The following is a 143,174-nucleotide window of genomic DNA, read 5'->3' as shown; positions in this document are numbered from 1 at the left end:
TTTTAAATTTTTGGGGTCATTTTGGCCCTTTATGGACCAAATTAAATTCTAGATTATCAAAAAATTAACAGAAATACCCTGTTATGAATATGAATAAGTTATGATCGATTACGAGAAGAAAGAATAATGAAGTTTAATTTGATTAGATTTAAGTGAAATTATGGCTCAATTTAAACCAGGCCAAGCGGGTGCAATGCGAGATCCAAATAATTTTACCCTTTGGCCATATTTTCATATCCATTTTATGTCAAATTGAAGACTATATTAAGAAATGTGACAATATCTTCTTATTTAATGACATTGGCTTAAAAACCTCATGTCCTCTTATCATGCCATGCTTTGAATTTTCATGCATTGATTATATAAATTATGTGGTAATATTTTCGGAATGTTTGTATATTATGTTACAATGTGAAGCTGTATAACTATTATTTCTCAGCGATAGTAACGATACAACTATTGTAAAAGGAATCAACCACCCTATTATAAGTCCACAATTGCTAAATTAAAGTATTCATTCATTATTGATTATTTTTAAGAGATTTAAAAATGGATTAAAAGAATATTATTGATTATTGATCTCACAATAATGTAATCATAATGTAATCTTAGGCTTGACGTGATTTGTGCACGCCAACCTAACCCAATATAGCTTTACCTCCCTATTAATTACATGATTTCATCTAGTTTAATTTAGTAATTAGTGATCATATAAATTTGATAATGCATTGCATAATTCCATATTTTTAATTAAATTTACAAATTAAGTAGATTTTCTCATTCACCAAATCACACACATATATATATATAATGGGTTCTTATAATGACCAAAACTCCATGATATTAACACTAGTAATTTCTCTCCTTTGCCTAATCGCGTTCACGCAAGCCTTCGACGACAATGGTGTACTAGTCAACCAAATGTGCGGTGCAACATACGCACCAAGTGTATGCTATAGCTGCTTAAGGAGCGATACCAGACTCGCTAAAATCGACGTAGATGTCATCCAACAAATGCTCGGATGCTTGGTTAACGATGCTAAAAAGCTCAATGAAGATGTGAACAAAATACTAAAATACGGAAAAGTCGATTCCAATACGAGGGATGCTGTACTAACAGTTAGCTCTAATATGAGGGCTATTATAATTGCAGGTGTCCAGGCAAATGACAGAGTTGGGAAGAGGAAGTTTAATGATGCTAGGAGTTTAATTAGGAACGTAATTGTTCAGAATCTAAGAACTATTAATTTTGCAATTAGTAAGGCGGTTAGTAAGTATGGAATAAGTATACCTCCTCCTATCTTTTCTGGGATTTTTAATATTGAAGCTGATCATAAGACCGCTGATCAGTTGATTGCTTCTGTCAAGGCTTAATTATTAGATAATTAGTTTATCAAGGCTGAATTATTAGCTAGATAATAAGTTTATCAAGTTATGCGACGGAAAGTTTTTCTGAAAATGTAGTTCCGACACGGAATATCCCGTCGGAAACTACATTTTCCGACAGAAATGTATTTAGTCGGAAATTCTGCGAGAAAATTTCCGTCGCAAATTAATATTTCCGACCGATTTTTACAAACTTAATTCCGTCGTTGAATTTAAATTTTGCGGCGGAAAATGAGGTCCGTCGAAATAATTCTGCGAGAAAATTTCCGTCGCAAATTAATATTTCCGACCGATTTTTACGACAAACTTAATTCCGTCGTTGAATTTAAATTTTCCGACGGAAAATGAGGTCCGTCGGAAACATGCCTTTTTCTAGTGTCACTCTCAGCTTTGATTATTAAGTGTATTATATTTTACATGTATTTTTTTTCTTCTAAATACGAAAATTATACAAATAAAGAAATTTAAGTAATTATTGTTAAAAAAATTTAAGCCACAACGCCTATACACTCACATTATATCATTGATTTGGTATAGTTGGATATCATAACATAAATAATCACTTGTCACGTAGTATCCTTACTATCCATTAACTCGAAAATTTGGTACTTTGATATTTATGGATGCAATTAGAGAAAGAATGAATTGAGGTAATTAATTAAAGACAAATAGTTGGGTTCTTGTAGAGATATGGAGTTTGAACAAAAAGAAAAAAAAATAAAAAAAAATTAATGGAGTTGAATAAAACGTAGTATACAAGAAAAGAAAGAGAGGTAATAAGGACTTGAACATAAATTTTGATTGCTATTAAAAATTAAATCAAGAAAGAAATAGTTAAAATGATGTGAACTAATAATGTTGAATTGTTGAGTGGTACATGAGATGAGACACATTGCCATCTCTATCCCCAACTAGAATACTCCAGCTCCTTAATCTGTGTATTTGGGAGGAAAAGCTTATAACATGCCTGGCTTCGTACGTAACTTAAAAAAGCTTGAAACAGATTAATAAAATGAAAGATCGATTTTTTCAAACTTTTAACTGTTGAATATTTAAACACTATTAGTATCATTACCGTTAGACTTTTAAAAAGCAATAGCTGGTTCCTACAGGCGCCTGTACGGTACAACGTACAATCGTTTTGTAGGAAAGAACATGATATATAAAAGTAATGAACATATAGTTATAAAGAAAAGAACATACTATTAAAATGTAATGAACATATACCTAAAGTAAAAATAACATACTATTAAAATGTAATGAACATATGCCTAGAGTGAAAAGAACATACTTGCACCAAAAAAATAAATAAAAAGAACATATGTTTATGTTCATTGATCAGTCAGTGTAATGTACTTTATTTGCAACGTAATGATCATTGCTTAATGTGAAATGTTTATTAAATTTTGTCTTCAAATTAGGGTGGTTATATATAGATAAAGTTTATTACATAATATTATTATGTTCTTTATTAATACTGCAGATGTTCTTTAGATATGAAAAAAATATATAAAATTGGATGTTCGTTACAAAATAACTATATGTTCTTTACAAAATAATGTTCTTTACAAAACAGTTACATGTTCTTTTTGCATTTTTTGGCTGTACCAAGTAAGGTATAGCCGCCTGCACCTTAAAATTTTCATTAAAAAGTAATTGTACGTAATTTAAATACTACGTTAAAAAAGGTAATAATCGTATTAAAATTCGATTGCATTGAAATTATTTAAAACCACATTAATATTATTGGTCAAAATATATATATGTCCAACAATTATCTTCGGCCTGACGTGATTTGTGCACGCCCATCCTTTTTCTTGCCACTTATGGTTAATAATTTAAACTAATTGTACATTTGTACCTAAATCTACAAATTTTAATTTTAATTAGAAAGTTCGTAAATCTATGTCATAAATGTTAACATTAGTTACCATATAAGTTTTATCTAATACTAGTAGTATAAAATAAATTGTTAGGCAAAATGCAACAAAATTTTCAAACCAAAACATACATTTCAGAAGGCACACCATATCATCTATCATAGGCAGCCTTCCAAAAACATAATACAATGCCTTCTTACAACCAAAACTTGCTGAATTTGACACTTCTAATTTCTCTCATTTTCTTAATCGCTTTCACACATGGTGCTGACAACGATACACTAGTCAAGAAAATGTGCGGCGCAACATATGTTCCAAATGTATGCATTAGTTGCATAGAGAGCGACGGCAAAGATGCAAAAACCGACGTAGATGTCATTCAACAGATGCTTGGATGCTTGGTAAACGATGCAACACAACTCGAAAAAGACGTGAACAAGATTATCAATGATGTAAAAACCGATTCCAAAACGAAAGAAACCCTGCAAAAGTGTAGCCCTTTTATTCTGGCTATTATAGATGCAACTAGGAAATTGAATGACGTAGTTGCTAAGAGGAAATTTAGTGATGCTAGGACTATAATTAAAAACATAATTTTTGGGAATTTAAGTACGGTTAATTTTATAATTAGTACGGCGGTTAGTACATATGGAATTAGTATACCTCCGCCTGTATTTTCTGGGATTTTTAATGTTGAAGCTGATTATAAGATCTCCGATCAGTTGATTGCTTCTGTAAAGGCTTAATTACATAACTTTATCAAGTACTGTAATAATAATCAAGATTAAATGTGAGTTCTTGATCAATGAACACTAATATCAATAACGGTTTGTAGGGTTCCTTTAAATAATTTTAGAATAGGTCTCGTTTACACCACCTTATTTTTGCATAACTGAAATTTACTGAAACAAAATTATATTTGTTGAACTTAAATTATTTTTACTGAACTTAAATTTTACTAAACTGAACTTATTTTTACTTAATTGAAATTATTTTTAGTGAACTGAAATTAATTTTATTTAACTGAACTTATTTTTATTAAACTGAAATTATTTTTACTTAATATTTTTTTTAAAAAAGTGAAGTGAATAGGACATAACTTTGGTTTGTTAAGCATTTTTCTTTTTTCAGTTTTCTAATTTTGTGAAAACAAAAACTAAAAATAAGAAACAAGAAAATGATGATTCCACTTTTTTTTATTGCTAGTTTTAATAAGTTTGACCAAATTTTGATTCATTAAATTAAAAAATCATATTATTTTAACAAAAAAAACAACATTAATACCAAACGAGTATATTACAAAAAGTTAATGAAAATCCGTCTTATTATTTAGTAATTTGTGATATGATATTAAAGATATGATCAATAGGTATGATATATCTCTTGGTATATATAAATGTTATTATAACAACTTTTGTGTGTGACTGGTAATTAACACACGAGTGATCCATGACCAAGTAACCTCTAATAGAGTAACCCTTAACAACTCAATAACCCTGATTGACCGGGTAACCTCTGGTTGAGTGAGTATCCTTTGACTGACGGATTAACCCCTAACCATGTAACCCCGACGACCATTATTTCAAAATAAAAATGCGGTTAGCCACATGACTAGCCACATATGAAAGATTGTGATGTTATTATTGTATCCAATCATCTTTGGTATATTAGGATATCATATTTTATATATATTAATATATGATATCATCTCTAATTTTGTTAATTTTAAGAGATTATCCTATCCTATTATATTTGGTATAATAATATCATATTATGTAAATATCTTTGATAGCATCTTTTGTAGGTATCAAGAGATAGGGAATTCTTTTGTCTTTTGAGATCAAAGTTATTATCTTATATTATTATCTTTGGTATTTTAGGATATATATCATATTATGTCTTTGATATTATCTTGATTTTATAATTAATAATTGATTATTACATTAGATAATATCAATGATATTTACCATTTATGATGATAATAAACCAAAGATAGCATTCTGTTTATATTAAGATATCATATTACGTAAATATATTTGATATACAATTAATTCTAGAGGATATAACGAATTTGTTTGCTTAGGCCTGTTTCCCCAAAGTCTATTAACTTTGGCGGAAATTTATCTCTATTAAAACTTGAAAAAAAAAAAAAAAAAGCTAGCATGATATGATAATAACATTGATACCAAAAGATATCGCATATCTCTAATATATATTGTCATGCATAATTAATATTGCTTTTGTAATTTTGTTATATATTGTCCTAATATTAATTACTAAATTATCTGTCATTAGACTGTGTTTTTCCAGTTCAACAAAGATAATAAAGTTCAGTAAAAAAAAAATTAATTAATTATAGAAAAATTACAACTTTACAGAAATTAATTTTTAATATCAGTGAACCCAATTTTAGTTTTGTAAAAATAATTAGGTTTGAAGAGAATATAGCCTTAGAGCAAGTCCAATGGTAAGTAGATTTAATAAGTAGATAAATTAGTTTGCTATACCAAATAAGATTTTAAGTTAATCTCTTTTGTAGCTAGTTTGTGCCCCAATAATTAACTACTAGCGTGTGATTTAAATGAGTCTAACTTTCTTAATTATCTTTTTAAATTTAATTTTATAAATATATCAACCCTTCTTAGCTTTTTGGCAAATTTTTAAGCTAATTTTAAGCAAGCTAATTTTTTTTAAAGTTTTTTTGCTAATTTCATTTTAAGCTCCAATAATCAACCTATAAGCTACTGCTAGGGAATTTTTAAAATTGTAAACAAGTCCCTAGTTATAATAATTGGAGAATTTCTTCGTTTCATGCATGCATGAGTTGTGGCTAAGCTAATTTGACAAAGGAGATAGTATTTAATCAGATTGAACATACAAGCTAACCTAGCTAGTATTAAAATGTCAATTTATTTATTTTGACGAGAATTAAAATGTCAAATAAAGACTGAAAATGTCAACCCTATAATTATTATTATTTTTTTTGACGAGCATTGAAAATGTCAAAGAATGATATTCGAATGTCTAGATTTGAAATAAAAATGTTATGTTATAATATGATGGTGTAAACAATAATGGATTTACCGTGAACCTGGTTTCACATAATAGATTTTGGTGAAAAAAAAAAAATAGAATGACACTTAGCTAATTAACTGTTGTTGGAGCTAAAAATAGCTAGAAAATTATAGCTAGAGAAGACAAGACCACACATGTGAATATATGATTAATTGATTATACATAGTTACATCATAATATGTGTTCTTTTCCAAGTTATAGTGTCACTTCACACCACTATTATAAGATTTTAAGTTAATCTCTTTTGTAGCTAGTTTGTGCCCCAATAATTAACTACTAGCGTGTGATTTAAATGAGTCTAACTTTCTTAATTATCTTTTTAAATTTAATTTTATAAATATATCAACCCTTCTTAGCTTTTTGGCAAATTTTTAAGCTAATTTTAAGCAAGCTAATTTTTTTTAAAGTTTTTTTGCTAATTTCATTTTAAGCTCCAATAATCAACCTATAAGCTACTGCTAGGGAATTTTTAAAATTGTAAACAAGTCCCTAGTTATAATAATTGGAGAATTTCTTCGTTTCATGCATGCATGAGTTGTGGCTAAGCTAATTTGACAAAGGAGATAGTATTTAATCAGATTGAACATACAAGCTAACCTAGCTAGTATTAAAATGTCAATTTATTTATTTTGACGAGAATTAAAATGTCAAATAAAGACTGAAAATGTCAACCCTATAATTATTATTATTTTTTTTGACGAGCATTGAAAATGTCAAAGAATGATATTCGAATGTCTAGATTTGAAATAAAAATGTTATGTTATAATATGATGGTGTAAACAATAATGGATTTACCGTGAACCTGGTTTCACATAATAGATTTTGGTGAAAAAAAAAAAATAGAATGACACTTAGCTAATTAACTGTTGTTGGAGCTAAAAATAGCTAGAAAATTATAGCTAGAGAAGACAAGACCACACATGTGAATATATGATTAATTGATTATACATAGTTACATCATAATATGTGTTCTTTTCCAAGTTATAGTGTCACTTCACACCACTATTATAGTTGTATGATACTTCCTCCGTTTCTATTTAGTTGACGCGTTTGATTTAGGCCCATATATTAAAGAGAAGAGAGAGAGAGTGAAAGAGAAGAAAAAAGCAAGTGGGGTACCTTGTAAATGTAAGGTAAAAAAGTTACCCCAAAAGAAAACGTGTCAACTGAAAAAAAACTTTCTAAAAAGGAATACGTGTCAACTAAAAAGAAACGGAGGTAGTATCATTTTACTCATACGACATCTCTTATATGAGATTAATAATACTTTAATAATACCCTATTGTCAAGTCACATCATATTATGACATCACATTATTATAAATATAATTATAAATATGACTTTATTATACTTTTATAACATCATTAAATTCATAAGACATCATTATAGTCATGTCACATCACTTCATTATACATACTTTCATGACATCATTACAATCAAGCCACATCACATATTATACTTATATGACATCATTACATTTTAAAATTTCATGAATTTTAAAATAGAAACAAAACTCATTCATGGTACTTTATAGACATTTTTATAGGTGTATTATGGTTTCAAGCCACCTTATAGGACCCCATGAGTCACCCCACACATTCAATTCATTTATAAAAAAAATGTCAAAAATTGATTCGAAATCATGCATTATGACCTTCAATTGGACAATTTTTCACTTTTTAGGAGCCAAAAACAAAAAAAAATGGAGATGCTTTCCCATGGACCCTAAATACACCTCGGGAGTCCAATTGGTGGGTAAAACCAAACTATTAATTTATTCGTTTACTACTTTGACCAATTTCATAAACTCAAGGCTACCACGGATATTTATGACAACATATAATGATCATATATGGTTCTAAACGACATTATATGACCTCGGAATGTATCCCCTATTATCTCGAGACTTTTCAACACCGAATCCCGAAACCTCCGAAATTGGCCAAATAACGTGTATTATAGCCTTCAATTTTGTCAATTTTCGACTTTTTTTTACCCGGAAACAAAAAGTACCGAGAAGCTACCCATAGACCCTAATACCCTCTAGAAGTCCAATTGAGTGGGTGAAACCATCCAATTTGCCTTTATGCATCCAATTTATCCGTTTTTGTACACTCCTCTTGTATTGGCTATAACCTTGCACAGGGCCTTTATGTACCCGACTTATGGTCGTATATGAGTCTAAACAACATTATATGACCCCGGGTTGCATCTCGTGGAGTTTCGTGAATTTCTGACACCGAGTCCTGAAACCTCCTAAATTGCTCCGATTTCGTGTATTATAAGCCTTCAAATTTAGCTTCCGTACATCATTTTTTAACCCGAAAAGATTATGCATCTAGGTACTTCCATGGGTTCTCAAAGGGTCTTAGGAGTCATAATTAGTGCCTGGAACCATCTCATTCATCCTTAATCAAGACATATCACATCATTATATTTTTAAATTTCATGAATTTTAAAAAAGAAAAAAAACTCATTCTTGGTAATTTATAGACATATTTATAGGTGTGTTATGGTTTCAAACTACCTTATAGGACCTCAAGATTCACCTCATGCATTAAGTTCATTTTATAAAAAAAAATTGCCAAAAATTGTCCCGAAATCGTGTATTATAGCCTTCAATATTGGATAATATTTCACTTATTTGGATCCATAAAAAAATTGTCGAGATGCATCCTATCGACCCTAATACGCCCTGAGAGTCCATCCTACTGAGTAAAACTATCCAATATGCCTTTAAAATGTTAATTTACCCGTTTACAACTTGCACCAATTTCCAAAAATCAAGGCTACAACGGACATTTATGACAACATATAATGATCAAATATGGTTCCAAACACATTATATGACCTCAAGATGTACCCCCTAAAATATCGAGACTTTTCGACACCGAGTCCTGAAACTTTCGAAATTGGCAAAAAAAACGCGTATTATAGCCTTCAATTTTGTCAATTTTGACTTTTTTTTATACCCAAAAACAAAACTTCCGAGAAGCTACCCATAGACCCTAATACCCTCCAAGAGTCTAATTGGGTGGGTGAAACCATCCAATTTACCTTTAAGCATCCAACTTATTCGTTTTAATACACGTCTCTTATATTGGCTATAACCTTTCACGGGGTCTTTATGTAGCCGACTTATGGTCGTATATGGTCCAAACAACATTATGTGACCCTAGGATGCGTCCCGTGGAGTTCCGTGAGTTTCTAACACGCCCCGAGCCTCGACACTTCCTAAATTGCTCCGATTTCGTGTATTATAGCCTTCAAATTTAGCTTCCGCACATCATTTTTTCACCCAGCAATCAAGATTATGTGTTTAAGTACTTCTATAGGTTCCGTAAGGGTCTTTGGAGTCATGGTAAGTGCCTGGAACCATCTCATTTATCCTTAATCATCATGTCTTAAAGCAAAGACGACATACCCTCAAACGACAAAACTAACAGTTTGTATGCCTTGTACTTGGGTGCACATGTTTTGCGCACATGCCACACGGCCCCTTGCACCATCCAACACCCTAACACTTAGCTTTAATTTGTGACTTGTCTCAATCCAATATTTAACATTTTTATCATATAACAAGCACCACTAACCTCATTTTTCAAAATATAAGTTTTTTTTTATTTACGAAATAGAGGGGAGTGACGAATCGAAGCGACATAGACTCTTATTATACTTTTAAGACATCAATATTGACAGGTCACATCATATTATGACACCATATCATTATAAATATAATTACATAATATGACATTATTAAACTTTTATAACATCATTATAGTCGTCAAGTCACATCACTTCATTATAATTTTATTTATGACGTCATTATAATCAAGCCACATCGTATCATTATACTTATACGACATCATTATATAGTAAAATTTCATGAATTTTAAAATAGAAACAAAACTCATTCTTGGTAATTTATAGACATCTTTATAGGTGTGTTATGGTTTCAAACCACCTTATAGGACCACGGGATTCACCTCATGCATTCAGTTTACTTTATAAAAAAATGCCAAAGTGGACTCGAAATTGTGTATTATATCCTTCAATTTTGGATAATATTTCACTTATTTGGATTCAGAAAAAATAATTGCCGATATGTTTCCCATCGACCCTAATACCCATTCTGCTGAGTAAAACTATCCAATATGCCTTTAAAATGTTAATTTACCCGTTTACAACTTGCACCGATTTCCAAAACTCAAGGCTACAACGAACATTTATGACAACATATAATGATCAAATATGGTTCCAAACGACATTATATGACCTCGGGATGTATCCCCTAAAATATCGAGACTTTTCGACCGAGTCCCGAAACGTCCAAATTTGGCAAAAAAACATGTATTATATAGCCTTCAATTGTGTCAATTTTCGACTTTTTTTAACCCGGAAAGAAAAACTTCCGAGAAGCTACCCATAGACCCTAATACCCTCCGGGAGTCTAATTGGGTGGGTGAAACCATCCAATTTACCTTTAAGCATCCAATTTATCCGTTTTCGTACACGTCTCTTGTATTGGCTATAACCTTTCACGAGGCCTTTATATTGCCAACTTATGGTCATATATGGGTCCAAACAACATTATATGACCCTGGGATGCATCCCATAGAGTTCCGTGAATTTCTGACAAATATATTAATACAGCGCCGAAACAAATAAATGAATGTAGCCGACTTAAAAATGGAGTAAAAGAAGATTGATTTATGATCTCACAATGTAACAATCACAAATTTATCTTAGGCTTTACGTCATTTGTGCACGCCCATCCCTTTTCTCGCCTTATTTGGTTTTTTAATTTACTAGAAAACTAAATTACCAAGGAGGTTTCTAATTCCTATTTTTGTCTTATAATAATTGTATAAATAAATTCATAGCAGCTTAATTTGCAAAACAAAACATAAATTTCAGAAGCCACACCGGATCTATCATAGCTTAGCTTAATTTGCTAGCTAGATAGCCTCCCAAAATCGAACATATGCATAAGAATATATACTTACAATAATGGCTTCTTACAACAAAAACTCAAAAAAATTGACATTAGTGTTTTCTTTCCTTTGCCTAATTGCTTTCACACATGCCGCGGACAATGATAGATTAATCAAGTCAATGTGTGGTGCAACATACGCTCCAAATGTATGCATTAGCTGCGTAAAGAGCAATAGCAAAGATGCTAGATTCGCCAAAGATGTCATCCAACAAATGCTCGAATGCTTGATAAGTGATGCTACAAGGCTCAAGAAAGACGTGGATAGGATTATCAATACCTCACAACTTAGCAGCTCCAATACTACAATAGCTGCCCTAGTAAATAGTCAACCTTATATTGAAGGTCTTATAACTGCAGCTCAAAAAGGGCAAAACCTTGTTGGTTTGAGGAAATATGATGATGCTAGGTCTACAATTAAAGACAATATTTTTAACAATATTCATCGTATTAATTCTGAGTTTCGTTCATCTACAAATACTACACCTCCTCCTGTCGTATTTTCTGGGATGTTTAAAGTTGAAGCTGATTATAAGATCTCTGGTCAGTTGATTAATTCTTCAAGGCTTAAGTAGATAAGTTTATCGAGTAGTTAACAATATAGGTACCATTGTCAATATACGCTAATTACGGAGTATATGTAACTGAATAGTTGGATTGTTATATATATATATGGAAGTACAAAGTATATTGTAACTAATCTTAGGCATTGTTTACTTCATCGGCTTTACCTGGATTTATTTTATTTGAACTTATTATATTTTATATGCAATATAAAGTTAACCTAATCAAAACATTTAAATGTTAACCACGCACCAAAGTCAAAATGTAACCGCAGAAGGAAGAAAGATCAGGGGTATACTAATTCCAATTGAACTGTATAGCTTTAGTTGGTGATAGAGTGCAACAGCTAGTGTAAACGGTAAACCTAATTAAGAGTCCAAATATAAACTTAACGCGTGACAAAGATCAAACTAGAAACATTATTATTGCAAGATAGAGAAAAGAAGGTGCTACAAACTTGGATCAAATAAGCGCAGCAAGCACACTGCAGTAGTACAGCTACCTATAAACATTATATTGACTCTGAACTACGGATTACTCAACGAGTGTTATCTTGGTTAGCTAGCTGACTACACTACTAGTCGACTACTACGACAAACTGAACACTAAAGATTATTACCTTTAAGTGGAAAATTTTCTTCTACTAAATCTAATAAAGGGATGAAATGTATTCTCCATAAAGTTCCTCGTGTGGATCCTGGTCATATCGAGATGGTAACCCGTGGTTCTTCCTGTACATTTCTACTGCTTGGATATCTAATAAAGCCTCCCTGTAATACCAGTTTTACAAGAAAATAAGTTCACGAAGGTAATTATAGTTGATCGGTGACAAAAAAGCATAATCATCAATGAATGCATGATATCTCATAAAACTAGTATTCATATTAACTGCAACTTTGTATGTGTTACTTGTATAGATTTGTAAATTTTGGCTCTCCTTTGTTTAGCTATTAAAATCAAGACATACTTTTTCTGTGTAACAATTGTATTTTCTAGAAATATATGGAACCGAGGCATGGCCTAGGAGCATCCCTCGGTCTCCTATATTGTGGGATCGAATCCTTGGTAAACCCCAATAATTTTATGAAAGTCATGATCCTATTCTAATGCCTCAAAAACTTAAAATTTTTGGTAAATTGCTTACCTATATGCATCTTGGAGCTCCTTGTTTTCGGGATCCAGTTGGAGAGCAATCTTATATTCCTCTTTTGCACTTTCATAATCCTGAGCAAGCACAATATTATCATCCATCAATTAGATTCGAACCCAACCATACCTTTTGAGCCATTTACATTCACCCAAAACAGAAAAAGTTATAATTGAACGAATCAAAGTATCATACTATGAGACTTAGAATTAACAAAGATTATTATAAATCAAGGTGTTTCAGATACTAGTAATGGTCAACATTTGACAGGAAAAACAAAGATAGTACTCTGTAGTCAGTAACAGCCTAACAGGGCTAAGGAATCGTGCTGCATAGTACATACAACGTTTTACCCTTACCCGTAAAAGACCGAAGGCCACCCCAGCTCGGTAATGTGCCTTTGGCCAATCATTCCTCAGCTCGATGCAGGCCAAGGCATCACGGAGTGCATGATTACCTTCCTCCAATTTAGCCCAGCAAAGACTTCTGTTTGGATAACATTGCTGCATTTGTTGGCCTCAAAATTATTGCCTATATTTTATCACATCAATTTTCAGTATTTGACATATTTCATACCCAAACAACTGCAGAAGCTACAGGATTACATTGCTCCAGTAGGCTGAAGACTAATACATGTATGCAAGTTAACGCTCACCTCGCTATACCAGCCTGCTGCTTCCAGATACTGTCCCCTTTTGACAGATTCCGCTCCCTTCGCTTTGGCTTCATAAAACTTCTTTTCATTTATGAGTGCTTGCTACCAGTTATGCAAATTCCATTAGCCAAAACCAATGAAGGTAAATCAATCCAGATCAAATGATTTTTTAATAATTCAAGAGATTTATTTCTTGTGTCTACCTTTTTGTGTGCTTCATCAGAATTGATGTACTCCATAATTCCACGCACACTCCAATCAGGGATAGTTGGTATTGGTGTAGTTTTCAGTAAGAGAGCTATTACATCAGCATGATTGCCGAGTTTTGCAGCAATTAGTATTGGAGTACTATCATACTGAAAGAGCAAATAAAGCATGTCAGAACTTGAATAAAAAACAAGTTTGTGGAAGCAGCCAAAGAGGCATCTAAGTAGTTGCAGATTAAGTTAGCACTCACAAAGTTGGGAAGATCAGGGTTAGCCCCAAGACGAAGCAAGCATTTGATTATTTCAGTTTGTCCTTCAGAGGCAGCCAAAATTAAAGGAGTCATACCTTGTGAAACGACATTCGGATCAGCTCCCCACTACACAAAGTTTGAGGATTAATCAACTAAGGAAGAAGATGAAGAAATGACAATAGAGAAACGAATAGCAGCATTAAAAGGAAACAAATCAAGCTATATCCTTCTTGGAATGATATCATCGTCATCCACCAAAAAGTTCATATGCTAGACAAGGAATAAGATGACAGTGGAGCATAATACCTCAATCAATAACCTTGCACAAAGTTTGGACTTTGCATAAATGGCAGACATTAGTGAGGGTAATACATTAAGACAAGCTAAATTAGGCTGCATTAAACGGGAGAAACAATGAGATGATATGACAGAATATCAATACATTAAGAACCAAAAAAATATATGAGAAAATGGGGCTAATTGGATATAAAGCCTCTAATTAAGTTGAGGAAGAGGACAAATGTACATTAGCCTTATTTTCAAGCAAAAACTCAACAGCGTCACTCATGCCATGAGCTGCAGCAGCATGCAGTGGTGTTCCTACACGAGACTGTACATCCACTTGTGCACCTTTTGAGATCAGCAAACACAACAGATTTGTTCGTCCTGCAAACACATCACACAAAATTTGTGCATCAAATCTAACCAGGAAAAGAGGCCAAAAATACAAGATGGGATTATTTACTCCAACAAACTAACAGCAAGCAAACTAAGAATTGCACCATGTCACTTAAAATACCACACATATGCACTAAATCTTTCGAAGAGCATGCTGTGATAGTTTATTAGTGTAGTACCTCTTTTTGCAGCATAATGTAATGGGGTAAATCCTTTGTCCATGGTGATATTACAGTTTGCTCCATGATCAAGGAGATAGGCAGATGTGGCATAATCCTCCTCCAAAGTAGAAATATGTAATGGGGTATCTCCTGTAATATAGACCATGTAACTAATCGCAAATCAATATATAAATGAATACTCCCTACTATAAATTGTGTGAACCATTAAACAAGAAGCATTGATTATCTCAGTTTGTCCTTACAGATTGTTTTACACAATTCTTAAACCTTATAAAATATTACATGACATGATCTGAAACCCACAAACTTAACCATAACAGTATTTCATCCAGAAATCGAAAGTAAGCAAATTGATTCATAAACCGACTTCATTACACGAGGCATTACATATAATTGAGTCCTAATAGGGAAACACACAAGATAGAGACAGAAAAGAGATCTCAGAATGAATTGTATACGACTCACAACAATTTATAATCTGATTGATTGATACCCCTTTTACATACATCATCTTAAAGAACTAATCACCCACAAATAGAAATCTCCCAAATGAGCTACTACCATACAAATCACGAAAAATGCCAATTATCCATTAGATAAGTACCCAACTTATGCTCTCCCGTCCTTTAATTAATGCAACAATTGAAGTATCACGTAGCTCAACGCACAATTTTAACCATTACTATCTACAAACTCAAATTAAAATCAAAATCAAAATCCCACATCGATCCGAAAGAATTACAACAGATTGTCAACATCAAATCATAAAACGTAACAATAAAAAACAAAAATTAAAGTAACAAAGAAAATGTTGTTATTATTATCCAAACAACATTAAATAGAAAGTACCATTAACATCTTGTTCATTAACATTGAAGTTAAGTTGTTCAACAAGAAACTTGCACACATCAAGATTGCTCCTTGCCGCAGCAGTAAGAAGGGCATTCCTACCAAAAGTATTATCCCTAACATTCTCCAAAGCTTTTCCAATTCCACCGCCATTATCAAATTCATTTACAACCTCTGTTTCTCCCAAAAAAAAAATACAAAAAAAGGGGTTAAAATAAGGGTTTTATTAATTTCGGAAATTAACGATGATTTAAAGAAGAAAACATAAAAATAGAATGAACCCAGTAAAGATGAGATTAAAAAACATAAACCCTTTTGGTAATTTAAGAAAAGATAGAAGAATTAATTACTCATGAGATATTGAAGGTCCCCTGCAAAAGCAGCAGATATAATACGCTGCTTGGTTTTATGATCAACTGCATTTACATAATATAAAAATTCAGTGACAATTTAGACACAAATCGAAAAAAATAAGAGAAATGAAAAAGAGTAAAAGATGAATAAGTTACAAGGAGAAAATGAAGAAGCCATTGTTGAGTTTGTGCAGTTGATGAGACTTGAAAGCGACTGACTGAGAGAGTTCAACGACTTAGGGAGGAAAACCCGTTAATGTTGTAGACCAATTTATGGTTTTTATTCGGAAAATCCAAGAGATATAAACCCTTTTTTTTTTTTTAATTATTTAGTACTTCCTCTATCCCTAAATTACATTCCTCTATATCTATTATGTGAGGAATAAATGCTATAAAAAGGAATGTAATTTAGGGACGGAAGGAGTATTATTTTAACGATCTTGCTAACAAGCGCCCCGGGGCGTTAGATAAGGATAAATTATATTGGTTGAAATGGTATTAAGTTAGGAATTCATGACAAAATCACGCGTCGGTCAGGGTAATTAATGTTAATTTTACTCTAATATTTGCACTTTAATTCTCTTATCTAACGCCCCGGGCACTCATTAGATTTTGCCTTATTTTAATGACACGAGAATAAAAGCTTTAGGCTCTAAATGAGATAGACGTCAACGTTTTTGGAGTAAAAAGAGAGGAATTTTTTTTACACCCTCCGTTATTTTATTAGAGTCTTATTTTTCGATGTCATGGAAATTAAGCTTTTTGTACATTTCTTAAACCATGTGATTGGAAGTATCAAATTATATAAAGTGCAATTGTGGGTAACAATTCGACCATGTGTGTTCATGCAACTGATCAATTGGGTTGCGAACAAAATTGCATTTACTTTACCGATAATTTTAGAAGAGGTTATTTTGACACCAAATATACAATGTGTGGTTCCTACAGGTGTGGGTACCTTGCAACGTACCACCGTTTCGCAAAAAGAACATATTATACAAATGTAAAGAACATAAAACTGTAGGGAAAAAAAACATACTATTATAATATAAAGAACATATACCTAAAGTAAAAGGAACATATTTGCACCAAAAAAGAGTGAAAAAAACATATGTCGGTGTAAAGAACATATACTATTATTTGTTCATTGCTTATTGTGTGGTTCATTAAATTTTGTCATAAAATTATGGTAGATATATATAAATAATGTTTATTACATAATATCTTCATGTTCTTTATTAATATTACATATGTTCTTTACGTATATAAAAAAACATAAAATTGGATGTTCTTTACAAAAGTGTTATATGTTCTTTAAAAAGCAACAGTATGTTCTTTATAAAACAGCGCAGCTTCTTGTTCTTTCCGCGCTTTTTGTCTGTAGCAAGCAAGGTACAGGCTGATGTACCTTAAAATAGACTCGGAGGACATGATATGGGTGTCTTTCATATGAATAATAAGATAATTCGTCTGCTAGATTTGTGAAACAACCGTATAAGATCTTTCTATTGTTGTCCATTATGGTTTATTCCTACTCTTTAACCTTTTTTTTTTAAAAAAAATGCATCGAGCAAACTATTTAAATTTATTTGGTTGTAATTGTATGTTGTCTCATTATAATTCTACATGATGGAGTATTCTCTCTATAATATGTAGTACTTTTGGGGGGTTTTATTCTTTTGAAATTGCTTAATCAATTCAAGTTCTTACTATGTGCTTGTCAAAAAAAAAAAAAGTTCTTACTATGTGTGTTAAAATTACCTAGCTCGAATTTGCACATCAGACCCCAAACACTACTACAAAAATTGGAAAAAAGACCCCTAATTACAGACCAGTTATCTTAACTAACGGGTATGTTTGATGTAAGAGATCCTTTAATAGAGACAACGGGTCTCTTATAAGCCCTTGGGCCCACAACTTTATTCAGAGGAGTGAGATAAGAAACCTGTTGTAGACTTGTAGGAGCAACGGGTCTCTTACATTATTTTTACTTCTCATTATTTACGGGTGTAGTGCCATCCTTTTGGCCGCTCAATCTCTCTCGTCTACATCTCTTTCTATCTCACCGACATTCCTTTGCTAATTTTTTTCCTTAAAAACTCATTCCTCATTTACCTCTAATTGTGCCATAATTTTGCCCTATCACTCTGATCTGCATCTTTTATCACCGAATCCCTTTGTTATTTTTTGTCCTCAAAAACTCATTCTCTTTCACCTCCAATTTACTCCCTCTCATCAATGGCTTCTTCTATTTTTTTTTTTTCCCACCTTCATCAACGACTTCTTCGAGCATATGCATGCTCCTTGTATTTTGAGAAGTCTCCACCTTCAAGATCCCTCTTTGCTTAGCCTCCGACGACAGGTCTGTTTGATACCACCAAACAGACCCCTTATCTCAATCAACGGGTCTTTTTTCCTTCTAAATTATCAATTTTGAAACTTATGTAACATACCCGTTATCATTAACGATAGGTCTCTTTGTCCTCACAAACAAACCCCTTCTAAGGAACGGGTCTTTTTATCAAACAGACCTCTGAGATAGAGACCCGTTGTAAGGCGGTCTCTCAAGCATATTTTAACGGGTCTCTTTGCCATTTTTTGTAGTAGTGAAAGGCCCAAATCACTTATAACTTGCATCACAAAATATCAACTAATTATACTACCTCTGTTAATTGTTATCTGCAACTTTGGAATATTTTATATCTTACAAATAATACCTCAAACTTGCAGATAACAATTAACAGAAGTAGTATATAATATCGCTTATAACTTGCATCACAGACTATTAACCAATTTTATGTAATATCACTGATAACTTGCATCACAAAATATCAACCAATTTATGTAAGTAAAATTGTAAAATCCTATACCAACCGTAATGTATACAAGACATGATATGTGGAACATACAACAACGTTAGAAGCATGTACAAATGGCTTAAAATGTATAAACCTAAATCTAAAGAAAATATAAATTTAAGCCTTTTCAGCTAGTTTATTTGCTGCAATTAACTCCTCATCATTACTCATAAGCTTCCTCTGAAAGCCTACCAACATAACTAGACCGAACACGGGCAAAGACTTGCTATAGAATGTAATTTTATCCCCTTATTTAAGTCTTGACTTTCAATAAAGTCAAACCAATCCCCTCCTTCAATTATGAATTTTGGTTTTTTTTTATCCCTTCTTTCCTCGAAACCTCAATACTCCAAATACCCTTCAAATCGAATTGATATATCAACAAACTAGCATCATCTTCATATCTTGCATCGATTTCAGCATAATATTGAATATTGGTATATAACCTTATTCAATTTTCGTTTGGTATATGAAGAATGAATTAATGGGCTGACAACCTCTATGCATATCAAAGTCTTGCTAAATAAGATAATCTTATCTCCAATATTATCCATCATGCCCACTATGGTTCTTTTGGTTTGATTTTCAACGATGTTAAACCAAACGAACTTCGTCATCTACCTGCAATAATGGAATATATATTATATTTCCTCCGTTTTTATTTTATTGCACCATTAAGACTTTTACACTATTCACTTAATCTTCTTTGAACATCATTTGGGATTTATCCATTAGGAAAAATATAGTCACGTGGGATTTAGTTAGATTCGTTTCGAAATTTTCTTTTCAAATATCAAATTTTTATAATTTTTACAAAAGTATAATTAAACATATTAATAGCTAAAGTAATACATTGTTAAACGTGAAATCTCTCATGGTGCAATAAAAAAAAGAACGGAGGAAGTACAAGCTAAATTAGAGGTATATTGTCTTGATTAATTTGTTCTCTAATTTGTTTGAAAAACTATGTTTTATGTTATTTGTTTCATGTTAGTTGTTTTATTTAATTGGTTTTACGATTTCAATGCACGTATATATTAGGTTTTGTATTAATAATGGTGATGGAATTGGAATGTATTAAGGAATTGTGGCTATATGATAATATTTAGAAATTATGGAAATATATTAATTTGATGATATAATGTTGGTGTATCTAAGAATATTATTGCTCAATCCCATGTTTTGGTGAGAGTTTTCTTTAATTGATATATTTAATACTTTATCCAGATTAATCAAATCCTTTTATATGATTGTCTCAAAAGTCAAGATTTAGTTTTTTATCAAACATTTTTAAAGTTCTTGGAAAATATTACATCCTTTATTCTCGTCAATAAACACAATCATTGAATCACCATTGTCATGACCTTGGTCGATATTCTAGTTTCAAATGTATAGTAAAAAAACCAAAACATATAACCATTATGATGTTTGGAACTCATTATTCTTGGAATTATACAATTTATCATCACTTAAGATTTATATGGGGAGCCGAACTTGAATCTCTCTCACCATGCAAATCTCAAATTGAATTTGTTGCAACTAATCTGATCGATTTCAATCGTAATCCATTATGATCGATTAATTGATATTTTTTTATTGTTGTCATTAATTTGATCGATTAATTTAGTAAAAAAACTTGGACATTGCAAATTTTGAATATTTAGTAAAAAAAATCCGAACTGCACATCGAAAATTTTGAACATTTATTAAAAATATCTGAACAATCACAAGATACCACGTCTATACTTTAGAACATTTAGTAAAAATAAAAAAAAATAAAAAAAAAAAAAAAACTGGACTGAAAATCGAAAATTTTGAACATTTGGTAAAATTATCTGAACAATCGCAATGTACTACGCCTATACTTTTAAATATTCAGTAAAAAAATCTGAAAGATTGCAAATTTTGAATATTTAGTAAAAAAAAATCCGAACTGAACATTAAAAAATTTTGAGCATTTAGTGAAAGCATCTGAACAATCACAATGTATCACGCCTATACTTTTGAATATTTAGTTTTAAAAAATCTTGAATGATTGTAAATTTTGAACATTTAGTTAAAAGAATTTGAATTGAACATCAAATTTTTTGAACATTTAGTAAAAGTATTTAACAATCGCATTGTACCACACCTATACTTTTGAACATTTAGTAAAAAAAAGAATGATTGCAAATTTTGAACATTTGGTTAAAAAAAATTGAACATTTACTAAAAATATCTAAAAAAATTATAACACCTATACTTTTGTACATTTGGTAAAAACATCTGAACGATTGCAAATTTTGAACATTTAGTAAAAAAATATCTGAACTGAACATCGAAAATTTTGAGCATTTATTAAAAATATATAAACAATCGCAATATATCACGCCTTTACTTTTGCACATTTAGTAAATAAATCTGAACAATTTCAATTTTTAATTTGAAATTTTAGTAAAAAAATCTGAACATCGCAAATTTTGAACATTTAGTAAAAATATTCGAACAATCGCAATGTACCAATGCACGCCTTGAAATCGATCGGATTAGCTTTAACCATTCATCTTCATCACTACTTGTAGAATAATTTGTCAAAAAAATGTGAAAAATATTTAGAAATTATACACAAATTACCAAAATTTAAATAATTTTAACAAATTACAACAAGTTCGAAGGAAATCAATTAACGAATTTAAAGAAATCTAAAGAAAATTTAAGTTGTTCAAATATTCAATTACCTTTATGGACCTTTTTCTTGTTTTCTTCCATGGCGATTCGTCAATTGCAGAGGAGAGAGATAAGTATTGAGCAATTGAAAAATGAAATGAAAGTAATGAATGAAAGTAATTGCAGAGGAGAGAGATATGTTTGTTGGAGCAAAATAACAAAAAGAAATAAACTGAAGAAATTTTGAGAGTGATTGGGCCGCAAGATTTGAGGTTTGTAGTACATATGGGCTAGTGGTCCATCTATAGATGGACCAGGGTCTACAATAGAGTTATTGTCAAACTACAAAATAAACATGTTGTTGGGCCACGGGGGGCCGGGCCTCCACCAACCCCCCCGCTCCGCCCATGATTACGAGGGTTAACACTTGCTCTAGACAAAATTCACATAATATCATGTAAAACCTCAAAACATTATCAATGTCACAATGTCATAAATATTAAGTTCAACTTCACCAGCACAAAAAAATGTGCCACTGCTCTTTTCTAATCCGATTAGAAAAGAAAAAAAACTGAAAACAACCAGCAGTTTAAAGACCCTGCTAAATTTTCCTCATCCGAGGCTTTTGCAAGTACACAAATCAACACGAAAGTATGTGCTACATTATTCAATATTTCTATTTCGGTCACCACAACTAGAACAATCTAAGATCATAATCATCAACGGGCTGGCCACGGTCATGAATCGGCATTGCTTCTTCCAATATAACCTCCCTGCCAAACATTACAATGGAGGACAAGTATCAATATAGTGCTTGCGGAATAAATCAAGATTAATCAAAAAATAAAAAAAACTCGCGTATTTTTCATTATTGTTTGAAATTACCTGTAAGTATCCTCAAGCTTCTTATTCTCAGGGCAAAACTTCATAGCAGTCTTAAAAGCTTCCTTTGCCTTATCATAGTCCTGCACCAATACAAATATAACACAATTGAATTATACTAGTTTAGATACTAGTCTGAAAAATTATCCAAAAAATGAGGGTGCCCCAGTTTCTCGTTTCTCACATGGTATTTTTGTAAATAAATCAACAACTTTATTCAACTGTGGAGCCCACAATAATGAAAAAGTTGTTGATTTATTTACGAAAATACCCCCATGAGAAACAAATTTCGTTTCTCACCATGAGAAACAGGGATTTTCCCCCAAAGAATTCAGATATTATAACATCAATCATATATATACAGACCTGCAGCATTCTGTGAGCTTCTCCACTCCGGTAATGTCCCATCCAAAATTCTGGTTCCAGCTTAATACACTCCTCTGCATCTTTGAGTGCACGCTTTCCATCGTTGATGCACATCCAACACAGGCTCCTCTCGACATACACGCTTGGTTCCAATGGAAACGTCGTGATAGCCTGTACTCGTAAACAATTAGTCAATTGGTGCTAAGAATGAAAAACAAGCAAATTTACTAATGACTGCAGTTTTTTTTTTTTTTTTTTTGTTTGTTAATTTATTTTACCTCTGTGAACCAGTAAATTGCAGACAGATAATCACTTGCTTTGAAGGCTTGTGTTCCTTTATCTCTAGCTCCAACAAACTTGGATTCAACTTTGGATAAACGCTGCAAGGCATGTAATTAAGCATTAAATTGAATCGCAAGAGCTACAAGTAATATACTCCCTCCGGTTTCAATTATCTGCAACAAAAACAACTTTTACGGACTCCTAGGCAAAACTTTTAGGGAAGTTTAATGACAAGTTTGGGTGTTTAATTAAGTTGGAAAAAAAGGAGGGAAATAGAAGAGAGAAAGTGGTGCATGTGACTTAATTTTACATGTGGGTACATTTGAGTGGGAAAAAGGAGAGAAAAGGTGGTCCCCTTTGAGTATAATTTGAAGGATTAAACAAGAGGGACTGTATATTTTTTCTATGCATGTGACTTAATGTCACTTTCCTAATAGTTTATTAAATTAGTGCCCCTTTACAAAACAACTAAAATATATAACACGATATAACTATTGAGATACTAAGAAATAACGTAGTCAAATAACGTGTACGTGTCCCTCTAAGAGGCATATCTTTTCACTCAAAAGACATCAACGTAACTTAATTAGAAAGTGGCACGATATAAATTGCATATATAATGAACTTAAAATCAGTCATTAGCCTAAAACATTACCTTCTCTATAGCTTCCTTAGAGTTGGTATACTCGAGTATTCCTTGACAGCTCCAGTTCGGAATATGAGGAATTCGAGCAGTAGCCTTGAAGAGGATGTTTATAAGCGCAACTTTACCTGCCTTAGCCGCGAGTTCTATTGGTGTGAAATCATACTAAGGAAATCACAGGAAAATGTCATTATACATATACAAATGTATCCCAATCATATAAAATCAAGACATAAAAAACATAAAAAGATAACCGCAATCAGGAGTACAAGTTTAATTAAGACTAAAACTCTAACAAAAACATGTGAATGTAATGTTATCATCTTCCACTTACGAAATCGATAGCATTAGCATTAGCTCCAGCCTTGAGCAAGCATTTGATAATCTCAGCATCATCTACTAGAACAGCCATAGTCAAAGGGCTTTCTCCTTGCAAACTTAGATTCGGGTCAGCTCCACCCTGCACCAAGCATACCAAGAGTACCACCAATCAATAAATAAATGACATAGCTTAAATTAAAGATATGACATGATTAAAGAAGAATCCTTCATCTTCCAATCCATCAGGAATTAATTGTCATGTACAATCTCGACTAGTTTAAATTAAAGATATGACATGATTTAATACATATATAGGCGGTATATTCCTATGCATGATAGGTGCATTCCTAAATTCTAATTATATTCCTTCATCATTATCACATAATTGAAGTGAGGTGGGTCGAAAATTCAATCAGATACCATTAACGCTTGTTTATTAAACAAAATTAAATAGTTATTAAGACATCCTAAATTAGTAGACGTGACTATTCAATCCAAGTAAATGAAGTACGTGCATGCAAAATGATAATATAATTATACTACGTATAAATATAGTTACCAAACACAAATGATTCACAAACAATTAAAAAAATGAATTGAAGAAAAATAAGTCACAACTAGCCTTAAAGAAGACAAAGTGGTTTATTAGTATCATAGTTTTCTCACAATATATAGCATGATATCTTCTCTACAAAAATAAGAATACACAACCACCAAACATAACAACAAAAACTATGTATACAATAAGAATCTTCATAATAAGGCAAATAATTATACCTTGAGGAGTAGCCTTACGCAATCAACAGATTTTCTTGCGATGGCCATTACCAATGGAGGGTGTACCGGATGAATAGTCGAATTTGGCTGCATCAAAGAAGAAGATGATTAACTTCATTATTGCAAAGAGAGAAGGTGCCATCATATAAATGTGCATAATTTACAAGATATTTTCATATCATCTAACAAACATACATGTATATTAACTAAGGGTCATAAAGCCAAGCTTCATAACTTAAGATGATCATCAGAAGATAAAACATTTGTAATAAGGCCAAAATGAAGCCATTTAATTATTGAATTTCAATAGAATAAACAAAAATATAGTGTTTCATATATAAGATAATAATAAGACTTTAAAAGTGCAGAAATCAACATATAGTCAACCTTGAATAAGCTCTAATGTTATGACATGGGTAAGGACACTTGATTCATTATTTCGCCCAAAACACATGGAATTTGTCATCAATTAGCCGAGTTTGGCACTTGGACACATATCAGTATACCACTGTCACAATAGTACTATATATATATATATATATATTGCAAATTGACTATATATAAATACACCGAAACATCTCAATCAGATACAAAAATTAAAGTGTTAGGGTTGTCACATACATTAGCCTTATTGTCAAGCAAAAACTTAACACCCTCTTTCACACCATATTCCGCAGCAAATCGCAATGGTGTGCCTTTTATAAGCGATGGTGCATCAACTTTAGCACCTTTTGATACCAACAATTTCATCTGGTCTTTTTGTCCTGCCACATTGAAGCCAAGAGTAAAGTATAAGAAATGAATATTACATCTATAGCTTGACAATGCAAAAAATCCGTAAGTCTTGTTCACACAAGACCAACTACGGACTGAAATTTGAACTAGTAATGTGACAATCAAATGTAAAAGAACGAATATAATGTAGAGAATTTAAGACTATATAGCTCGACAAGTTTTAGAAACCTTTTACGGCAGCAAAGTACAATGGAGTCATTCCAGCATCGCTTGCCAAATTAGGATTTGCTCCTTGATTGAGCAGAAAAGAAGAAGCCATAAAATTTTGACCTTCTGCAATTGCATAATGCAAAGGAGTGTGACCTGTAAAATAGCCAAAAATCAACAATTAATCAATCTAATATGATATAGTATAGTAGTTTATTCTAATAGTTCATACATATCATATTATGCTACTAAAAAATTGTAGAATCTCCAAGTTTATTGCTTGAAATAATGACTTCTTGATGAATCAAGTGTAGCAACTTAGATAGGCAATATTGTACACACAATTTTATAATTTGCGTCATATTAAAGAGATCAAATATACTCTTATACACACAATTTAAGAGATCGAATATTAATATTGGTTGTTAAAGAAGTCGAGAGATCAAAGATACTCTTATACATATACAATTTCATAATTTGCGTAATATGTTTTGTAAATTAATTACTACTTACGCATACCACCTCCTAAATAATTCGTTATTGTTAATTTTACTTTAATTATTTATTCGTTTTGTCTAGTAAACTCTTTAAATATTATCCTCATTTTAAACGTGCAAGGAATGCATGAAGCCCTTAATACAACAACAACAATGTCTTAGTCCTAAAATAATTTGGTATAAAAAGCCGTACGAAAGAGACATAACAAGATTACATTTGAAAGAGTAATAGCAAAAATAAAATGGTAATCGGTTCAAGGACATAATGTAAGGTGACTATTGAAATATAAACATCACTATATAAATAAGGTTATTTAGGTTTTTTCTAATTAATCTGGATTATTTTAGACACGGCATAATTTTATTAAGGTCTGATCTAATCTAATCTAGTCTAAAAATGTTTACGGTCCGATCTAATTAAATTATTATATTTATATTTATATTTATAATTACGTTCGATCAAATGAGGTACGATCTGGAATCTTTCTCGTCTGATCTGATCAGATCTAATCAAAACAAGTGATACTCAAGGACCATTACCAGGCCCGGCTTTAAGGAGGTTTTTCCTCACACACGTAACAGGGCCCCAAAAAATCAGGGGGCCACAATTTAAAAAAAAATCATTGACTTAAAAAAAAAATCTACTTTACCTATTCATCTTCTTCCTTGTAAAAACCTCCATTTTGAAACCAAAACCCAAAAATCTTCCTATCCAAAATTCAATCTCTTTTGTCTTTTGATTTCCAAAACAAAATTAAATTCACTCAATAATTATCACTCATAAACGCCTATTTTGCCTAATTATCTCCAATTCACTTAATTTTTTCTCTTTTTTTTGGCAAAATTGAAGAACAATTTATACTCTTATCAAAATCAATGACGATTCAATAGATATTAACGGTCAAAATTTTATTAATTTATACTAATTTCTAGATCAAGCAATACACACAAAATATACTAATTTCTAGATCAAGCAATACACACAATTCAGTTTTCTTTCAATTTTAACTCAATTCAAAAGGTGGAAAAAACGTTAATGGAAGCACTCAATATTCTGGCGAACTGTTCTTGTTCGGTGGATCTGGAGTGGGCAGAGGTTGATTACTTGATTAAAGAGCATGTTGTATCTATCTATACATATTTGTTATCTTAATTTATGCATAATTTTTTTATTTCTGGAATATAAATTGTTGTTTTTTTTAATTATGGCTCCTAAAATTAGGAAATATGATTTTGGTTGTGAAAAACGTCAAAAAAAAATGAAGAATTGACTCAATCTAGAAATATGATTCTTGTTGTGAAAAACCAAAAAACAAAAAAATCATTTTACAATAATAATATTTTAAACCTTTTATAAATAGTCCTATAAAAATTTAAGGGCCCAATTTTTATAATTAGAACAGGGCCACCAAATTACCGGAGACGGCCCTGACCATTACTAACATCCAATTGATCATATATAAATCACAACTCATCACAAGCCCTAAAAATGATTTAATAAATATAATTAATGAGAAATATCATATATACCCTTAATATCTGTGACATTAACATCAAATTTGACCGTCTTGAGGAAAAACCTGCAGAGAGTGGTATCACCCCCGGCAGCAGCAATGTGTAGGACGCTACGCCCTTTCTCATCTTTTGCTCGCAACATTTCGTTTGCCCGCATCAATTGTTTTGCCTCCTGTTTTCCATACCGATCCATTAATATTTTCCCCTCTTCTGCAATTAATAAAATCATAATTAATTAATTAATTTAATATAATTAAATTAATGAAAATCAACCCAATCAAATTTATGTGAAAAATAATTAACAATTGAAAAAATAAAAATAAAAAAAGGTTATTCATTTGCAAGTTAAACCATTAGTAAAGTGCAAAGACATGATTTTTGGTATACAACAAATATAAATGACAAAAAAAACAAATAAATTATTATACAAATCAAAATTATGGTAAAGAAATACATTTACAAAAAAAAAAAAAAAAAAAAATTACCTTTGAGAAGTCGACGATCTTTACGCGAAGCTGACAAAAAAATACCATTACTCATGATGACAAAGTTTTGCGGTAGAAAAAAGTGATAAAAATCACAAATTTATGCCAACAAATTAATTAATTAATCAATCAGAACATAAAATGACTAATGTATGATTTTTGAGTGATTATTTGATTATCAGAAAATTAAGAAGAAGACAAGGTTTGTAAGAGAATTTGATGAGTTTTGTCAGGTTTTTTTTTTATCAAATGAGTCAACGGCGGTGTGAGTGGATGGTACCAGTATTTATACTCCCACTCTCGTTGGAGTGAGTGTATGAAATTGATCTTGTTTACTAATTGTGGAAGTTTTTTACCCTACTATAGTCAAATTTCTTCAAAGGGTAAGTCAATTATTCAAAGTGTAATGTATAATGACCATTTTGCCCCTTTTTTCTTCGTAATTCTCTTATTGATGTCATGTGTAACCGTTGTATATCATGGGTACTACGTCCAGTACAACCGTTATTATCGTTGTAAATTATGGTTACTAGTTTAATTAACCGTTATAAATGACAATTGTTGTTATTTCAAGTGATATAATCGTTGTAAATGATTAGTTATTAATTTATGTGATATAGTCGTTATAAATAACCGTTGTAAATCCAAGTGGTACAACCGTCTTTCTTTTTTTATATGTTAACTAATTACCACCACGTGATCTTATTTATATCCTTATATACTTCGATACATAAACTCGATCTTAATAACATTTACTTGGATTTCATGTGTAAAATAAATATACGTATTTAATTATATGCGGCGTTATTTTTTCTTTTTTTTTTTTTTTTTGGTACTAAACATTGACGACATAAGTTTAGATTTCTTGATCACGACTCAACCTCTCTTTTGGATTTAGTCTTAGCTTACCATCAAAGCTTTATTTTGCTAATGCTTTTTTTATTATTGAATTTTTATTTCTTTCGGAAAAATTCCATTATCGCCCATGTACTTTTTTTTTTTTTTTTGGAAAATTCGCCCCTATACTTCATAGAAAAAGCAATCGCGTGTGTCCGATCGAGTTGCTAGGTGATATTCTTATTATATATCAATAAATCATCAATAATACTCGTATTGATAGGACTTTCCTAGAATAAAATTAACGCAATTGTTATAAAATTCCATTATCGCCCGTGAACTATTTTTTTTTTTTTTTTTTGAAAATTTGCCCCTATACTTCATAGAAAAGCAATGGCGCGTGTCCAATCGAGTTTCCAGGTGATATTCTTATTATATATCAATAAATCAACAATAATACTCGTATTGATAGGACTTTCCTAGAATAAAATTAATGCAATTGTTATAAAATTTCGAAAGAGAAAATTGTTAATTAAAGAACTAAGAAATGATCTCGTACTAGAGTCAATTAGTTAAGTACAATTTACAACCATGTATTCCTCAAGTAGTCAAGTACATATGATTGATGATGTATACTCCCTCTATTTCTAATTGTTTACAAAATTATTATTGTTGTGTCGTCTCTAATAGTTTACGGTATTCCTCATGATGAAGTATTCAACAACGAGCATTGTTATATATGTAGACCAGTAGACCACCCATGAGTACCAACAATCCAACATACCCACAAGTAATTCATTTCAGTCGGGATTTTCTCATGGTTGTAAGGGTTTGTTCACATTTACTTAATTTCAGTTCAGTTCAGTTCAGTTCAGCTCTTAATTTTCCTCTCTCATAAAATATTCATTTCATCTCAATTCAGTTCAGCTCTAATCAGTTCAGTTCAGTTCAGCTTCAATCAGTTTAGTTCAGCTCAGTTCAATAAATGGGAACATGCCCTAAGTCTGGAAAAGAATAAATATGGCATCAAAATAGAGGGTGATTTGATTATGATATTGATGGCTAATTGATTGATATGGTTGTAAATTAGATATCATATTATGTAATGAAAAAAAAAATGAAAAATTATGTAATGTAATAATAATTAATTGGTGACTACAAAAGAGGATGTGAATGATATTTACCATCCTAATAGGATACAATAATAACTATGAGATATCATATTATGTAATGTAATAATTAAATGGTGATTACAAAAGATAATATGAAATATGAATGATATTTACCATCCTAATAGGATACAATAATAACTATTCGATATCATATTATGTAATGTACTAATTAATTGGTGATTACAAAAGATAATATCAATTATAATTACCATTGATACCAAGAGATACTCTATCTCTAATACAGAGTATTTGAATAAGAGGTAGTAATAAATATTTTGCTCTCAAATTTATCAATGGTACGGTTATGATATACTCACCACCAAACAATCCAATCTCCTTCACCCGAGAAAGCTTCAAACCGGTTTCAAGATGACAAATTGGTTTGTGATTTGTATACCCACTATTATTATTTCATCGGAGATTAAAGAATGAAAGGGTGTTTCGTCAGCTAGTGGTCCGATGGTTATTTTCTCCCCATTTATGAGTTTCTATTTAAATCACCAAGTAGAAATTGTTTTATACACACAGGTTCACGGTGCCCTTAAGAGTAATTTTTTGTTCATTTAGATGATTATTGCTCATTTTATTATCAAATGAATAAACAAATGTTCTTGAGTGTTTTATCAAATTATCTACTTGTATAATTTTATGGGCCGCTTATATTGCTTCATTTGCTATCAATGTTTTATCATATCTCATCTAAAAGGAAAAGTATTGTGTAGAACGGACTCACGTGAGTCCGATCATACAATAAAAAAAAAATCAATTTATAAGCTTGGGGATGGGGATGGGGATGGTGGTTGCTGGTTGCCGACAAGTGGCTAAGAAGTGTTAGTGGGGTGGGGATGAGTGTGTGCATTATAAACCGGACTCACGTGAAACGGTCTCACGCAAAACCTTCTCTATTTAAAATTGGTTGAAGTTTCCCATTTGACAACACATTTGTAAAGAGTGTTTGCATTGCTTTCACTTATGAGTAATATTGTGCATGTCGTGTGTATTTCCCTCAATGGCTATCATACGAAAGATTTCGATCAAATACCACTCAATGAAGTTTTCTAGAATGATTACTCAAAAAGGCAAATTCGTGATATTGAGACATTGGAAACGGATTAAAGAAATTAAATTGTTGTCTAAAATAACAAAATTAAGTGTTAAAAAACAAGTGAATGCTAAACACCTCTACATTATTAACTAATTATATCTTTGGAAAATTTGCAAATTGCAGCCATTAAAAGTTAATATTTTGCAAATTACAGCCATTTAAAAAAAATTTGCAAATTGCAGTTCAAAAGTTGTTATAACTTGTAAATTGCAACTTAATTCAATTTTTTCATCAATTTGCATGTCAAAAAATGTACATTTAAGGTTTTAAGGGCCTTTATAGCCCTTGAGAGTCCGAATTGAGCTCGGAATTGGCAAAAAAAAAAACGTAAGTACTTTGTTTTGCATAACAAAAATGTATTGATTTATGGACAACTATTTTTATTTGTAAAAACGAGGCACTTATGTTAATTTTTGGCCAATTCTGAGGTTAATTTGGACCCTTAAAGTCTAAAATGGCCACTTCGACACGCAAATCGATGAAAAAATTAAATTTGGTTGCAATTTACAATTTATACCAATTTTTGGGCTGGAATTTGCAATTTTTTTAATAATGACTACAATTTACAAAATACAAGTTATAAATGGCTATAATTTGCAATTTTTTCTAAATCTTTCCTTCAAAGAAAAAAAATTTTACTTAGTTTTTTTTAAAAAAAAAAAAATTAATAATAATAATAATAATAAGAGTTATATCTTACAATGTATGTAGAAATAAAATAAGGATAATGATATATATAATCATGTATATAAGCATCAAATATATTTCCTGAAAGGTAAGGATAGATTATGGCATGTACGAGTATATATATATATACCTCACAAGCGTCCCAAGTCACTCTCACAAACATTACAAAACAAACTCATACATTATTTAAAGTACGATATACAATGGCTTCTTACAACCAAAACACCATAATTTTCACACTAATAGTAATTTCGCTCCTTAGCATAATATCTCTCGCACATGCTGGTGACAACGATCCACTAGTGATCAGAATGTGTGGTGCAACATTCGCTCCAAACGTATGCATTAGCTGCATAAAGAGCGATGGAAGAGATGCTCAAACCGAAGGAGATGTCATCCAAGAGATGCTTGGATGCGGGGATAGTGATGCTTTGAGGCTCGAGCAAGACGTGAACAAGATTCTCAACGATGTTCAAACAGACCCGAAAACAAGAACCACCCTTTTTTCAATTAACCCTTTGATTCAGGCTATTATATCTGCAGGTGGTACAGTGCAAGTACAAGCTGCTCAAAGGAGATTTAATGATGCTAGGTCTACAATTAGTAATGTCATTTTTCCCAAGCTTGGTGCCTGTAACTCTGCGTTTGGTGCCGCCGGAGTTAGTATACCTCCTCCTGTCTTTTCGGGGCTTTTTAGTGTTGAAGCTGATTATAAGCTCTCGGATCAGTTAATTGCTTCAGTCAGGGCTTAATCACTTAAGTTTATATATATAGATTATTACTTGTACAAGAATATGAACAATAACTTAAGGGTTGTATTGTTATGTTGTAACTAAGGATATTCTCTGTTGGACTCATCACTAATGTATGAGATTATTATTAAGGTAATTTGTATACAACCCATAAGATAATATATGCAAAGTCTAATGTATCTTTTAAATTATTAAGGTAATTTGATAGCATGCTGCAAGCTATCTCTGCAGACTACCATGGTTTTTCCAAACAAGATAGCAGCACATACATTAAACCATATACATAGAACACATACGAAGTATAGATATATTCCCTGTGTCATATTACAGGTTGTGATCAAGTCCAATTGAATTTTATTGCTTTCGTTGGTGCTACAAGTGTTTACAGCAAGGAAGACGATGCATAGCAACAGACGGCTACATGATACTTCAACATCAAGCCACAAGCTCAGAGCATGAACAACAAAAATTACTTGTATTAAATGTTCACTGACTGAAGCTTATAGTAGACCAACAAAAACAAGTATAACACTTAAAAAGTTATAAATTGACTGATGTTTAAAACCATGAAATACAGATCATGCACCTTCCCACTTAATCATCTAAGGATTACGTAGAGCTTCACATATGTCAGCCGTCACATCTTCAGCCACTTTGGCTTAATAGCTTTTTTGTCGGTTTGTTTGCGCTCAGGAACAGCAAGTGGATCATTTACAGTTGCATTCTCAGAAGTTGATTCGGTGGGTTCTTTCTTTGGTTCTGGTACACGCTCCAAGCCCTTCAGAGACATCACATCTTCTTGAAGAAATGGACCTGAATTAGCTACATCATCCTTTGGCAAGTCGTATGAAAAATGCACAATTGCACCAGGAATGAAACCAGCAGTAAAGAAGTCTTGACTGGTATCCTTTATTTGCTTCTTTGGTGGGGTGGTATACAAATAATGGGGAAGTTCAGGTCTTGCAAGTACTTTCTTCAAAAGATCAAAGATGCTCTGTAATGGCTCTGATGGATGAAATGTAGCCTCTAAAGTATGACCATCTGGAAAGCGTATCCGAATTACAGCTTTGGTCATCTTTGACCTGCGGGCTGCTGTCTCTGCTTCTCGAATTTTTCTGGTCTTCAAGTATTTGTCTTCCTTCTTGGTTGCCAAGAGGAGATGGTAATCTGCAGCGGTAAACTCGTAAAAATCATCTGTTTCCTCAGTATTAGCTGCCTCAGGTGGTGATTGAGACGCTGTTGATTGTGTTGAAGTTTCGAAGACATGAATTTCCCTGCCATATTTTTCTTTTGCAGCTTCTAGCTTAGCTCTAGCTGCCTCTGCGTCCATTGGGTCAATGTTGGTCAGTCTTCTGCGTTTCCAAGCTAGGGGTGAATCAAAGTTCATTTAGCGTATGAGCAAAACCTAGAATTGCAAAATTCGAGAACTTAGCTATACATAATCATGAAACTAAAGATGCCTAGATCTCAAAATTCAAAATAGGAAAACCATATACTACTCCAGTACTTATACAGTTATGTTTTCATTGTGAAAGCGTCTAAACAGAAATCTAAAAATACAACAACAAAAACACCATTACAAACTAAAATAGAACTTCTCCGAGTTCTCTCCACATAAGAATGACTACAATCACCTATCTTTAACCTTCAATTCTCAAATCATGTTATCAACTAATCTCAAGCAACTCGAGTCTAGAAAAATCCATAAGACAGTAACTACGGTTCCGGTGAGGAGCAGTTGTTCTACCTATTGTGTTTTCATTGTTTCTATGAAAATTTTGATCACAATTCAAATTGATTTGTATCAAATTATCACATTTTAGATTAAGTGCAGGAATGTCAATCAAGCAAGATACATTTTGCACACATGTCAGAACTTCCGAACACATGCAACCACAGGGGATTAAGGAGCCTAAATGAACCAACTCATCCCTCGGCTAAGTCAAAGCTCAGTCTCAAAGTAATGAGTTAAAGTCAACACTCAGCAGGGTTGAAATCAAGAAGTGTGAGAAAAATGTTCCATACTAATAGATTCGGGTCCCTAATCATGGGTTCCAATGTACGAGATCTTGTAGCACTTATCAACAAGGCCCTATCGATTAGTATTACACAGAAGAAATCCATGATAGACACTAATGCAATTCGATGTGCTCTTCATAGACAAACTTGGAATTTGCAATCCCAGGTAAGATCGATTCAGGATCATGGGATCCTTCTCTATCAGATAGGTTAGGGCTGTTGCACAAAATGTACTTCTAAGTAATTGCCCTAAAGATCCTATACCTACCTATATGAAGAAGAAATCATGTAACGAATTCTGAACACATGCAGCCACAGGGGATTAAGGAGCCTAAATGAACCAACTCATCCCTCGGCTAAGTCAAGGCTCAGTCTCAAAGTACTTGATGAGTTAAAGTCAACACTCAGCAGGGTTGAAATCAAGAAGTGTGAAAAAAAAACAATATTTGAACTACTACAACAACGAAAAAAACTCAAGCACAACATATACGCAAAAAACAAGATTTAATGTTATTCGAAATCATTACTTCAACTCAAGTTACTCAAACTTGAGCCAAGCCTGTGTTTAACATCTTCAATGTCTAGCAGCTAAATTACATGAATATTTTTACCCTTCCTACTCAATCCAACAACATAAACATACATAATGGTAGGAATTGATTATCGGTAGCTTTAAACCTGCCTTTTTACCTTATTAATAACCAATTATATATAAATTTAAATATTAGAATAGAATTTTAAAAGAAAATCCCAATTCTAGTTCAAAAATAAGAGAAAAACCAAATTCAAATTACACAAAGCCGTACATTTTGAAAGCAGCAAGCAATTCTGTTTTAAAGGGGGGCGATGCATTCAATTACAAAATTAAACCACAAATTCACTAATTCAGCAATAATATGGGGGATTCTTTAACATAGAAACCCTAAAATTTCCAATTACGCAATCAAGTTAAAACCCTGGTTACAGCAAGGAATCAAATTAAAAATTAACGCTAAATTCATCCAGAAAAATCAAACTTAAGCAATTAATAACAGTAAGTATAGAAATATCAATGCTTCACCAAGATCATAATATTCGGGAATCAAGTAAAAAAAAAAAACCCAGATCAATAACTCCATAAATAATTAAAATTGCAATTCTAAATCAAAATGAAATTAAAGAACAAACCTTTCGTTTGAAGAAAGATCTGAAATGAACTCGAATTCGGCAATTGGGGAGATAAATAGCTCAATCGAAGAATAATCAAAGAATCATAGGTTGAAGAAAGTAGAAAGAATTGTTAAAGAATTGTTAAAGAATTGATGAACTTTACTTTCCTAATTCTCTCTTTCTCTCTCCTCTGTTTACTTGTAGGTTTAGATAACTCGGAAGAATTTCCTAAGAAAGCTTCATCAAGTTTCCTTTTTTAATTTATTCTCTAGAACCCTAAATATACGAGAGATAAATGTTGGATTTTTTATTTTTTTTTTTATGTTGGAAATTGAATGAACTGCTGGGCTGATATGTCAGGCTAGAGGATATTTTTGGGCCATTGTGGTGATCTAAGAAAAAGTTTTGATTAAGGTTGTCAAATACCGATTATAAATTACAACTAAAATAAGTTTAATGACATCTTATAAGTTTAGGTAATTTTAGATAAGATAAGTTTATGTTTCAAAAAAAAATAAAAAAAATAAGATAAGTTTAGATTAGTCAAGATCAAGTAAATGAAACCACCCTTGGTTATAGCCTTATAGGGAATACGGTGTTTAGTATGACACTGTTTTATAATAATCTATTAACTATTACTAAAACAAAAGTTGTTGACATCACCATTGCCCACGTATCGCTTTCTCAATATAAAAAAATCCCGCCTAAATGCAATGGTGATTTTTTTTATTTTATTTTTTTTGAAAAGCTATCATATTCAACATTTTGAAATTTAATATTGAAAGCTTCTATATTACAACTAAAATCTATCAATTTATTGTGGAAAATTGAAACAATTTTAAATAGCATATTAATAAATGACCTCCTATATTGAACTATGAATTAGACAACGTTGAACAGATACTATATCATAATTTTGATTAAAATAAAAAAAAATTAAATTACAAAATATACGTAATTCTTATTTATATTCATGTATAATAGTGATTTATAAACCGTGCATCGCACGGGCTCTAACCTAATTTATTAACAAACAAAAAAAATTAATGATTTTGGAATTTTAGTATTTCCAATTGATTTTTGTGAGATGATTTTCATCTGAAAATAAAACAAATCGCTCAACTCCATAAATTTATAGAGAAACGGAAGTTTTCTTTTGTAAGATTATACATATATAAGAGCTTAGTTAAATAGTTTATAAAAAAGGTTAAACATTAGCATGTTAGGAGTACAATACTTCCTCCGTTTCTTTTTGTTTGACACGTGTTTTAGTCATGTTTGTCAATGCTCAAATTCAACCATTAATATCTTTAATATTTTGAATGATTGATTCTACACACTAGGTATTGTAGTGTTGTAGTTAAATCTTTCATCTAATGGGAAAGATTACACATTCCAACCTTGAGGTTGCGGTTCGATCCCCATTAGAGACACTTGGAGGGTGGGGGATCCCTTATCTCCCCCCCACCCCCCCCCCCCCCCCCACACACACTTTCACAGTGTCTGATCCGTAAATGTTGGACCAAAAAATTGTAAGAGTGAGATGCTACCAGGGTCCTTCTCCTTAACATTAAAAAATGGAAACATTTGTAGCTTTTGATGTCTTGTAAAATGAAATCAACAAATGGCTGTAGCATGAGATCTTTGGACGTGCCCCAAATTTTTAAAAAATGCAACAAGAAGAAAGACAAAGTTCTGGATGCAAATCGTGTTGACAAGACCATATATAGCATGAGCTCATTGTGAGACTGAAAATTGGACTTTGTGGCCCACTGGCCCATAGTCTCTTCTCAAAGCAAGAAAATGTGGGCCTGCGATATGTCTGCAACCTAAAATAGTTATATGTTTCATTAAAAATTCAAGATTATTGGTTAATAATCCAAATTTCTATAGAATCTTACTGTAATATAAAAACATTGGTTAAAAAAGGTGGTGAATCCATCTATTTTTATTATGATTTTAAGTATATTTGATCAAATTACTACCGGAGTAATTTTAATAATTATCGAAACACACCTGTTATCAGGACCACAACAAAATGTTAACCATAATAATTGGCCATTGGATGTGGTAGGAGAATAAAGTGTAAGGTTACATATTGGACCCAAAAGATTAGAAAGAGGAGCATATATAAGCAGAAGATTATTGTTGGTGCATTATTATGCGTAAATTATTTTATTTTGGTGAAGAAAAACCCCCTAAAATTAAAATTTAAAATAATAATGCCAAAATTTATGATCTTACAAGAGGCCAAACAAGAGAGTCAAGAGCAAAGGAAAGAGGAACATATATAAGCAGCAAGATTAGCAATATTCCATGTCCCTAATTTGTCTTTTCTATTACAATTACTCTAAAAAACTTTGCTGCTCTTTCTTGGTATTTCTGACAATTCAAACCGATGTCCTTGTTATATTTAACCCGTATACCAAGTACTCCATTTATGCCTCTGTGGAATTAAAAGGAGTCAATATGTGCGTAGATGACTAGGCCCCGGCCTGGTGGTCCATTTTTATATTGATTGTTTGACGGTTTGAGTAGATCTACGGTTTTACATAACACAAAAAACGACATTGGTTGGTTTGTTTATTCTATTATAAAACATACATAACATCATCATATATAAGAGTAATAATGTAAACAGAATTTGATATCCATCCCTGAGTGCATGTAATGATATTATGAGTTTACATTCGGACATCACTAATCACTAATAATGATAAGCACACAAAAAAATGAAATAAAGAAAAGATTAGATTAAGACATATTTGTTTACCAACAAAAAGACAATAATAGTTGAAAAGAAGGGATCTCTATATCATTCAAAGGACCAAACAGATTCATGCAATGAAAGCATATTATTATAATTTTTAAGTCCATTTTCAATCTTTGTTAATGGGAATTATTTTGATCGTCCTAGCTGTTTTCATGCGGATGACTATGAATTATACAAGTAGTTTATTGCATCCAAATTTCAATGATTGGTTGTTTAGACGAATATGAAATGGACTTCATGTGGACATTGACCAAATGAGTAGGGGTAGTCCGGTAGGGAAGATTGGGCTTAGGGGGACATTATCCGGTTCTCCCACACACTCATTTTTTTTTAATTAGGGTTTGTATTGATAAAATGACCATCATCGAGCGTCTTTTTAATTTTTTCAGTTCAGTTTCTAATTTTCTTCTTTCATAAATAATTTATTTTAGTTCTAGCTATTCAGTGTAGTCCCAATCAGTTCAATTCAATTGTTATCAGTGAATCGGACAGGCCCTAAGGGTCTATTCACATTTACTGAACTGAGCTGAACTGAACTGAACTGATTGGAGCTGAACTGAACTGAACTGAACTGAACTGATTGGAGCTAAACTAAACTTAACTGAATTGAGCTGAAATGAATATTTTATGAGAGGGGAAAATTAAGAGCTGAATTGAACTGAACTGAACTGATTGGAGCTGAACTGAACTGATTAGAGCTGAACTGAACTGAACTGAACTGAAAATAAGTAAAATGTGAACATGCCCTAAGTACTCAATAATTCATGTAGCAATTGGCAAGATGATTTACCAAAAAAAGGAAAAACATTAACCGATCAAAGAATCGAAGTATATTTTTAAAGCCGATGTACACTAATAAGGATGGAAATACGTATTAATATTGGATTTTAATTCTCAGCTCAGTATAACACTCAACATTTATGTGTCCCTGTTTTACTAAACAACCCATAAAATCAATTTAAAATAACATAGTACTTCGTACATCTCAAACTTACATCTGATATACATCTATCACTTATTAGAACGACTTTGGCCCTTGGAACCTATCCGAAACCAACTTCAAATGACATATCATCAAATTGCAATACTTTGCTATTGTGATTAGTACTAGAAATTGAAAATTGGAGCTAAATATTCTACAAAAATGGGTCCAAGATTAGGGCTCATTTTTCTCATGGTGTTGGCAATTCATAGAAAGACAAGAACTCCACTAGCTATAAAAATTGTTGGTGTATTTTCTTCCTTTTCTGTCTCCCCGGATCCCTAGGCACCAGGCACATCCTCTTTTCTTTTTGCTTTTAATTTTTTTTTTTTTTTTCATAGCCCCATGAAATAAAGCTAAAGTTGCTATTGTTATCATTTGCATGTGCCTCAAAAGCATGCAAAAATTCCTCACTTTCCCTATTTTCAAAAAGTTTAATACTGAAGTATAAACTTAAAGAATGAACCATTAAAACAAATTAAAGAAAAAGAAAATAAAAGAAACGCTTTGATCGAGCATATAAAAAACCAGTAAAATCAGCAAGAAAACAAGTGTTTAGAGCATTGCAAATGTGTTTATATTGATGCTTTAGGAAAAATGTTTGCGTATTTTTAGTTTTTATTTAACTTCTCCAAGTATTTGGGATCTAAGTATTATACTTTGAAGGTTGTTTTTGCTGTAAACTTGTAATTATTTAGTTTTGAGTTTTCGAAAATATAGCTTTTATGTATATGTTGTTTTAAGTTAAATTTCAAGATGATATTGATTAAAGTGTAAAACATAAGTTCTACCCGCTAACAAACTTCAAACAAAAAAGGCTCTACTTTTCGATTAGAATTTGGTATTGCTTTTAATTAATTTTTTTTTTATGTAAAATACGGAGTATTAACTAAGCCACTAAGCTTAAGTTATTTGCCCGTTGTAAAAAAACGTTGGGGGAGTATTAAAAGTAAAGGGAGTTAAGGTTAAGTGATCTAGTTTCTAGTGTAAAAGTAAAAGAAGCATTGTCTTGTGTTGTTGATTAGAAGGTTTGATGTATAGAATACATTTTGTAATGTTTATGGGATAAATAATTATTGTTTTGGATTAGTATATTTGCAGCGATTCCGAGGTACATCATCTATATAGTTAGTCACAATAAAAATAACTCATTTATTCGTGTATATTAATCAATTATATATGTACATTATTTTCTAATAAGAAGCAAAACTCTTACAAGTTAAAGGAAAATCCCATCCTAAGAGGTGAGATTTAGGAAAATTCTTTTTTATAAAAATTCCTTTTATAATGAGCTTAGAGAAAATTGATCTCTTACATCATAGTGAAAGTCGGAGAACTAGCTAGTCAATAATCTAACTCCTAATTAATCTCCTATCGCTTTAAACAAAGTAAATGATATGTATATAGTGAAATAGTAATATTACTAATATAAAGTAAGGTGTATATATATTTAGGGCATATCAATTTTAGTAATACACTAATACTCCATAGTATCAATGGATCATCATGGTGGTAAAGTGAATGCCATAATTACAACACCACAAATTCAAAAGGTGATGAGATCTAGTTTCTTGAGCAATAATAGCTTAATCTTATGTCACATCTCAATCCCAAACCTTTTATTATAATATGATTAAAATCCCATCATTATCATTATTTAATTAACTCCTAATTTTACATAAATTTTTTTATTTTATTAATTTAAAAATCAAATGCTAATATCAATATAGGCTTGTGACCTGCGACACTTGAGAATACCGCACGTATGTGACACACTAATTAAACAATACTCCACTCCACTCCACTCCACTCCACTCCACTTAACACTTAAGTAGCTGATTTATTACGCCCAAAAAAGTCAACGGATTTCTTGACATTGGGGCCCACGTGTGCAGTCACCGACTTCAAAAGTGTCACCGCTGCGTACGTTAGCAACTTGTACCACAAATACAAAAGAGTGTATTAAAACCAGTCAACAAACATAGGGTTACGTGTCATGTTTTTACTCCAGTTAGTTTTTCCAACCTGGCACTGTCTTATTGGTTGCTTTACCTCCACAAGACCACAACGGCTCCTGTGGTGGGGCCCATGTATACCGGTTATATTTCATTTTTTTGAAGAAAATTGGGAGTGAAAATAGGGAGAGGTGAGAAAATTGTGTGAACTATTCTTGGATGGAAAAACAAAAGAAAATTCACAAGGTTTTTAAGGACATGAATACATGATTTGCATTGTACTAAAAACTTCTACAAGTTTAATTGATGACTTTGATAATATCAATTTCTCAATCATCATGAGGCATCCTGTATAAACAATATCATTAAAAACGCCTATTTCCTCTATCTTTTTTTTAAAAGCACTAGTTTGATCGAGAGTTAACTTTGACCGTTAATACCTTATTGAATAATAGGTTTCTATTAGGCTATATTAGAGCAACTTCAATGGTTGTAGCTAGAGATTTGCTTGCAATATTAAATAATCCTTAGCTACCAGATTACCATTAGAGCTAGAAAATGCAATTTGTTTGAAAAAAAACTTGCTAAAATAAAACAAATTAGAATATTAAAATGGAATTTATCAACGTAAATTAAGGAAGTGTGGTCCATTTAAACAATAAGCTATTAGCTAGCCATTGGAGCTAAAATGATAATTAGCTTAAAAGCTTATGTGGCATGCCAAGGAAATTAGCTTGCCATTGGATTTGTTCTTACTGTTTTATGCCCAATCAAAATATTTATTAGGATGTAACTTTAATTATTCGTTCAATAAGTATTGATAATAATGTGTCCATGTATTTTTTATAAGTAGATAGTGCTATAGTAGATCATATGATAGTTATTAAGAGCCTTGTCAAATTGATCTCCTAATCTAATGAACGTATACATGCTTATTATTATAGACAAACTAAGTTAAAGTTGTTCACAACTCTACATAACCTTAGTTGGTTGAGGAAGGCTAATTTTCAAAACTTCTATCTTTGGAAAAGTTACAAATTACAATGAAATAATTCATAAAATGGTAATGCTGATAAATTTTAAATCAACTTCGAAATAAAGTTTAAAGATATGGACCACTAAACCAACCAAGTTCTATAATTGGAACTTAAGTAAATGAAGTCATTAGAAATTAATCTCTAAAATGTTCAACTATTTCATTTGCATTGCTTTCAAAATTAAACTAGAGGAAATTGAAGAAATAGAGCTTAAATTAATTATACCTAGTAACATTTATTACAATTTCTTAATTCCGGTATTGTAAATGCAAATTGCTTTAAATTGAAAATTTTCAACATCAGGGAATAACATTTTCAACATTATTAGCCCTCCTCTTTGTTGAGAAAATTGTTGAGCTAGATAATAAGAACTTTTCCCTCATGCAATTGAAGTCCCAATAGTTATGCCTATAAATCTTTTGAGATAATTTGATGTTTTCATGTGTGGCTATGGACAGGCCTTAGAAAGACCAAATACATATAGTAACAAATTATAAGCACAATAACTAATCAATTTGGTATCCATATTTGACATGAACTGTTAAAACATTTTGGGAATATCAAGGCTACAAAGATAAAGCAAATGCCACTACAAAACTAAGAGTGATTTCATATAAATTGCTCAAAGATAATTAAATTATTTAACATTTAATTAATATTTTGTACATATCGTCCACATCAACACAACTTATTTTCTTATCTGTTCACAGTATAGCCACTAGTAATAAAATTAGCACATTTGCTATTGCGAAATCAATGTTCAATAGCGGTTATTTAAAAGTAAAATTTGCAAAACTGGATTTATTTTTTTTATTTTTTATTTTTATTTTGAGAAAAAAAAAACAGAATTTTGTTATATGTGTGTTTATTAAACCGCTAATTCAATAATTAGAGGTTTACACACTTGTTAAAAAATATATATATTTTTTCTTGTTAACATGGACGATATACAAGGAAGTTTGTTATTTTTTGACATACAAAATAGGGAATAGCTTCCAAATAACTGTTTCAAATTTTTTCCTTTCAAAAAAAAAAAAAAAACTGTTTCGATTTGTTTTGAAACAAAATAATTGTCCCAATACTAATTCTGTATAATTGTCTGATTGCAAAAAAAAAAAAAAAAAAAAAATTCTGTATAATTGTCTTAAATAAAATAAGTACTGTCTTTATAAAATTATTGCCCTAATTAAATTGCAGATAGCTGTCTTTATTAAGGTCACGCTTCCCATTCATAAAAACGGTTCAAGCCTTCATTACAGTCCACCTACAAAGCAACTGATTTCATGAAAAATAAAATAAAATAAAATAAAATAATTTGTGCCTAATAATTCCAAGTGATAAGTCAATCAATTTTTAGCCGTTTTGTTTCAACTATACTAGGGAAACTTAATCATTACACCTAGTAATGAGTTTATACTATTTTTTACAATTTTTAATTTTTTTTTAATTAAAAAAAAAAAAAAAAAGTGGAAAACAAAGGTCTTCACTTGGGACCCACCTGAAAATCTGCAACCAGACTCTGCAGTTTCATTGCCCTTTTTCTACAACAGCTTCAAAGCTTATTTAAATCACACCCCTTGCTTCTTTCTCTCTCTTCTTTCCCTTATTTCTCTCTCTACTCTGTTTTTATTTTTTGCCCATTTCCAATTATTTTGTTTATTTTTTTATTTTGGGGTCAAATTAACTCAAAATGAGTGATTAAAAAAATTGGGAAATTTTGTGTTTTAATTTTAGGCAGTGTGAACTTCTTGTTGTTAAGGAAAGTTGAAGTCTTTCCATTCACACCTTCTACAAATCTTGAAGAATTCCATGGATTGACAAATCTAGGGTTTGAATTTTCACCAAAGGTGTGTCCTTTTTTTTCTTGACTAGTGAATTTTTTTGTTTGATCTTTGATTTTTACCTTTGTCAACCGAATCAAAGTTTTCTGGGTCTTAATTTATTTGAAGAATTAGTCATTTTCCAAGTCTATGCTCTTAAATTCCTTTAAAAAGATCGAAATTTGTTCTTAAAGTTTGAATCTTTACCTTAAATTCTCAAAATGGATGCTTAGAAGTTCTGTTCTTTTGCTGATTTTGTTGTGATTTGAGTAATAATTTGTGGAAATTATGGTTGATTTTTTTCTGGGTTTCTGGGGTTGGGAGTTTAGGGTTTAGAAATTTCAATTTATTTTTGGGTATAAATTCTGCCTTTCCTATAAAAATGGAAGGGGTAGAAGAAGCTAACAAAGCAGCAATTGAAAGTTGTCATAGAGTACTAAATATATTATCTCAATCCCAAGATCAATCCCAGTTTTGGAATTTAGGTTCTGAAACTCAGCAAGCTGTAACTAAGTTTAAGAGAGTTGTATCTCTTCTTAGCAATGGTTTAGGTCATGGAAGAGCTAGAATAGTCAAGCATAATAGGAGTACTACAACCCCTTTTACTCAAACCCTTTTTCAAGAAAGTTCTAATGTTCCTAAGATTGAACCTAGTTCTAGTAATCAGCAGCCAGTTAAGACTACTTTCCAACTGCTGAAATCCAATTTGAATGAGAGCTCAATTCAAGAGAATGGATCCACTACTGGGAAGAGTTGTCTGTCATTGGGTGGAAATTTGTCATTGGAATTGAACTCGGGTGCGAAAACAACCCCGATTCAGGTTGTTCACCCGAGTTCGTCGACACATTTTCAGTTGTTTCAGCAGCATCAGCAGAAGCTTCACCAGCAGCAGCAGATGAAACATCAGGCTGAGATGTTGTATCGAAGGAGTAATAGTGGGATCAATCTGAATTTCGATAACTCTAGTTGTACCCCGACAATGTCATCGACTAGGTCGTTTATTTCTTCGTTGAGTGTCGATGGAAGTGTGGCTAATTTGGATGGCAGTGCATTTAATTTGATCGGTGTGAGTCAATCGTCGGACCAGCTGTTAAGCCAGCATAGGAAGAGGTGCTCTGGCAAGGGGGAAGATGGGAGTGTGAAGTGTGGGAGTAGTGGAAGATGCCATTGTTCCAAAAAGAGGTTAGACCTCACTAATATTTTTTGCTTGCTTTTGAATTATTAGCAGTTGTTACATCATTGAATTGTGCTGATGATATTTCATTTTTGTGATGAATGTAGGAAGCATAGGGTGAAGAGATCAATCAAGGTTCCTGCTATCAGTAACAAGTTAGCTGATATCCCTCCGGACGAGTACTCTTGGAGAAAATACGGGCAGAAGCCGATCAAGGGCTCACCTCATCCTAGGTATATTCATGTTTCTTGTTCTGTTTTATGCTCTGCTTTATGATGTTCATGAACTAACTTTAGCTTTCCATTCCCTTAAAGTTGATTGATTAATGTGAATTGTCGACTGTCAATAAGTAAATTAAGCATCTTTGATGAATTTCACTTGTCAAATTCCTTTTACAGCTAATTTATTTGATTGGTCTCGCCATATTTTGATGAATTCTTTGCTGCTTAAAGTTAGAAAGCTTATTAATAGCACTTTATTCTGAAAACCTTTTGTGTTTCCTGGAGTTTAGGATCAATTTAGGCTGAATTGCTTTATTAAAGTTTAAACTTGTTCTAAATTGCACTTCTTACTATCATTAGAACAAGTAAACTCAAGCTCTTTTACTTTATCTTTAGAAAAGTGTCCTCTTAGTCTAACTTCTTTTCCTGGATGATATCAATTGAAAAAGGGAAACAAATCACGGAATCATGATTTTAAGATAATTTATACATACAGCAGATAATATCTATTGCATCTGCATGTGCATGCTTCTATGATTTAAGAAGCACTGGCGCTAAATCTATTACTAATGACTGCTGCACTCATTCTTTACAACTAAGCCAATTACTTATTGAGGAATCAGTATTGCTCGGATTATTGTCGATAGATCAGATACCAAGCAGTCAGTTAATGGTCCTTTACGCTTTTTGGTACTATGGTATCTAAAAGATCAGAAGGGTAAACAGCAAGGCATCACTTTTGCCCATTTTCTTTTGTGAAAACAAGTCAATAGCTACTAGCTTTCCTTGATTAGTAGTAGATTGGCTCATTAGGATTGAAAACTCCCTGTGATATATATCGTGAAGTTTGTTTGCATGAATATAAATGCTAAATAATGCTGCATTTCCATTTCATGTGCTGTTACATTACATGTTACTAGGATTTGTTCATGTTATCATGTGCTCAAACATTAGCTAGTTACTCCAAAGACAAGTTCCTAGGCTGATGTGATGATTTTACAGGGGTTACTACAAGTGTAGCAGCATGAGAGGCTGCCCTGCCAGGAAACATGTTGAGAGGTGCTTAGAAGAGCCGTCAATGCTTATTGTTACTTACGAAGGTGAGCACAATCACCCCCGCCTACCATCACAATCGGCAAACACATGATTCAATCAAGCAGGGTGCCAAGATGAAACCTCCTCGACTTTTGTGGAACATGATAGATTGATCTGAATTGCTCCTGTACATAGTTCCTTTGACTCAGGCAAGTGCAGAAGTTAGGAATAGCCTTTCAGTATTTTGGGAGCATTTTTTGGGGGGGTTGGTTTTAGACAAATCAATTTCAGGCTTTGTATTTCAGTCTTTACAACGAAGGGGGGGTCCAAGGCTCAAGGGTTTAAAGTGTAAAAATCGCTTCCACCTTTGACATTCTGTGTTTATTACAGTTGGGGAAGGTGTTCATATGGTTCAGAACTTTGGCATGTCAAACATTTCGAGTTTTAGTCTTGTAGTGTTCGTAGCTCTTATCATGCTTAGTTTCTCATCTTATGGTTTGAAAGAAGAGTTAAAGTACTAACCTAGTTTTATATTTCTGTCTACAAATATAACACTCCCATCCCCTCGCATTTAAGGATTTGCCATGAGTTTTAGAAATACCCTTAGTACATCTTACCATGTACCGTTATCATCATTAAAATACGTTAAATTTTCTAAGCGTCTTGAAAATAGTATACGTGACTGTATGGAGGTACATAGTTGTTTATATCCAAATACCAAAATCTCCGGGAAATTTCTTGGTTTTCTTTGGTGTGACATCCCAAATTTGGCATTACTTTTGGATTTATATGAAGACTTGGAAGATTGAGGCATGATTTAACAAGTATGGAGGCTGATATTGTTCGGATTTGCAATAAGGGAAGAGAGGGGTTGGACTTTTAGTGTTGATTATTGATGGGTGATGTTTAACTATTCTGGTATCTTATCTGTTTTTTTGACTTTTTTTGTGAATGAGCTGTCTGTCTTTTTATCAATTCTTTGAACTTTGCTTGCAAGCTTTAGAGATGGGCCATCTTTGAAGCAATCATATTCCATCTTAAGGCCTCTTCTCGTTGACTGAGCTGAACTGAACTTAATATTTTATAAGAGAAAGATATTAGGAGTTGAACTGAACTGAATTTCAACGTATGAGACAGACCCTTAGTCTTTACTTAGGGCCTGTTCTCTTCCGTTGAAATTCAGTTCAGTTCAGTGCAGCTCTTAATTTACGTCTAATGATATTGCTAATGATATAAAGCCAAATTTCATTCTTTTAAGCTCTTATTACAACAACAACAACAAAAATCTTATGATTATATTCTAAGTATAAATCAACAAAAGTAGTCACATTATGTAAGATCTTTTTAACCTTGCCTTATAAAAATAATATTCAGTAAAAATTAATTTAAGTTCATTAAAAATAAGTTCAGTTTAGTAAAATTATTTTTAATTTAGAAAAATAATTTCAATTTAGTGAAAATCAGTAACTTTATGTAATATAATAGGGAATCCGTAAAAATAGTTTCAATTTAAAATGAATAAGACTTGGTTCATTTTTCATTATTTTTGCTAAACTGAAATTAATATTACTCCGTATTGAACCGGGAAAGCAATTATGTAGCGCATCACTTAGCTCGTTTTATTCTATAAATGTAAACATGTATGGTTTAACCATGTCCCTAGTGACTTATTTTCATATGTACCTGTGTATCATTCATCCTCTAATTAATGAAGCTTTTGATTGCCCTCAAAAAAGAAAAATGATGGATTTAAATTTATGGTAAAATGACATTTTTCTTTTCTTTTTTACTTGTAGTTTAGAAGAAATACTTGGCTTTTTCGAGTTTGACACAGTGTTTAACTGCTGTTGGGGACATTGGTATTGGACTTGGACACCACACAGTAAAAACGATAGTGGGAATAATGACATGGGCCTTTTCTAGCTTGGCCCAGAATATATTGACTTCTAAGACTTGAAGACTAAGTCATGTGAAGTTGTGAACAAAGAATTTTTTGATCGAGGTACTTGAAAATGCAATGACCATACCATTTAACAGCATTTTTGTTTCCAGGGCAGAGTTTTCTGGCCTCAATGAAATGCAGCTTAAACAGAAAGGAAGATACATCCCCTGGACAAAGACCTATCCCGTATCCCGTATGCCTAGAATACAGAAGCCTGGGCTATAAACATCAATTTTCTCTTGAAAAGATTGGTTACAGTTTGATGTATATGTACCAAAGAAGCAGAGATGTTTGGTCAAATAATATTTCATGTAACAAGTAAAATTAGTCTGAGAGATACAAATGATACTACCGCAAATACTCATAGATAATTTTTACTAGGCAACTAGCCAAACTAGAAAACCAGGCATGCTTCAAAGTTGAAACATAACTTGAATTACATGATAGATACCCACAAGTATTATGGTGATTAAAAGTACGAGTATTGCGCAACCTTACAATGGATCAATGCACAATATTTACTGTGTACGGGAGTATATGATATAAGTTGAGATTATTCATGTCATAGTTTCCCTTTTGTAACTTTTCTTCATCTGTGACACGTAGTATAAGATAAGATCATACGAAATTACAAAAACTTTTATATACATCCGGTTAACACTAATAATAGAAACATAGTAGTTCCTGGACAACATAACCAAGAAATCCTTAGAAATAGCCTCCATTATTCTCCAGGTCCACATCTAGGATGATACATTATGGTATCCATACAAAAAGAGCAGCAGCCATAGATATCGGTTTTAGCCTCTGCATTAACAAACATCAGATGTTTGAAAGTCCATGAGAAAACATAAACATATATGGCAGTGGTGGTACAAGACATTAAACAAGGTACAGACCTAAGATATCCTTTTCTGGACCCAAGCATTGGCAAGTGGTAACACGGCGAATCCCAATGCCAGTTAAGGTGAGTTCAGCAAAAAACAGCTCAACTGGAGCAGTACTACGTATATATATATGTCAAAAAATATTTTTTGTTAACAAAGTATGCCGAAGAATTTCTTATCAAAGTATTTTTTGTTTTTATCAAGGTATTTATTTGTTCTTATCAAATTATTTTGTTTTTATCAAGATATTTATTTATTTATCAAAATATTTTTCTGTCTTTCTGGCACTTGGAATTGGAGAAACTTATTAACCCGAATAATAAAAAAAAAAAAAAAACCAAAATAAGTTCTGGTTAAATCAAACAAATCCCTTAAATTGATTAATGATCAACCATTGAAGTTCAACAAAAGTTAATTCATAATAGTATAAATATAAGAACAAATTAAAAAGCTCACAAAATTCACAGTACTCAGTGAGTCATGACAGAAGAAATGTCAAACAAAGAACCTAGCGATTTAGTTCTATAATTGAGAGGAATAAGCCTTAAAGAGTGAGTAGCACCAATATGAGATTAAGAACTCTACCAAGTAGTGGCTTGATTTCAACCTGGTTGAAGGTCTTTCCGTTGTACACACCATTGACGCTGCATATCATCTCAGGAACGATGATCATGTTGCAGAGGTGAGTCCTCACTGGCCCAGGCATGCCTCAATTAGTAGAACTTCAGTTACACAATAGATGAACACACTATTATGGTCAGTAAAAGTTCCTAGATAACATAGCCAAGAAATTAAATCATTGAGTCAGTCTTTCATGCTCCTTAGAAATGTATACACTACACCATGCGTTTTTCTCCTGCCCTGCTGTTTCAGATTTGTGAAAGGAATGTGACTGCACCTCCCTTCTTCCCTTAGACCCGCATGAAGATTCCAAAGAGATGTTGGTCAGGTGGATAAATCTGAATGCAAAGAAGAACTCAGTAGAGGTTGCGCTTTTATGGTTCATCTGGAATCGCAGGATTCTCAAGGTCTTTTAACAGCAAGGAAATCCTGCATCCAATAATTTGTGAGACTACAGTGAGAGTTCATAGACTTGTTGAGGACTGTGGTAAGTATTGCTCCATGGTGTATGGCTCGGGTGTTAAAAAAAAGACAGAAGAAGAGTGCCAAAACATAGCTGCCTCCACCCTCAGACTTCATTAAAATTAACTGTGATGGGACGAAGGTTGGATGGGGCAGGGAGCTGTGGCCATGATGCTGAAGGTGAAGTGCTGTTTGCTGGCACTCGAAGCACCAGAGGGTACTGGTCTCCTGAGATTGCAGAGTGTAAGGCCATACTCTTTGATATTAGTGCCTGCACGTTGTTTCATCTTATGTACTCATTGTTAAAAATTGAAAGTAGCCAAAACCCTTACTATATCATTATACGTTTATAACCAAAATAAGTTGTCTGGTTAAATCAAACAAATCCCTTAAATTGATCGATTACTGCCTTTGAAATAATAGAATATCCTTCCTACAAGTTTAAATAACACTAAACCCGAAGCAAAAGCATTCAGTGTTGAATTAATCATTCATTGGTACATGAATTAGGCAACAAATCCTTCTTGCTTAATGACTACTAATTTCCAGAGTACGGAGTAACCCAAAACCATGGAGAATAACTGCAGCATACTAACTCAGCTTTAATTCCATAATGTGCACAACCAGAAGAAATGACAAACCATTGAAGTTCAACAAAACTTAATTCATTGGCATAATAATAGTATGATAAAAACACATTAAAAATCTCACAAAATTCATAGTACTCAGTAGTGAGTCATGACAGATGAAATGTCGAACAAAAAACCTAGCGAGATTTAACTCTAAATACTGCAAAGATGTAACAGAATGATGTCTTCACTTGAGGGGAATAAACCTTGAAGAGTGGGTAGCACCAATACCGGGTCTACCGTGCTTCACGGGCTTGTATGAGATTGAGAACTCAGCCAAGTAGTGGGCAATCATTTCAGGCTTGATTTCAACCTGGTTGAAGGTCTTTCCGTTGTAAACACCAATGATGCTGCCTATCATCTCAGGAACAATGATCATGTTACGGAGGTGAGTCCTCACAGGCTCGGGCTTCTCGCCAGGTGGTGCCTCACGTTTCTGTTACAAAAATCATGATTTTTAATTTCCTTGCATTAAATAAAATACAGACTGAAAGAGATACAAATTACGCTACTGGAAATGAGGCAGCAATGAAAGCAAGAGATCCCATCAAAACAGAGGATTGTACTAAACCACAATTAACAGCAAGATTTAAGAAGAGCTTCAAAATGCACTCAGTGGTTCAAACACGCATGACTCAATACGCTTGGCGGTTCAAACAAGACTGATAACTTATCATGACACCATGATATGAGTGTTCAATCCTATGACATGGCACCATGCTACTCAATACATTTGGTGCCAGCAAATATTTATCCCTAATTTCATTTTGAAAAAATCATATCTTTTCAATTAGTGACAGCAACAATAAAAGAGTGTTCAATCCAATAACAATAGCAAATTAAGAAACTAAAAACCATTAACAATTGCATTCACTAATAAAGCAATATAGATGAAAAAGTGAAGCCACATTTCATCGAAAAAACTCTTCTCAGTTACATCACACTGGCACTGCTTGTTAAGAAGTCGATTTCTCAGTACATCAGGTATGAACAAACTAAAACATCGAACAAACACATTCCAAAAACTATTCATCCTTCATTATGATAAACCTATATCATATAGGCTCAAAATTGAGTAAAAATGACTGCTTTACATTATCAATCAGCAATTCCTTACAATTCCTCAAAGTCGGATTTCCAACTCTATTTAAATCTAAGCAATACAAATGTATAGCATTCATATCAAAAATCAATACAATACAATTTCCGCAAAACCACAGTTGGCAACAACATCAATGAACTAGAGATCCGATATAGCAGGTGTGTGATGTGTCAATCAATCTAATCACCATATATACTCATAAGATTGGAAGAATTGTACAAAAAAATCGAACAAAATCAAAATTACAACAGCCTAATTGAAAAAATACAAAATCAATCAGACACAATCCAATCGCACATGAATCACAATTTGTAGCTACCAATTTTCTACATAAATAAAAACATAATTCTAATAATTATCAAAAAAAATGCAAATCATAACATATATAGAGAAGAGAAGGTATACCGCTTTTCGGAGCTTCTTGATGAGAGCCATAGGCTTGCGCTTCAAACCTCTTCCAAGCCTGAAAATCAATTCTTTCATCACAATCAAAACCTAATTTCATTTCCAAAATCTCCTAAAAAAAACTGATTAAATTATTAAAAAAATGAAAAATAAAAATCAGAAAAACCTTCTGCGAATACGAGCAGGGAAATGCTTGACGAGTTCATCAGTAGAGAGGTCAAGCAAAGCATCAAGGTCAATTCCACGGTAACTGAACTTCCTGAATGTTCTCTTCTTTGGTGCGGCTGCTGCTGCTCCTGCTGCTGCGACATCTTCAACATCCGCCTGTAATCAATCAATCAATGGAAAACGGAGTTACAGAAAATGATTTGCAGAAGATTGAATTCGAGAAAGAGGAGAGAGGAAGAAGATGAAGATTGTACCATGGTTGCTGAGGTTCGGCGAGGAGAGAGAGAGTGCGGCAGAAGATGTGAGGAGAGAGAGTGAGAGGAAGTAAGAGGAATTTCTAGGGTTTGGAATGGAGGTAGGGTTTAAATGAGGGGTAGTAATAGTAGGGTTCAGATTGAATGGGCTGCTGGGCTCAAATTGTGTTGTTTTGTTGGCCCATTTAAGTTGGTGGGTTCGAACTAATAGTTTTAGTTATAGGTTTATGGCTTTGTGGTGTCATTTGTGGCTTTGTGACCATGGTTATGCGGAAATTCATGGGATAGTCCAAAACGGGTTGGTCATAGTGATACTTGGCCCAACGGTTTATTTGTGATTTCTATTTTTCTATTTTTGGTCTTTTCCTTTTTTTTTTAAAAAAAAAAAAAATGAAAACTAAAAAACAAAAACAGAAAACAAGTAAAAGGTGTTTCCACTTTTTTGTTGTCAGTTTTCAAAATTATCATGATTTTAATAAGTCTAAATAATTGTTGATTTATTATGTGACATATATAATATACTTTTTAAAAACAAAAAACCAAAAAACAGAAAACCACAACGATGTCAAACGAACCCTAATGATTCAAGGTTTTTTTTTAGGTAAGGATATTAATGCAAAACAATAATACTTATTTGTATAACTTTTCAATTCAAGTTATTATAATTCAATTTAGTTTGATAAATTTTTATACAAAAGAACGCAGCCTAAGCTTGATCAAATCTAATCATCATATAGTTTGACTGAACTTCAAAACAAACGAATAGACAAGTCAAATAAGAATTACACGTAATGATTGAAGTGTGTAACTTACAAGATCAAAGGTTCTCATAAGTGATACTCAAAGGGTGTTTGCTTGTGTAATTCCATGTATTTTTATATGGTATTCGCTTGTGTAATTCCCTGTATTTTTATACGGTGTATGCTTATGTAACTCATTGTATTTTTACATAAATGAAATTTATTTTATTTCTTTCTCCATTCTTTTTTTATTGCACCATGAGAGATTTCACGCTTGTCAATACATTACTTTAAATACTAATATTTTCAATTATATTTTTGTAAAAAAAAAATTTTAAAAAAATTGATGTTTGAAAAGTAGATTTTGAGACAAATCTAATTAGATCCCACATAACTATGTTTTTCCTAATGAATAAATCACAAATGATGGTCAAAGAAGATTAAGCGAATAGTATACAAGTCCTTAAAGTACAATAAAAGTAAAACGGAGGAAGTATAATATTTTTTAGTATTTATATTGTCGAAAATTAGTTTGGATATTGATTAGGGGATTTTGCTCCCACCAATCGGAATGCGCCAAGTGGACCAATCAGGTCCTGCCAAGTGTCTCCTAGTTGGAACTGTCAGGACTTGCCACGTGGCACGCGCTTATTCGTCCACCTTGGACCTGTTATGTCACGACATGTGGCATACTCCATGCCTAATGGAGAACCCGGCCACCCAGGCCCAACTTCCGAGGGAAGCCCAATCAGCCCTAGGTTTACCTAAACCTAGGATGGACACGTTTCCCAAGGTTATAAATACCTCCCTTAATCCTCATTAAGGGGACACGCGAAAAACATTACGGAACACACTAATAACCGGCTGATCTCGCTAACAAAGCAGATTACCTACATTAAACACTCTCACCTAGAGAGACCTTATTACTTTAATTTCCGCATTAATTACTCCTTAATCAGGTACTAACTTGACCGTTGGAGGCGGAGCTCACAGGAGTCTCCGTTATTTTGCAGGTACAGGCGTCCGGTTCCAGTCTCGGAATTGTAACTCTCCCGCAGGACATCAGAAAACCCCGAAACATTTGGCGCCGTCTGTGGGGAGAGTACTTCAGAGATGGCATCCAAGTCTGTACCGACTCCTGAAGAGAGGCGTCCCCTAGACGACCCTCAAGTTCAGTCGGACCATGACACCGAAAGTGAATTTGAAGTTGAAACTCATACAGCTTCAGACGGGACCCTAAGGGCCCGACGTACCCGTCATACCGAAAGGAGGGAACGGGAGCATCTTCAAACAGGAAGCGAGCCAGCAGGCGCACCGCCTGTTCGACAACAACCGACTGATGGGTCTGCTCCCATCACAAGGAACGAACTCATGATCTTCATGAGGGACTTCAAGGGAGAGATTCAAGAGTTGATCAACAAGAAGTCGACTGCTCCAGTCAAGGAGTAGTCGGCCAAGAAACCCTCCACTTCACTGAAGAGGAAACCAGTTCAAGGGCGAGAGGCGACTCCTCATCCTAAATCTAGGAAGCGGGAGCCACCTGCCCTTGATTTCACAAAATTCCGTTATCCTATAGGAAATAGGAAACCGGTTCGTCATATTCAGGCGGACGGGTCGAAGCAAACATTCACAGATGCTCGGCTACTGCTAGAGCAGAAGAAGAGTGATCGATTGTCAGAGTCGGCTTCTACTTCAAACTTTCAAGACAGTTTGCGAAATGCCTCGATGAGGCATACTCAGTCGTACCATGAGAGTCAGTCAGGCGGCACCTCCCGTGAGTCCGGCTTTCATAGTGCCCAGGCGGTACCAAACTTACCATTTGTGCCGCAACAACAGTATTTTATGCAGCCACCTCCATTTGGTGGACCTACAGCAAAAAACGTCCAACCTATGGACTGGCAGCAACGGTTGCTTAGACTTGGTGAACAGCCGTCGGCCTTCTCCAAGGAAATTACTGAAGCCGCTCAGCCGGCCAAAGTGAAAAATGTACTAGTAGGCGCCTATGACGGCACTACTAACCCAGAAGACCATCTGATGGCATTCACCAACCTGATGTACCTTCAAGGGTTGGATGATCCCACCTGGTGCAAGTGTTTCCCAGCGACTCTCAAAGGAATCGCACAGCGATGGTTCGGCAACCTGCCGACTGGTTGTGTTAATAGCTTCAGGACGCTTGCTTACTTATTTGCCTCCAACTTCGCCATGAACATCCCTGCGAAGAAAACGACCCTTGATTTGGGAACAATTCAGCAGGGCGAGAAGGAGGGGCTTCGTTCTTACATCAGGCGGTTTAACCTGATGAGAATACAGATTCAAGGGTTACCGGATGAGGTAGCTTATACCGACTTTTTTAGAGGTCTCAAAGACGGGTCTACCTTGAAATTTGATTTGGTTCGAAAAAGGGTGGCGACTCTTCAAGAGGCCTTGATTGAAGCAGAAGCCTATATACAGGCGACTGATCTTTGTACGATAAAACAGTCGGACGGGAAAAGGTTCGACAAAAGAGAAGGACGACAGAAACAGTCGTCAAACAAAGATGAGAAAAGAAAAGAGGTCTGGGCGGCTGATTCCTCTAAACAGCCGGCCTAGAAAAAGAAAAAAGAATTCAAACTATACTCCCCAAAGTATGCGTTTAACAAGGATAACCAGTTTATCCTAAAAGAAATCAAGGGACGGATCTCAATTGAGAAGCCGGTCCCCATGAAGGGTTCTGCAAACAACCGGAACCAAGATAAAATCTGTGCTTATCATGATGACGTTGGTCATCACACCAATGACTGCATCAGTCTTATGCGGTACCTAGACCGCCTGGCTGAGCAAGGTGATCTTGACACTTGTGTCAAGAAATCTACGGGGAACACTTCCTCAAAAAAGCTGTCGGCCAAAAAGAATCAACAGGCCGACAACTCTGATACAGATGATGCAGTCGTCTACACCATTGCAGGCGGCTTCTCCGGAGGCGGCCCCACTATTAGGGGCAACAAAGATAATATAAGGCGGTTAGATGTAAATTCCGTTCACCAAGAACGGCCGTCCAAATATACATTTCCCGAGATTGTCATCACTAAAGAGGATCTAGGAGGGGTAAGGGGGCCGCATGACGACCCTCTCGTTATTGAATGTAAAGTGGCCAACCAGAGAGTTGGCCGAATCCTCATAGATACCGGGAGCTCCTCAGATCTCATCAGCAGCAAATGTCTGTCGAAACTAAAATATCAGACTGACTGCATACATTCGGCCTCCCACCCTTTAGTAGGGTTTGGAGGAGGAGTCGTCCACCCACTGGGACGAGTAGATTTACCCATTCGCCTGGGCGAAAAAGGGGAAGGACGACACATGGTAGTCCGGTTCCTAGTAGTAGAGGAACTCTCGGCCTACAACATGATTCTGGGTCGACCAACCCTGAATAATTCCAAGGCTGTTATAATCCCGTCTCTTATGTTGCTCAAGTTTGAGAGGGATAATGGAACAGTCGGCTCCCTAAGGGGAGATCAGAGGATGGCCCGAGAGTGCTATCTCTCGGATGTCAAGCCCACTGTTATGGCCACTGGGTCAAGTGGTGAAAAAACAGACCTTGACAATGTCAAGGAGAGTGCGCCTGTTCAAGAAGCAGGCGGCAAAAAGAGAAAGGCGTCCCAGACAGAGTCCGCAAGAAAAGCAAGAAAATAGCAATCATTGGCAGAGGAGCGGCCGGATGAGTTCCGCCCTCAGCCGGCTGGTGAGCATGCGGACCTGATCTTAGACGACTCACGTCCTGACCGAACAGTCAAAGTTGGGACGACTGCTCTGAGAAACCTTGGTGACGACTTTCACAACCTATTGAAATAATACAAGGACATCTTTGCATTTGAAGTCCATGAAATGCCAGGCATTAGTCCTGATCTGGCGGTACATAAACTCGCCGTGGATCCGAAAAAGAAGCCGGTACGGCAAAAGAAGCGGAACCATGGCGAAGAAAGAAGTCAGGCGGCAGCCGCCGAAGTTAAAAAATTACTTGATGCAGGGTTCATTCGGCAATGTTACTTCCCAGACTGGGTTGCAAATGTGGTGCTTGTTAAAAAGCCGAATGGCACCTGGCGAATGTGTGTAGACTACACAGACTTAAACAAGGTGTGCCCCAAAGACAGTTACCCTCTGCCTAAAATTGATAACCTGGTCGACTCAACAGCCGGCCATGCCTTGATGAGTTTCATGGACGCCTATTCTGGTTTCCATCAAATTCCCTTATGGAAGAAAGATCAGGAGAAGACGGCCTTCGTCACTGATCAGGGGTTATACTGTTACACGGTCATGCCGTTTGGTCTTAAGAATGCCCCGGCTACCTTCCAACGAATGATAAACACTGTGTTCTTTGATCAGATTGGGAGAAACGTCGAGGCATATATTGATGATATGATTGTCAAGACTAAACTTCAGAAAGATCATCTGTCGGACCTCCGAGAAACTTTCGCCACACTCAGGCGGCACCATGTCATGCTCAATCCCAAGAAATGTGTATTTGGAGTTGAGTCTGGGAAATTTCTCGGATTCCTTATCAATCAGAGAGGAATAGAAGCGAACCCTGAGAAGGTGCAGGCGGTCATTGACATGCAGTCGCCTCGTACCATCCGAGAGGTTCAGAAGTTAACAGGTTGTCTGGCGGCCTTGGGAAGATTTCTAAGCCGATCAGGCGACAAATGCCTATACTTTTTCCAGGCAATTAAGAAAAAGGCAAGGTTTGAATGGGGGCCGGATGCTGAGGCCGCCTTCCAGAAATTAAAAGTTCACTTGCATTCCTTGCCGAGGCTGGTCAGCCCTTTGCCCAAAGAGGTTCTCTACATGTACCTGGCCGTCTCTGATCATGCGTTAAGCGCTGTTCTCCTTGCTGAAAGGGACGGCTGTCAGCTCCCGGTCTACTTTGTCAGTCACGTACTGAAAAATGCCGAGTTGAGGTATCCCCTAGTGGAGAAATTTGGTCTTGCACTCTTCATGGCTGTTAAAAAATTGAAGCCCTACTTTTTGGCACATACAGTCGTCGTGTATACAGACCAACCTATCAAGCGGCCGCTGACCATCATGGAGTCGTCAGGCCGAATGATCAAATGGGCCATAGAAATACAGAGCCTCGAAGTTACTTTCGAGCCTAGAAAAGCAGTGAAGGGGCAAGCCTTTGCTGACTTTATTGTAGAGATGACTCGTCCTCCTGACTCTCAAGTTCCAGACCAAGTATGGAAGGTATATGTGGACGGAAGCTCTACTTCAAATGGTTGTGGAGCAGGCGTCATATGTCAGTCGCCAGAGGGCGACAGGTTCGAGTATGCTCTACGCTTCAGTTTTCAGGCTTCAAACAATGAGGCAGAATATGAAGCTTTACTAGCCGGGATCCGCATGTGCAAGGCGGCAGGGGCAAGAAAAATAGACGCCTGTTCCGATTCACAATTGATAGTGAGTCAGTACAATGGCGAATACGAAGCAACCCATCCGGCCATGATCAAGTATTTACAGGCGGTCCGACAAGCAGTCGGCTCCCTTGAGGATTTCCATCTGATCCAAGTGCCGAGATCAGAAAACAACCAGGCGGATGCACTGTCAAAATTAGCATCATCCGCCTCCTCTGATACTCCTCGAACTGTTTTTTGGGAAGTAATGGAGAAGAGAAACATCGAGGAAAACCCTATTGGAATCCTAGACAGAAGCTCAACCTGGATGGATTCAATCAGGGCATATCTGACAAACGGTACACTGCCGGATGATCCTCAACAGGCGGCAGCACTGAAAAAACGAGCCACCAGTTTTGAAATGATAAAGGGAGAACTTCACAAGAGGGGGTACCTTCAACCCTTCTTAAAGTGTGTTACTCCAGAAAAGGGACGAGAGATACTAGATGATCTTCACTCTGGTTACTGTGCTTCTCATATAGGTGGTAGGATGCTTGCTCAAAGGGCAAGGCGGCAGGGCTACTTTTGGCCTACTTTGGAAGCAGATGCAATGGAGATGGTTAAAAAATGTGACAAGTGCCAAAGGTTTGGCAAACTAATTCACCGTCCGGCTACTGACCTCACTACCATTCACAGCCCACTACTGTTTGCTAAGTGGGGCATGGACATTCTGGGTCCATATACGCCTGCTACAGGCGGAAGGAGGTACATACTTGTTGCCGTCGACTGCTTCACTAAATGGGTAGAGGCGGAGGCTGTAAAGGGAATCAAGACGAAAGATGTAATTTCATTCATTTGGAAAAACGTCATCACTCGGTTCGGGGTTCCCATGTCTATGGTTTTTGATAATGGTCCCCAATTTGAGACGCCTGTTCTCAAAAGCTGGTTGGGTGATCAAGGAATTGCAAACTACTTTGCATCTGTCGGCCGTCCACAAGCAAACGGCTAGGTAGAAGCCTTTAATAAAATCATCTCAGACGGTCTCAAGAAAAAGATTGAACGAGCAGGCGGCCTATGGGCGGATGAACTACCACATGTTCTCTGGGCCATTAGGACGACTGAAAAAGGGGCGACTGGAGAAACTCCATTCCTCCTAACTTACGGTGCGGAAGATGTTCTTCCAATAGAACACTACGAGCCGACTCTTCGAGTGATGCTATATGACGAAGAGGCAAACTGGGAAGCCATGCGCCTGGCATTAGACTCACTTCCTGAAAAGAGGGGCAATGCTGTCTTGCGCCATGAGATCTATCGCCTGAGAATGACTAGATCATACAACAAAAAAGTACACAGGCGTCACTCAAAGTAGGGGACTTTGTACTTAGAAAAATGGAAGCAGTTGGTAGGGATAATGAGTCTGGCAAACTAACTCCCAACTGGGAAGGACCCTACCGAATCTATGAGGAAGTCAGGAACGGTACCTACCGTCTGGAGACACCAGACGGACAACCGTTGCCTCGAACTTGGAATATAGATAATCTTAAGAAATATTTGTTTTGAATGATGTAAATAGTCAAGAGCTACTTAATAAAAGTGCACTTGCTATTCAATTTGTACTAAGAGGGGCACGCTTACTAACAAACAGTCGGCTACTCTCCATTGAGTTTTTCACTCTATCTTCAGAGGGGCATGTCGTCTGTACCTTTACAGTCGGCTACTCTCCATTGAGTATTTTACTCACAATACTTGGCTAAAAAGATTAGGGCCTGGCCGACCCTGCGCCTAACAGGCGGCTACCCTCCTTTTACTTAGCACCTACGTTCACCAAGAACTTACCAAGGCCACAGGCCGAATGATCAGACCAGGCGCCAAGCCAACTGATCAAATCTACAAAACTAATACAACCTGTCCCAACATCATAGCAGGCGTCCGACGGCATCCATTCGGATGAAATTCGTCGCAGAGAGCAGCTCCCTTTTGGGTGGAACATTGTTCTATAAACTAATTACACGGCACCTATACGACTGTCCCCAAGGGCAACCACGTAGCCGTTTTGAGACAAGGATAACTCTATCACTAACCAAACCAGTGGTAGCAGTTGACATCTGAGTCAGATGACCGCCTGTATTACTTGGGATAAATACAGGGGGTACCTATTGAGTTAATAGCCAACAAACATTGGCGAATCAAGGGGTCTAGCCGTCCTTCGCCGCCTGGTACCTCTACTTCTCAAACAAAAGTGACGGCGACTGAGTAACTCCAACGTTATCTCATAAGTCACTCCCTCAAATTTGGTATGGAACCTGAAAGGTTTGAGTCGTCCGCCTGTTTTTAACAAACAGGGGCACTCAAACCCTATTCCTACTAGGTAACCTATTGAGTTAATAGCCAACAAACATTGGCAAATCAAGGGGATCAGCCATCCTCCGCCGCCTGGTACCTCTACTACTCAATCTAGATTGTGACGAAGACTAAGTAACTCCTATGTTAACTTAATAGTCACTCAAACTTAGTATGGAGCCTAAAAGGTATGAGTCGTCCGCCTGTTTTAACAAGCAGAGGCCCTCAATCACTACTCTTGCTAGGTTAAAAAATTATGAGTTAAAAGCCAACAACATTGGCAATAAAGGGAAACAACCGGTGCCCGCCGCTTGTTTTCTCTACTACTCAATTCCTTGACGACTAGGTAATACTTTATTTACTTGGTCAGACCACTTTCCTACTTGGTTAAAATTACAAAAAGACAGGCCCGCCTGCCTAAAAAGGATCCAGACAAAATAGTTCGAATACCGATTGGATAAATGGCCGACTGATCGTCTATCCTGGAAACAGACAACCAGTCGTCCAGGGGCATAGGCGGCGTACTAACTATCTGTACCTGTCTGCAACGTTCGGCCATGTAAAACAGTCGGTCTAGTAAACAATTGGATATTAGATATGGTATACTTAGACAAATTTGAAGCAAAACAAAAATTCATTAAAAATAAGTCGGTCATTGAAGACCAGCAAAATATTCAAAGCCCCGGCCCCCTGTCCGGGTAAATACAAAGCAAACGGCACGCAGGCCGTGGAAAGAATACATAAAGCTTAAGAAGGGGCAGTTCAGTATTAGCAGCTGCCGCCTGGTCAGCACTCTTCTTCAAGCGGCACAAGCGCCACTACCGGCTCCTCCTCCTCCGACTCCTCCCCCAACGCCTCTTCTTCAGCAGCCGCCAGGATCTGTTGATTATATGCATCCGAGCACTGGCGGTACGTTCTTTCCCAAGAGGCAAAGTCGGCACTGGGGAAGAGGCGGCCCCAGGTCATGCGCTGGATTTGAGCGGAGTCTTCCATCATCTCCCAGACCAACTCTTTCTTCTCTTGCTCGGCCTTTACCGAGAGCTCTTGGGTAAGACTCTTCTCCTGGGTCACCAGGCGTTCCTTTACGCTCGCCAAGGATTTCTCCATGGCTTCGTAAGAGTACATTTTCAGGCGAAGAGGTTTCAGCTCGGCCTGGAGATTTGTGATGGTCGCCTCCAGCTCGTCATTCTTCTTCTGGGCCGCCTCTAACTGAGCCCGAACAGCGGCGGTAGCCTGCGCCTGATAATAAAGAATATCAATGGTCAGTACTTCATTTTGGGCAATTTGAAACATTGCCTTATCACAGTCAGAGGCGGCCATAGCTTTTGCAGCCTTTACCTCTTTGTTTTTCCGATCAAGCGGCTTGCGAAGGCCGTTAACTCGGAGCAGGGCCTAAGTAAAAAACAAAAAAAAAACAGGCGTCAGTTTCCAAACAAAAAAGAAAACAGGCGTCCAGAAAATTCAAATACTCAAAAATATGCTAAGTATACCTCAGCAAGGACCCCTGCAATCCCGTCAAGGTCAAGGGTGCCGACACCCCTGACCGCCTCCCTTTCAGCCGAAGGAACTGCCCTGATCATAGACTTGGCCATCTCTACCAAGTCAGGCCCCTGGGGGCCGGCTGCATCAAGCATAAACAAACGGATTAGACTTAGTAAAAAAGGAGCAAGTCTAAAATTTACAAGGACAACTTCATACCTCTAGGCGGCCCAGTTGGAGCTTTAGAAGAAGTGGCCGGCTGTTTCTCAGCCACCACCTGTTTCCTGGCAGAACCAGGAGAGCTCCCAACAGTCGTCTTCCGGGCCTTGGGGTCCGGCTTTTGGGAAGATGAAGCTCTTGGAGCACCCGTCTAAAAAAGAAAAAAAAAAAAGAAGTCAGTATATGTATAAACACTCCAAAAAGAGGGTGAAAGGTTCGGAGCTCACCAAGGGTGCCCCCTTCTTGGGGAGTCGGTTGAAGCTTGTTGCATAATAGAGGCCCGCAACATGGCCGCCGCAGTCTTGGAGGCGGTGATTTTGCTCATGGCGTCAGCTGCAAAAACAAACGGCAAAGTTAATAAAAGATAAACAACAAATGTATGAAACAACAGAGTATTCGACAGGCCGACTACCTCTTGAGCACCGACTGCTGAGGCCACAGGCGGCCAAAAAGTACTCGTCATAGAGCCACTTGAAACTCGGGACGCAGTGCAGGGGTACTTGCTCTCGTACCCCTGAAGTAGAGTCGACCCTCGACTCTACTTTAAAGAGTCCTTTGTCAAGGATCTCTTTCTTAGCCTTGGGGGAACAGGCGGCATGCTACGGCCGCCTACAAGAAGGGGCGGATTCCTGTTCCACCTATTGAAGCGCTTGTTCTGCTCAATGTTAGAACTCTCAATGATGAGGAAGGTGCTCCGCCTGTCCTTCCACTTGTTTGCTTTACCTCTCGTCATGAGGTAGCCCCTGTGGCTTGTCAATTGATACCAGCCGATACCGCCTGACTTAGGGGTCCGGCTGAGATAGTTCATGTGGGCGAAAGCCTCGAAGCTCGGCTCCACCCCGTGCAGTTCGCACCCGGCCACATAGCCGAGTACGTTGACCCAGGAGTTTGGGGCTAACTGCCATAACCCCAATTCATACCCATCCAAAATCCGCTGAACAGCCGGATGTAATGGGAAGCGAAGCCCTGCCTTGATGGCCGCCTCGTAGCAGCCAAAGCAGGAGCTTTCGTAACTAGAACCAGCCGGCCAGACGACTGTGTCTTCTGGATCCGGCACAAACACTAGAAAATCGGGGCCCATGGTGTGGTTGGCAATAAAGCTCTCCACTTTCTCTTGCATCGCTGTGATTCAGCCCCGAGGTACCGTGCAGTAGTAGGGGGTATTTAGCTCTCGGTAAGAGGCGGATGGTTCCGCCCAATTGTCCCCCTTCTCAACTGTGTGAGAAAGTCTCGCCTCTTGCAGGCGGCTGTTTTTCTCTTCTGTACCCAAAGAAGCATGGCCAGAAGAGCTTGACGAGGAATCGTCCTCGGACGAGTCTGAAGAGGACGACTCCTCCCCTCTCCCAGAGGGGCCCGCCTCCTCTCTTTGAAAAGGAGCAGATTTGTTAACTGTTAAATTGGAAGGGGTCACTATGACTCCCCCCACAGAATTGCCGGCATCCAGGCCGCCTTGTCTCACTTCAACATCTGGCGCCTGGTCAGATGTTTCACTAATCGGCACCCTGTGGGAGGAGCCGTCTGAATTTGAGATCCTAGTTGTCTTTTTCGTTCTGGCCATCCTGCTCTGCATAGACACAGATACAGTCGGACTTTGTATAAAGGGCAAAGATGGGTCCGGAAAAGGGCAGGCGGCACTCCTAGTCCTAGATTCAGCCGTCCCCGGTGACCGGCTGATCACTAACCTAGGTCGTGTCGTGTGCTTCCGTGGTGCCATTTCAGAAAATAACAAGAAAATTAAGAGTAAGAGAACTGAGTTACCTGAACGAGTGACGGTTGATGAAGTTCTGAAAATCCTGTGTAGTCGGCTTGTCAGAACAGGCGGTAGGCAGAAAAAGTCCAAAATGTCAGAGCAAGTTCAGGGGTCCGAATGTTCTCAAATAGTTCTCAAAGTGTGAAAATGACTCAAGGCAACTCTCCCTTATATAGGCGAAGTGAGAAGGTGAAGGGTCACTTCCAGAATTCAAAATTTGGGCGGGAAAATCTCTCGTCCTTTCGCCGACTAACACCTGTAGCAGGTCGTCGCCCGTTACTGTGCGACACCTGTCACAGGTAACACGTGACCAGTCACGTGCCACCTGTGAGGGGTAAATGATTAGGGGATTTTTCTCCCACCAATCGGAATGCGCCAAGTGGACCAATCAGGTCCTGCCAAGTGTCTCCTAGTTGGAACTGTCAGGACTTGCCACGTGGCACGCGCTTATTCGTCCACCTTGGACCTGTTATGTCACGACATGTGGCATATAGGGGTGAGCAAAGACCCAGGGTACCCGGTACCGGACCCGGAACCGGTTAGGATCCGCCGGGTCCGGACCCGGAACTGGTCCCACCGGTTCCGGGACCGGGTCCAAAATGTCGGACCCGGTTGTAACCGGTTCCGGGACCGGGTCCTAAAATTTCGGACCCGGTACCCACTGGGTACCCGGTTTAAACCAATTCCAGTTCCGGGTACCCGGTCCCGGATCCAGACAATCCGGGTACCCGGAACCGGTACTGATTTAGTTATAAAAATTTTTTTTTGTTTTTTTAAAAAACCCAACAATTATGGCCCAACCTAGCCCAATATTCCAGATTTTACCCTAAGTATATAAAGCAAAAAAAAAAAAAAACCCTATTCTATCCTCTTGACTTCAGACACTCACTTCTCAGTTCTCACTTTCTCACCCTACTCTGCTTCTCTGCTACAGTGGTACTCACCACTCTCACACTCTCGCTCTCCTCTTGACTGTCGACCACCGTTCACCGTCGAGCGTTCACTTCTTAATTCCTCCAAAGGTAATTTTTAAACTTTGCATATCAAATTATCAATTGCGAATTTGCGATTATGTATTTATTCGGTTTAGATCTGAAAAACGAAAGCTAATTTTTAGGGTTTTAATCATGAATAGTGTTAATTATGAAAATTACTATTAAAGATGAGTTTGAATCATGATAAAATTACAAATTACAAGTACAAATTAGTTAAACATTCAGATTTGTTCCTTCCCTTGAATTCTCTAGTATTTTGGGTGAATATAAACTCGATTGTGTTGATTGTGCTTCTTCCCTTTCGTTTTAACTTATGTTTTTTTTTTATAAAAATCATATTATCGAAGAAGAATCGTGGGGTTTAATACTTTAATGGGTTTAATCGTTTATTCTCAGATTTCGCAAGTTTAATGGTTTTTATTCTGTTTATTTTGCTATTTTTTAGGCATTTTTATTGCGTAATCTATTGAATTACTGATCTTTCAGTTTCTAGGTTTTACTTTGATATGTTGTGATGTTGTCATTGTGTCAAGTGTCTTGATCTGTTTAGTCTCAAGGTTTAATGTATTGATGTTGTTCTGCTTCTTTGCATTGCTGTTGTGTTGGTGTCAAGTTTCATGAATTGATTTAGTTTATGGGTTTAAGCTATTTCTTGTTTTATTGAGCTGGTCTTTTCTGAAATTTGTAGTTGTGGAGAAAGATGTAGATGGTGATGCATGTGCAGGAACTACAGTTGGATTTCTATGTAGAATTCTGCTTGTTTAAAAGGTTTTTATAGAGGAGAAAGTGTTTCAACAACTAAAGGAACCTTCTTTTCATAAGATTAATTACCATTTTTTCTTTATTAAGTTCCAATTCCTTTTTGTATTCTTCATGAAGATGATGTACTAGGATCTGTGCATATTGTCTCTCCTTTCTTTCTTTGTGTTTATGTGAGTGAGACAATATCAGTTCTGACTGTTGTATGTATTTGTGTAATGCATATAATCACTCTCACTTTGTGTAATGTTTATGTCTTATTAAAGTTTAATTTGTTCCTATTTCAGAACTATGAGCAATACCGACAATTCGTCAGTCCCTATGGATGATGAAAGTGAGGTTGGAAACGAGAATGCAACAACCAAATCAACCAAGGTTGGTGACAAGAGGAAGTCTGAATACTGGAACCATTTTTGGGATTTTAGAGATCCAGTAACCAAAAAAATTGTTCAAGTCAAATGCAAATATTGTGAGAAAATGCTAACAGGTAATACTAATAATGGAACTTCTTCATTAAAGAAACACCTTGGTGCATGTTCAAAATACCCTCCAAATGTAGACAAAAAGCAAAAACTCATTTCTGTTTACAAGTCTCCTGAATCTGATGCTACTATAGTCTCTAATTGGAAATTTGATGAAACTGCTTGTAGACTTGGTTTGGCAAGAATGGTTATTGTTGATGAACAACCATTTTCTATTGTTGAGCGTGAAGGTTTTAGGTATTTTTGTAGTGTTGTTGTACCTCAATTTCATATACCTTCACGTTTTACAGTTGCAAGAGATGTGAAGAATATATTTGTTTGTGAAAGTGGAAAATTAAAGAAATTAATTGGGTGTTTGAAATCGAGAGTGTCACTAACAACTGATTGTTGGACCTCCATTCAAAATTTTAATTATCTTTGTTTGACTGCTCATTTTATTGATGATGATTGGAAGTTGCATAAAAGAATTTTAAATTTTCAATTAATGGATAGTCATAAAGGTAAGGAAATTGGAAAAGTTGTGGAGGCATGTATTCTTAAATGGGAGATTGAGGATCGATTGTTTTCTTTAACTGTTGATAATGCTAGTTCAAATGATGTGGCGGTTGGATATTTGAAAACACATTTTCATGATAAACTTGTTTTGGAGGGTTCATTTTTTCATATGAGATGTGCTTGTCATGTTCTAAATTTGATTGTGAAAGATGGTTTATCTAGTGTGAAGTCTTCGATTGCTCGAATTCGTGCTGCTGTTAGATATGTGAGGAGTTCACCTTCTAGAGCTAAATTGTTTGCACACTCTTCTATGTTGGTTAAAGTTTCTTGTAAAGGTTCAGTTTGTCTTGATGTGGCAACTAGATGGAATTCTACCTTTCTCATGCTTGAAACCGCATTGAAATTTGAAAAAGCTTTTAATAGGTTTGCGGAAGATGATCCTGATTTTAGTAGGGAACTCAAGGATGGAGTACCTACACAAGAAGATTGGGTAAATGCTAAAGTGTTGTCTTTGTGTTTGAAATTATTTTATGAGTCTACAAAGAAAATGTCGGGTAGTTTATATGTTACTACAAACTTGTATTTTCACGAGGTTTTGGAGGTGTTAAGTTGTTTGATAGAATGGGAAAACTCTACAAATATGGATATTCGTATTATGGGTAGACAAATGAGGGAAAAGTTTGATAAGTATTATGGGGATCTCGGTAAAACTAATATCATGATGTTAGTTGCGGTTGTTTTAGATCCTCGATATAAGCTTAGGTTTTTGAAGTATTCTTTTAAAAAACTTTATCCTAACGACTTTGCCAAAGTCGATGTTATTTGTGACAATTTGTATGACAATGTTCAGAAGTTATTTAACCATTATGATGCTATTATTGCTTCTTCCTCTTCCAAGAATAATCGTAATATTAATGTTGCCAATGTGGATAATGGTTCTGAAAACTTGAGCTCTTCAAATAGTGAGCAAATGAAAAAGTTTTATGATGATTTTGATGAGGAAGAAAGTGATTTTATTGTTGAAAAAAGTGAATTGGATTATTATCTTGAAGAAGCTCGGGAGAGAAGGGTTGAAGGGGAAATGTTTGATATTTTGGGTTGGTGGAAAGAAAAAAGTGACAAATACAAAGTATTGTCAACATTGGCTAAGGACATTTTGGCTATACCAATTTCTACGGTTTCTAGTGAATCCGCATTTAGTACATCGGGTCGCATACTTGATCAATTTCGTAGTAGTTTGGGGCCAAATATGGTGGAAGTTTTAGTTTGTACTCAAGATTGGTTAAGGGCGTCAAATGTATGCATTGATATTGAGCGCTTCCTTGAGGATGTTCAAAAATATGAAGAAGGTAATACACTAATACTTCTATTATTTTGTATATTTATCTATTTTATTTCTCTAAGTTTATTACTTATATTGTTTACTGTTTTTTTTAGAATTGGATGGTAGTGACACTGGCATCACACAAGTTAATGAATTTGTTGGAAATAATTGATGTGACAAAGGTTTGTATAATTGTATTCTTAATTATATTGTATGAAAAGATATCAAATGACAAATATTCTAAGGACATTTTGGCTTTTGTTTATAGGGAATTTGTGCTTCCTTGTTGGCTGCTGCCTCTTTGCTTTGTTGTCTGCTGTATGCTGTCTTTCTCCGTTGCTTAGATGGTTGCTGACTTGCTGCTGGTCTTGTTGCTGGCTGATGGTGTGCTCAGCTGCTGCCTGCTGATGGTGTGCTCAGCTGCTGCCTGTTGCTGCCCTTCCTTTTCTTCCCTTTTTTTTTCTGAACTTTTATTTAAGTAGTTGTTTTGGTTATGTTTGGATGTTTGGACTTTGCAGCATTGTTGAAGTTTGTTGTACTGATATTTTAGGTTGTTGAATTGGTACTTTTTGGCTTATTAGTTTGTAATATTTGTATTTTGAAATATTTGTATTTTGCTAGCCTCCAAAACTAATTTAGGGATATTATTATGTTAATATAACTAGCCTGCAAAATTCCATTATATATAATAATATATTATATAACAATTATAAAGAAAAAAACAGTATTTTACTACGTTGAATAATACCGGGTACCCGGTTTTGGAACCGGTTCCTACCGGGTCCGGGACCAGTTCCAAAAAATTTGGATCCGGTATTAACCGGTTCCGGGACCAGTTCCAATTCTTGGGACCCGGTTATAACCGGTTCCGGATCCGGGTATTACAAATATGACCGGGTACCCGGTCTTGCTCACCCCTAGTGGCATACTCCATGCCTAATGGAGAACCCGGCCACCCAGGTCCAACTTCCGAGGGAAGCCCAATCAGCCCTAGGTTTACCTAAACCTAGGATGGACACGTTTCCCAAGGTTATAAATACCTCCCTTAATCCTCATTAAGGGGACACGCGAAAAACATTACGGAACACACTAATAACCGGCTGATCTCGCTAACAAAGCAGATTACCTACATTAAACACTCTCACCTAGAGAGACCTTATTACTTTAATTTCCGCATTAATTACTCCTTAATCAGGTACTAACTTGACCGTTGGAGGCGGAGCTCACAGGAGTCTCCGTTATTTTGCAGGTACAGGCGTCCGGTTCCAGTCTCGGAATTGTAACTCTCCCGCAGGACATCAGAAAACCCCGAAACAGATATATTGCTGGAAATAAACAAATGTAATGCAGGCGTGTCACCATGGACCAATTTGTTTTGGATGAATCAAAAGCACTTGATTGTTGCTGGAAATTGGTGGTCAGCGTCGAGTATGTTTATAATATTTATTTGTATGTATATTTTATAAATGAAATTATATTGCTGGAAATCAGTTGGATATTAATATTTTATTCTCGGTTATTTTTTCTAGGAAGTGATTGTTCCTAAAGATGATTAAAAATCGAGCAGGGCTTTAACATAATTTCTCGTGCCTAAGCCTGCAAAAAAGTAGCAGGCTTGTCAGGCCAAAGTGGGTTTTTTGGGCCGAGTTCGGGTTTTTAACTAAAATTGCGTTTTTAGGCTTGCCCAAACCCGACCTATTTTTAACTAAATGAGCGTGACTTTATTCTCACAAAGTTAGTTTAGGATCCCATCTAACTCTCATTATAGACTAAAAATGTAAATACAAAAAGAAAAGATGACATGTTGAATCAAACAAACCTCGGAAAGTCACGGGCTACCACCTTGTACCCTAGCCCATAATTGATTTTGTATATTGTACAGCCTTGTCTTCCAAATTAAATTAATTAAAATAAACGTAAAGAGTCAAGTGATTGGAATTGGTATTGAGTTCGTTGAGTTGATTGAACTATTTAAGTGTACTTGTGAAGTCTTTAATGAATTTATGTTGTGTGTTTATCTTCTTTAATTAGTTGAGCATACTAGGTTTGGTGCATTATAGCTTATATGTACTCATCTTTGGCTCTTTGCTTGTTACGTGTTTTTGTGTCTGTGTTTTTCCTGTTGGTCATGGACTTCGTCTTTCAATGACATTGTGATGATCCAATTATTACACTTATATTATTGGGAAGTAGTATTGCACTGCTTAGCTTGATTGTGTGAAATTCAGAGATTTGACAAGCGCATTGTTAAAGGGATTGATTTAATTGAGAGTACTTGTTTTTTGTGTTGAACTTATTTATGTTTTGCTACTTTGTTTATAAATTGGGCTTTGAATATTGATTTGGTTTTAAATAAGGGTCTTTTTTATGGTTCCAGCTCATATGCTTTAACTTATTGGTTTTCTTTAACATGTTATTTTAAGGTTTAAGTTTAGATTTTTCGCTGCAATGTTCTACTAAAGCCTTAATGTTTTAGCACGTGGTGGTAACATATCAATAAGGGCCTGTTTTGATTTACTGAACTGAACTTAACTTATTGGAGCTAAACTAAACTGAATTGAATATTTTGTGCGATAAGAAAATTAGGACTTGAACTGAACTGAACTGAAAATAAGCTGAAGAGAATAGTCCCTAATTATCCTTTATTTTATTTAAAATAAGTGGTTTGGAAAAGGGAGAATTATTGAGGTGTTACTACTTGTTTGTTCAAGAAAAGTATGACTAACTACTCAATTCACAACTCTAATAATGTGAATGTGTGGTTAAGAGAAAAACATTGAGTTTAAACGTTGTTTTTGAAAAAACCTAGTACTATGTTAATTTTTTTAGAGAGGTCTATTACATGTAAATTGCGGAAAAATGACTTATCTATCATATAGTTGATCAAATACACTGCCTTTTGCTAAGTTTGTAAAAGCTAATTCTAACATATGTATATTGTAGACACCTAAAATTATATCCTCATAACCAAACCCGATGATGAATAACCTTTCACCGTCATTATTGGTCGGGTTGCATATTGAATCTACTAAGTACTTAAAACCATAGACTTAGCTCAACCTCTCATTTATTTCTCCTAAACCAATCCAATTCCTAGCTCATCATTTCCCCTAAACCATAACTTATATTACTCTTTCCGTGTCCATATCACAAAGCCTAATAAAACTCATTTCGTGGCCCCAGTATTTTGGTACAAATATTATTTGGTTAGATAAGCCTTGAAATAAGCTTTCGAATGATATATCATAAGCCCAATTTCGATTTAAAAAGAAAAAGATATGAGCAAAACATAAAACTTAGCCCAAAACCGACATCCTTACACTAAATTGGTCATATCTTAAATTATACAAAATCTTCTGACCTAATTCTGATTGGGTTGGAAATAAAATCTAAAGAACTTTCCAACAATATATTATATATGTTCCTTACTTTGAGTTACAGATCAAAAGTTATGGAAGTTTTAAAAACGTGTAAAAGTACCATGCCACGACACCAAGATTTTCCCATATTCTTTTCTTAATGTGCTTTCTTTTCCATAAATGATAGAATTTTGTACGGTGACACGACTCTCAATGTTGTGACATAGTGTAACACCCCAATAATTCTCTCTTTAAACCTGTGAGGACCCTGAACAATATTCAAGAGAATTACTGGCGTGCTACCGCCACGTGTTCAAACGTTAAGGCTTTATCAGAAAATAGCAGCGGAAAAACTAAATCAGTTATAAATAAGTTTCAAAACCAACGAATGAAACCAAATTAAGTCATACAACTTAAAACCATTAAGGCCCTTATTCAAAACCCAATAAAAGTAGTAAGTGATTAAATTCAGTGTTCAAATAAATTCAAACCTAAAAGAAATAGTGTCGAATAAAATCGAATTAAAATAAATTCAAACTTGCAAAAGAAATAAAATGCAAACAACCAACTCTCTACTCAAGATCCCACAACCCTGATGAATGCTGCATGTATAAGAACCTGTGGTAATTCTGCTCCCCAATATTACAAGTGTAAAAATTGGATCGTCACAGGGTCATTGAAAGGCGAAGGCCATGACCAAAGAAAGACACACAAAGCACGCAATCAGCAAAGCTGAGTACATACAAGCTGCAAAATAAATTAAGAAATCCATAACATGCTACTAATAATCAATCATCATGCATCATTAAATTATAGACTCAACACACGACTCAACTATTTATATTACTAAGACTCCATTAATTAAAAATAGGTAAATCATTATTTTTATTCATTGGATTACGCAATAGACAAGGTTGTTCAACCCATGCTCCATTTGGAACATCAATAAAAGAAAAACCCCATGCCTCCTTTCGGAAACATCAATAAACATCCAACAACCACGGGCGCGACTCCGTGACCGTAATTAGTATGAGATCTCACCTAACTCCTTGTTTTGAAAAATATTTGAAATAAGAGACTCGTAGATCAGACAGCCTCGAGAAAAGTACACGGCTAATACCCCATGTACCCCAACCCCTGATTGTCATTACTCCAGAAGTGCACCAATCCAGAGTTTTATTGCTCATCCATCTTGCACTTTACGTGATTTACAGGTTTAGACTTGTGATGACTCATATGCATAACAATACAATCAATCCAATATCAATTCAATCAAGTAAAACAACTTTTCAATTTCAATTCTTGATTTATTAGTGGCAAGCAACATTTATTATTTATTCCTTTACTACCTCGGTGTATAAACACCTTGAGTGCATAAGGCACCCCAAAACCTTAACCTCGTCTTAGAAGACTTAAATTATTCCTTTACTCATCCTGCTTGCATAATCATGAATGAGTAATAAATTAATCATTACACCAATCATATACCTTTGCCTCTAAGCGCACCTTGCATAATTAGAGCACAAATCAATATAAAATAGTGCACGTCATACGAAATTCACAATGTATAACTAAACAATTTAACTCAGTCATCCCTATACATAATACTAAGTTCTCGATCCGTCGTCCTTAAACATGCACCTAAAAGAAAGGTTTCGTAACTTGTACGTACCTTGAGCAAACGAATTGGTATGCCACTTTACTAACTAGAAATCACCTTCAATAAACTACTCTCCTAAGCCAAATAATAACATCTCAATCAATACTCAATCAATCAAATTTACAGCAATACTAACTTACTTTAAAACCTTCAAAATCCAAATCAAACAACACTTTAAAACCTTCCCTTTAGTTAAAATTAAAGGCTTATATATAGTTCTTTAAATTTTCTTCATAAAAACCTTAAAATACACTCTTATACATGAAATTACAGCAAGTTCAAAGTCTAATAAAAATCTGAAAATCATATAAAAACCCCTAAAAATCTCCCTTTTTAATGGGTGATTAAACCCTCTTTATAAAACATCAAAAGTAGTACTTAGAACTATTTCCAACACTTAAAACTTCAATAAAAACATATATTTATGCTTAATTAACTTTAAACATAATTAATTTTATTAATCAAACTCAAGGATAATTTTTTAAGTATAAAAAAAAACTTCGTTAAAATCAAAAACTACTTTTGATTTATAAAGAGGGTGGTGCATCAAACTCAAGGACAATATTTCTTAAAACGTCGTTTCCACATGGAAAACACTACTTTTTCATCAAAATCGGATGAATTCAGAATCTGATCGGGATTAATATTAACGAACGAAAATCTAAAAATTAAAACACGAATCTATGTGTTCAAAATAATCTGGAATTAAGTTAAACTAATCAGTAGTTATAATCACCAAAATTTCAAAACATCATTACTATAAAAGCCCTAAATCAATTGTTCATAAAAACCCTAAAATTATGATTTTCAATAAATTAAAACCCTAGGTTTATAATTCATAAAATATGAAATTTATAACATAAATATAATCTGAAATTTATAATCTTTATACCATTAAAATATAATTTGATACTAAAAATATAATCTTTATACTAAAATCAAAACCCAAAACAATTAAATTAACATTAAGCAAAATAATGAAACAAAGGAGGATGAAAATAAGACTAACCTTTTTGTGTGGGAAATTTTTGGAGATTCATGGGGTATGTATAGGAGAGAATTATTGTTGGGTAAAAAGAAAGATTGGGCCTCATAAAAATAATGGGTCGATTAAGTAAACAAATGGGTTAGGCTTGTGTGATTGGACATAAATTGTAGAATAAAGGTGCATAAAATAATTTGTTCAAATAATTTTCGACCCAGATTAATAATTTGAAACTTTTGAAATTAAATTATGAAAAATAACAAATAAATATTATAAATAAAATAAATTTTCATTTATAAAATATTTAAAAATACGGGGGATTACACATAGTACCTTTTTCTTCAGCGTTTCTCATTTGCTAGGGTTCCGAACTGCACCCCTCACATTTCCTCTATAAATAAGAAGCTCCTTTACGAGTTTTTGGGCAGTTGCATCAATTCTATCTTCTCTCCCTCATATTAAACAATTATTCTACTTTTATTATTACTCTAAAGAATCCATACAATACCCAAAGTTATGTACTTAAACCAAGGCATGAAAGGTAGAATCGATTGAGGGTTTGGACCAAATCAATTCTATTTTGATTTATTTAATTTAATTCAATTTGATTTATTATTGCTTGAAGTTACTAACAATTTATTTACAAAGTTGCTATTTTATTAAAAAAAATAAATCAATTCGCTAATAAAAAGTCGTACGACAAATGCAAAAGAATCTAAATTAATAAATACATGAAATTGAATCAAATAAGGGATCATGAATCTTAGCTACGATTGTTGAATAGATCTTGCACTGTGGTACATCTCTCGACGAAGTAGCAATTTAAAGAAGCATGAAACGTGAGTGATTTATTTACTTAATTACTCTTATTCGTTTTTTATATTACTAGTATCATATTTAGGTTTATTATTGTATTTTTATGATTTGACTAACAATATTATGGTTAAATTGCTTCTAGTATAAAATATCGTTGTTCTATTGTATTTATTGATCATCATATTGCATGTTTAAAGGAAATATGTAATTGAAAATTACGACTAATAAGATAATTTGGACGACTGGTTTATCTTGTAGTTTAATCAAGTGATCCCTAATATTTTGAATTATCTGTTAATTAATATTCAATCAATTTAGTTTAATATAGTTAGGAGTAAATAGAATCTTTGTTTGTATGCCTTTGAGATTGCATGAAATACTTTTCGCTATAAGAATTGATTAGAGGCCAACACGGGCAAAATGTCTTCATGACTCACTTCGTACTATCATCCTCGTTCCTTCTTTCGTGGTCTCGGACCATATGGAGTTAGTAATCTCATGGATTATGAATTGAGTGTAATATTCACGGGTCAATCATTGTTGCCTTTTGCATTGTTGTCTCTTATTCGTACTTGCCTTAAATAATATGTGAATGGTTTACAAGTTCTTTAAAAACTTGTCGGCGGTTCCCTACTTTTATTGTCCCTTAGCTTATTGTATAATGCCAAATCCCATTTTCTATAATTGCCAAGTATATTCACATGTGCTTAAGTAGGTGAGCTTCGAATGATGCATGCACATATATCTTCTTTATTTTTAGTCATTAGACTGAATAAAGTATTTATTATCCTACATTTAATTACCAAATAATTTTACACAAATAGCTAAAAAAAAGCAGCTAGTCAAACCATCTCATACAATCAAATTGTCAAACAACTATTTGAAGACAATCAAATAGTCAATGGAGTGTATCGAAATTAAGGGATTAATATGGTTAATAACGAATTAGGGTAAATATAATATTAATTGGTACAAACCTATATTTTTAAGAAGTTGATACAAAGCATATGGTGAGAGTTTTGACATAGAATATACACATAAGTACATAACTGTAGACACCTATAAATGTAACACCCTAGAAATTCCTTTCCTTTAAATACACACTTTACTCCTTTTTAAAATACGTTTAAGAATATCTAAGACATTACCGCTACTGTGAGAACGGCTAAGGCAACTATCAAAGATACACAGCGAAAGACTTGAAAACCAAAACTATTTAAATAACACAATTTAAAAACCAAACCAACGAAAATAAAGTTGAAAATCAATCAAACCAAAGTCAAATAGAACCTACCACAACTTGGAACCATTTAAGGGCTTTATTCAAAACCGAAACAACCAAACTTTTGTGTTAGTCCATAAAGTAATATAATAAAATATTCAATGCATAAAACAAATCATATTCTAATGGAAGCTAGCATGATTCCCTCTTCACTCATTCCCCGTCATGAACATGCTTCAATACCTGAAAAGTGTAACTCTACTTGCCCCCACTACTCTCCATTAAAATGGAGCATCGTAGGGCCAAGATAAAGACATGGCCAGACACAAACAACACACACAATCACCAAAGTTGAGTACATAAGCGTAACTAAACACACTAACATGCATTCTCCTATCATCACACACACTTACCTCATTGCACCTGTTTACAAGCACACACAAAAATCAACAAGACACAATGACTAGGCACTAATTAATTCATTTTGCATTGATTACGCATCGAACGGGTTTCCACCTATTAACCTCCTCCAAATAAATTTGAGGTTAACTGGCACGGGAGCTAACCGTGCCAGCGACAAAACCACACAAAGGTGCGCATAATAAATAATAAAAAGGAATATACAGCGTCCTGTACTCCATTGGAAGTTATGGTTAAATATAAAACCCCATAACCCCCCCATTGTTCATACTCAAGGTATATACGTTCCAAGAGTTTTGGTGCGTAATCTCTTTCACTTTACGTTATTTACATATTATTAGACTTGGTGATGACTCTCAAAGCATAATAAATCAACCAACAATAATTATTCAATCAAGCAAACATACCAATTTAATTCTTGAATAATTAGTGACCACATATTATTTATTGTTGAACCCTTTTTAATTCTACCTCAGTGTCAAAAACACCTTAGATGCATAACGCGCCAAAAATCCTATCCCTCGGTGTTAAAACACCTTAAGTGCACAAGGGCACCAACATACAATTTATTCCTTGTGTACATAGACACTTATATAGCTCCTTTCTCATGCTCAAAGCATCAATAAAAATTATATGGACCATAATAAAATTTCCTTTCAATATTCCAAACATAATTAAACAATTAGTTTAATTAAACATGCTCTCTATCATGCCATAAATAAATATGTAGTCCATATAATCATGCCAAAAATATAATTTCCAATCCATAAACCATCACAAATCATTCATGCTTCACAATTCAATCACCAACATTAATAATTCACAATTCAATACATAAACCTTAGCATGACACTACTTGTAATTGATTGAAATTAAACCTAGCATGACTCTACATCATCAAAATATGCTAAGTACGCGAACGTACCTTGAATACGATCTTAAAATCGTCACGACTAGTAAAAATTGCTCACTTCGAAGTCTCCTACACATTAAAATTATAATAGAGCATTAAAACCCACTTTAAACAAATTTCCAGCAATATATACTATCCTAAAACCCCTCTTAAAATAATTAGAATAAGCTGAAATTATATTTAAAACACTCTAATTAAGTCCCACTTAATGGGTAATTTAAATTTCCTTCAAAAACATAATATTAAGTGCTCTACATAAAATCCCAGCACTTTATTTCTAATTAAAACTTGTTGTAATTTAGTCTTAAAACACTTAAATTGAAGATCTAAACATTAATACCTCATATGCTTTCATAATTTTCATAAATCAAGGACCTAGGGTTTCAAAAATTGGGGTTTTTTAATTAAAAACCAAATCTGAAAATTAATTCATACAATTACAATTATCAAACATCAAAATTAAACCCCCAAACTCATAATTTATATTTAGATCCAAGAATAGATTAAATTAAAACAAGAAAGCTTCAATTTTTTTTTTATATATGAAGTTCGAAAAAGAAAAGGGGAAGGAGGACGGCAGCCACCACCAGCTGCCGGCTGCTGGCGGCGGCGGCTGCCAGCTGCCGGCTGCTGGCGGCGGCGGCTGCTGGCTGCTGGCGGCGGCGGCTGCCTGCTGCCGGCGGCTTGCGCTGTTGGCAGCGGCGGCCACCAGCCTGCCGATGGCTGGCAGCGGTGGTGAGGGAGGGGGCAACCGAAAGATTTAAGGGGAAGGGGAAAAAGAAAAAGGGAAAAAAATAAGGAAAAGAGATAGAGAGAAGTTTACCTTGGGTTTTCTCCACTCTGGGCAAAGTTTGATTTGCCTCATAAGTGGGATATTTATACCCCTTCTCTACTAACCCTCTTCCAGGTTTTCCTAATCCCTTCCCTAATAAACTTGTTGAAAAAATCAAACTTTCCTAAAATAAAACCCCAACTTTTAAATAAAATAATTATATAAACTTTCCTTTAATAATATTATTTAAAATACTTTAATTAAAATAATTACAACTATTTAAATACTTTATAAAATACATACTTTAAATAAAATACGTATAAAAATACGGGGTATTACAATAAATGTCTTCCCAAAACCAAACTCGATGATGAACAACCTTTCACCGCCATTATTGGTCGGGTTGAGTATTTAATCTTGGAGTGCTTAAATCCCTTTCCATTTCACAAACCAACCCAATTCCTAGCCCATTTCTCAAAACCATAATTTATTTTCCTGTTTTCGTGCCTTTAAACCCTTAAAATAATTCATTACATGTCCTTTTTATTATAAAAACGTTTAGTACATTTTATTTTGGTCCATAATCTAGGTCTAATCATAGAATAGTTGGATGGGGCTTGAAAAGAGCTTTCCAACTATATATTATAATCCCAAATTCGAGTTATAACGAATAAGTTATATAATGGCCAGAATACTAAACCGAACCTAAGCCCACCTTAATTACCTACGGCCCAATGAACATGTGGAGGGCCCAAAAGCTTTAATCCCATCCCTAAACCAATTAGGATTAACTAGAAGGTTCTGTAATTTTTTAAAAGATCTTAATTATACTTTTTGAACAGATAAGATTAAAGAGTTTGAAATTGAATAAAACTCTTCTTTTTGAAATTAAAGTCCTAATTATATTCAAATAGAAAGACGTTCAAAGATAGTCAAATATTATTTTTGTGCCTCGTATTTTTTATCCAAATCTTATATGGTTGGATAGCCCTTAAAATTATCTTTCCAATGATATATTATAATATCAATTCCGAGCTATAACGAAAAAGATATGAATGAAATACCAAACTCTATTCAAAATTGACACCGTCCAACTATTTCGGCCATATCTTTTATTCTACAAAGGATTTTAATCTGATTCTAATTGGGTTATAAATTAAACTTCAACAGCTTTTCAACGACATATTATTTATCTTATTCCGATTTCTGGATCAAAAGATATGATAAAAACAAAAACTGCAAAAACTGCTGTCTATCGCAAGAGTTTTATTCCGATTCGAATTCTTATCTTTTCTTAATTCTTAGACCCTTCTTTTTTCATTATAATAGAATTCATATCACCCCTTTTTCAATCATCAACAGGCTAATCACAAAATAATTCTCTTCTCCCATTTTAGCCTAAATACTAGCCACCCTATTCTCTCAAAATATTTTCCCTAAGCACTCCAAGGAGTCCATACAATACCCGAAGTTTTATACTTAAACCAAGGCGTGAAAGGTATAATTAATTGAGGGTTTAGACCAAATCATCTCTACTTTTTATTTAATTTAATTTAATTTCAATTTGATTTATATTTTAATTAAAATTACTAATAGTTTATTCATAATGTAGCAATTCTAGGAAACGCGGAAAGTGAGTAATTAATCACTTAATTACTCTTATTTTTATTCTTGTTGCTAGTATTATGATTAAGTTAATTTATATTTGATTTGACTAATAATTTATGGTTAAATTGCTTCCAATATTAATGTTTGTTCTATTTTTTTTATCACCATATTGCATGTTTAAAGGGAACATGTAATTGAAAATCACGCCTAATAAGATAATTTGGACAATCGATTTAGGTTCATTTTTAATCTTGTTGTTTAATCAAGTGATCACGATATTTTAGAATTATATGTTGCTTTAATATTCAACCAATTAAGCATAATAATAGTTTGGGGTGAATTGAATCTTTGTTTGCATGTCTTTGAGATTGCAGAAATCACTTTTCACTATAAGAATCGAGTAGAGGCCAATACGGGCGAATGTGACTCCATGACTCACTTCGTACCATCATCCCCGATCCTCCTTTCGTGGTTCCGAACCTTATGGAGTTAGTAATCTCATGGGTTATGAATGGGGTGTAACCTTCACGGGTCAATTGTTATTGTCTTTCGTTATCCCTTTTATCGTGGTTGCTTTAAATGATCCGTGAACGGTTTACAAGTTCCTTAAAAACTTGTTGGCGGCTCCCTACTTTCCTTGTCCTTAATCGTATATGTGAATTCCCACTTCATATGAATGCCAAGCATATTCACAACATGCTAACTTAATATATTTACCATATCTTTATATATCTTTAATTTTTAAGGTATCTAATATGAGACCTGTAGATATTTATCAATGAAAATCACTCTGATTGATGATTTTGATAATATAATCTCTTGATATCTTGAATATTATGGTAAGTATAATTATTTTGTGAATACCTTTGATTTATTCTTATCCTAAAGATTTTGTGTATGTTATAGTGATTATGTTACCTTTTCAACCCTCTTTCGTATCACTGTAAACAATTATAGTACGCCATGAATTTAATCAAACTTTTTCTTACACTCCTTAAGCTTTCTTGAATTCTCTATGATATTTCCAGCATGTATACTATTACTCACTATCAATAATTGTGTTTTCGGTTTATAATTAAACTACAAATTTTTCATTATGGACGCAATGTTTATATAAAGAACAAGGACATGTAACACAATGATTTGTTTATCACATTTAATTGATATTTTTTTTGTTAAATTTGATACGACCCAACTACGTACTGGCCTTATATTGATTAAATATCGAGTGTTTGAATCTAAGATATAGTAGTCTATATTCAAGCTACTAAATTAAATAAAATAAAAAAAATGCTTAAAGACTTAGCTTTGTTAATTATAAACTTTTCCTTAATTGATCTTGTTAAGAAAATTGCTAATATTAACGCAAATATAACCAATAAAACATATACGAAGTATGTAAAAGGCACATATGTACTCTGTAATTAATTATATGTTTATTTCACGTTTAAAGGGATTAAAGTCATAGTAATAGGAAGATCGATATGAGTTCACTGCCACAGTGTATTATTTCGATATCATTAAACTTTGTTATGGTAACTTGTAGACGTTACGTGTATTATTTTGATATCATTAAACTTTGTTATGGTAACCTGTAGACGTTACGTACATCAAGTAACTATAATTTCTAACTACATTGTTGATATATTGATGTGTATAGCTGCACGCGGGTGTTGTTGTTGTTGTCTGACCATGTTTAACGATGCAAGTCTGCTTTCATTATTTTTAGTTTTCACCTATATTATAAGTATCTTTTTGTGAAATCAAAGACTTTGAAGTAGAAATAACATGAAAAAAGGAACACAAATTGTGTGTGCTATATACGAAGTACGTAAATACGTAATACATGAATAACTTTATGAGAATTGCATTAGTATACAGTGTAATTACGTGACAAACCTTGTCCTTAAAAACAATGTTAGCAAAATGTTCTCATCTTCATGTGGAATATAACGATTCTATGTACTGTTAAACTAAACAATTGTTATATTTGGTACTCATATTATAGTTTTAAGAGTCATGAAAATTTGATAATATAGTTGCTGATAATACTTTCACACACACATATATATCGGAGTATAAATATTTTAAAACATTATAGTGGAGAATAAATGCATTAATTTGATTACCATGAAATAATACCGTTTTATCCGGTTAAACAATAATCTCTTTTAAAGAGGGTTGTAAATGATTCCATAATAGTTATTAAATCGCCCACAGATTTTTTATTTTCACCGAAGTTAGCCCCATTACACAACCCCGGCTCCCAACCTAACCATGGAATAATGTCACCCTTCCTCCGTCCCCTACCATGCAATGCCACATAACCCTGACCTATTATATGCAGTGTCATCATCCAATGACAACCATCAATCATACCAAAGTCAACTCTCATGATTGGAACATCATACCATCGAAGGAGATTTATGTATATATATATTTATTTTTGCAGCGACACAAACTCGCTATGGTGCTTTTGATGACATTAATTGTTTTGGTGGTGGGGGTGGTATTTTTAGAGATCTCAAGGAATGAAAGAGGGAGAAAAGGTGAAAGGGTAATAATAAATCAATTTACTATCAAATATAGACAAAATCAAGTAATATAATTTTTTGGGTGTTGTTTAGTTTAGCGATTCATCAGTCGTAATTGAAAGGGAAATATATCCAACATTCAAACTTTTAAAAATCAAATCACATAAAAGTTGACATTTTTAAAGGGTAGACCAATTTTATTTTATTTATCTATTTATTTATTTTCATACATTACACTACCTACAAAAAAAAAAAAAAAAAAAGGATAGAGTACTTTTATTGCCTTCAAAATATAGATTATAATATTCTTTATATAAAAATCTATTAATTGTGTTTTTATTTTACGGATAAAGGTTCAAAATGTTTACACATTAATAGAAACAAAAAAAATAAATAAAAATGTAAAGTCACTTTTTTAAAGTTTGGTTAATGCGGAGAACACGATGTCTATTTGCCTTACATGTACTGCAATGGTGGAAGTTCAATCTAGGAAGCTTGTTTTCTTAATGATCTAGAGATTGTTGATGTCTCCTTAACCATCATCGTACCCTGTAGGAGAGTAACGAGATTTTATGAATCAATAAACATTGTTGTCGAATGTGTAGATAAATCGAAAGCCCGTTGTAGGGATTGCAAGCATGATAGAGCTCCAATGTGTAAGTGGACATACAATCCCGTAATCACTACCATACCAGTTTTGTCATTATCAAGACACCAACCCATCTTTGCTATATTTGAATCATGACCCATGTCTTTGCATTAAAACCAAGTTAGTCCCAGTGCAATGTTTCTGTGGTTGAGCCTTGTAAAAGCCAAGTAGGGGCAAACCATCGTCAATGCTTGAGTTCGTTTACTGGTTGACCAATTGGAGAGAGTGAACGCTCACAAGTAGTAGTATTGGAAAGTAACACTTCGTATGTTTTTTTTTTCCAAACATAAAAGATAACATTTTACATCTAAATAAATGATTCTTACGAAGATGGAAAATCAAAAAAGATAACCTTTTACATCTAAACAAATTATCTCTTACAAATGTGGAAAAAAAAAATGTTTAACACTTGTGCTAGTAGTATAATTTCAAAGTTTTGAGACTCCAATCAAAGAATACAAGTCTTATAACAAAGGTGTATAAATTTTTAGTCAAGTTTTATTTAAATTTTATCAGGAGAACAAAGTAAAAAATCTCATGTGTTATTTGGAAAAGCTATTTTGTTGTCCCTCCAAACATATCAAAGGAGGGGGAATGAGGTTGTCCCCTTCATATTCATTTTTTTGGTTGTACTCTTTGACTTATGTGTTCTTCTTTTGTTTCCAACCACAAAGCCAAGTAAGTTTGATGATAGAAAAATTTATTATATGTGGTTTACTCATGTACCATTTATTAATTGTTCTTCAAATATCACATTAAGAATACCACACATGCTAACACCCTAACATTCATGGGCTATGACTTATTAGTTTCAACACTATTTATTTTCACGATTTGTTAGGATGTCATGAGCATGCTTAAGTTATAACAAAAGGATATGCATCCATATGTTCATGATAAACTAAGTTAAATTGACACTACACTTTGAATGTGAGCAATGTTAAGGAATATTTTTACAATACCATGTCTACTTGTTTATTAATTCGAAGTTATGTTCATAATTTATTGCACTTTGCACTTGGTTCAACAACTAACATGTTTGTTCACAAAGGCTTCCTTCAATTCAAACTATTTTTGCATTACGTTAAACTTAGCAATACCATATATAACGAGATAATAATCGAAACATAGTGCACTGAGTCATAAAACAACAACACATTATACTGATATGTATGATAATATTGGTAGTCTTGTGTTGCATGAGTTGAAGTTATTAAATTAATGTGTTGCGTATAGTACAAGATTTTAGAAATAAATAGCATAAAAGCGTTAAATGTTGATAACCAAGTTTTTTATCTTATAGGATGATACAATAAGTGAAAGAAGTGCTCAGATAGCACATTCGTGTTAAACGCGTGAAGAAAGTCATCAATAGGAGAGTATACATGGAAATTTATCTATTAATCCATTATAACGCGCACTACAATAGATTTTTAAACTCGTGATATTGTTTTAAGATTAACGGGCAATGTTAAGTATAGATACATAGATTTTGAATTCACATATTCGATCATTAATAGCAATAGGATGCAAAACATACATGTTTTCTCCAACCTAACACTTCTATTACGTGTGTTCATCTTCATCGGTGTTCTCGCAAAAATTTCACCACCCAAATCAAATCCGATTTCCACGATTTTTGATTCACAACACTCCTCAATTATCCTACAACAGATCCAAGCAAAAAAAACCAAGTTCAAACCGAAACATTCTTGTAAAATCAAGCACAAGCACGACAAACTCACACAAAACCTTCATCATGACCACTGTTGACTCTAACCCAAATATCTCCCAACCTAGACCACGCCAGAACCCGAGTAACCCCTCAAATGAAAGCTCACATAATTCCCTACCCAAAAAACCAAACCTCACAAAATTCCATCAACCATAGCTCAAGATATACCCACATTAATCCGAGTAAGAAACACACCCTCCAAACCCTTATTCACTAATCCACCAATCCAAAATCCTACACCATCCTTCCTCAATCCTTCACAATACACCACTAAGAAATACCAACCGTTGATAAAATCTTATCCAACGATCTAAAATTAAAAATTCGAAAAAGGTTGGCGATCCGTGTGAAGGGCCTCTCGACGAATCAGCGTTGAGCTTTAGGATTTTCTTGACGTACATTTCTGACTATTTAAACGCCCTCAGATTAACGTTCTTCTTCGCTCATCACACAAACAGATCTTAATCGTCGGCCTTCATTTTCCGACAGTTTCTCTTTCTCTCTCTAAAATTCGAACCCTAGAAAAAAGCTTCAATTTCTGCAAAAATGGCGGCGATTGAGGAACCAATTGCTGCAACTGGAGAGCAAGAGGTTGCTTCTGCTCCGGCAGCCGAGGAGACTCCCAAGGAAGAGAACACCGCTGCTGAAGAAGTCGCCGGGAAGCCGAGGAAAGCGAAGGAAGTCAAGCCGAAGAAGGCGGTTACTGCTTCGAAGCCGAGGAAGACTCCTACTCATCCTCCTTACTTTGAGGTAATTGATTCTGGAAAAATGTTGATTGATTCATTGATTGTTGAATTGAATTTTGTAGTCGTGATTTGTAATTTGAGGTTTTCTATGTTAATTGATTCATTGATTGACTGATTTGAGTTTTTGAATTGGAATTTCAGATGATGAGTGAAGCGATTACGACTTTGAAGGAGAGGAATGGTTCGAGTCAAAAGGCGATTCAGAAATTCATTGAGGAGAAGCATAAGGATCTTCCTCCGACATTCCGGAAGCTTCTTCTTGTGAATTTGAGGAAATTCGTTGCTTCTGGTCGTCTTGTGAAGGTTAAGGGATCCTTCAAGCTTCCTTCTGGCCGTCCTGCTGCTCCAAAACCAGAGACTGCTCCTGCTAAGAAGAAGAAGGCTGTTGTGAAGGCGAAAACCGCTGCTCCGAAGGCGAAGACTGCTGCTGCTAAGCCTAAAGCAGCAGCTGCGAAGCCGAAAGCTAAGGCTAAGGCTGTTGCTGCTAAGCCTAAGGCAACGGAGGCTAAGTCCAAGACTGTTGCGAAGCCAAAGGCTAAGGCGGCGAAGGCTAAGCCTGCTGCTAAGCCTAAGGCAGTGGCGGCTGCTGCTCCGGCGAAGCCGAAAGCTGCTGGTACTAAGAGGAAGGCAGTGGCTGCTGTGAAGCCAAAGGAGAAGCCGGCTAAGGTTGCGAAAACCGCAGCAAAATCGACTCCCGCGAAGAAGGCTGCTCCTGCTGCTAAGAAGGCGGCTCCGAAGAAGGCGGCCCCTGCTGCTAAGAAGGCTGCTGCAGTGAAGAGTGTTAAGCCGAAGAGTGTGAAGTCGCCAGTGAAGCGATCAATGCCGAAGAGAGGGAAGAAATGATGAATTTTGTTGTTGGATTTAGATAGTTTCTGGGATGTGGTGGATTGTTTGTAGGATTTGATTGGGATGAATAGTTTTTCTGTAAATGTTCCGATGTTTTAGTGGGTGTAATGTTGAGAGAGTTTTAGCGCCCATAATATACATGGAAGTTGGAGTTCCTTTTTTTTTTCTTCCCCTTTTTAATTTACATTTATTTAGATGGTTTTAATCTGGGATGTTAATTAGATGTAGTTTTAATATATGAGTATTAATATAAGATAAGAATTTTAGATTCAATTGATTGTCTTTCTAATCTCTTTGTTTGTGAATTGTGCAATTGATTGAAATTATGTTGTTGAAGCTTGATGGTATGTCTCTTTTCTCTCAACATTGATTGAGTTTATATGATGAAGCAAGTGTTGAGCTTGGTATCTGAATTGTAACTGTTCTTCATGGTTTTCAGCGAAGAGCTGAGTCGAAGGGAGAGGGTTTGATGAGCTTTGAAGTAATCATAGTCAATTGAATTGTGCACTAAGGATGTAAGTGTAATAGTATTGCACTTCTGTGTTTTAATATTGTGGAAATCGTTATCAAAATCTTTATTAGTGTTCCTGTTATGATGTTGTATATTGTATTGTTTGTGTTTCTTCAATCATATTAAAGTTCGACTTGGAACAATGAGGCATTGTTTTCTGTGTGTTGTGCATTGTGTTCTCTTACTCATTTGTCAGCTTGAGAGCAGTTGTGGTATTGTGTTTGAACCTTTGAAAGAGTATGAATCTCATTGGGTGTTTTGTGGTCTGAGTTTTTGATAACTCTGTAGTTTAGTATGTTATTTACTCGAAAGTTTGCATTCTATTGTATGTTACATTGTTAATCCTGCATTCTGCTGATTGATTGAAATGAGATTGTGAGGCTTGTTATAATTTGCAATTATATTGGAAATGTTCATCCATTAGACCATTACCGATTCACTTTCCTTATTTTTTGATTCCTTCTAAGAGTCTATCTGGCTTTTCTGCTTTCCAGCCTGGGAATAGCTGTTTGTTAGAGAAAGTAATTGTCCTTAACCCCACAAGTGATGTTTATTGATCTTGACAGTGTTTCTTCAGCCAGTAACTAGGTTTTAAGAGACAGAAGGAAGATCAATGTATTGATTCTGTGTTGAAGTTAGTGGATAGAAAAGAAGTCATTGAGTTATCACGATGAGGCTTTTATAGGGCACTGGATAGTTTGAGGAGAGTTATGGGGAGACTCTACTAATGAAGAATACATGCTCGTGGCAAGATGATATATGTTAGCTGACCCCAAATGGTTCATGTTATGGGGATCAATGTATGGATTCTGTGTTTAAGTTAATGGATAGAATTGAAGCCATTGAGTTATCACGATGAGGTTTTTATAGGGCACTGGATAGTTTGAGGAGAGTTATGTGGAGACTGTACTAGTGAAGGATACATGCTCGTGGCAAGATGATTTATGTTAGCTGACCCTAAATGATTCATGTTATGGGGATCAATCTATGGATTCTGTGTTGAAGTTAGTGGATAGAATTGAAGCCATTGAGTTATCACGATGAGGTTTTTATAGGGCACTGGATAGTTTGAGGAGGGTTATGGGGAGACTGTACTACTGAAGGACACATGCTCGTGGCAAGATGATTTATGTTAGTTGACCCCAAATCATTTTAGGAGTAAGGCTTTGTTGTTGTTGTATTGCAAGATGATTTATCTAGCATGTTGTCCTTCTGAAATACGGTATATGAAGTTAGCAAGTTGGTAACTTGGTATTGGTGTATCAGGTCACAGGGGGCTCTAATTTATTAGGGTTTGTCTTGTATTGAAAAATTAACTTAATTGGGGAAATGGATGTTAAACAACTTTTAAGCATGTAAAATGAATAATATCAAGTGACTGGTACATTGTGTTATGGTTTTACTCATCTAAATTATTCAAGGTATTGGAGAAATTTATGTCTCAGGATCTACTGGTATTGGTGATCTATGTATATAGATGTGTGAATTGGGTCTCCTTGAGTAAATATTTTTTTTTTGCTTCTGGACCCAAATCTTTACAACTATAGCTTGCAAAGAAGCGTAATGGAAAATGGAATAGATTGTGCTTTTAATGAAGATTCGAGAGGGCTCATGATGTTCTTTTAGTTTCATTCCATTTCATTATCTTAAATCAACTGCTGCATCTATATATATATATATATATATATATATATTTTAGAATAAATGCGCGTAACATGAAGTTTCCATGTTTACTCTCTATGGTTGAACTTTCTATACATAATCCCCTGTTCTTTAACTAATTTATAATCTTTTAGAAATTGTATTGTAATCAAAATCAAAATATCTTAACCTGTTAAGATGTTAAATTGTTTGTGTTATACATTGGAAGAACTAGCTACATTGAGCAAACATTTAAATTATCTTAACAATGTGCATTTGTGTTTTTTTAATCATAGGAAAGTTAGAAAATGTGGAACAATGAGGCTTTGTTTTTGTGTGTTGTGCATTATGTTCTCTTATTCATTGTCAATGGAACAATGGCGGTATCTCATGGGGTACTTTTGTGGTCTGAGTTTTTGAGTATTATAGTATGTCATTTACCCTGAAGGTTTGCATTCTGTTGATTGATATTAGATTGAGGCTTCTTGTAATTTGCAATTATTGGAAATGTTCACCCGTCACTGATTCACTTTCCTTATTTTTTGATGCCTTCTAATAGTCTATCTAGCTTATCTACTTTCCTCCCTGGGAATTGTTATTTTTAGCGGAAGTAGTTGTCCTTAATACCACAGTGATGTTTATTGAGCTTGATTGTGGTTCTTCAGCCCTTAACTAGGTTTAAAGAGAGGAAGATCAATGGTAGGAATGGATTCCGTGTCGAAGTTATTGAATAGAGTAGAAGCCATTGAGTACACAATGAGGGTTTTTAGGGCTCTGGACAGTTTGCGGAGAGCTACGAGGAGACTTTTTTTTATGTAAAGATGATTTATCTGGCATGTTGCCTTTTTGAAAGACGGAGTATGAATTTAACAAGTTGGTATGGGTGCCTCAATATGTTTTACCATTTTTGTTGAGAGGTGCCATATCATATTATCAGTTTACCATGGGGGGCTCCAATTTATTAGGGTTTGTCTTGCATTGAGAAATTAACTTAATAGTTGGAAAATGTTTATAATTCTTGAAGCATGAAAAATAGTGATTGTGTTATGTTGTGTTATGGCTTTACTCATCTATTCTCAAGGTTTTGGAGAAATTTATATTTCAGGATGGTTTACTTGTATCGGTGATCTATGTATGTGGATGCATGAATTGCTACTCCTTGAGTTGGATTTTTTCCCTCTGGACCCAGATCTTTACAACTTGCAAAGAAGAGTAATGGGAATATAGAATAGATTGTGCTTGTAATGGAGACTGAAGAGGACTTATGATGTTCCTGTAGCTTCTTTCCATTGCATAATCTTAAATGAACTGCTGCATTAATGTTTAGATATTTTATTTTTCCATTTCTGTTTGTACTTTTAGAATAAATGAGCGTAACCTGAAGTTTCCATGTTTAATCTCGATGGTTGAACTTTCTATACATAATCCCCAGTTTTTCAACTAGTTTAAACTGTTTTTATTCTTCTCCTTTGGATCATAGTGTTATAACCAAACATTGGGCTGGCTTTAGGATGAATGGAGCAGGTAAACATAAAGATTGATAATTTGTGGAGGAAAATTATGTGAGAAAAAGGGTGACTGTCGACCTGTCCTCTGGGGGAGGGGGTATAAATATCATAGTAGAGTTAATCTGATGTGCACTTGCCTATTCTCACTTTGGATTTGTACTGGGTGGCTGAGATGTCCTAAGATAATGAGCAGAATAGGAGCTCTGGACTCTGGAATACTTGCATAGTGGCATTATGCCTTCTTGTCTTTACAACTGAAGGGAGATTGACTTTGTTATTGTTGATCTGGTTAATAAGCTTATTTTTTCTTTTTCTCAGCAGTATTTGCAACATACACTTGCCAAACTCACAGTATATTGTAGTGATGACTTGAATGCCAAAGAGAAAACTTGCATTATGACTTTGTCTTGAATGGCGTAAAACAGAGACATATGTGTAGTTACTTTCCTGTCTATTTTTTTTGTTAAGAGCATCTGCATCCTTTTGTTGAATTTCCTCGTGTCAGCTATAATAGGGTGTTGATTTGATCATTTCAAGAGCTCTTTTGGTCCTTCTTAGAGTTCAGGTTTGGTTCACTCTTGGCATCCTGTACATTGTATTCTGCCATCTTTGTAGAAGTATTGTGCTCTGTCAGTCAGCACTTGACTGTTTTGTGATTGTTACTTGTCTGATCTGCATACTTGCATAGTTGAATTATCCTCTATAATGCGTAATCTCTATCTCTTTATTGTGTAGTACCTGCTTGTTACATTTGTTGTAATGTTCTTGGCATTTTTTCACCAATGTCAGTTTTTTATGATCTTCATCTGCTGTTTTTTCTTTCATGTGTAAGATCTTAGTTTCTTCTTTCCTAATGCTCTGTATTAGGAAATTATTAAAGCAAAATTTTCGAAGGGAAGATATGTATGCTTGTCATATCCTCTAATCTTTTGAAGATTCAACGCATGAAGGGATTGATATATCTATTGATGTCAAGAATTCCCTGTGGAATCATGTCAAGTTTATAGTTACTTTTGAAAAGAAAAAGGCTGAAAAAAGAGGAAGCTCATTAAACAAAGCACCGTGTTTCAAAATTTCAATTTTTATAATACTGTCTCCTAATATTATATGTGATTCATGGTTCATGAAAAATAAAATCATGGTTTATTGTCTGTTCGCTTGAGAGCTGTAGTATGTGTGCTTTCTATCAGTTTCTGTGTGCCTGTGTGGATGATGAGTTTGAAAATTTGAAGTTTCTTAGGGTACTTTTCATAAGAAACTTGGTTCTAGCGATTATTGGATTTCATTGCAAGACTTGCAACCCTCATTCTCATTGACTCTAGTACATTTGCTTGGTGTTGGAGCTATGTAAATTGGTTTGCCATGATTGCTTATTTACCATAATTTAGGATACTTTTATACCCAGTATTAGACTACTGTTACAAATTGACTTCTCAAAAACATTCTAATTTCTGACTATATATTAAATTTAGAAGACAATTTAAGATTTTTTTGGGCATATCCTGCCTGGATTTTAGATGTAATGAAGCCGCGATGTATAACTTGAATGCATTGAAGGGCAAAGGAAAATGTTGTCTTTTGAGGTAAGCTATATGAACATTGAGTGGTATTGGTAATTGCTGAAATTCATAGAGAATTAAAGACCAAAATATGTAAGTGTTGGCACTAGGACGTGAGTGTCGTTGGTTGCTTGGTGGTCAGTGTGATGCAACGTAATTAAATTGCATTGTAAACAGCATACTGCTACTTGTGCTTTATTGATCTGTATACTTCCCCAAATGATGCTGCAGCTGTATCATCTATATTGTTGTTAGCAGGTAGATGTGCTTGGATCTACATACAGACGTTTGACTCTGTTTTTCCAGAAGAATTCAGAATTGCAGAACAAGAAGCTCGAGATGGTGGAAGACTTCAGCTTGCATCCTTTTGGAATCCAGGCATCCAGCTCTCATAAATTCCGGAAGCTGCTCCTGTTATTTTTGGTATCTATCAACCCTTCAACTCTTTGGATTGAATATTTCAGTTCCTGTTGCACATTTAACCTTGAAGGTGATGATACTATGTCTTTCCAAATAGAGCCATCTTGACATGCTGGGTTTGGGTCCTTGTAAAGCTCATAAATGTTGTCTGCTTCCTCGTTCAACTCTGAAATTATCTTTAGGCACTTGAATTCCTCTGGATCAACAAGTAGGGTTTTGTCTCTGTCCTTCCATCCTATCAACTTTATACAATAATGGTCTTTAGTACAATAGTTTTATAAAATGCCACGCAAGAAACAGTTTAATATTCTGGCTGGCTGTGTGCAAGTTGACGTGGGTGGTGTGGGTGAAATCGTTTTGAGCATGTGTGATTTTTGATTTCTGATTTTGTCCAGATCATGCACACACAATAAGATTGAATAGAAAATTGAATATTTCCTTCAGATGCGGGAATGATCTTATGCCTAATGTAACCATGACTGTTTCGCTCTATGAATGATCTTAATTTGTAATTAGTGCATGTGCAGATACAGTCAGCCAGACAATAGAAAATAACACAGATATATATTTTTGGGCTGAGCAGATATAATCCTGATCTGTGTTGTGCCTTATTTACCAATTTTGAATGGTGATCTAATTTGTTTAGATGAATTTTGTTGGGGATGCTTTTGGTTATTTGTAATAATGACAACAGTAATGTTAACTAAACCATAGAAAGAGAGTGGGAAGGTGAGAAAAAATACCTTAGGTGGACCCTCCAAAGCATTTGTGCAATATAATCTGGCCTGGTCTACTAGTTGGCAATATGCTGGAAATGCTGTTGCAAATCTTTTGTGAGACTTTAGTTGTGAACTTACCCTCACACCTCTCCCACATAAGATGGCCCTCCTGCATGTAAAATGAGAAATTAATCATTAGTTCTACATTTGAACATTTATTTTGTCAGTATCCTGCCTATAATATATTAATATGGTATGAAGATCCTAATATGTCTGTTAAGAGAAATCTTGTAGGGATGAATGTTGAACTGTAAAAGTCATTCACATGCATATTTTCAGTTTTGTAAATTTTTTCTAAAATGTAGTCTCATATTTGACTGGTTTAATGCAGGTCTTTATGAGCTGTACTCCCTTTCTCACCTTTGTTTCCAGTGGTTTGTAATGTACTTAATATGACTAGGTATCATGCCTGCCATTATGCACAGTATACAAGTACATCCTTTGCAACTCAGTTTTGTAGAAGGAATGGTGTTATATGAGTTGATGGTAGGAGTTCCATATATGAGCCTATGATTGATGGTAGCAGATTTATAGAACATTGCAGTATATGCTTACCTTATGCCTCTAATTACTGCTAAATAGGCATCACAAACAACACCAACCAACTCTATTCGGTATGGCCTTCTTTTTTTAATGGATGAGTGTTCTTCCTCTTCATCTTCTACTTGTTCCCAGTAGTTTTCTGTCACAGTTCCATCTTTAGCCACATGGTATCCAGGTCCCATACGATATCGTTTACGGTGGACATTCCTGGCCATAGTAATTGTCTGCACTACAAAGGGAAGCCAAGATAGGGTGCCATCCATGATAACATCCCGACCTTCATTCAGTGCTGTCACAAGTACTGAAGCTGCAGCGTCTGCAGATGATTGGTGAACCTGTTTGAAATAAAATCTTATGACCCAAACAATCATGATATGTCACATACTGTACACAAGAATAAGGAAATGGTGAAGATATGGTGCTGGCCTAGTAACTTAGGAAGTGCATATGCAATTTGATCTCTCTATGTTTTATCCTGCAAGATATAGACATGATACGTAAAATCTCAAGTTGTGATTCAATAGCTTCATAATATTAGATTTTTTAGGAATTATGTGTATTGTTATTTAAATCACAAGTTATTGTTATCTCTAGGCACTTCTGTTCAAATAGGTTCTGGAAGATGCACCTTACCCCTGCAAATCCTGCAATATGCACTGAGGTTTTTCTAACCGATTGTATTAGTTTTTAGAATGGTGATAGCTATTGATATTAATTGGTCTATATGCAATTGAGGCAAGATCATATGTCTGGAGAAGAGAAAACAATTACCAGCTCTGCTGTGTGGACTGCGTCGTGATGTCCCCGTGAACTAAGGGCTCTATAAAATAAGTCTGTTTCTTTGAAAGCATCTGCTTCTATGACCACTGCCTGCCCTGATGCTTCTTGCCAAAATGGCCTGCATGGATGATCGAGATCATGAGGTTAGTTTTCAGAGGTTCCAGTACTTAGTTTTGCAGCTGAACTTTTATATTTGTAGCACTCAATGTCTAAGCATGACCAAATTGCATTAAGATTCTCGTTTCAATTGAAAGATTATTGTTGATAGAGATTAAGAGTCATACAAGATCATATATATCGGTTATTATTTTAGTGAGCTGCAATAAACAGTAATTTTCCTCAACTTGACTCATTAGGCTAAGATTGTGTAGCAGCAAGCAGATTCAGGTATTGTCAACCCCTAAAATGTCAGCAGGGAACAATTTCTTTTGACCGTTAAACATATATTGGGAGTTAAGCAATGAAGTAGAGCCCTTGTGGCCCTGTCTTGTGTAAATTAGTAATTTGTATCAGGGGAGTAACCTGAAAATTTTCCTTTTGCAGAGACATCTGTTTTGATTGATTTCATCAAAGAATTATTTATTGTTATTCTATGATTCCCTTGTTGTTTAAATCATCTTTCTCAATATATTTTGCAGGTTTCATGCATAATAAAAGAGATGTATTCCTTACTCAATGAGGATGTCTTTAAGCACTGTACTTTTCCCAGCTCCCATTCCACCACCCATAAAGAGGAGAACTGGACTTCTATCTTTGAAAGCTACCGGTGCCATCACATCTGTGCATTCAGACTCATCGATCTCTGGTTTTGGCTGAGCGAGTCCAATTGCTTTCATTTCTTGTACCAATGTGGTAAATACTCTAGCTACCTTCAAGTCTTTGGTCACCTTCTCTATTATCTTCTCCCTAAACTCATCACATAGCATGAGAAAATGAATATTGGTTTCCCTTTTAGTGTCGCATTTCTCATATTGTATCATGTAAAAGTATTTAATTCATTGTAAGAAACCATATTGTTCGTTTCTCATGTTTTATACAATGCAAGAGTTTTTCTCTGACTTACCTTGAGGCAGCTAGCAAAATATTCTTGAGCTTCTTTTTCGGTTCTGGTTCTGGCCCTTGCATCACCTGAAATTTATACCAGCCTAGAATAAGATTCTGTCATGTAATATGGTACAAATACTGCTACAAACTTATGGCTTTTTTTTGCAGGGCCTTAGGCAAAAGTTTCAATTACCCATTACTTTTCAGCATGATAAATTTTTGGGGTGCTAATTAGATTGCATGCCGGGTCTTTGATGGATTACCTGTTTGAGGGAAGTTTCTGCAAAACTCCAATGAAAGGCGAAATAACTGAGAATGCATCGTTCAAATTCCTCGACTAGCTTGATAAAGAGTGAATCACAATCTGGATCACGACCGAAAAAGGAGTAGACGGTATCCTCCCAACCTTCTCTCTTTTGAATATAATCAGATGCCAATCTGTTGAGCTGTGGACAAAGCCTTCTGTCAGGGAATCCTAACTGCCTTGCTGCCCATATTGATCACAAAAGACATTCATGATTATATTATGAGTCATATTATGTAATGTCCCAAATTTTATATCAGGAGATCATAAGATGTATGTTAGCTTGTAATTGATCTATAAACATGTATCAGGTAGAATTAGATATAATTACCTACATAATGGGAAAATCGCTCGAGCTTTGCCACCCTCTTGGAGCTATCAAACTTGATCCTAGGGACAAGTTTTTGGTTTTTAAGGTTGCGTTGATGATATAATGCAGCAGCTGCAGCAATCATTAATCCAACCGTAGACGCGATAAGCATTGCATAGCCATCTGAGGATTTGTGACATTTAGAATTGTCAGAATCAGATTGAGAGGAAAGGATATCATTAAGGTAAGTAGTTATGAAGGTTGATGTTTCCATTGTAGAAAAGATGATGCATTGCCGAAATTAGTAGAAATAGGAAGCAAAACTATATTTATTGATGGATTATGTTATGGAAAAGATCTTACCTTGCTGCATTTCTCTGAATGATTGGGCTGAGGAGAGAGAAAATTCATAATCTGTGTTGAGATGGCAGATAAGGGGGGTGATTAGTGGAAGAGATCACTCTTTGCCACGCAAATCGTTGTGATTTGTTTTGGCTATGAATTTAATTCTTGTAATTTTGACAAGTGGGTTGTGTTTGTTAGGGCGAAAAATTTATTTCTTTTCTCTTCTATTATTTTTTTTCCTCTAATTAAATTTTTTCAAATTTTAACTTTTTTATTTATTTATCACGAGTAAGTTATTATTATTTCAAGATTTTACTACTTTGTTAATTTCTAATTTTAAGATGAGCATTAAATTCTTTAAAAACTAACTTGTTTATTTATTTACAGTAAATTTATGATATATTATCTCAAGATTTAACTTATCTATTAATTTCTAAATTTAAGACAAGCTTTAACTTTTTTGCGATTAATTATTTTGACAACAAAAATGAATTTATCGTAGTATTCAAAAGTCAAAACTCCCAATATTTTGTACGGTTTTGCTGTTTAATAGGAGTTAAATTATTTGAGCAAGTCATTCACATTAGATGATATGGAGTAAAAAAAAACCTTTATTTGCATAAAGTATTTTAAATTGCTCCATGTAATTGGACGCTAAGCGCCTAAGCATAAGAAAACTCACCAATAGTTACACATTAAGACATTTGATTTAAAAGGGGTGGGATGATTTTAGATAGACATTACTAACATTTAAAACAATACTAGTATATACGAAGCACCTAATAAGATCTAAGTTGCTTACATTTTTATTGATGTACATAAGGGCTAGCCCCGGAAAAAATAAAAACAATCTAAGGAGGAATAAAATGTGGCAAAACAACACTTACTGCATCATTATGCAAATACAATCTAAATTAGGGTTTTTTTTAGATACTCCTGGATTAGCAAAGCCAATTTGCAACTTTGTTTCCTTCTTTGTAAATGTGCTCACTTCTACATTTTAGATTAGCGATAACTTTGTAACAATTCGCAATGTGATATCATCTTGTGTATAAGTCAAACGGTTACCATTAATTTAAAATAGAGGAAACACCAAATCGGGGTTACATTGTTTTTTTTAGTTCAACACTTCAACTTCCCTTGGCACTATCATTTCCTCTTTCGCTCGTTTGTGGGCATTGTGGCGCTGCTAACTGCTATTCATGGCTTTCATCATTCGAAGACGTTTTTCTGATGCACCATCAATGGCAGCTTCTGCAATAACGGGTAACAAGCTTTCATCTTTATTTCATGTAGATCCTTCCGAACTTACTCCCAGAAAAACTACTCTAAATTCAATGTCTCAATCTGAAGAAGGTACCCAATTGCTTCAATGGTTAAGTACTACTTGCAAATCAGGCAATATCACTATAGAAGCAAAATCTTTATTTGATCATATGATTCATTTACACCCCACCCCACCAATTTCGTCTTTCAATTGTTTGTTGGGTGCTATGGTTAAAAGTAAGCAATTTCATCCTGTTATTTGCTATTATAAACGATTGAATTCAATTGGGTTGATTCCCAATTTTATATCCTTGAATACTGTGTTGAATTGTTATTGTAGTATGAAATGTACTAGTGCTGGGTTTTCGGTTCTAGGGTTGATTTTAAAGAAGGGTTTTAAGCCAAATGTGATGACATTAAACTTTTTGGTTAGAGGGTTGTGTTTGGAGGTCAAAATTGGTGAAGCTGCTGGTTTGTTTAGGAAGATGGTGCATTTGGGTTGTAAGCCAAATGTGGCTACTTGTGGGATTTTGATCAATGGGTTGTGTAGGACGGGGAATGCCAAAGCCGCGTTGCGGTTGCATCGAGAAATGGGGAATGGGAAACTTGGTTTTGGTTTTAAACCTAGTTTAGTGTCTTATACTGCTCTTATTGATGGTCTTTGTAAAGCAGGATTTGTCCATAAGGCGAAAACATTGTTCATGGAAATGAAATCCGAGGGTATTTCTCCCGATGTTGTGGCTTATAGTTCTTTGATTGATGGGTTTTGTCATTTTGGGACATGGAAAGAGGCAATAGGAATTTTTAACGAAATGTTGGACCAACGTATCCAGCCTAATGTGGTGACGTTCAATATGCTCATTAGTGTGCTTTGCAAAGTTGGCAAAGCAAAAGAAGCGAAAGGACTGTTGGAGAAAATGAAGGAGCTAGGTGTGCTTCCTGATGTGTTTACACATAACACACTTATAGATGGCCTCTGTTTACTTGGTAATGTTGATGGTGCAAGAGAAGTATTTGACTTATTAGCAAGTAGTAGTGATGGTTGCGATGTAATTAGCTACAATACTTTGATGAATGGATATTTTAGAAACCGGAACGCAGATGAAGCAATGAAGCTATATGAAGATATGGTTAGTAAAGGAATTAAGCCAACAATTGTAACAATGAATACCTTGCTAACTGGTCTTCTTAGAGGTGGAAGAGTTGAGGATTCTGGAAGAATATTTGGTGAGATAAGAGATCTTGGCCTCGCACCAAATTCAGTTACCTATACCATATATTTGGATGGGCTTTGCAAAAACGATTGCCTTCAAGAGGCATTGGAACTTTTTAATACTTTAGAAGCTCGTGGTTCTAAGCTGGAAGTCAAGACCTATAATTGCCTCATTGATGGGCTTTGTAAAGCGAAGAACTTTGAAGCTGCCAAAGAGCTGTTCTCTAGATTACCATCTGTCGGTTTGCAACCGACAACTGTAACCTATGGAGCCATGATCCATGGGTTATGCATGGAAAGCAAATTAGAAAAGGCTTACAGTTATTTTGGAGAAATGGAAGAGAAAGGTTGTGCCCCTAATGATTTTATATTCAATACCCTCATGCATGGATTTTGTAAGAAAAATGAGAGCAAGATGGTGGTGGAGCTTCTTCAAGAAATGAAGAAAAGAAAACTTTCACCAGATTTATTCACTGCTTCTATATTGGTAGATTTACTTTCTAAGAACGAAGATCATAAGAAGTTGCTCAATATGCTACCAACCTTTCCCATGCAAGCATCAGCAAAAAAGTCTTGATGATCTGACTAGGCTACAAAATTCTTTCTCTTCTTACTTCTTTGAAAGTGAGATTTGTCTACAGAGTAGCTGCTCTCTATGGCAGATTTGAGCTTACATTTAACAGATTGCCATGGCCCACCCACTCACATACCTAGGAAGCTGATTCTTATTTCAGTAGTCTTGGTGACTTCAATTGTAATATGTACACACAGGCAGTCATTTTCTGGGACAATTTGAGCACATCTGGTAGGGTCATAGGGTGGTACTTGGTAGCACCTGTCTCCTTCGTAGTATGCCAGTTTATTTCCTACACGCTTTCAAGTTGATACTAAGATTCCAGGACGAGCAGCACCACTAACAAGGTTGAGGATGCCCGTTGCTCTTACCTCTGTCAATTGTAGGCTAAATATAATCTCATTTGGATGCATATTAGTTCTTTGTAAAGCCATTGGTCCTATGTAGCAGTGAAAAAAAAATGGAGGCAAAGTGACCGAGAACAATTGGAGGCTGCCTATTTTCTTGCCTGAGTTGGCGTTACATGATATCAAGCTGTGATGTAGATTATCGCTTGTCATTCTGTAGGTATGAAAGTTTTTGGCTTTCCTCACATGATTATCATGATTGTAAATGGATGTGGGCTTTACACTTCTATATGTACCAGAGACTTGCAATGTGGCCCATGGAAATCATGCTATGAGAACAACTGCTTGATCAAACTTGTAAGTTTACTGGTACTTTAAGCATAAATGAATCTCATTAATATTTTCATTTATGACAGATATTTATCAATCTTAGTAGACTCTCTGCACAATCAAACTGATTCAGGCATTCCCTATGCATGTATTGCTCGGATCTTGTATGTTCATTTTAATTTTCTTTTTCTTGCAGTTATATCTTCTATATGAGTTGCATGGTCAGCCTTTTAATGCGGCTTAATTTTTTTATTTTTTTATTTTTTTTTTTTTTTGTGCTGCAGCTGTAGCAGCGAGTCTAAAGAGAGGAATGTGAGGAGTATGGTGATCAAAGTAGCATAGGTACGAACTCTAAGGTTCACAAAAAACAAGTCTTACAAATATTGTTATGCAAAAAAAAAAATCTTTAAGTTATTGCTGATAGAAATTTACAGTAGCCCAAGTGGCCTCAGTGGGAACCACAATCCAGAAAATGTTCAATAATGAATTGGTTTGCCTTTACCCTCATCCTTAGTTTACCTGGAAGAAGATGTTAGTATTAGAATGAAAAGTGTCTTTAATGGCCTCTTAAGAATTCTTTCAAACTTAATTAAAGCTTAACAATTGCTATAAGCTATACAATAGTGAATAGTGTGCATATAATGATATGAGATTGCATGTAAAGTCTAGGCTGGCCCTTTGGTAATGAGAGTAAGTAATATTGTTTGTTAGCTTAACTATTGTAAATATTTGTCATGTCACGTGTCATGTGAGGTGACAAAGTTTTGCACTGGTTGTCACTGGCCTACCGTAACTAGAGCTGTCAATAGGTCTGGTTTGGGTCGGGTAAGAGTAGGTCGGGTCAACTCGGGTTGGGTCAATTTGGATTAATTCCAAAACCTTTGGATTCGAGTCGGGTTCGGTTCAAGTCAATAATTTGCGGGTTAGAATCAGATCGGGTCATTCTCGAGTTTGAGTCGGGTTCGTTTTAAGTCAATAATTTGCGGATTATAATCGGATCATTTTCAAGTCGAGTCATTCTCGGGTTCAAGTCGGATTCGGTTCAAGTCAATAATTTGCGGGTTACAATCAGTTTGGGTCATTTCCAAGCCGGGTCATTCTCGGATTCAAGTCGGATTATGTTCAAGTCAATAATTTGCAGGTTACAATCAGGTCGGGTCATTGCTAAGTTAGGTCATATTCGGGTTCAAGTAACTATAAATAGATAATTATTATTTTTACCAAACTAATTATTTCCTTTGATTATAATATATATGACAATATACTAGGGAACTATAGTTTATAATTTAGGAAGATAATTATCTCCTTTGGCCATACAACAAATATATACTATATTTAACTCTTAAATTTGAGGATGTTGCTCTTTTCTTTTGGTGCCTGGACCGACTTGGTTTCCCTAGACAAAATGCTTTGATCAACAATAATAATGTGGTCTAAATTGCATTTAAAGTGATTTGAAATCGGGTCAGGAACAATTTGGGTTGAATTTAGGTCGGGTCAATAACAAGTCATGTTAGTATCGAGACGGGTTAGTAACAGATCGGGTTGAATTTTTGGGTCGGGTAAGTAATAGGTCTGGTAAAATTCGGGTTGGGTCAATAACAAGTCGGGTTGAATTTGGGTCTGGTCAATAACAAGTCGGGTTGATTTCGGGTCGGGTTAGGAACAAGTCGGGTTGAATTAAGATAGGGTTAGTAACAAGTTGGGTTAAATTCGGGTTTTGATGGGTTAAATTGAGTTAGGGTCAATTTCGGTTCAAGTCAGGTTCGGTGCAAGTTAATTAAATTGGCCGTTGTAAACCCGATAAATCGGTGCAAGTTTAAAACCGGTAAATTGGTTGTTTAACAACAAATTGGATGGTTCCACACAACCAATTGGACTTCCGTAGGGTATTAAGGACCATGGTTAACATTTTGGCAATTTTTATTCCGGGCAAAAAAAGTAAAAAAAGTCCAAAATTGAAGGCTAATATCCACGTTTTTTGAGGATTTTGAAAGTTTCGGGCCCGGTGTCGAAAAGCTTTGAGATTTTAGGGAATACATCTCGGGGTCATATAATGACGTTTGGAACCATATATGATCATTATATGTTGTCATAAATGTTCGTTGTAGGCTTCATTTAATGAAATCGGTGCAAATTATAAACCGGTAAATAGGCCGTTCAAATTGGATGGTTGCACCCATCTAATTGGACTCCCGGAATGTAATAGGGACCATGGTAAACATTTCAGCAATTTCTATTTTCGGACTAAAAAAGTAAAAAAAACTCCAAAATTAATGGCTAATATACACGTTATTTGAAAATTTTTGGAAGTTTTGGGGCCCGGTGTCGAAAAGTCTTGAAATTTTAGGGGACACATCCAATGTGTAAAAAAGCTCAAGGCGCGCTGAGGCGATAAGGGATATGCAGCACCTTGGTGCGCCTCATTGAAGTGAGGCGCACTATATAAACACTTGAAAAAAATTGGCAGAATTTTGCTTCAGGTGCGCCTTAAGTGCGCCTCGGGCGCCTTAGGTGCGCTTAATCAAAATCGCCTCGCCCAGGCCAAAAAAAGCGCTTACCCCCTATCGCCTTGCGCCTTTGCGCGCCTTTTCATACACTGGACACATCTTGGGGTCATATAATACCGTTTGGAACAACGTTACAAGGTTCGCGGTACGTTGCTGCGAATCGCGACCTGATTTTCTCGTACAGGAACACGATACAGGCGCGACTCAGTTCGCCGGTGGTCGCGACTCAAGTCGCCAAGAAAGTCACGTGATGATATAGGGGATTTCAATTTTCTTTATCATTTTTTAAAATTCCACTACTTTTAATTTTCCATGTAAAGTTAAATTGTTACATTATTATACTAATATAAAAAATAATTGGATAGATGACAATTAATTTAGAATTTTAACTTTTTTTTTTTTTGAAAAAGAGTAAACGTTATTTCACTTAAAAAGTACAGTATTAGATTTTTAAACACAACGTACCCATCGTACCGGATTCATACATGGTAACGTACCATGTATCCGTTTCTGTACCGCGTTTCGAATCGTACCTCTTACCTTGTAACGTTGGTTTTGAACCATATCTGATCATTATTTGTTGTCATAAATGTTCGCGGTAGGCTTTAGTTAATGAAATTGGTGCAAGTTGTAAACCGTTAAATCGGTCGTTTGAAGGAAAGTTGGATGGTTCCACCAACCCAATTGGACTCCCGGAGAATATTAAGGACCATGGTAAACATTTCGGCAATTTTTATTTCCAGGCGAAAAAAGTCTAAAATTCCAAAATTGAAGACTAATATTTATGTTTTTTTGAGAAATTTTGGAGATTTCGGGGCCCGTTGTCGAAAAGTCTTGAAATTTAAGGGGACACATATCGGGGTCATATAATGCCGTTTGGAACCATATCTGATTATTATTTAAAGTCATAAATGTTCGTGGTGGGCTTGGGTTAATGAAATCGGTGCAAGTTGTAAACCGGTAAATTGGTCATTGAAAGGCAAATTGGATGGTTCCAGCCATCCAATGGGACTCCCGGACGATATTAGGGATCATGGTAAACATTTCGGCATATTTTATTTCCGGGCGAAAAAAAGTTTAAATTACAAAATTGAAGACTAATATCCACGTTTTTTGAGAAATTTTTGACGATTCTGGGCCCAGTGTCGAATGTCTTGAAATTATAGGGATGAAATCATATAATGTCGTTTGGAGCCATTTATGATCATTATATGTTGTCATAAATGTTTGTGTTATGCTTGATTTGATGAAATTGGTGCAAGTTGTAAAACGGTAAATTGGCCGTTTAAAGGCAAATTGGGTAGTTCCACCTACCCAATTGGACTCCCGGAGGGTATAAGGGACCATGGTAAAAATTTCGGCAATATTTATTTCCGGTTGAAAAAAAATCAAAAAATTCTGAAATTGAAGGCTTATATCCATGCTTTTTGAGAAATTTTGAAGGTTTCGGGGCACGATGTCGAAAAACTCTGAGATTTTAGGGAATACATCTTGGGGTCATATAATGACGTTTGGAACCATGTATGATCATTTTATGTTGTCATAAATGTTCGCGGTAGACTTTATTTAATGAAATCGGTGTAAGTTATAAACCGGTAAATAGGTCGTTTAAAAGCGAATTGGATGGTTGCACCCACCCAATTGGACTCCCGAAGGGTATTAGGCTAGGAAGCACGGGTACGACAGTTTTAGGCCGTTTCCCGTACCGGGGACGGTTAGGGGACGGGTACGGTACGGGGACGGCAAAACTACGTCCCCAGGGCGTTTCCAAAATTTTTGGTACGACTGTAAATTTTGGGTACGACCCGTGCTAAATCTGGGGACGTTTCGGGTCCGGTTCAGCACATTTTAGACGTCCCCAAGAGCAAATTGAACATTCTGACTTTCAAAGCCCAAGCCCAGTTCAAAAAATAATAAAAAAAAAGAAGGGCCCAAATAAAAAAAAAAAAACTACTTACTCATTGAATCTAAGGGAGCAGGGCTAGGGCACTCATTAGTCATTATAGTTTCTCTTTGAAACCTTAAGACTGAAGTAGCCGACCACCCACCACTCCATCTGCTCGGCAGTGCCGCGGTGACATGTAAGTTATCTGATTTACATCCACAATAACCTTCGTCTCGCTTCAAGAAATTTCAATGAGTATGGAGATGATAACACGAAGATGTGGGATGTTGGTGGAGATGCATGTGATTCTATGGAGGATGTGGGGTTCTCACTTGATGAGCCCGAGTTGGAAAACGAGTTGATTATTGTAGAATGATCTTTGTTTATTCACATGCTTTTGTCAAAAACTTTAATCTTGAATTTGTAATAATGACTTATGTATGAATTTAATTTTCTATATTTTTAGTTTTTTTTTTACCGTACCCGTTTTTTACATTTTTAATTTTGCCGTTTTCCGTCCCCGTCCCCGTACCCGTTTTTTGTCCCCGTGCCCGTTTTAGTGCCTCTTACGTATTAGGGACCATGGTAAACATTTTGACAATTATTATTTCTGGGCGAAAAAAGTCTGAAAATTACAAAAAATAAAGGCTAATATTTATGCTTTTTGAAAAATTTTGGAGGTTTCGGAGCCCGGTATCCAAAAGCCTGGAGATTTTAGGGAATACATCTTAGGGTCATATAATGTCGTTTGGAACCATATATGATCATTATTTGTTGTCATAAATGTTCGTGGTAGACTTGAGTTAATGAAATTTGTAAAAGTTGTAACCTGGTAAATTGGTCGTTTAAAGGGAAAATTGGATGGTTCCACCAACCCAATTGGACTCCCGGATGATATTAGGGACCATGGTAAACATTTCGGCAATTTTTATTTTCGGGCGAAAAAAAGTCTAAAAATTCCAAAATTGAAGACTAATATTCACGTTTTTTGAGAAATTTTGGAGATTTCAGGGTCCGGTGTCGAATAGTCTTGAAATTTTAGGGGAGATGTCTCGGGGTCATATAATGTCTTTTGGAACTATATTTGGTAATTATTTGTTGTCATAAGTGTTCGTGGTAGGCTTGAGTTAATGAAATCGGTGCAAGTTGTAAACCGGTAAATTGGTCATTTAAAGGCAAATTGGATGGTTCCACCCACCCAATGGGAATCCCGGACGGTATTAGGAATTATGGTGAACATTTCGGCAATTTTAATTTCCGGGTGAAAAAAAGTAAAAAATTACAAAATAGAAGACTAATATCCACGTTTTTTGAGAAATTTTTGAGGATTCGGGGCCCGGTGTCGAAAGTCTTGAAATTTTAGGGGATACATCTCGAAGTCATATAATGCCGTTTGGAGCCATTTATGATCATTATATGTTGTCATAAATGTTCGTGGTAGGCTTGATTTAATGAAATCGGTGCAAGTTGTAAACCGGTAAATTGGCCGTTTAAAGGCAAATTGGGTAATTCCACCCATCCAATTGGACTCCCAGATGGTATAAGGGACCATGGAAAAATTTCGGCAATTTTTATTTCTGGGCGAAAAAAAGTCAAAAAATTTTAAAATTGAAGGCTTATATCCATGCTTTTTGAGAAATTTTGAAGGTTTCGGGGCACGGTGTCGAAAAGCCTTAGAGATTTTAGGGAATACATCTCGGGGTTATATAATGACGTTTGGAGCCATATATGATAATTTTATGTTGTCATAAATGTTCGCGGTAGGCTTTATTTAATGAAATCGGTTCAAGTTATAAACCGGTAAATAGGCCGTTTAAAAGCAAATTGGATGGTTGCACCCACCCAATTGGACTCTCGAAGGGTATTAGGGACCATGGTAAACATTTCGGCAATTATTATTTCCGGGCGAAAAAAGTCTAAAAATTTAAAAAATAAAGGCTAATATCTATGTTTTTTGAGAAATTTTGGAGGTTTCGGGGCCCGGTATCCAAAAGCCTAGAGATTTTAGGGAATACATCTTAGGGTCATATAATGTCGTTTGGAACCATATATGATCATTATTTGTTGTCATAAATGTTTGTGGTAGGCTTGAGTTAATGAAATCTGTGCAAGTTGTAAATTGGTTGTTTAAAGGGAAATTGGATGGTTCCACCAACCCAATTGGAATCCCGGATGATATTAGGGACCATGGTAAACATTTCGGCAATTTTTATTTTCGGGCGAAAAATAGTCTAAAAATTCCAAAATTGAAGACTAATATGAGTAATATCCATGTTTTTTTTGAGAAATTTTGGAGATTTCGGGGCCCGGTGTCGAATAGTCTTGAAATTTTAGGGGAGATATCTCGGGGTCATATAATGCTGTTTGGAACCATATTTGGTCATTATATGTTCTCATAAGTGTTCGTGGTAGGCTTGAGTTAATTAAATCAGTGCAAGTTGTAAACTGGTAAATTGATCATTTAAAGGTAAATGGGATGATTCCACCCACCCAATGGGACTCCCGGATGGTATTAGGGATCATGGTATACATTTCGGCAATTTTTATTTCCGGGCGAATAAAAGTCAAAAATTACAAAATAGAAGACTAATATCCATGCTTTTTGAGAAATTTTTGACGATTCGGGGCCTGGTGTCGAAAGTCTTGAAATTATAGGGGATACATCTCGAAGTCATATATTGCCGTTTGGAGCCATTTATGATCATTATATGTTGTCATAAATGTTCGTGGTAGGCTTGATTTAATGAAATCGGTGCAAGTTGTAAATCTGTAAATTGGTCGTTTAAAGGCAAATTTAATAGTTCAACCTTCCCAATTGACTACCGGAGGGTATTGGGGATCATGGTTAAAATTTAGGCAATTTTTTATTTCCGGGCAAAAAAAAGTCAAAAAATTCCAAAATTAAAGGCTTATATCCACGCTTTTTAAAATTTTTTGGACGTTTCGAGGCACGGTGTCGAAAAGCGATGATATTTTAGGGAATACATCTCGGCATCATATAATGACGTTTGGTACCATATATGATAATTTTATGTTGTCATAAATGTTCGTGGTAGGCTTTATTTAATGAAATCGTGGCAAGTTATAAACCGGTAAACAGGCCGTTTAAAGGCAAACTGGATGGTTGCACCCATTCAATTGGATTCCCGAAGGGTATTAGGGATCATGGTAAACATTTCGACAATTATTATTTCCGGGCGAAAAAAGTCCAAAAATTCCAAAAATAAAGGCTAATATCTATGTTTTTTGAGAAATTTTGGAGGTTTCGGGGCCCGGTATCCAAAAGCTTAGAGATTGTAGGGAATACATCTTAGGGTCATATAATGTCATTTGAAACCATATATGATCATTATTTGTTGTCATAAATGTTCGTGGTATGCTTAAGTTAATGAAATCTGTGGAAGTTGTAAACCGGTAAATTGGTCGTTTAAAGGGAAATTGGATGGTTCCACCAACTCAATTGGACTCCCGGAGAATATTAGGGACCATGGCAAACATTTCGACAATGTTTATTTTCGGACGAAAAAAGTCTAAAAATTCCAAAATTGAAGGTTAATGTCCACGCTTTTTGAGAAATTTTGGAGGTTTCGGAGTCTGGTGTCGAAAAGTCTTGAGATTTTGGGGAATACATATGGGGTCATATAATGTCGTTTGGAACCATATATGATCATTATATGTTGTCATAGATCTTCATGGTAAGCTTGAGTTAATGAAATCGGTGCAAGTTGTAAACCGGTAAATTGGTCGTTTAAAGGTAAATTGGATGGTTCCACCGACCCAATTGGACTCCCGGACGGTATTAGGGATCATGGTAAACATTTCGGCAGTTTTTATTTGCGGGTGAAAAAAAGTCAAAAAATTCCAAAATTGAAGAATAATATCCATGCTTTTTGAGAAATTTTGGAGGTTTCAAGTAAAGCTGTCAATTCGGTTAAACGGGCCGGGTTTGGGTCGGTAAGAGTGGGTCTGGTCAATTTGGATTAATACCATAACCTATGCGGGTCAGATTTGGGTTGGGTCATGCTTTAGTCGGGTCACGTCAGGTTATACTTCTTATCGGGTTTGGGTCGGGTTAATAACAGGTCGGGTTACATTCGAGTAGGGTGAACAATAAGTCGGGTTTAATTCGGGTTTTCACAGGTTAAAACGGGTTAGGTTAATTCTCGGGTTCGAGTCGGGTTTGGTTCAAGTCAATAATATGCGGGTTATAAATCAGGTTGGGTCATTCTCGGATTTGAGTCGGGTTCGGTTCAAGTCAATAATTTGAGGGTTATAATTAGGTCGGGTCATTTCAAGACGGGTCATTCTCGGGTTCAAGTTGGGTTCGCTTCAAGTCAATAATTTGCGGGTTATAATCAGGTTGAGTTATTTTTATAAGTCGGGTTATTCTCAAATTCAAGTCGGGTTATGTTCAAGTCAATAATTTGCAGGTTACAATCAGGTCGGGTTATTTCCAAAGTGAGGTCATGTTTGGGTTCAACTAACTATAAATAGATAATTATTATTTTTATCAAGTTAATTATTTCCTTTGACTATAATATATATGGCAATATACTAGGGAATTATAGTCTATAATTTAGAAAGATAATTATCTTCTTTGACCATACAACAAATGTATACTATATTTAACTCTTAAATTTGAGGATGATTCTCCTTTCTTTTGCCTTGGTCTCCTTGGAAAAAATGCTTTGATCAATAATAATAAGGTGGTCTAAATTGCATATAAGGTGATTTGAAATCGGGTCAGGAACAATTTGGGTTTATTTTAGGTCGGGTCAATAACAAGTCGTGTTGATTTCGAGTCGAGTTAGTAATAGATGGGGTTGAATTTTTGGGTCTGGTTAGTAACAGGGTCTGGTAAAATTCGGGTCGGGTCAATAACAAGTCGGGTTGAATTTGGGTTAGGTCAATAACAAGTCGGGTTGATTTCAGGTCGGTTTTGTAACAGGTTGGGTTAAATTCGGGTCGGGTTAGGAACGGGTCGGGTTAAATTCAAGTCAGGCTAGTAACAAGTCGGTTTAAATTCGGGTTTTGACGGGTTAAAACGGGTTTGGGTCAATTTCAGTTCAAGTCGGGTTAGGTTTAGGTCAATAATTTATGGGTTACATTCGGTTCGTGTCATCTCCAGGTGAGTTCATATTCGGGTCTCACATACTCGGGTCAACTCGGGTCTAGGGTTGGTTTCCGGTCAGGTCAGATCAGGTTTGGGTCACCATTTTTTCGGGTTCAGATGGATCGGTTAATAATCGGGTTTGAGTTGATATTTCGGGTCGGGTCAACTTTTGACGGCTCTAACCATAACCCTCCTTTATCTAGGCTTGGGACTGGCAGCGGGAAACCCACTGGCTGTCACTGTAAATAATACAGATTTAAAAGTCTGATTGATTGTAAGAACACTGAGATAGTATTCCTCATTTCTGTTGATTGATGTAATATAATGTTCTCTCTTGGAGCTTCTATTTAGCTGCAGTTCTCCAAAATTCAAAGTTTCTCAGGTGGCAATATGTTAACCTGGCTTTTTTTTTTTTTTTTTTTTTTTTTTTTTTTTTTTTTTTTTTTTCTTGCAAGACCTTGTTTTACCAACTTAGAAAATCAGAATTTGCCTGCACAATGAATTGCTTCTGGACTGTCTGATGTCCATAATTCGCTCGATGTCTGGGGCTATTGAGGTTCTAGAAAGAAACAAAAAGGCCATGAAAATGTTTGAACTGATATTAAGTAACTGGAGAGGAGACCAACTAAGAGCCTAGAGGGTTCAAATAGCCTGAAGTGTCTTTAGTTCATGGTCACTTTCTCGAGCAGAGTCACTTTTGTTGCCAAATTGATAATATCAAAGCCTGTGTGATTCAACTAGAATTTGAGTGGTGTTAGATAAAGTAAAGGAATGTATTCTATCCTCTTATTAAAGCTGTTTGGTTATTTTTCTCTAATAATTGATTCCTCAAGCTCTGTTCTTTACTCCGCTGCCTTTGCATGACTCTGCTTCACATCCTTTTGCATGTCACCAACCATCATCCTCTCATCTGCTTAAAGTCATACTATCTCTAATAAAGATAATTACTGCTCCTTTCTCCTTGATATTATAATTGATGTAATGTCAACCATGGTTGCTGGGTCTGGGTGTGGGGAATTCATCAACTCTAAGGCCAGATGTGGGCCATATGGTCTTTTAGTGGTGATGGACTCAACCCTTGATCAACTTGCTTGGTGTTGTCGGTATTGTCTATGATTCGTTGCAATTTGGTGTGATATTGTGTTCTCTCTTTTCCCTTTCCTCCCGAGGATTTAATCTTTTGTCTCATACTGATTTTCATTCATAATATTCTTGTGTGATAATCTAATTAAAGATTTCATGCTATTTTTTTTATGTTGTTTTCTGAGGTGTAATCTAGAAATTGTGTAAATTGGCTGTGTTGGTCACATGAGAGAGGGGGAGTGATGCTATGGGGGGAGTGGCTTTTGTGACCTGGGTTTGGAATGCATCATGCAATGGAGACATTGTGTTTTAAACCTTGACAACAGAGTCTAAAATTGAAAGTTTGAACAGGCACTGAATAATAAAGTTTATCACTTGCACCAAAAAAAATAATAATAAAGTTTATCATTCCATTTCCAAACTTAATAATCATCCATCAAACAGCTTTTCAGAGTATTTGTAATTGATTTCAGAATATTTAGTGCAGTAATGTGCATGGTGCGATTCAATAATGCCAAAAGTTTTTATGAATTACAATGGCCGGAAGAATTTTATACCGGATGCCATTTTCTTAGGCCTCAGCCAGTTGAATGACAAATGCATCAGTTTATAGATAAGCGGTCTTATTTAATTCGTATTCATAGATGCACAAAATGACCTTGTTTTCTTCTTTGATGCAGCAACCTCTTTTGAAAAAAACCAATAGAGAAGATCAATTTGCTTTTAGCTGCATTGGGACAAAGGGGTAGCAAATTCCCTGATGTCTTTGAAGATCTGCATGCAAATGCTTACCAAAGATTTTTGGTTGTGTGAGGAGGGAGGTTTGCAGTTTGGCATATGCGGAAAATAACTTCTGGGTCGAGAAAGGCAGTGTTCCCACTGACTGGATATCTTTCAGCAATGTCAAGCGAGTGACCTTGTATGTTGTATCATAGGCATGCCTGGTGATTTATTTCGGAAATGGTGACATATATGGAAGATTCAGTGTGCTCAGGTTAAGGGTAAATTTTCCGTGATCAAATTTATACTGTAAACATGTAATAGATCTCCCAGACATGCTCAAGAACATGGACACTGGACAGCAGCAGTAGCATGGACAGCTGAATCTAGAGAACTTAATCATTTAAGAGAAGTGGAGAGAATCCATGCAAGCACTTCCAATCAAGCTGAAGGGATGGCTATGCTCAAAGCAATCAAGGGAATTCCGGAGAACTTTGGTAATATAATTATAAATACGGATTCTCAGCAGGTTATTCAAGCTCTGCAGGACCGCAGTAAGGCGGAGGAGGAGCAGAAGCATCTCATCAAAGATATCAGAGAGGCTGCCAGCAAAAGAGATTTCGTTGTTTGTATAAAAGTGGATAGACAATCAGTCCAAGAGGCTCATAATCTAGCTGTGGAATGCAGAAGATATGGGTAATTCGAGAGGACTACTGTCTATCTTTGTAACCACTGCCTAAAAAAAAAAAAAAAAACTGCTTGACACAATGACACTGGTGCAGAAACTGCGGACTACTGTCTATCTTTGTAACAGTATACTATAACATTCTCAATCTGTAACTTTCCAAATTGTGCATTGAAAATCTTCTTGTATGCCTATATTATGATGTTGCCTGGAAATTATTTTGACATTTATCTCATTTCAGTGGAATTGACTGCTCTTTAACCTTATAACTAAAATTACAGCCACACCCCAGCACAGCGCTGGAAGCTGCAAAATGTTTTGTGAACAACTTGAAAAATCAACTAGAAACCAAACACAAACACAAACACGACCCATTCATACAATCGTCAACTCTTGAGACGTACATGCCTGCAGTCTCAGCAGAATTCTTTTTTGGACTGATATTGTTGTAGTTAGCATATCCAAGACTTAAACTCTGCAAGTTTATGAGAAGTTACTGACATTGCAAGCCTGTCAATCTGTCATATCTTCCTATGATACATAATACATCTAACATAATGTTCTTGTACTTGATTATTATTGTGTGATTTAAATTTCCTTCACATTGTGACAAACAAATTAATTGCTATGTAACGAAAAACAAATCATGTTTTCTGCTCTTTTTATATATGAACTTCCTGAAGAACATGACCCACATGTATCATTACTAGTAAAATTCACATGCAATTGACAACTTTCCTTGTATCATTCGAGCAATTTCTGTTTCAAATGCATGGAAGTTGCAAAATATTAAGTAGAAAAGTTGGAAAAAAACAGCTTATTTATTTCATATTATTTGTACAATATTAACAAATACATATTTTAGAAAAAGTAATGTAATATGCTAATTAATCAATAAATTATGTTTATATATTAAAAATTCGAAGTGCTTGTTTTGAAATGAAGAATGTATTACGAATTTTCTAAGATGGGTATGATAAATCAATCAATTTGTTAATGCTTTAATTTTACCTAACATACTACGGAGTACTATATAATATGTGTGCATAACCTTATAACATACGTACCTTGGTTTAAAATGCCTACTGTTTTATCATTAATAAAACAAAAACATGTGTTTTCAAATTAAAATCTGTAAAAAATACTTGAAATGATTTGCTTTCTTTTGCAAAATAATATGAAGTCAATCTCACAGCTGACAAATTAGATTAATTAAAAAAAACAAAAATTGTCCACAATTAAAGCTACAAGATTCAAAGTCCATATATAACAAACAAAGTACTACCTCCGTAAACGGTTATCTGCAACATTTACCAAAAGTAGGTGCTTCATATTATGTGCAACAAACTGATATTTTTCCATTTTTGGTTAAATTTTAACATCTGAAATTACGAAAATGCCCTTTAAAAACACTGATTAAAACTTAACCTACTTTCCTAATCTTATTACTTATCCCTATAAACAATCAATCTACCCTAATGATTCCCACCAAAATCCCCTCACTCACCTCATTTCCCATCATATTCAATTCATCTCCCCACCTACCCTCTTCAATGAAGCTTCAACAACCTCCATTAATGACGCTCTCTAACTTCTGGAAAATGTTCTGGAAGGCTTCACTTTGCATCTGGTGTCGTTTCGTTCAAGCGACCCTCATTCTCTCTCTTATCCTGATTCCCTCTTTCCCTCCGTTGGTTGAAACCCTAAAATTTCTAGATCTTTGTGCTCATCTACATCTGTCTGTCAAAACCCTAAAATCATGAGTCCCCCAAACAACAGAAAACAAGATCAGGATGTTATTGCAACCTACAAATGTCAACGACGAACTGGGAAGATGAGGCTAATTGGTACGCGTACGGCTATGTACCTGGATATGAAGCGTAACAATCGTGGGGGTTCAAAGCTAACCCCATACGAGTCTGATGATGAACGTGTTGGGTCTAATGCTTCAGATCTGGGCAAAAAGGGTGAGGTTTTGAGCAAAGAGGCTCCTGATCTTGATGTTGTGAAGGGCGATGGTTCTAAAACCCCTTCTGCTGCCCTGCCGCTGGAGAAAACCACATCAGAAGTGGTTGTTGTGGGTAGATCTACCCAGATCTTGTCTGGCCGAAAAAGGGAGCGTGCAGAGTCCCCTGATGATGGTGCTGCTAAGATGAGTGGGGTTAGCAACCCTTCCACCTAAGCCTGTGCATAATTCAACAGCGTAACAATGTTCTATCCCTTCAATCAATTTTTTTTTTGTTTTTTTGTTTTACCCTGGTTTGTGTTATGTTGTTTTACCCTAGTTTGTTGTGAACTTGAATGCTATGGTTGTTGGGATATGGTTGTTGGCTGTTTCTGGGGACATGTTGATTAACCCTGATTTCTGCTATGTGTGTGTTGGTGTTGTTGATTTATGGGTAATGGTGTTGATCATGCCAATGAGTATAATTTATGTGTTCTGCCAAATTGTGTGTCCCCTGGTTTGTGTGTACATTGGTTTCTGTTATGATGGGCATGGTGTTGTTGCTATGTGGGTGATGATTCTTCTGTTGAGTCCCACTTTGAGTCCCCCTGTGAGCTGCCTGTGCCCATATGTATTTGGAGTCCCAAGATATTGTTTGTGTGTTTGAGAGATCTAAATGATGAAGGGACTCATTTGATGCATAAAATTCATAAGTTGGTATTGCTCCAACAACTTCCATTGTAAGTTGTTGTTGAGGTAACCACTGTGCAATTTCTGTGAAATATCATAACACCTTCTGATAGACTCAGTTGTGTGTGTGTGCATCATAGAATTGAAGTAAACAAGACACAAATGAAGTATAAAATTTATCAAAAGCTTTTACATCTTAAAAGGATAGTAGTCTTGATTGCCCTACATTCACAATAAACTTGTTTTTGATAACAAAATACACCTAACTATAGAGTCCCATACAAAAATCAAAATAAACTACCTTGCATTCAATGGTTATGTGTGGCAGTCTGACTTGGTCCTTGCTACTTTGATTCACTTGTGTTTAGTCTGCATCCACCTGCATGGCTTCATCTTCCTGATTCACTTCACCTGCTGGAATGAAAATGGTGTTGAGGTATTCAACAGTTTGTTGAACCAAACCCCTGTCCACTTGTAGCACTTCAGGTAGCATGCCCAGTCTTTCCAATCTTTTCTTCCCTTTGTGTGGGGGGCTGAAATTATTCCCCCCTTGGTCCTTCAGTATCTCTTCCATACAGCATTGTAAAGTTATCCAACAACGTTTGTTCAACACTGGGTTGAACAACTCATAAGCCTCTGTTACCTTCTCTATGAGTTCCTTTAGATTTCTAGGAAATGATTGGTATTGAATTGATTGTATCACATTAAACAACCCTAAATCTAAGACATTCAAATCAGGGGATTGAGCTGGTTGATAAATGAATTGTATGTTGAAACCATTTGATTGACATGCTTCTTGAAATTCATCATCCCTAGGAATTTGGTGTGGTCTGGCATTATCCCACTGAATCCATACATCCTTAGATAGATGGTCTAGCCATTTGCTTTTAATGGCAGGAATTACTTTAGTTAAAAGCATTTCCCTTATGGCTTCCTTGTTAACATTATGTGTAGCCTTCACTTCCACTACCCCTGCTTCTCTGTTTTTGCTTTTTTTCTTTGTTGTGCTCTCATAAACAAAAGGGAAAATTCCATATTTCCCATCATGTTTCAGTCCTCCATGGTTGTCAAAGATTGGCTTCCCTATAGCTGCCATGAACATCCCTTTGATCTTGAACCTCCTGGACTATTGGCACCTGTAGGGGTTTGGTTCATTAGGCAATAGATAGAATGTTCTTGTATCTGGGTTCAAGAAGAACCACTTCTCATCTATGTGCACTACCTGCTGCATGTCAACAAAATATGGGTCCTCATTTTGAGTAGCAGGCAACAGATGCCTTAAAACCCATTTGAGTCTTGCTATTTTGTGGTTGGATGATAATGCTGGATGATTGGTGCTAGTATGTGTTCTCAGCCTGCCTTTTTTTTTTTTAATTTGTGGATGGTTGTATGTGAAATGTTAAGAGCAGCCCCATAGCTTCTCTCAGTGACCCTTTTATATAGTGGGGCAGACTGCAGAAATTCATCTGTGTATTCTGTTGGTTTTGGTCCTGTTTTGCCAAGTTTCTTGCTTCTGACATCTATGACATTCCCCACTTCCACTTGGGCTTTGATGTCTTTGAATAGTCTGAGAATAGTGGACCTGTGCACATTGAATTTCCTGGCTGTCTGTGATACAAAACCCCTTGGTATTTCCCCCCCTGTAGCTTCAGTAGATACTCATCTACAATTTCCCTTTTCTTGGAAACTGTGAGCTGTTTTCTGCTTGTTGGTTGCTGGGTTGCTTCATCATCTGGACCAGTGTTGTCCTGGTACTGAGCCCCTTCCATGCTGCTTGTCTGACTATGTTCCATGTTGCTCTCATCATTGAGTATGTGGTGAATGCTGAAAAATTCATCAGTTGAATTTTCTGCCATGTTGCCTATGCTAATTTATCTGAGTTCCCAGGATGCAGGACTGCTTATGAAGTGGGCCGATTTTGAAGCGCTGTGCTGATTTGCTGCTAATCCAGTGCTAATGATGTAGGAGTAATTAGGTTTAGGTAGAAAATGAAGTGCTAACTTTTGTGAACAATGAATGTTGTAATTTGGAAAAACATTTGAAATGTTTGTTATGAATGCTTGTACTAAGTAACAATGTCTGGCTGGTGGGTTATATACCCCCTGTTTTATTAGCCAGCAAATTCAGGTAAGAGGGAAAAAATCTGGGTGAATTTTGAAATTTTTAAAAGTTGGCACAAAATTTTTGGGGGGAAAATTTGGCCCCAAAAATTGGCAGCCTCTCTCTCCTCTTTTAAAAAAACCGGGACCCCTTCCTACACTTTTAATCACTTTGTACTTTAAGCATAACCCACTTTAAACAACCCACTAAAAGTTTTGCTTAGGCCTCCGTGAACGGTACCATTGTTGCAGATAACCGTTTACGGAGGTAGTAATTCTTATTGACTCTTAACACTTCTTGCAACAGCTCACCCTTTGACAGAAGATCAAATGTTCACATTTTCTTGAAACTCAAAACATAAAAACCCTGAATAAAGATAAATAAATAAACAAAATAAATAAATTCCAAAGCCAAAAAAATTATTGTTAATGCCTTTTTAGAATTATAAAATCACCAAATATATTCACACCTTAACTGAAGAAGATGAGAAGACCACATTTTGGACTTGAAAAAAGAATGAAACCACACTTTGATTAGTAAAGGAAGCATAAAACATTGATTTTGTTAAAGAAACTCACTTTATATGTTTTGCTCAAAATAGCATGCATCTGCTAATGTTGCTAGTAAGGTTGTGTACATTTGAACCTTCTTAGAACCTACCAGTGGTGTAGTAGTATGCACCATATGAAGATTAACCTACATGTGTATGTTGAGAGGAATGAAGCCTGGTCCGAAATCATTCATATTAAAAATATATCAATAACTGAAAGACTTCGAGCCAAACAACATTACCCTCAACCATGATTCACAATAAGGAAAAGTTTGAGTTTGAGTTTGAGTTTGAGTGTGAGAGAGAAATGGAATGAGAATGAGAATGAGAATAAGGTCTACTATTTGTTCCATGCATTATAATCTATCAATATTATTCAAGTTGTAAATTAAAGGTGTGAAGTCCGTCCTCCCTTTATATGTAAGAATAAGTTCTTTTTTTTTTTATTTGTGACACATGAAAATAAGTCCACTTTCTACAGCACCTCAAAAAATGCCTTGTTCACACGCAAAAGTACGTTATTCTGACTTATTGTTCACATAATTAGTTAATTATTAATTAAATTACTAGTTTGACTTCATTTCTTTTGGTTGTCACTAAACGATAAGTTGGACTACTTCATTTGTTACATTTACATTACTAATAGTTAGGTAATTTGTACCCTTTTCCCAAATAAAACCAGTTTTTCTGTATATTGGACCGGTATTCTATGCACCCTTCAATTGAAAAATACTTATGGACGGAATAATTATAAGAAGCAATCTTTTCAAGAATGATGAAAAAGTAAAGGAAACAACTGTATTCAAACAAGAAAGTTTAGAAGGTTATTAAAAAAGATATTTTTGACATAAAGAAATAATTTATAATTTTGTATGAATTATTAAGAAGAACTTGTTTATTGTACGTATATATTAATATATTTATATTTTTTTCCTGAATAGTACATATTAATAATATGATAAATCATGGTTTAAAGAGCTGATATTCAATTCAATGTTACAATAAGTAAATTGGCCAATAATATAGACCTATTCATTAATATGTTTTTGTACCAAAACCAATTAGAGAGTGTCAATGATGATAAGAATTCCAATTTAGACTAAAGGTGTAGATTCCCTTTGTGGCAATATAATTGCAATCCATTCCAATTTAAAAAATATAACTCCTAATTATATAATTTACTACCCTATATTATAGTGTCACTATCATTGTTAAAATATTAATAGACCCTTTAATTCAATTTCAACAAAATGAGGTCTACTTAATTGCTAATTTCAATTATCTTTTGACGGGCTATCAATCTTTTTTAAGGAGAAGAACCATGTATTTGGTAAAATTTAGGTCCTGTTCTCATTGATTAAACTGAGCTGAACTGAACCTATTAGAGTTGAACTGAAGTAAATGAATATTTTAAAAGAGAAGGAAATCAGGAGCTGAACTGAATTGAACTGAACTTATTAGAGCTGAGCTGAACTAAACTAAATTGAAAATAATTGCATGAGAACAAGCCCTTAATTTAGAGACCTTCCGCTTATTAATGACCAAATTTTATATAACCTTCTATTTCATAATCCATTTGCAGTCAAAGTATACTTCTACCTTAATTCCGTATTTCCATTCCAATTAATCAATTAAAAAATAGTAGTCATGCAAAAACTTGTATACAAAAGTTACATCATGGTACAATATACAACATATTTAGTCACTTGAATTTATTTAAATTTAATTAATTTGCATGTGCAAAGAGGTGATGAAGTTTATCATATATGACGTAAAATAATAAAATACACCTATTATATACAAGTACAAGACTTACTTGATCGGTCGAGGAGGTAAGTTGTATGTCTTCATAGCTAAAAGGAATAAAGGATGAATGAAGAGCACATAAGAATCCAATAATAATACAAATTAAATATAATTTCAGACAAAAACACATGTCTTTATATTCAAAGTTAGACTAGTATACTTGTATAACATAAGTAAAAAATACATAAAGAAATTTTAAAAGCTATAATATCTACTGTTATTTTCCATTTTTTTTCCAGACTTTTATCCTGTAAGCCTTTTACCTCAAAAGGGCATTGAAAGGGTTAAGCTTGGCATTTAAGCTTGGCATCAAATTAGCTCTCCATCTCTTTACTCTAGTGGGAAGTAAAAGATATATTCTTTTTATTGCAGAATCAAAATATTATATTAATTGACATTTTTCTTAACTTATTCATAAAACAAAGTTATGTCAAACCTTTCAAAAGTACTGTGAATTATTTCCTTTAATTTTTGTTGTGCTCATTTTTCTAGATTTTATTTCAAACCCACTAATCAAGATTTCAATGACATAAAATTTTTTGCTTAAAACAAGCAAACAAATGATGATATTGCTTTATTTTATAAAAAAGTCATGAGGTGAAACTGACCTAACTTATCTAATTTCTAACAATAATAATTAATTTAATAGGTTTGATTTAGAATTGTTACTCTTCTATAAATTGTTTTAAACAACCATGTTTCCTTTATAATGTCACCCGATATCAACTAGAAATCTCCCCTTTGCGAATAGAGACCTCCATATACGATTTGGTAAAAATAGATATATATGTTGTATACAATACTCGTTGTCTTTCGACAAGTTTAAACTAAAGTCCATTATAGTTCAAGTTGGAACTCACCTTGTGATTTTGAGGTCACAAGATCGAGCCCCACCAATTACTTTTGCTTGGGAATATATAAATTTCCTTACCTCCCCCCCCGATCTACTTTCAAGTGTTGTCCCACGGAGCTGGACTGGTTTAACCTGTGAGAGGTGCCGGTTCAATAGAGTCTTTCATCTTACTTAAATAAAATATATATATATATATATATATATATATATATATATATATATATATATATATATATATATATATATATATATATATATATATATATATATATATATATATATATATATATATATATATATATAATTCAAGTTCATCCACCTCTTCTATAAAAGCCTTATAGTAAGAAAACATAACACAATTTTACTTAATATGGAGTATGTTAAAGTAAGCTAAAATTCACTATCATCATTCTAAACCTTTCTTTGGTAGTGACACAAAAAATTACTTGTTAAATGATACTAGTGCACAGATGGTAACGGTGACCAAGTGTCACAATTTTAGTGTCAATTATCATCATTATTCCGAAGCCATTATTTTACAACTTTGAAGCCCATACTTGCAGGGTAAATTGTAGCACAAGGGATAATACATTATTCATAGACAACTTTTACTAAGATCAGTAGAACATTTTACTTTGCTTTTGTTCAATTATAATTCCTAAAACATATATGTAATTAGGAAAAAAATTGACTTTAACACTAGTCAAGCATATTGAAAATGATTAATTATGTCTATAGTCTTTTGGCTTTTGATTTATAATATTGTAGGTTCTGACTAATATGTAAATCTGATTATACTAAGTACATTCGTGTATACAACATGACATAGAATAATAAGGTTATTTAGGCCATATAGACAAAGAAATAGCAAGTAAAAGAATTTGGTTTGGTTCGTCAAAAAAAAGTCAAGCAAAAGTAGCTCCATATATAAAAAAAACCTTCTTTGTAATTACTATTCAGTGTATTCACAATCCCTACTTTGAATTTTATACGGAGTGATAAAACAGTCACGTGAAAACATGTTGAATTTGTCCATATACTTGTATATAATTTCAGAATACGAGATATCAACTTTTTACTATAATACTTATTAAACTTATGTTACATGAATCGTTTTCAACTAAGAAATATAGCAATGAAACTGCTATGAACAAATCAATTAAAATTGCCAGAATTAGTTGCACTCAACTGGAACTCTTGTTGTATTAGAACTAATAACAGAGCCTGATACTGAAGTACAATGAACTCTTAATGCAACTACAGAAAAACATAGCAAGGAAAATAAAGATGATGAATCATCATGCATTTAATTATCTATATAGGAGCTGCACAGGTGGTTCTAAAATGTCCTGTTTGATTGCAACGGCTACAGTGCACAACTCGCTTCACTGGGCCAGCTCGGTCTTCAGCCCGGACACGCTTTTTCCTGGGACGTGGAGGTGGCCGAAGTGACTTAGGCGGGCTCAAGATGATGTCAGTACAACTATTGTTATTGTTATTGCCCTCATTCCACAGGGTCTTATCTGGAATAGGGTGAATAGTCTGGGAGTAAGCCTTTCTGTAAGTAGCAACTGTGAAGCAGCTCTCAGCAAACCGGTGAACATTCTGCCTACAAGAAAGTAAAGCCGCTACAGCATGAGCACACGGCAATCCATATGCCTGCCATCCATGACAAAGGCAACAACGATTTCTGATATCAACAATATTGGTCCCCTCATGGGATATAACTTCGAATTCAGCTTCATTAGCTCGGAGAACTTGGTAAGTCCGAGCTTGCTCTATGGCTTCTGCCACCTGTCTTTCTGCGTTTGGTACTAGTGTGCTTGCCCATTGCATACTTACCTCACGCCGTTCATTGAACAAAGTCATCAGCTGCCTTCTTATATTCTCCATCATCTGAACCATTGGGAGAGTAGAAGCTTCTAGAATCCATGGGCTCACTGATTCAGCCATACTAGCTGTTAAATGGCCAAATCTCGTCCCTTCAAAATATGCAGTGGCCCATAAGCGTGGTGGAAGCCGTCTGATCCAATAGGCTGCATCTGATGAAATTTCCTCAATCTCAAGAATTTTGGTCTCATACTCGATGACAGTAAGGGCCCGAGCAGCTTCCCAAAATAGATTGACGAGCATGGTGTTGTTAAACTCTTTACGAAAGCTTTCACTAAGATGTCGCATACAAAACCCATGGAATGCAGTGGGGAAATTTTCTTCCACCCCCTCAACTATACCCTTTTGCCTATCAGACAAGATGGTTAGCCTTGGCATATTCTCTGTATTCAACTCGAGCAAACTATGCAACTCAGAGAGGAACCACATCCAATTGTCATCAGTTTCCTCATCAATTACCCCAAAAGCTAAAGGGAATAGAGCTCCATCCCCATCATAACCAGCAGCCAGAAGTAAGGTCCCCAGGTATTTGCTCTTTAAGGCAATCCTATCAAGTCCAAGAAGGGGGCGACATCCATTGAGAAAACCATAAATTGATGCTTGAAACGACACAAACAGCCGGTGGAAAGAGTTATCCTCTGGATTGGGAAACACCGCTGCTATACTCCCTGGATTTGTTCGTTCAATCTGTTCAACATACTGAGGAAGGAGTCGATATCCCTCCTCGAATGATCCACGGACAGTAGCCATGATTCGTTCCTTCCCTCTCCAGGCTTGCTTGTATGATAAAGCAATTCCATGAACCCGGTGGATCTCTTCCAATATTTCTTTTGGCTTGCAATTTGGATTCTCCCTAAGTTGCTGCTCCACGGAATGAGCAACCCATTCAACAGTGGCTTGTTGATGGCCAAGATGAGTTAAACCATCACATGTATGATTACTGTTAAGGGTTCGAATTGAGAATGTAGGAACACCAGGAAGCTTAGCAGCATGGATCCTCCAAGGGCATCCCTCGTTGACACATTTGGCAGTGAAGCGAGTTTTATCAGACTTGACAGTCTGAATTTCAAAATGAAGGGCGATGGCTGCATCTCTAAGTGCCCTACGACAGCTCTGCACATCAGGAAATTCCTGTCCCACATGCAATTCATGGTCAGGCGCTTGAACAACACACCGTGACTGCACAATAGGAGGCGCAGAGTAAATCATCTCAGGCACCCCAATTTCAAAATCTGAAGTAGGAGTGATGCTCATCTCTTGAGTATGGTTGCCATTCATCTCAAGGCTTTTATCATAATCATGGGTATCGGAAACATCTAAGTGATTTAACTTATGACTTTCATCTGTAGCACACAACTGATGACCCGGCTCCTCAAAACTCCCTTTGTCTACCACCTGTCCACTAGAACCTACATTTGATTCAGCCTCATCTTCATGACTATATCCATCATCTTGATCATAATCACGAGTAACTAATTGAAGCGGACTCATATTATCCTCATCAATCTGGCTAATAGTCAAATGGTGGCTCTGCTCATGAGCTAATCCCAAATCATGCTCATTGTCATGTTGCACATCTAATTCAATCTCATGGTTCTCTTCTAAAGGTAAAGAATTCCCATGCCCTAAACCATGATTTTGACTAGAAATAAATTCATGGTTATTAAAAAATCCATATTCTTGTTTCACATTAGGAAAACCATGACTCGACCCAATAACCAAATCGCGGTCTTCCATGAGCCCACAACTAAATTGACTCACACCAAATAGAAATTAATCTTCCATATCACTCCCACTCCTATTTACTCAACAAGACTCATCAAGCAACAGTCAAGCAGTTCAGATATTCAGCTTCAGCAACAAGATTCCAGCAAACACACTGAAAACCCAATTACAAACAAGATTTCAACATTACATTTGATCTAAATGAACTAATAACAAAAATCAATCACAATCTTTGGAACCCTATATATCATTAACCAATTAAGCATCAATTGGAGGAAAAATATTAGGAACAATTGAAAAATCCATAGATGAATACCGAGCAAATTACCAGAAACAGCGAATTCTAGAAGCAGAAATTACAGAATCACCAAATTCTTGATCTGGGTATCTTCCAAATTGTGGAAAGATTCGAACTTTATAAAAATCCACCTCAGAAATCACCTGAAAAATCAAAACACAAACAGAATGAGACATTGATTAAACAAAAATTACAGATCTAGCAAACAAAATTGAAAAAAAATAGGCTCGAGAAGATAGAATAAGTTTAGAAAGAGGGAATCAAAATAGATTTTGGCGGGCACAAAAAAAAAATTGGGTAAAAAGACAGCACCTTATAGGAGGAGGGTAGAGGAAGGGAAGAGATAAATTTGCAGGGGCAAAAGGGTAGCTAAGAGTTGAGCAAGATTGTTGGCGATTCAAAGAGGATTTTTTTTAGGGTAATTGAATTATACATCAAAATTCATATAAAAAGGGGTATTTTTGGGTCATCCAACTACTTGCTCTGTTTTTGTTCTGTGCTTTCCCTTTACTACCCTCGTCAATTTCTGATATGATAGGGAATTTCTTTTTACTTTATTTTTTCTTTATTTTATTTTATACACTTGTTATTTTAATTTAATTTTGCTTCTATTAGGAGTTTAAGACTAAATTTGAAGGCTATAGTGCATGAAATAAAAGCAATTTCAGCATTTTAAAAAAAAAAAAAAAAAGAGCAATTTCGGAGATTTTAAGAACTTGATATTGAAATTTTTTTAGATTATAGGAAGTGCATCCCAAGGTGAAATAATATTGTTTGGAGTTATATATAATCATTAGTCTGTCAAAGTCTTGAGGTAGGCTTAATTATATATAAAATTATAAATGGCTAAATTAACACTTTGTAGAAAAAATAGACAATTCCAACCACTCAAAGTGTCTCTTCAAGGCGTTGTGGGGTCCACGAAAAGCACCTCAACCTCTTTTTATTTGGTCCGAAAAAGTTGAAATTGTCCAAAATTTAAGGTTATACTTATAATCCACACTTTAGGGCCAATTTTAAATTTTTACAAAATTAAAGAAGATGTGTCGGGTGTCTCTTAGGATCATATTTCGTATAAGTTGGTTTGGATATATAAAAGGTCTACCAATATGTTTATGAAGTCTTGAAAAATGAGTTTGATTCAACTATATGGCATTTTAGGATTATGTTACAGTAGTGGTAGTTAAGAACAATGTTTGTTTAAACTAAATTGGTATCACGGGTAGAGCTGTCAAAAATTGACCCGACCCGAAATACTGAATTAAATCGGATAATTAACCGACCCATTTGAACCCGAAAAATGGTGACCCAAACTCGACCTGAAACCAACCTAAGACCCGAGTTGACCCGAGTATGTGAGACCCAAAATCGAACATGAACTGACCTGGAGATGACCGATCCGAATGTAACCCGTAAATTTGACCTGACTTGGAAATGATCCGACCTGATTGTAACCTGCAAATTATTGATTTGAACATAACCCGATTTGAATCCGAGAATGACCCGACTTGGAAATGACCAAACCTGATTATAACTCGCAAATTATTGACTTGAACTGAACCCGACTTGAACCCGAAAATAACCCGACTTGAAAATGACCCGACCTGATTATAACTCGCAAATTATTGACTTGAATCGAACCGTACTCAACCCGAAAATGACCCGACCTGATCCTAACCAGCAAATTATCGACTTGAACCGAACTCGACTCGAACCCGAGAATTACCCTAACCCATTTTATCCTGTGAAAACACGAATTAAACCCAACCTATTGTTCATTCGACCCGAATGTAACCCGACCCGTTATTAACCCGACCTAAAAGGCATTATATGATAACATATAAGGATCATATATGGTTCAAGCATACCACAAACATTTATGGCCAATTTACCGATTTACAACTTGCACCGATTTCATTAATTCAAGTCTACCACGAACATTTATGACAGCATATAATGATCATATATGGTTCCAAACTGTATTATATGACCCCGAGATGTATCTCCTTAAATCTCCAGCCTTTTCGACACTAGCCCCGAAACCTCCAAAATTTCTAAAAAAAGCGTGGATATTATTAGCCTTCAATTTTGGAACTTTTTGACTTTTTTTCACCCGAAAATAAAAATTGCCGAAATTTTTAACATGGTCCCTATTACCCTCCGGGAGTTCAATTGACTGGGTGGAACCATCCAATTTGCCTTTAAACGACCAATTTACCGGTTTACATCTTGCACCAATTTCATTAACTTAAGCCTACCACGAACATTTATAACAACAAATAATGATCATATATGGTTCCAAACAGCATTATATGATCCCGAGAATATATCCTCTAGAATCTCAAAACTTTTCGATACCGGGCCCCAAAACCTCCAAAATTTCTCAAAAAGTGTGGATATTAGCCTTCAATTTGGAAATTTTTGACTTTTTTTTTGCCCGAAAATAAAAATTGCCGAAATGTTTACCATAGTCCCTAATACCCTCTAGGAGTCCAATTGGTTGGGTGTAACCATCTAATTTTCCTTTAAACGACCAATTACTGATTTACAACTTAAACTGATTTCATTAATTCAAGTCTACCACGAACATTTATGACAATATAAAATGATCATATATGGTTCCAAATAATATTATATGACTCCGAGATGTACCCCTTAAAATAACAAGTCTTTTCGACACCGGGCCCCGAAACCTCCAAAATTTCTCAAAAAGCGTGGATAATAGCCTTTAATTTTGAAATTTTTCGACTTTTTTCGCCCGAAATAAAAATTGTCAAATATTTATCATGGTCCCTAATACCCTCTAGGAGTCCAATTGGGTGGGTGGAACCATCCAATTTGCCTTTAAACGAACAATTTATCGGTTTACGGTTGGACCGATTTCATTATTTCAAGCCTACCACGATCATTTATAACAATATATAATGATCATTTATGGTTTCTAACGGCATTATATGACCCCGAGATGTATCTCCTTAAATCTCATGCCTTTTCGACACTAGCCCCGAAACCTCAAAAATTTCTCAAAAAGCGTGGATATTACTTCAATTTTGGAATTTTTGACTTTTTTTCACCCGAAAATAAAAATTGCCGAAATATTTACAATGGTCCCTAATACCCTCCAGGAGTCCAATTGGCTGGGTGGAACCATCCAATTTGCCTTAAAACGACTTATTTACCGGTTTGCAACTTGAAACTCAAGCTTACCACGAACATTTATGACACATATAATGATCACATATGGATCCAAACGACATTATATGACCCCGAGATGTATCCCCTAAAATCTGAATACTTTTCGACACCGGGCCCCAAAACCTTCGGAATTTCTCAAAAAGCGTGGATATTAGCCTTCAATTTTGGAATTTTTTGACTTTTTTTCTCCCGGAAATAAAAATTGCTGAAATGTTAACCATGGTCCCTAATACGGGGCCCAATTGGGTGGGTGGAACCATCCAATTTGCCTTTAAACGATCAATTTACCAGTTTTCAACTTGCACCGATTTCATTAACTCAAGTCTACAACGAACATTTATGACAACAAATAATGATCACATATGGTTCTAAACGACATTATATGACCTTGAGACGTATTCCCTAGAATTTCGAGACTTTTAGACACCAGCCCCAAAGACTCCAAAATTTCTCAAAAAGCGTGAATATTAGCCTTCAATTTTTAAAATTTTTGACTTTTTTTCGTCCGTGAATAAAAACTGCCGAAATGTTTACATGGTCCCTTATACCCTCCGGGAGTCCAATTGTGTGGGTGGAACCATCCTATTTGTCTTTAAACGGTCTATTTACCGGTTTACAACTTGCACCGATTTCATTAACTCAAGCTTACCACGAACATTTATGACAACATATAATGATCAAATATGGTTCCAAATGACATTACATGACCCAAAGATGTATCCCCTAATATTAAGGATTTTTGACACCGGGCCTCATAACCTTCAAAATTTTTCAAAAAGCGTGGATTAGCCTTCAATTTTGAAATTTTTGACTTTTTTTTCAATAGGAAATAAAAATTGTCGAAATGTTTACCATGGTCCCTAATACCATCCGGGTGTCCCATTTGGTAGGTGAAACCATCCAATTTGCCTTTAAACGACCAATTAACTGGTTTACAACTTGCACCGATTTCATTAACTCAAGCCTACCACGAACATGTTTGACAACAAATAATGGTCATATATGGTTCCAAACAGCATCATATGACCCAGAGATGTATCCCCTAAAATTTTAAGACTTTTCGACACCGGGCCTCGAAACCACCAAAATTTCTTAAAACGCGTGGATATTAGTCTTCAATTTCTGAATCTTTTGACTTTTTTTTCGCCCGGAAATAAAAATTGCCGAAATGTTTACCATGGTCCCTAATACTCTTCGGGATTCCAATTAGGTTTGTGGAACCATCCAATTTGCCTTTATACAGCCAATTTAATCACCGGTTTACAACTTGCACGGATTTCATGAACTCAAGCCTACTACGAACATTTATGAGAATATATAATGATCATATATGGTTCCAAATAACATTATATGACTCTGAGATGTATCCCTTAAAATATCAAGCCTTTTCGACACCGGGCCCCGAAACCTCCAAAATTTCTCAAAAAGCGTGGATAATAATATAACCTTCAATTTTGAAAATTTTTGACTTTTTTTTCGCCCGAAATAAAAATTGCCGAAATTTTTATCATGGTCCTTAATACCCTCTAGGAGTCCAGTTGGGTGGGTGGAACCATCCAATTTGCCTTTAAACAACCAATTTATCGATTTACAAGTTGCACCGATTTCATTAGTTCAAGTCTACCACGATCATTATATCAATATATAATGATCATTTATGGTTTCTAACGACATTATATGACCTCGAGTTGTATCTCCTTAAATCTCATGCCTTTTCGACACTAGCCCTGAAACCTCCAAAATTTCTCAAAAAGCGTGGATATTAGCCTTTAATTTTGGAATTTTTGACTTTTTTTCACCCGAAAATAAAAATTGCCGAAATGTTTACCATGGTCCCTAATACCCTCTGGGGGTCCAATTGGGTGGGTGGAAGCATCCAATTTGTCTTTAAACGATCAATTTACCAGTTTTCAACTTGCACCGATTTCACTAACTCAAGCCTACAACGAACATTTATGACAACAAATAATGATCACATATGGTTCTAAACTACATTATATGACCTTGAGATGTATTCCCTAGAATTTTGAGACTTTTAGACACTGTAGGGAATGTTTCAAGCATTACCCCTAGCTTGAACCCCACTCTGATCATACACTAAAGTACGGTGGCGTCCAAAGGGAAAGAAAATAGAGCAAAAGAGTCGCCAACAAGTTTTAGGAACTTGTAAACCATTCACAGGGTGAAGGTTACACCCCTTAACGATCCAAGAGATCGTCAACTCCAATAGGTCTTGAACCATGACTGGTAGTTCGAGTATGAAGGTACAAATCCAAGCTAAAAGAGATTGAACCTGCTCTAATAATAGGCCTCTACTTTATTCTGATCGTATTCATGTGCGCTTTCTGACTAACATGCAATCAATAGGTTTACCCTAAACCTTTTTAATCTATGTTGGTTGAATATTAATGAACAAATAAATCTATTATTGGCGATCACTTGAATTATAATCAAATTAACCCTAAACAAAATTATTAATTATCTTATTAAGCGTGATTACAAATACAAATTCCCTTTAAACATGCATAAAAGGCGTGATAAAGCAATAAATAAATATATAATCAAGCAACATAATAATAATCATAACAATAATTATAATAATCATAATATTTTTACCATAATCATGAATCATAAAAATAATCATAATTAATAATCATAAATCATGTTAAAGCATAATTGATTAGAGGATTTTGCTCCCACCAATCGGAATGCGCCACGTGGGCCAATCAGGACCTGCCAAGTGTTACCCAGTTGGAACTGTCAGGGCTTGCCACGTGGCACGCGCTTATTCGTCCACCTTGGACCTATTATGTCATGACATGTGGCATACTCCATGCCTAATGGAGAACCCGGCCACCCAGGCCCAACTTCCGAGGGAAGCCCAATCGGCCCTAGGTTAACCTAAACCTAGGATGGGCACGTTTCCCAAGGTTATAAATACCTCCCTTAATCCTCATTAAGGGGGAGGATTACGAAAAAACATAACAGAAAAAACACATTAATTACACACAGTAATAACCGGTTGATCTCGCTAACAAAGCAGATTGCCTACATTAAACACTCTCACCTAGAGAGACCCAATCACTTTAATTTCCGCATTAATTACTCCTTAATCAAGTACTAACTTGACCGTTGGAGGCGGAGCTCCCAGGAGTCTCCGTTATTTTGCAGGTACAGGTGTCCGGTTCCAGTCTCGGAATTGTAACTCTCCCGCAGGACTTCAGAAAACCCCGAAACATCTGGCGCCGTCTGTGGGGAGAGTACTTCTGAGATGGCATCCAAGTCTGTACCGACTCCTGAAGAGAGGCGTCCCCTAGACGACCCTCAAGTTCAGTCGGACCATGATACCGAGAGTGAATTTGAAGTTGAAACTCATACAGCTTCAGACGGGACCCTAAGGGCCCGACGTACCCGTCATACCGAAAGGAGGGAACGGGAACCTCTTCAAACTGGAAGCGAGCCAGCAGGCGCACCGCCTGTTCGGCAACAGCCGACTGATGGGTCTGCTCCCATCACAAGGAACGAACTCATGACCTTCATGAGGAACTTCAAGGGAGAGATTCAAGAGTTGATCAACAAGAAGCCGCCTGCTCCATTCAAGGAGCAGTCGGCTAAGAAACCCTCCACTTCACTGAAGAGGAAGCCAGTTCAAGGGCGAGAGGCGACTCCTCATCCTAAATCTAGGAAGCGGGAGCCGCCTGCCCTTGATTTCACAAAATTCCGTGTTCCTACAGGAAATAGGAAACCCGTTCGTCATATTCAGGCGGACGGGTCGAAGCAAACATTCACAGACGCTCGGCTACTGCTAGAGCAGAAGAAGAGTGACCGATTGTCAGAGTCGGCCTCTACTTCAAACTTTCAAGATAGTCTACGAAATGCCTCGATGAGGCATACTCAGTCGTATCATGAGAGTCAATCAGGCGGCACCTCCCGTCAGTCCGACTTTCATAGCGACCAGGCGGTACCAAACTTACCATTTGTGCCGCAACAACAGTATTTTTTGCAGCCACCTCCGTTTGGTGGACCTGCAGCAAAAAACGTCCAACCTATGGACTGGCAGCTACGGTTGCTTAGACTTGGTGAACAGCCGTCGGCTTCTCCAAGGAAATTACTGAAGCCGCTCAGCCGGCTAAAGTGAAAAATGTACTAGTAGGCGCCTATGACGGCACTACTAACCCAGAAGACCATCTGATGGCATTCACCAACCTGATGTACCTTCAAGGGTTGGATGATCCCACTTGGTGCAAGTGTTTCCCAGCGACTCTCAAAGGAATCGCACAACAATGGTTCGGCAACCTGCCGACTGGTTGTGTAAATAGCTTCAGGACGCTTGCTTACTTATTCACCTCCAACTTCGCCATGAACATCCCTGCGAAGAAAACGACCCTTGATTTGGGAACAATTCAGCAGGACGAGAAGGAGGGGCTTCGTTCTTACATCAGGCGGTTTAACCTGATGAGAATACAGATTCAAGGGTTACCGGATGAGGTAGCCTATACTGACTTTTTCAGAGGTCTCAAAGACGGGTCTACCTTCAAATTTGATTTGGTTCGAAAGAGGGTGGCGACTCTTCAAGAGGCCTTGATTGAAGCAGAAGCCTATATACAGGCGACTGATCTTTGTACGGTAAAACAGTCGGACGGGAAAAGGTTCGACAAAAGAGAAGGACGACAGAAACAGTCGTCAAACAAAGATGAGAAGAGAAAAGAGGTCTGGGCGGCTGATTCCTCTAAACAGCCGGCCCAGAAAAAGAAAAAAGAATTCAAACCATACTCCCCAAAGTATGCGTTTAACAAGGATAACCAGTTTATCCTAAAAGAAATCAAGGGACGGATCTCAATTGAGAAGCCGGTCCCCATGAAGGGTTCTGCAAACAACCGGAACTAAGAAAAATTATGTGCTTATCATGATGATGTTGGTCATCACACCAATGACTGCATCAGTCTCATGCGGTATCTGGACCGCCTGGCTGAGCAAGGGGATCTTGGCACTTATGTCAAGAAATCTACGGGGAACACTTCCTCAAAAAAGCAGTCGGCCAAAAAGAATCAACAGGCCGACAGCTCGGATACAGATGATGCAGTCGTCTACACCATTGCAGGCGGCTTCTCAGGAGGCGGCCCCACTATCAGGGGCAACAAAGACAATATCAGGCGGTTAGATGTAAATTCCGTTCACCAAGAACGGCCGTCTAAATATTCATTTCCTGAGATTGTCATCACTGAAGAAGATCTAGGAGGGGTAAGGGGGCCGCATGACGACCCTATCGTTATTGAATGTAAAGTGGCAAACCAGAGAGTTGGCCGAATCCTCATAGATACCGGAAGCTCCTCAGATCTCATCAGTAGCAAATGTCTGTCGAAGCTAAAATATCAGACTGATTGCATACATCCGGCCTCCCACCCTTTAATAGGGTTTGGAGGAGGAGTCGTCCACCCACTGGGACGAGTGGATTTACCTATCCGCCTGGGCGAAAAAGGGGAAGGACGACACATAGTAGTCCGGTTCCTGGTAGTAGAAAAACTCTCGGCCTACAACATGATTCTGGGTCGACCAACCCTGAATAATTCCAAGGCTGTTATAATCCCATCTCTTATGTTGCTCAAGTTTGAGAGGGATAATGGAACAGTCGGCTCCCTAAGGGGAGATCAGAGGATGGCCCGAGAGTGCTATCTCTCGGATGTCAAGCCCACTGTTATGGCCACTGGGTCAAGCGGTGAAAAAACAGACCTTAACAATGTCAAGGAGAGTGCGCCTGTTCAAGAAGCAGGCGACAAAAAGAGAAAGGCATCCCAGACAGGGGCCGCAAGAAAAGAAAGAAAATAGCAATCATTGGCAGAGGAGCGGTCGGATGAGTTTCGCCCTCAGCCGGCTGGTGAGCATACGGACCTGATCTTAGACGACTCACGTCCTGACCGAACAGTCAAAGTTGGGACGACTGCTCTGAGAGACCTTGGTGACGACTTTCATAAACTATTGAAAGAATACAAGGACATCTTTGCATTCGAAGTCCATGAAATGCCAGGCATTAGTCCTGATCTGGCGGTACATAAACTGGCCGTGGATCTGAAAAAGAAGCCGGTACGGCAAAAGAAGCGGAACCATGGCGAAGAAAGAAGTCAGGCGGCAGCCGCCGAAGTTAAAAAATTACTTGATGCAGGGTTCATTCGGCAATGTTACTTCCCAGGCTGGGTTGCAAATGTGGTGCTTGTTAAAAAGCCGAATGGCACCTGGCGAATGTGTGTAGACTACACAGACTTAAACAAGGCGTGCCCCAAAGACAGTTACCCTCTGCCTAAAATTGATAACCTGGTCGACTCAACAGCCGGCCATGCTTTGATGAGCTTTATGGACGCCTATTCTGGTTTCCATCAAATTCCTTTATGGAAGAAAGATCAGGAGAAGACGGCCTTCGTCACTGATCAGGGGTTATTCTGTTACACGGTCATGCCGTTTGGTCTTAAGAATGCCCCGGCTACCTTCCAGCGAATGATAAACACTGTGTTCTTTGATCAGATTGGGAGAAACGTCGAGGCATACATTGATGATATGATTGTCAAGACTAAACTTCAGAAAGATCATCTGTCGGACCTCCGAGAAACTTTCGCCACACTCAGGCGGCACCATGTCATGCTCAATCCGAAGAAATGTGTATTTGGAGTTGAGTCTGGGAAATTTCTCGGATTCCTTATCAATCAGAGAGGTATAGAGGCGAACCCTGAGAAGGTACAGGCGGTCATTGACATGCAGTCGCCTCGTACCATCCGAGAGGTTCAGAAGTTAACAGGTTGTCTGGCGGCCTTGGGAAGATTTCTAAGCCGATCAGGCGACAAATGCCTATACTTTTTCCAGGTAATTAAGAAAAAGGCAAGGTTTGAATGGGGGCCGGATGCTGAGGCCGCCTTCCAGAAATTGAAAGTTCACTTGCATTCCTTGCCGAGGCTGGTCAGCCCTTTGCCCAAAGAAGTACTCTACATGTACCTGGCTGTCTCTGATCATGCGTTAAGCGCTGTTCTCCTTGCTGAAAGAGACGGCTGTCAGCTCCCGGTCTACTTTGTCAGTCACGTACTGAAAAATGCCGAGTTGAGGTATCCCCTAGTGGAGAAATTTGGTCTTGCACTCTTCATGGCTGTTAAAAAATTGAAGCCCTACTTTTTGGCACATGCAGTCGTCGTGTATACAGACCAACCTATCAAGCGGCCACTTACCATCATGGAGTCGTCAGGCCGAATGATCAAATGGGCCATAGAAATACAGAGCCTCGAAGTTACTTTCGAGCCTAGAAAAGCAGTGAAGGGGCAAGCCTTTGCTGACTTTATTGTAGAGATGACTCGTCCTCCTGACTCTCAAGTTCCAGACCAAGTATGGAAGGTATATGTGGACGGAAGCTCTACTTCAAATGGTTGTGGAGCAGGCGTCATATGTCAGTCGCCAGAGGGCGACAGGTACGAGTATGCTCTACGCTTCAGTTTTCAGGCTTCAAACAATGAGGCAGAATATGAAGCTTTACTAGCCGGGATCCGCATGTGCAAGGCGGCAGGGGCAAGAAAAATAGACGCCTGTTCCGATTCACAATTGATAGTGAGTCAGTACAATGGCGAATACGAAGCAACCCATCCGGCCATGATCAAGTATTTACAGGCGGTCCGACAAGCAGTCGGCTCCCTTGAAGATTTCCATCTTATCCAAGTGCCGAGATCAGAAAACAACCAGGCGGATGCATTATCAAAATTAGCATCATCCGCCTCCTCTGATACTCCTCGAACTGTTTTTTGGGAAGTAATGGAGAAGAGAAGCATCGAGAAAAACCCTATTGGAATCCTAGACAGAAGCTCAACCTGGATGGATTCAATCAGGGCATATCTGACAAACGGTACACTGCCGGATGATCCTCAACAGGCGGAAGCACTGAAAAAACGAGCCACCTGTTTTGAAATGATAAAGGGAGAACTTCACAAAAGGGGGTACCTTCAACCCTTCTTAAAGTGTGTTACTCCAGAAAAGGGACGAGAGATATTAGACGATCTTCACTCTGGTTACTGTGCTTCTCATATAGGCGGTAGGACGCTTGCTCAAAGGGCAAGGCGGCAGGGCTACTTTTGGCCTACTTTGGAAGCAGATGCAATGGAGATGGTGAGAAAATGTGACAAGTGCCAAAGGTTTGGCAAACTAATTCACCGTCCGGCTACTGACCTCACTACCATTCACAGCCCACTACCGTTTGCTAAGTGGGGCATGGACATTCTGGGTCCATATACGCCTGCTACAGGCGGAAGGAGGTACATACTTGTTGTCGTCGACTACTTCACTAAATGGGTAGAGGCGGAGGCTGTAAAGGGAATCAAGACGAAGGATGTAATTTCATTCATCTGGAAAAATGTCATCACTCGGTTCGGGGTTCCCATGTCTATGGTTTTTGATAATGGTCCCCAATTTGAGACGCCTGTTCTCAAAAGCTGGTTGGGTGACCAAGGAATTGCAAACTACTTTGCATCTGTCGGCCGTCCACAAGCAAACGGCCAGGTAGAAGCCTTTAATAAAATCATCTCTGACGGTCTCAAGAAAAAGATTGAACGAGCAGGCGGCCTATGGGCGGATGAACTACCACATGTTCTCTGGGCCATTAGGACGACTGAAAAAGGGGCGACTGGAGAAACTCCATTCCTCCTAACTTATGGTGCGAAAGCTGTTCTTCCAATAGAACACTACGAGCCGACTCTTCGAGTAATGCTATATGACGAAGAGGCAAACTGGGAAGCCATGCGACTGACATTAGACTCACTTCCTGAAAAGAGGGGCAATGCTGTCTTGCGCCATGAAATCTATCGCCTGAGAATGACTAGATCATACAACAAAAAAGTACACAGGCGTCCACTCAAAGTAGGGGACTTTGTACTTAGAAAAATGGAAGCAGTTGGTAGGGCTTATGAGTCTGGCAAACTAACTCCCAACTGGGAAGGACCCTACCGAATCTATGAGGAAGTGAGGGACGATACCTACCGTCTGGAAACACCAGACGGACAACCGTTGCCTCGAACTTGGAATGTAGATAATCTTAAGAAATATTTCTTTTGAATGATGTAAATAGTCAAGAGCTACTTAATAAAAGTTTGCACTTACTATTCAATTTTGTACTAAGAGGGGCACGCCTACTAACAAATAGTCGGCTACTCTCCATGTTTAATTTTTATTATTTAAGAGGGGCATGCCGTCTGTACCTTTACAGTTGGCTACTCTCCATTGAGTATTTTACTCTATTTTAAGAGGGGCATGCCGTCTGTACCTTTACAGTCGGCTACTCTCCATTGAGTATTTTTACTCTCTTCAGAGGGGCATGCCGTCTGTACCTTTACAGTCGGCTACTCTGCATTGAGTATTTTACTCACAATAGGGGCATGTCGTCTGGACATATAGTCGGCTACTCTCCATAAGAAGATGGCCGACTGGTTCCAAACACATAGCCACCCCTCTAATACTTAGCTAAAAAGATTAGGGCCTGGCCGACCCTGTGCCTAACAGGCGGCTACCCTCCTTTTACTTAGCACCTACGTTCACCAAGAACTTACCAAGGCCACAGGCCGAATGATCAGACCAGGTGCCAAGCCAACTGATCAAATCTACAAAACTAATACGACTTGTCCCAACATCATAGCAGGCGTCCGGCGGCATCCCTCCGGATGAAATTCGTCGCAGAGAGCAGCTCCCTTTTGGGTGGAACATTGTTCTATAAACTAATTACATGGCACCTATACGACTGTCCCCAAGGGCAACCACGTAGCCGTTTTTGAGACAAGGATAACTCTATCACTAACCAAACCAGTGGTAGCAGTTGACATCTGAGTCAGATGACCGCCTGTATTACTTGGGATAAATGCAGGGGGTACCTCTTGAGTTAATAGCCAACAAACATTGGCGAATCAAGGGGTCTAGCCGGCCTCCGCCGCCTGGTACCTCTACTTCTCAAGCAAGAGTGACGGCGACTGAGTAACTCCAATGTTAACTCATAGTCACTCCCTCGTATTTGGTATGGAACCTAAAAGGTTTGAGTAGACAGCCTGTTTTTTGGCAAACAGGGGCACTCAAACCCCTATTCCTACTAGGTAACCTATTGAGTTAATAGCCAACAAACATTGGCGAATCAAGGGGATCAGCCGGCCTCCGCCGCCTGGTACCTCTACTACTCAATCTAGAGTGTGACGGAGACTAAGTAACTCCTATCTTAACTTATAGTCACTCCCTCAAACTTAGTATGGAGCCTAAAAGGTATGAGTCGTCCGCCTGTTTTTAGCAAACAGGGGCTCTCAACCACTACTCCTGCTAGGTTAACAAATTATGAGTTAAAAGCCAACAAACATTGGCGAATAAAGGGAAACAACCGGTACCCGCCGCTTGTTATCTCTACTACTCAGTTCCTTGGCGACTAGGTAACACTCATGTTTACTTGGTCAGACCACTTTCCTACTTGGTTAAATTTACAAATGACAGGACCGCCTGCCTAAAAAGGATCCAGTCTTTAAAAAAGTTCGAATACCGATTGGATAAATGGCCGACTGATCGTCTATCCTGGAAACAGACAACCAGTCGTCCAGGGGCATAGCTAACTATCCGTACCTGTCTGCAACTATCGGCCATGCAAAACAGTCGGTCTAGTGAACAATTGGATATTAGAATATGGAATACTTAGACAAATTTGAGGCAAAACAAAAATTCATTAAAAAGAAGCCGGCCATCAAAGACCGGCAAAATATTCAAAGCCCCGGCCCCCTGGCCGGGTAAATACAAAACAAACGGCACGCAGGCCGTGGAAAGAATACATAAAGCTTAAGAAGGGGGCAGATCTTCAATATTAGCAGCTGCCGCCTGGTCAGCACTCTTCTTGCTGGACTCGGCTTCAGCTGCATCCTTTTTTGATGCCTTACCCCCAAGCGGCACAAGCGCCACTACCGGCTCCTCCTCCTCCAACGCTTCTTCCAACGCCTCTTCCTCAGCAGCCGCCAGGATCTCTTGATTATAAGTATCAGAACACTGGCGGTACGTTCTTTCCCAAGAGGCAAAGTCGGCACTGGGGAAGAGGCGGCCCCAGGTCATGCGCTGGATTTGAGCGGAGTCTTCCATCATCTCCCGGACCAGCTCTTTCTTCTCTTGCTCGGCCTTTTCCGAGAGCTCTTGGGTAAGACTCTTCTCTTGGCTCACCAGGCGTTCTTTTACGCTGGCCAAGGATTTCTCCAAGGCTTCGTAAGAGTACATTTTTAGGCGAAGAGGTTTCAGCTCGGCCTTGAGATTTGTGATGGTCGCCTCCAGCTCGTCATTCTTCTTCTGGGCCGCCTCTAACTGAGCCCGAACAGCGGCGGTAGCCTGCGCCTGATAATAAAGAATATCAATTGTCAGAACTTCATTTTGGGCAATTTGAAACATTGCCTTATCACAGTCAGAGGCGGCCATAGCTTTTGCATCCTTTACCTCTTTGTTCTTCCGATCAAGCGGCTTGCGAAGGCCGTTCACTCGGAGCAGGGCCTAAGTACAAAGGAACAGGCGTCAGTTTCCAAACAAAAAGAAGACAGGCGTCCAGAAATTCAAGTACTCAAAAATATGCTAAGTATACCTCAACAAGGACCCCTGCAATCCCGTCTAGGTCAAGGGTGCCGACACCCCTGACCGCCTCCCTTTCAGCTGGAGGAACTGCCCTGATCATAGACTTGGCCATCTCTACCAAGTCAGGCTCCTGAGGGCCGGCTGCATCAAGCATAAACAAACGGATTAGACCTAGTAAAAAAGGGAGCAAGTCTAAAATTTACAAGGACAACTTCATACTTCTAGGCGGCCCAGTTGGAGTTTTTGAAGAAGTGGCCGGCTGTTTCTCAGCCGCCACATGTTTCCTGGCAGAACCAGGAGAGCTCCCAACAGTCGTCTTCCGGGCCTTGGGGTCCGGCTGTTGGGAAGATGAAGCTCTTGGAGCACCCGTCTAAAAAAGAAGAAAAAAAAAAAAAGTCAGTATATGCATAAACACAACTCCAAAAAGAGGGTGAAAGGTTCGGAGCTCACCAAGGGTGCCCCCTTCTTGGGGGAGTCGGTTGAAGCTTGTTGCATGATAGAGGCCCGCAACATGGCCGCCGCAGTCTTGGAGGCGGTGATTTTGCTCATGGCGTCAGCTGCAAAAACAAACGGCAAAGTTAATAAAAGTCATAACAAGAAATGTATGGAACAACAGAGTATTCGATAGGCCGACTACCTCTTGAGCACCGACTGCTGAGGCCACAGGCGGCCAAAAAATACTCGTCATAGAGCCACTCGAAGCTCGGGACGCAGTGCAGGGGTACTTGCTCTCGTGCCCCTGAAGTAGAGTCGACCCTCGACTCTACTTTAAAGAGTCCTCTATCAAGGATCTCTTTCTTAGCCTTGGGGGGAACATGCGGCATGCTACGGTCGCCTGCAAGAAGGGGCGGATACTTGTTCCACCTATTGAAGCGCTTGTTCAGCTCAATGTCTGAACTCTCAATGATGAGGAAAGTGCTCCGCCAGTCCTTCCACTTGTTTGCTTTACCTCTCGTCATGAGGTAGCCCCTGTGGCTTGTTAATTGATACCAGCCGGTACCGCCTGTCTTAGGGGTCCGGCTGAGATAGTTCATATGGGCGAAAGCCTCGAATCTCGGCTCCACCCCGTGCAGTTCGCACCCGGCCACATAGCCGAGTACGTTTACCCAGGAGTTTGGGGCTAACTGCCATAACCCCAACTCATACCCATCCAAAATCCGCTGAACAGCCGGATGTAATGGGAAGCGCAGCCCTGCCTTGATGGCCGCCTCGTAGCAGCCAAAGCAGGCGCTATCATAACTGGAACCAGCCGGCCAGACGACTGTGTCTTCTGGATCCGGCACAAACACTAGAAAGTCGGGGCCCATGGTGTGGTTTGCAATAAAGCTCTCCACTTTTTCTTGCATGGCTGTGATCCGGCCCCGAGGTACCGTGCAGTAGTAGGGGGTATTTAGCTCTCGGTAAGAGGCGGATGGCTCCGCCCAATTGTCCCCCTTCTCAACTGCGTGAGAAAGTCTCGCCTCTTGCAGGCGGCTGTTTTTCTCTTCTGTGCCCAAAGAAGCATGTCCAGAAGAGCTTGACTCGGAATCGTCCTCTGACGAGTCCGAAGAGGACGACTCCTCCCCTCTCCCGGAGGGGCCCGCCTCCTCTCTTTGAAAAGGAGCAGATTTGTTAACTGTTAAATGGGAAGGGGTCACTATGACTCCTCCCTCAGAATTGCCGGCTTTCAGGCCGCCTTGTTTCACTTCCACATTTGGCGCCTAGTCAGATGTTTCACTAAGCGGCACCCTGTGGGAGGAGCCGTCTGAATTTGAGATCCTAGCAGTCTTTTTCGTTCTGGCCATCCTGCTCTGCATAGACAGATACAGTCGGACTTTGTATAAAGGGAAAAGATGGGTCCGGAAAAGGGCAGGCGGCACTCCTAGTCCTAGATTCAGCCGTCCCCGGTGACCGGCTGATCACTAACCTAGGTCGTGTCGTGTGCTTCCGTGGTGCCATTTCAAAAAATAAAAAGAAAATTAAGAGTAAGAGAACTGACAGTTACCTGAACGAGTGGCGGTTGATGAAGTTCTGAAAATCCTGTGCAGTCGGCTTGTCAGAACAGGCGGTAGGCAGAAAAGGTCCGAAATGTCAGAGCAAGTTCAGGGGTCCGAATGTTCTCAAAAAGTTCTCAAAGTGTGAAAATGACTCAAGACAATCCTCCCTTATATAGGCGAAGTGAGAAGGCGAAGGGTCACTTTCAGAATTCAAAATTTGGGCGGGAAAATCTCTCGTCCTTTCGCCGACTGACACCTGTAGCAGGCCGTCGCCTGTTACAGTGCGACACCTGTCACAGGTAACACGTGACCAATCACGTGCCACCTGTGAGGGGCAAATGATTAGGGGATTTTGCTCCCACCAATCGGAATGCGCCACGTGGGCCAATCAGGACCTGCCAAGTGTCACCCAGTTGGAACTGTCAGGGCTTGCCACGTGGCACGCGCTTATTCGTCCACCTTGGACCTATTATGTAATGACATGTGGCATACTCCATGCCTAATGGAGAACCCGGCCACCCAGGCCCAACTTCCGAGGGAAGCCCAATCGGCCCTAGGTTAACCTAAACCTAGGATGGGCACGTTTCCCAAGGTTATAAATACCTCCCTTAATCCTCATTAAGGGGGAGGATTACGAAAAAACATAACAGAAAAAACACATTAATTACACACAGTAATAACCGGCTGATCTCGCTAACAAAGCAGATTACCTACATTAAACACTCTCACCTAGAGGGACCCAATCACTTTAATTTCCGCATTAATTACTCCTTAATCAAGTACTAACTTGACCGTTGGAGGCGAAGCTCCCAGGAGTCTCCGTTATTTTGCAGGTACAGGTGTCCGGTTCCAGTCTCGGAATTGTAACTCTCCCGCAGGACATCAGAAAACCCCGAAACAATAATAATAGCAAGATCCTAGGCATGATACTAACAAGATTAATAACAAACCCTAGCATGTCACTAAACATTAAAAATCAATGCTTTAACCCTAACATGAAACTAGGAATCATAAATATTAGGAAAAACATAAAAGACATCATACTTTTAATCATACTTGATATTAAAGTTACCCTAAACATGATACTAGGAATTTATTGTTGTCACCCTAAACATCAAATTAAGAAAAACATTATAACATGATACTATAAATCATAATAACAACCTAAGCATGATTTCTACATCATAATATCAATAAAAACCATTAAAGCACTTACTTGGATGCCTCGTACCTCTTTCTAATAACAAAATACACGCGT

The 143,174-nt window shown here is 36.2% G+C and overlaps 10 protein-coding genes across 16 annotated transcripts; 3 read left to right on the top strand and 7 right to left on the bottom strand.

Moving 5' to 3' along the window:
- Window positions 1-12,310: 12,310 nt before the first annotated feature.
- LOC110728895 (ankyrin-1-like) lies at window positions 12,311-16,571 on the bottom strand. Its single transcript, XM_021908562.1, has 12 exons — window positions 16,376-16,571; window positions 16,217-16,282; window positions 15,867-16,040; window positions 15,015-15,146; window positions 14,684-14,823; window positions 14,464-14,550; window positions 14,158-14,283; window positions 13,904-14,056; window positions 13,701-13,802; window positions 13,405-13,576; window positions 13,043-13,122; window positions 12,311-12,668 (listed from the first exon to the last, which is right to left on the bottom strand). The coding sequence occupies exons 1-10, from the start codon at window positions 16,395-16,397 to the stop codon at window positions 13,514-13,516; spliced, it is 1,065 nt and encodes a 354-aa protein (XP_021764254.1). The 5' UTR covers window positions 16,398-16,571; the 3' UTR covers window positions 12,311-12,668; window positions 13,043-13,122; window positions 13,405-13,513.
- A 5,846-nt stretch (window positions 16,572-22,417) lies between these two features.
- Window positions 22,418-28,141, bottom strand: LOC110729032 (ankyrin repeat, PH and SEC7 domain containing protein secG-like). Its single transcript, XM_021908733.1, has 10 exons — window positions 27,964-28,141; window positions 25,958-26,092; window positions 25,616-25,758; window positions 24,995-25,081; window positions 24,231-24,356; window positions 23,909-24,061; window positions 23,250-23,351; window positions 22,972-23,142; window positions 22,609-22,688; window positions 22,418-22,496 (listed from the first exon to the last, which is right to left on the bottom strand). Exons 1-10 carry the CDS (start codon window positions 28,139-28,141, stop codon window positions 22,418-22,420), a joined length of 1,254 nt encoding a protein of 417 aa, XP_021764425.1.
- Window positions 28,142-33,294: 5,153 nt separating this feature from the next.
- Window positions 33,295-36,678, bottom strand: LOC110728936 (plant UBX domain-containing protein 1-like). Of its 2 annotated transcripts, none has more exons than XM_021908605.1 (2): window positions 36,173-36,678; window positions 33,295-34,351 (listed from the first exon to the last, which is right to left on the bottom strand). In XM_021908605.1, the coding sequence occupies exon 2, from the start codon at window positions 34,314-34,316 to the stop codon at window positions 33,624-33,626; it is 693 nt and encodes a 230-aa protein (XP_021764297.1). In that variant the 5' UTR covers window positions 34,317-34,351; window positions 36,173-36,678; the 3' UTR covers window positions 33,295-33,623. The 2 variants fall into 2 exon arrangements, with proteins under 2 accessions (XP_021764297.1, XP_021764296.1); XM_021908604.1 differs by having other exon boundaries at window positions 33,295-34,391; window positions 36,173-36,664.
- Window positions 36,679-44,428: 7,750 nt separating this feature from the next.
- Window positions 44,429-47,684, top strand: LOC110728935 (probable WRKY transcription factor 21). Its single transcript, XM_021908602.1, has 3 exons — window positions 44,429-45,903; window positions 46,003-46,128; window positions 47,119-47,684. The coding sequence occupies exons 1-3, from the start codon at window positions 45,104-45,106 to the stop codon at window positions 47,261-47,263; spliced, it is 1,071 nt and encodes a 356-aa protein (XP_021764294.1). The 5' UTR covers window positions 44,429-45,103; the 3' UTR covers window positions 47,264-47,684.
- A 3,957-nt stretch (window positions 47,685-51,641) lies between these two features.
- Window positions 51,642-53,738, bottom strand: LOC110728934 (40S ribosomal protein S15-4-like). Its single transcript, XM_021908601.1, has 4 exons — window positions 53,622-53,738; window positions 53,366-53,523; window positions 53,200-53,257; window positions 51,642-52,128 (listed from the first exon to the last, which is right to left on the bottom strand). Exons 1-4 carry the CDS (start codon window positions 53,622-53,624, stop codon window positions 51,880-51,882), a joined length of 468 nt encoding a protein of 155 aa, XP_021764293.1. The 5' UTR covers window positions 53,625-53,738; the 3' UTR covers window positions 51,642-51,879.
- Window positions 53,739-86,671: 32,933 nt separating this feature from the next.
- Window positions 86,672-88,099, top strand: LOC110728933 (histone H1-like). Its single transcript, XM_021908600.1, has 2 exons — window positions 86,672-86,984; window positions 87,122-88,099. The coding sequence occupies exons 1-2, from the start codon at window positions 86,781-86,783 to the stop codon at window positions 87,821-87,823; spliced, it is 906 nt and encodes a 301-aa protein (XP_021764292.1). The 5' UTR covers window positions 86,672-86,780; the 3' UTR covers window positions 87,824-88,099.
- A 4,994-nt stretch (window positions 88,100-93,093) lies between these two features.
- Window positions 93,094-98,020, bottom strand: LOC110728931. Of its 2 annotated transcripts, XM_021908599.1 has the most exons (9): window positions 97,589-98,020; window positions 97,247-97,408; window positions 96,875-97,098; window positions 96,631-96,695; window positions 96,240-96,473; window positions 95,559-95,685; window positions 94,800-95,122; window positions 94,209-94,353; window positions 93,094-93,707 (listed from the first exon to the last, which is right to left on the bottom strand). In XM_021908599.1, exons 1-9 carry the CDS (start codon window positions 97,596-97,598, stop codon window positions 93,435-93,437), a joined length of 1,563 nt encoding a protein of 520 aa, XP_021764291.1. In that variant the 5' UTR covers window positions 97,599-98,020; the 3' UTR covers window positions 93,094-93,434. The 2 variants fall into 2 exon arrangements, with proteins under 2 accessions (XP_021764291.1, XP_021764290.1); XM_021908598.1 differs by lacking the exon at window positions 97,589-98,020 and having other exon boundaries at window positions 97,247-97,579.
- Window positions 98,021-98,623: 603 nt separating this feature from the next.
- Window positions 98,624-113,727, top strand: LOC110728930 (putative pentatricopeptide repeat-containing protein At1g12700, mitochondrial). 5 transcript variants are annotated; one of them, XM_021908596.1, is made up of 4 exons: window positions 98,624-101,190; window positions 101,270-101,327; window positions 101,585-101,642; window positions 112,572-113,727. In XM_021908596.1, exon 1 carries the CDS (start codon window positions 98,773-98,775, stop codon window positions 100,624-100,626), a length of 1,854 nt encoding a protein of 617 aa, XP_021764288.1. In that variant the 5' UTR covers window positions 98,624-98,772; the 3' UTR covers window positions 100,627-101,190; window positions 101,270-101,327; window positions 101,585-101,642; window positions 112,572-113,727. The 5 variants fall into 5 exon arrangements, with proteins under 5 accessions (XP_021764288.1, XP_021764287.1, XP_021764289.1 ...); XM_021908595.1 differs by having other exon boundaries at window positions 101,270-101,464; XM_021908597.1 differs by lacking the exon at window positions 101,585-101,642.
- A 2,568-nt stretch (window positions 113,728-116,295) lies between these two features.
- Window positions 116,296-117,027, bottom strand: LOC110729031. Its single transcript, XM_021908732.1, has one exon. It carries the CDS (start codon window positions 117,025-117,027, stop codon window positions 116,296-116,298), a length of 732 nt encoding a protein of 243 aa, XP_021764424.1.
- Window positions 117,028-122,353: 5,326 nt separating this feature from the next.
- On the bottom strand, window positions 122,354-125,778 carry LOC110728929. The gene is made up of 3 exons (XM_021908592.1): window positions 125,466-125,778; window positions 125,184-125,296; window positions 122,354-125,009 (listed from the first exon to the last, which is right to left on the bottom strand). Exon 3 carries the CDS (start codon window positions 124,865-124,867, stop codon window positions 122,555-122,557), a length of 2,313 nt encoding a protein of 770 aa, XP_021764284.1. The 5' UTR covers window positions 124,868-125,009; window positions 125,184-125,296; window positions 125,466-125,778; the 3' UTR covers window positions 122,354-122,554.
- Between the last annotated feature and the right edge of the window lie 17,396 nt (window positions 125,779-143,174).

This window comes from Chenopodium quinoa, unplaced genomic scaffold (assembly GCF_001683475.1).
Source record: "Chenopodium quinoa cultivar QQ74 unplaced genomic scaffold, ASM168347v1, whole genome shotgun sequence".
Lineage (NCBI taxonomy): Eukaryota > Viridiplantae > Streptophyta > Magnoliopsida > Caryophyllales > Amaranthaceae > Chenopodium > Chenopodium quinoa.
This window is presented reverse-complemented; position numbering and strand designations above follow the sequence as displayed.

What these genes read in the sequence shown, in the direction of transcription:
- LOC110728895 (XM_021908562.1), bottom strand. Translation starts at nt 16,397, where the DNA reads ATGGCTTCTTCATTTTCTCCTT. An exon ending in GGACCTTCAATATCTCATGA is followed by an intron (nt 16,041 to 16,216) that starts GTAATTAATTCT and finishes TGGGAGAAACAG; the next exon opens with AGGTTGTAAATGAATTTGAT. An exon ending in GTGCAAGGTTATTGATTGAG is followed by an intron (nt 14,284 to 14,463) that starts GTATTATGCTCC and finishes AACTTTGTGTAG; the next exon opens with TGGGGAGCTGATCCGAATGT.
- LOC110729032 (XM_021908733.1), bottom strand. Translation starts at nt 28,141, where the DNA reads ATGGATCGGTATGGAAAACAGGAGGCAAAACAATTGATGCGGGCAAAC. An exon ending in TGCTTGACAATAAGGCTAAT is followed by an intron (nt 25,082 to 25,615) that starts GTATGTGACAAC and finishes TCTTTGATGCAG; the next exon opens with CCAAATTCGACTATTCATCC. An exon ending in AAGCTCACAGAATGCTGCAG is followed by an intron (nt 22,689 to 22,971) that starts GTCTGTATATAT and finishes GTATTGGTGCAG; the next exon opens with GACTATGATAAGGCAAAGGA.
- LOC110728936 (XM_021908604.1), bottom strand. Translation starts at nt 34,373, where the DNA reads ATGAACTTTGATTCACCCCTAGCTTGGAAACGCAGAAGACTGACCAAC.
- LOC110728935 (XM_021908602.1), top strand. Translation starts at nt 45,104, where the DNA reads ATGGAAGGGGTAGAAGAAGCTAACAAAGCAGCAATTGAAAGTTGTCAT. An exon ending in TGCCATTGTTCCAAAAAGAG is followed by an intron (nt 45,904 to 46,002) that starts GTTAGACCTCAC and finishes TGATGAATGTAG; the next exon opens with GAAGCATAGGGTGAAGAGAT. An exon ending in AAGGGCTCACCTCATCCTAG is followed by an intron (nt 46,129 to 47,118) that starts GTATATTCATGT and finishes ATGATTTTACAG; the next exon opens with GGGTTACTACAAGTGTAGCA.
- LOC110728934 (XM_021908601.1), bottom strand. An exon ending in CCTGCTCGTATTCGCAGAAG is followed by an intron (nt 53,258 to 53,365) that starts GTTTTTCTGATT and finishes ATTGATTTTCAG; the next exon opens with GCTTGGAAGAGGTTTGAAGC. An exon ending in TCAAGAAGCTCCGAAAAGCG is followed by an intron (nt 52,129 to 53,199) that starts GTATACCTTCTC and finishes TTTTTGTAACAG; the next exon opens with AAACGTGAGGCACCACCTGG.
- LOC110728933 (XM_021908600.1), top strand. Translation starts at nt 86,781, where the DNA reads ATGGCGGCGATTGAGGAACCAATTGCTGCAACTGGAGAGCAAGAGGTT. An exon ending in CTCATCCTCCTTACTTTGAG is followed by an intron (nt 86,985 to 87,121) that starts GTAATTGATTCT and finishes TTGGAATTTCAG; the next exon opens with ATGATGAGTGAAGCGATTAC.
- LOC110728931 (XM_021908598.1), bottom strand. Translation starts at nt 97,499, where the DNA reads ATGGAAACATCAACCTTCATAACTACTTACCTTAATGATATCCTTTCC. An exon ending in ATTTTGCTAGCTGCCTCAAG is followed by an intron (nt 96,474 to 96,630) that starts GTAAGTCAGAGA and finishes TGATGAGTTTAG; the next exon opens with GGAGAAGATAATAGAGAAGG. An exon ending in CAGTCCACACAGCAGAGCTG is followed by an intron (nt 95,123 to 95,558) that starts GTAATTGTTTTC and finishes TATTTCAAACAG; the next exon opens with GTTCACCAATCATCTGCAGA.
- LOC110728930 (XM_021908597.1), top strand. Translation starts at nt 98,773, where the DNA reads ATGGCTTTCATCATTCGAAGACGTTTTTCTGATGCACCATCAATGGCA.
- LOC110729031 (XM_021908732.1), bottom strand. Translation starts at nt 117,027, where the DNA reads ATGGCAGCTATAGGGAAGCCAATCTTTGACAACCATGGAGGACTGAAA.
- LOC110728929 (XM_021908592.1), bottom strand. Translation starts at nt 124,867, where the DNA reads ATGGAAGACCGCGATTTGGTTATTGGGTCGAGTCATGGTTTTCCTAAT.